The sequence below is a fragment of the Danio rerio genome, chromosome 16, assembly GCF_049306965.1.
Source record: "Danio rerio strain Tuebingen ecotype United States chromosome 16, GRCz12tu, whole genome shotgun sequence".
In the NCBI taxonomy this organism is placed as follows: Eukaryota; Metazoa; Chordata; class Actinopteri; order Cypriniformes; family Danionidae; genus Danio; species Danio rerio.
Window position 1 is genome coordinate 9,706,916 of NC_133191.1, and position 142,236 is coordinate 9,849,151.

The 142,236-nt window shown below is 36.9% G+C and overlaps 5 protein-coding genes and 3 long non-coding RNA genes across 19 annotated transcripts in view; 3 read left to right on the forward strand and 5 right to left on the reverse strand.

Annotated features, from left to right (window-relative positions):
- Positions 1 to 50,176, reverse strand: part of adcy2a (adenylate cyclase 2a) — a 217,072-nt gene extending 166,896 nt beyond the window's left edge. For 4 of the 7 annotated variants that reach the window (XR_012391974.1, XR_012391972.1, XR_012391973.1 and 1 more), the window contains exons 1-3: positions 49,747 to 50,176; positions 38,878 to 39,075; positions 6,025 to 6,186 (exon numbers count right to left, since the gene is read on the reverse strand). Coding sequence is in view for 2 of the 7 variants with exons in the window: in XM_687081.11 (XP_692173.5) it covers positions 6,025 to 6,186; positions 38,878 to 39,075; positions 49,747 to 50,133 (747 nt within the window). In the remaining 5 variants the exon portion in view is untranslated. Of the gene's footprint in view, positions 259 to 589; positions 706 to 6,024; positions 6,187 to 38,877; positions 39,076 to 49,746 lie in introns of those variants that run through there. The other 3 variants (XR_012391975.1, XM_021466852.3, XM_073925807.1) reach the window with 2 other exon arrangements.
- On the forward strand, positions 11,269 to 18,121 carry LOC141375065 (uncharacterized). Of its 2 annotated transcripts, none has more exons than XM_073925819.1 (10): positions 11,269 to 11,333; positions 12,329 to 12,432; positions 12,546 to 12,686; positions 12,934 to 13,079; positions 13,277 to 13,413; positions 13,733 to 13,826; positions 13,922 to 14,257; positions 14,406 to 14,592; positions 14,682 to 14,809; positions 15,326 to 18,121. In XM_073925819.1, exons 2-10 carry the CDS (start codon positions 12,351 to 12,353, stop codon positions 15,644 to 15,646), a joined length of 1,572 nt encoding a protein of 523 aa, XP_073781920.1. In that variant the 5' UTR covers positions 11,269 to 11,333; positions 12,329 to 12,350; the 3' UTR covers positions 15,647 to 18,121. The 2 variants fall into 2 exon arrangements, with proteins under 2 accessions (XP_073781920.1, XP_073781921.1); XM_073925820.1 differs by lacking the exon at positions 11,269 to 11,333 and adding an exon at positions 12,103 to 12,193.
- On the reverse strand, positions 23,783 to 25,039 carry LOC141378167 (uncharacterized). The gene is made up of 2 exons (XR_012392002.1): positions 24,157 to 25,039; positions 23,783 to 23,821 (listed from the first exon to the last, which is right to left on the reverse strand). It is a non-coding gene; the product is annotated as an uncharacterized lncRNA (long non-coding RNA).
- An 11,876-nt stretch (positions 50,177 to 62,052) lies between the features above and the next one.
- On the forward strand, positions 62,053 to 67,524 carry LOC141378168 (uncharacterized). Its single transcript, XR_012392003.1, has 3 exons — positions 62,053 to 62,405; positions 62,610 to 62,999; positions 64,002 to 67,524. It is a non-coding gene; the product is annotated as an uncharacterized lncRNA (long non-coding RNA).
- A 255-nt stretch (positions 67,525 to 67,779) lies between these two features.
- Positions 67,780 to 87,704, forward strand: ice1 (KIAA0947-like (H. sapiens)). Of its 2 annotated transcripts, NM_001034965.3 has the most exon segments (22): positions 67,780 to 68,011; positions 70,874 to 70,932; positions 71,149 to 71,183; positions 72,311 to 72,329; positions 73,191 to 73,302; positions 74,155 to 74,231; positions 74,316 to 74,353; positions 74,504 to 74,586; positions 74,818 to 74,894; positions 75,102 to 75,139; positions 75,494 to 75,576; positions 75,704 to 75,740; positions 75,821 to 75,871; positions 75,974 to 76,054; positions 76,155 to 76,555; positions 78,118 to 80,409; positions 82,402 to 82,570; positions 82,666 to 82,826; positions 83,041 to 83,231; positions 83,357 to 83,457; positions 84,977 to 85,075; positions 87,330 to 87,693. In NM_001034965.3, coding segments are annotated over 22 exon segments (4,476 nt in total). In that variant the 5' UTR covers positions 67,780 to 67,921; the 3' UTR covers positions 87,512 to 87,693.
- On the reverse strand, positions 85,203 to 88,966 carry LOC141378166 (uncharacterized). Its single transcript, XR_012392001.1, has 2 exons — positions 88,258 to 88,966; positions 85,203 to 88,087 (listed from the first exon to the last, which is right to left on the reverse strand). It is a non-coding gene; the product is annotated as an uncharacterized lncRNA (long non-coding RNA).
- Positions 88,967 to 90,389: 1,423 nt separating this feature from the next.
- On the reverse strand, positions 90,390 to 97,853 carry ccr8.1 (chemokine (C-C motif) receptor 8.1). 3 transcript variants are annotated; one of them, XM_073925856.1, is made up of 5 exons: positions 97,292 to 97,365; positions 97,034 to 97,205; positions 93,551 to 93,603; positions 91,718 to 91,792; positions 90,390 to 91,642 (listed from the first exon to the last, which is right to left on the reverse strand). In XM_073925856.1, exons 3-5 carry the CDS (start codon positions 93,574 to 93,576, stop codon positions 90,556 to 90,558), a joined length of 1,188 nt encoding a protein of 395 aa, XP_073781957.1. In that variant the 5' UTR covers positions 93,577 to 93,603; positions 97,034 to 97,205; positions 97,292 to 97,365; the 3' UTR covers positions 90,390 to 90,555. The 3 variants fall into 3 exon arrangements, with proteins under 3 accessions (XP_073781957.1, XP_021328628.2, XP_068074901.2); XM_021472953.3 differs by having other exon boundaries at positions 97,034 to 97,853; XM_068218800.2 differs by lacking the exons at positions 93,551 to 93,603; positions 97,292 to 97,365 and having other exon boundaries at positions 90,402 to 91,642; positions 97,034 to 97,279.
- Positions 97,854 to 100,670: 2,817 nt separating this feature from the next.
- On the reverse strand, positions 100,671 to 121,658 carry prpf3 (PRP3 pre-mRNA processing factor 3 homolog (yeast)). 2 transcript variants are annotated; one of them, NM_205748.2, is given in 17 exon segments: positions 100,671 to 102,350; positions 105,711 to 105,766; positions 105,858 to 105,935; positions 106,051 to 106,169; positions 107,781 to 107,894; positions 108,212 to 108,311; positions 108,435 to 108,578; positions 108,697 to 108,779; positions 109,486 to 109,652; positions 109,740 to 109,927; positions 110,023 to 110,141; positions 110,236 to 110,498; positions 112,167 to 112,253; positions 114,984 to 115,139; positions 115,245 to 115,375; positions 117,606 to 117,763; positions 121,477 to 121,644. In NM_205748.2, coding segments are annotated over 16 exon segments (2,100 nt in total). In that variant the 5' UTR covers positions 117,751 to 117,763; positions 121,477 to 121,644; the 3' UTR covers positions 100,671 to 102,200.
- Positions 121,659 to 142,236: the final 20,578 nt, after the last annotated feature.

Genomic DNA, 142,236 nt, shown 5'->3' on the forward strand with positions numbered 1-142,236 from the left:
TCTTTCAACCCAGAAAACCTAGGTACTTTGCTTCCGACATGGCTAGATTACATTTTGGCACTTGGTGGTCAGTCCAGCCCAGCAGAGTTTGGACAGCACCTTCCGGAGTCTCTCCAGGTGTTCCTCTCATGCCTCAGAGTGGATTATAACATTACTGAGGTAGGCTGTGTCAAACATTTGATTAGGCCTCAGCTTGATGTCCATAAGTTTCTGGAAGGTGGCTGGAGCCCAAACAAAAGGGTCCGGTACTGCCAGTACCTATTGGGGAAGAGAAATCAGTCTTGGGTTTTGCTGTTCCAGAGAGGGAGATCTGCCAGTAACCTTTTGTGAGGTCTAGTGTGGTGATGTACTGGGCTGTTCACCTTCTTTCTGATTGTTTTACTCCATAGTTTACAGTTCCAACCTTTTCTTCTATGATGTAAGGGCCTTGCCATGTCACTGTATTATCACAAAAACTCCCTCTATCTGTCACTTCACACCCATTCTACAACAGCTTCACTGGCTTCCCATCTCTTTCAGAATTAATTATAAAATACTTCTTCTCACTTTTAAAGCCATCCACAATCTTGCTCCTCCAAACCTTGCTAACCTTGTTCATATCGCCACACCTCGAACACTCAGGTCTTCTTCTTCCATTCACCTCACTGTTCCCTCTGTCCACCTTGTCACCAAGGGGAGCAGATCCTTCAGCCACTATGCTCCTCGGCTTTGGAATTTGGTGAAAAAAAGCACATGACAAGGTGGAACTGTGAGTAAAGCCCTGGAGGGTAGATTTATTAAAAAGAAGTGTAACAAACAGGTAAGTGAAGTAATAAATGCTCATGTGCGTTGGGTATCCTCATTTCTTTCACTCCAGGTTGTGGTGTCCAGTGCTTCCTCTTTGGGCAAATTGGTCATAGTGTATCATCTGGAGAAAATGGAGAAACAAGTAAGCATCGGTGTAATGGAGGTGTGGTTCACCTCTTAGGTCTCTGAGCTTTTTTTTATAGGGTGGCTTGATTAATGTCAGCAGTGACCGATTGGGCCTTGGTGATGATTTCCAGGAGTTCCTCTAGTTTTGCAAGGGTGATGCTGATCTTAATTCGGGAAACCCATCACACTACATACCAGCTTGCCCTCTGATGCTGCAATGGACGTCTTGTTGCCAGAGTCATCGTGTCAAAGTCATTCCGTAACTGCCACCTGCGCTTAAAGCTTGGATGAAGTAAGCTGCACAACAGACATGTCCTTGCAGTGAAAGCATGAGTTGTCCATGAGCACTGCCTAGACATGCTGGACCCCCAAACATGAGGCACAATAACCATTCCCATTATCAATTGGCAGGCAGGGCCGGCGCATCTATAGAGGCGACCTAGGCAACCGCCTAGGACGGCAGAATAGAGAGGGCGGCATCCGCGACACCTCTCTCAACACCCGCGTCCTCAGTTATGTATGCCTAGCTTAACCACCACTTGATGTGTTGTCACCCAACTGGATACAGAAACTTTCCCAGAGATGGGTTGTGCCTGGAAGGGCATCCGCTGCATAAAAATGTCCTGGATAAGTTGGCGGTTCATGGCTGTGGTGACCCCGGATTAATAAAGGGACTAAGAAAATGAATGAATGAATGAATGGATAAAGAAACTGGAACTTTTTAAAAGTAGAAGTGTCTATCTCTCTTCAGTGCGAGTTGGCTGTGAATTGAAGTCTGACTAGATCTCCTCCAGGTGCTGCTTAACTCAGCTGATTATAAATGGCCGCACCTGTGAGGAGCTTTTCTTGCCAATTCATTGACATTCATTGGCCCTTTTTTTAACTGGCAATTTCCCATAATGTTGATCCTGCATAATGTTAGAGTTCCTGACATAAAAGGGAATCAGCAGCTATTGATATCCATAGTAGTAACAACATTTTTTTTTGTGGAAGTCAGTAGCTGCTTCTTTTGAGCATTTTGAATGTATCTTCATTTGATATCAATACAATAAAGAAATGCAAGTAAGTTTGGAACAAAAGGAGCATGACTTACACAATTTTCAGTTTCAGGTGTACATAATACCACTGATATGGCATTTTATGCAATACAATATATTCAAAATGTTAATCGCACACAATTAATATTCATTGATTGTTTTATAAATAAGTTGCTCATATGCAAATAATTGATACTTTAGATGTTGTCAGTAAATTAATATTGTAATCTTAGATGCTGTTTATTTGTTTATAACACATCCCAAATGCAAAATACTATGGTCATTTATAGTAGTGGTGGGTGGCATGGTGGCTCAGTGGTTCGCACTGTTGCCTCACACACCTGCTTCGAAGGTGTTATCACTCGATTAAATGGGCATTATTAGTGGTTATCAGCTAATAGATATGGGTCAGTAGGGGCATCCGCTGCGTAAAACATATGCTGGAATAGTTGTCGATTCTTTCCATGGTGGCAACCTCTGAAATAGAGACCAAAGCCGAAAGAAAATGAATAGTAGTGGTGTTTCTGAACCATATTATAGTAAAGTTTTATACTATATTTATTACAGTTTATACTGTATATTAGGGCTGTGCAATTAATCGAAAATTCAGAGACAGATAAATTGTATAAAAATAAATAAATAAATTCTTGTAGTATATGCTATTTTTACAACAGAAACATTTTACCATACCATTTAGTATTGTACCATAATGTACCCAGAGTTGTAGAAAACAAGTTATTTGTTTATATTTGTTGTTACGACCACAGCAACTATAAAATCACTACAACTAATTAATTCAAGGACTTTACTAAAGTATGGTTAAAAATACCCCACTGTTTACCATAAATGACTTTTATATTAATGTTTAATAATAATGTTTTTATATATGGGACTGGTTGATCTGTGCGTTTAACATTTACAATCAGGATGTAGCTTCACAGTATATGTGAATACTCTATATATTTATGTATTTAATTTGTGTGTATTTATTGAAGTTTGAATTATTGTTCATATCAATTAAGTTGGCTCATACATTTGAGTAGGTCCAAGCTATTTTTTTCAATTGGCATGACCTTAACACCAGTTTAGTGTAGCTGCAATGAGTTTGTGTAAGTGAAAGATTTAAAAAAAAAGGAAATGGAGAGGGTCAGCAGATTATTTGCAATTAGATTAAATGGGCATTCAATATCCATTCAGTTAGAACTCCATCAACCCATTCATCATTTGGATTGTATTGCTGTCCTCCCTAGGTTCTACCATCATGATTACACACTAAAGTGCAAGAGTTGTCACTTTCAGAGCACCCCATGGGGAAACACTGAGCCATAATGAAATCTGACCTTGTTTTTCAGCCAGAGGTTCATATCCAGTCACCCTACCCTGAGCTTTAATACTTAACATCACAACTATAATACAATATAAACAAAACTTTAATACTAACTCGGTATCTGAAGGCATCAAATAAAATAAAAGGTTTGTAAAAAAAGGAGATTTGATTAGAGTTAAGAGGTCACTAAAACAGATATTCTGGCATTCCTTCTATACCTAATTCTGTGTTGTGGACAATTAATGGTAACACTTTACAATGACAATACATGAATAATGATGTTTTAATATATAAGCTAAACATTAATTTATTAAGAATTAATAATGAGTATTGCATGTGCTTATCATGAAATAACTTTAACTACAACATGAGTCTCATGAATTCATGTGTAAAAATTGCTACTTTAATTACTTGTTAGTACATGCATGTTTGTTAATTAATATATTAATTACACTTTACTTTAGGGGCACATCATCATTAACCCATTCTTTTTTTTTAAGATTAATTTCTGGCCTTTTAATATTAGATGGCACATTATTTAGACAGGAAGCGAAGTGGGAGAGAGAGAGAGGGGGTAGGGAAATGTCGTTGAGCCAGGATTCGAACTCGCGACGCCCTGATGTGCTATTGCACCATATGTCGGCACGCTAACCACTAGGCTATTGCGCCGACGTCATCATTAACCCATTCTTAACTGCTCATGAACTAATTATGCACGTCCACTAGTGCGTTTACACTGAATAACAATAGAAAAGTGTTCTGTCAACATCTACATGAACAGTTTAAACAAAGACGCTCATGAGAGCACACATATTGCAAATCCTCACAACGCAAAATAATTTAAAAATGCTGCATTTTCCCACAACTCAAACAAATTAATAAAATGTGCGGATCCAGATCCGGCACCTCTGAAATCTGATTTGGCACCTGATTTTATTGACCCCCCTCCTCAACCGCCCTCCTCCCACGTCTGCTGTTTACTTTCACTTTCTTCCATGATTCGCATAGTTTGTCCGGGTCACCCCTCCGCCATCCAACGCCCCTCCCCCCAAGCTCTCTCCACTTTCATGCTTGACACCTCTCCATCCTTGGGTAACATGCCGGATCCGTTACCCTGATCTGTTCCGGGACCTCGCAATTCACAAATTAAGCACTGTGCACATCGTCAAAAGAGTCAAGCTTTAAATGGGAAAATTATCCAAATTCTTTTTTTGAAATTTTAAAGTGAGATGCTAAGTGTCCAGTCAATTCAATGAAAACACGACTGTTTAAGGGGAGCTGTAAAATACAAAAAAAAAGTAGAGTGTTCCTTAATTGAACAAAGCTGTAACAGTAGAAAGAACTATTGGAGATTCTTAACTGTTGACTTTGTTCTCTTTCACCAGACTTGTTTGTGTATGTGATGTGAAATGAAAAATCATGCATTTGGACCAAATCACATTGTGATTTTACCAATTATAATAATTATTTAACCCTTTCATGCATGAGTTTTATATACTCCAGCTGACCCTGCTGCATTATTTATTTATTTTATAATTTATTTATTATTTTTTGGGGTTTATCACATGATCCACCAGCTTCAATTATCTATTTTGTTTCTTTTTTTGCCCTTTTCTGCAGATATTGACAAATGTTCTATTTATATTTTGAAGTTCCTGATACTCCAATACCCAAATATGTGATAGAATATATAGTTTGTCTTTTGAACAGCTTTATAAGCATTGTATCATTTGTTATATGACAGGTAATGGTCTTTGTCATTGTTGCTAGAAGGGATACAGCTGTGATCAGAAGATAACAAAAAGTATTTAATTTTTTGATTAAATTACACATTAATTGTATTTTGTTGGCATCTACCCCTACCTCAACTCTAAACACAACTCTCACGGTAATGTAAAAATATTTGTTGTACAGTGTCACAAAAATTATGCTATATTCACGTGAATATCCTCAGTTGTATCCTATCTAGACTTCACCTTCTCCTGCAGCCTGGTGATTCGGCTGAGGATACTTCTCGTTAACTTCGGATCTCAGCTGTATTCCTTCTAGCAACAACCGCAAGAGAGATCCAACCTTCTAGATTTGTTTATTCCTAATTTTCTTCTCAAAATACATAAAGGTAAGCAACTGTTTATCTGGGAGAGGAATAGAGAAAATATTCTAGTAACATAAACCATGTGTATCTTACATGAACAAAGCACAAGTTCAGTTATATTGAAAAATAACTATTATTGCCGTCTCCTTAGAGATCCACTTGTATTTTACAAATCTTAAATACTATGTTTTGCCTGTAGTTATGTGTATTTGTATGTGTGGAACCCAAAATAAATGTAATTTGTTTGAAGGCAAAGATAAATTTGGATTTATGACAAGCACTGTGTACCTTTCTGTGCTTCGGCACATGCCTTCAGATTTGAATTTTCTCTGGATGTTCTAATTACACCGGTGGGATCATATGCTTCAAGGACCAGCCAAGGCTGATCACACCGGTGTGATGTTACGTATGAAAGGGTCATTATTTTATCAGCACACCCAGACAAACAAGAACATCTAGCTTTTTAAAAGTATTTTTTAATAGTATTGTAATTTGAGTAATTTCTCAATAATTGCTCAAACGTACTCAGACACGCACACAAACACAAGCAAAAAGCAATGATCTCAACAGACAAAACAAACTTCAGCAGTTGGCTCACAGGGTAAAGCTCACAGCTCTTGGCACACATATAGCAAGGCAGACGGAACACTGACCTGCCATACCAGGGGCTCCACATGACTGACTGTAGAGGAGAGGCAGACACTGAGGACAACAGTATGAGAGGATGCAGTGAGCACGCTGGCTATGATGGCATCCCTCATGGAAAAGGGAAGCATGGTGTATACCACAAAGATGATGAACAAGAAGAAAGACACCTGGAATCAGAGCAAGCAGAAGATGGAGGAGTAAAACATTTTTTGCGCTGTAATTGATCAATCACATGTTAATTGTCTGACAAAAAATGTCCTGTCGTTCTGATCAGAACAGCTTAGTGCCACTGGTTCTTTTCTGTTTTGTTAGTATTTTATTTTGAATGGACTTTTACTCTCCAGTTTCCTGTGTTGTAGTTTCCCACCGGCCAGTTTGTCATGACAATACATTAATCATCACAAAATTGATGGCATTTGAACATTTCACTTAATCTTTCTTGCCTATTAAAGTCCCTTTGTCCTTTTTGTTACTTTTGTGCTTCTTGTGACTTTATTCTTAATATTTATTTTGATTTTTACAATTATTAAATATGTAGCAGGATTTTTGATATAATCACTAGCACATAAAATCACCACACAAAAGATATTTTGAGCTAGCTTTCTACACAAACTCATAAATGTTTCATTTAATGCCTAATTTGTATTAATTTGTATGTTCTCATCTGTACTGTTTTATGATTTGCTCATCTCTCAATTAGTGGTAGGTTTGGGTTGGGCTGGGGGTTGTGAACTTACTGGATCATCTATTTCATTTTTAAAAGGACTGTTTGTGTAACTCTCTTAGTGCCAGTAAACATTTTTTAATATCTTTTCTTCATTAAGACTCCTGCAAAGCATTGTAAACATAATAGTGCTTGATTGGTTCAAATTTGACCTACATAATTGTCACAGTAACCATCAATCCAGCCTGTGCAGATCGCTGGTATGTATGCACAGATCACTAACGGACTGCAAATCCGCCATTTGAAGAACAAGATCCAGTCATGCACCACACACATACACCGGCACACACTCACCTCTGAAGCTGCTCATGGACTGATTATTGGACTATTTATACAGCACACAAACACACAGAAGTTCCTGAGTCTTGTTATACTGATTGTGAATATTACGACACATTTTCCTTGCCTTGTCTTGCCGTGTTTGTGAACCTCGTCTTGTTTCTTTGTTTACCTTGCCTGCTGCCTGCCTGTACTGACCATTTTCCTGTTATTTGACTACGACTTTGGATTTCCTGTGTACATCTGTTTTCCCCTGTGTTGACCGTTGCTTGCCTGATCATTCTGTTTAATAAACTTCATTTGGATCCGCACCTCCCTTGTCAGCGTCCACTTCATGTTACAGTAATATAATGCAATACATTTTTACAATTACATTAACTTAGAGCTAAAAACTAGGGTTAGAAAATAACCACAAATTTAAGCACACACAAATGTGTTGTGAGGTGTATAAACATAACGACTTCAGAAAATGTATGTATGTTAATACAGGGAAATATCTGTATGCACTTTTGTTAAGCATCTTTTAAAGCTACTTCGGAGTTATATTTAGGCTTTTAGAGGAAAGACAAACAAACAATAAATGAATAAACAAAGTACACAGAGTAAATTAAACATAGACGAGTTTATAACTGCAGATACAAATGCTCTATTCTTGACTTTATAATGTGTTTAATAATTGTACTTTCATACTTTGTTAATGATTATTTTTCATTACTTATTTAAGTAATGCATTATTTACAAACTATTTATTTAAGAATAGTTGGTGTTATTTTATTTTATCATTCAGGATGTATAAGTAAATGATTAATTAACTATTCAAATTAACATTCATGTATCTTATTATTCAGGCATATGCTAATGATTAATTTGTATGGTAATAAATGCTTTATTAAGTCAACTTTATCTAGTTTTCACTATTTATGCTTAATATATCCTTTATAAATTATCATTAATAGCTCAGGTATTTTTTAAACAAAGAAAAAAAGAAAATAAATGACTTTATAAATCTCCATTCATTTGAAGATACACAAATGAAACTGTATCAAATGAAAAATAAATTTTATATAATAAATACATTAATATAATTTTATAATTAAATATAATTATGGTTTATTATTTAAAAATAAAATATAGGTTAAATTAGTATATTGTTGTTGTTTTATCCAATTTAATTGTATTTATTTGTAATTGTATTTTTAAATTTGCTGTTATTCAAAACTGTTTAAAATTTACAGTAAGTTTATTTTTAGATAAAATTGCAAACATTTAATGCCTTTAATTGTCATTTATAAGGGAATGGCATTGCATAAATAGTCCTAATAAAACATTTATTAACATACATAGTAAGTATTACAGTATACCTGAATAATAAAGCATATAACTGTTGATTTGAATAATTTATTACTTGTTTACTAACTCATTCTGAATTATTCTAAATGCTACCAACTACTCTTACATATAAATGATTTGTAAATTATGCAATACTGAATTTAGTAATTAGTAAATAATAAAGTATAAAATACAATCATTAAGCACATTTTAAATGTATGTATAAGTCAAGAATACAGCATTTGTAGCTGGATATATAAACTGCTTACTAACGTCTATTAATCTAGAGTTAATGCTTATCAGATGATGAATTAGCTATTTGCTAATGTTTAACAGATTTTTAGAATGCGTATAGTTCCAAAATTTCCACTTTAGACCATCACTGACAACAAGTAGCATTGGTAGATACTCTCCTAAGTCCCTCCTTTTTTCAGTGATGTATGAGAGCAATGTTTATTTGGGGTGATGTAAATCTTGCACCATATTCAAAGCATCACAGGCAAGGGATGCAAGCTATTGCTGTATATATGTTAGATCTCTCTGAGTTCGTTCGTGCTTATCACCTCTCACTGCATGTCTTTTTTTTTTTTACTTTTTTACTTTTTAAAAGAAATCGCTGAGGTAAGACATAAACAAATGCATATTGTAGATACAGTTGTCATTGTGCTTCCTGAGGAGATCAGTCTGATTTGTTATTGGACATGGCACTGGTTAATAATATCCATGCAATGTTAGATATTCTCCCTGTCTCACTGGGATGTTTTCTTCTTGCAGATGGAAGATTTAAATCTTAAAACACATGCAGAGATGCTATCTTTACATCAGAGTGCTTTAGATTTTTCCAATGGAACCAAAAACTACTTTACGCTTTGTACTGACCAACCGACAGTTCCTATCATCTGGTCAGGTCTTTCTATATTTTGTTTTCTTCTGGGTGTCTTCGCCAGCATCACTGTACTTCGGAAACTTTGTCAAATTCATAGACAAAACATCTCTACTAATGACTTCTTTGTTTTCAATTTGACCATCATTGATCTTATTTTCCTTATATGTTTGCCATTCGGTGTCTACAACTACATGCTTTTGCACAGTACAAAATTAGAATATTTTTCTAATTTCACATATTCATTAGCGATATGTGGCAGACCTCTCTTCATGGCTTGTGTCTGTGGAGATTATTATTTTGCTGTGGTTCATCCCATCATGTACATAAACAGCAAGAAAACTGTCATTATGAGGAAGGCAATCGCAGTGACAATCTGGCTGTTAATCATTTGGTTTGGATTTCTACTAGTTATATATCCTTGGATATTTACAACAACTTTTACATCTACCCCTCTGTTTATTTCCCTGCCTGTGATTGGTTTTTGTGACATTTCAATTTTACAAGCTTTGAGAAAGCCTGATCCTACAGGGAAATTGACTTTGCATCCCCAAAAGAAAAGAGCCCTGCGTACCATCATTAACAGTTTTGTCCTGACTTTCACTGCTTACCTGCCGCCAGTGCTTATCTTCTCATTTGGCCACAATTTCTCTTTGAGATTTGATGTGTACTACTGTGTTTTTATTTTCTTTGCAATTTGTTCTGCTGTCTCGGGAGGTGTCAGTATGCCAGTTCTATATCTGCACAGCATTGGTCAGCTCAACGTCCTTAATATTGTCAAAAAAATAAAAACAAGGAGATGAAAAGGAATAGAAGTTGACCTATTTATATTTACAGACTTACAATAATAATTATAGCAATTACTGAAAGTTTATATCTATTAAGTGTACATACATTTGTATATAAATTAGAATTCTCTGAAAGAAAAAAAAACAATATGGCAAATCTGAATGACTTTGTAATGTATCATCTTAATAAAGTTTTTATAATTAGCATGTTTCTTATTAAGCATTCATTATAATTTTGTTTGTAACACCCACACTCAAACAAACAAAACAATTTTATATATATATATATATATATATAAAATCACACTTTATAAAAACACTTTGATTGACATTCTTTAAAAAACATTCATTTTGGCTGTACGCACACATATTGAGTGAGCCTGTAATGAAATGTACTATTTTCCACCAGGGCAACCGCAGGGTGCCAAAATGGAATTGGGTAAATTGACAGTGGATGGGTTACACAAAACCAAAACATGCACAGGAAAAAAAATATTTGCATGCAAAAAAACTTTAAAAACATTTATGGACTGCTTTGACATTTGTATTAATAGGCTATTAACTCCATATTCAAAGCATTAGACCAAATTTGACATGACTATGTACACTACCTGTCCATAGTCTTGTCGTCTATCCAAGTTTTAGTAACAACAAATAATAACTTGACTTCTAGTTGATCATATAGATCAGAAGTAGTTTATATAAAAGTCAAAAGCTTTTAGATTATGCTCGTTTTACCAAAATAAAATCGCATTATGTCTTAACTTTTAATTATTTAATCAAGACAGACAGGTTAGACTTTGCTGAGACAAAAGTCTTGTCATTTAACACAAATAATGTACAGTATTAAATATAAAGTCATGGTGCAATGTAAAAATAATTAATACTGTGTATGACTCCGATGAGCCAAGCGGACTGAATTCATATATTTTGGCAATAAATAAAAAAATTAATATTAATAAGTTAATTATTTTACCTCAAACATGCTCAATAATGTTCATGTCTGGTGACTTAGCGGGCCAATCCTGCAGCATCTTGACCTTCTTTGCTTATACACAGCAAATTTACCGGTGTTGATTTACTGGTGTTACAACAAAGTGTTAAAATAAAGTGTTGCGTCAACGCTATACAGATTGAGTTAAACACCAAAAGCGTCAGTTTCGATTAAGAGTTGGTGTCATTTTATATCGTTGCAAAGGCAACTCCTTAAGCGTTAACCAGGCCACACCTCCATGAACGTGCAGACGTCCTTTTGATTCAACCAGACCACATGCAGACGCCATTTCAAATGCTGCAAGTGGAAGAAAGTTGGTAAGTCTAATATATAAATCTTATTATACAGATTCATTGTGTAAATTAAATAATATGTTTTTGTATCTTAGTTTAATCATTTTTTTTCATAACGATCAGTATATCAAGCGTTACACAGCCAAATAATTCAGACGTGATTTTTATTAAGTTAGCCTATATCAGCAATTTTATGAATGATGTAAAGCCACCATAACGCTTATATTAATATTATTATATTATAATTCTCGCACACGGCGATTGCTTTATTTATTTTATTTACCGTATGCACATGTCTGGACATAAGCACAGTGTAGTTAGGCTCGCGCGCTAAGACCGCCGTCCATTTTAGCAGGTAACGTTATTCAAGGTGAACTATCGCGTGTGGATTTCTGTTAGTGTTCAACAAGTAAATGTGCACATTTCAAAGACAGCGGCTGAACTACTATAACTTGTTTTAATCCAAGGTACATGCTTGGGTTCCTGCTGAATGGTGGCCGACTGACCGTGGATCGGTGAGAGTTTTGCTGTTAAAAAGTACCGTGGTAAGTTTTTAATGCTGCAACGAAAGTCAGTGATTGCTCACTTCGGTGATAGAACGCACGTTGTGGAATATAAACACACAGTTCAAGACTTCAGATGAATGAAACGACTAATCTACATTATCGACAAAAACTGTTGTCAGATATTTTAATGTAAGGGCATAATCTTACGCGAATGTAAGAGATTGCAATAACAAGGTTTAGCCGTCAAGGCGCTATAGCTTAAGACATTACAGCTGCCAGGAAACAATAGAAGAAGACAGCGCGCGTAACGGTAGTCAGAATGAGTCCAAAACAGACGATAATACATTCATAAAACTCCCTCCAATATATCATTGTCGTGTAAGTGTGCTGCAAAACAACGAACGTTAACTTTAAGTTGTCTTTATTTATAGAAAAATTATTTATTCTTACAATTTATAGTCCAATTATATTACATAAACCAAATATAATGTGTTCATTTCTCTCCACACCAAGAGCTTCACCAGAGGTCAAGACAATGCTTGTCAAAGCACAATATCGAAACCAAAAGAAGTTCATAAAAATCCCAGAGGCTTGCTTTGATTTATTTTTAGCAGAGGGTGAGTGGTATTAAAAATAATATATATTTATTTAAAAAAAGTTTCTCTATCATACGTATCATTAAACGTGAATAAAGCATTTAACAATAATATTTATTTTCCCTCCTTTGCAGTGAAAGAGAAGTTTTCATTACCACAGGATCTTGTAATTACAGTTACAGATGAAACTGGTACAGAGGTGGACGAAGATGTGTTTCCTGATCTAATGAGCACCAGTGGACTGCTTCTTGTTATAAATGCTTTAAATGACAGTGGTGAGTGATAACAGTGGAGCTATTGAATGATGTAAGATGTGTCTAAGTGAATGCTGCCAATTTTCAGTACTTTACCATATTTTTAATGTCGGCAGTGTTGATGTGGGTAGAAATACAGTCCCATAATGTAAACTAGTATTGAGTGTTGTTTTTTTTTTTTTTTTTACAAGTACTTAGACCTGTCTTTTTATTTTGATCCAGTATTAAAAAACCTGTTGCCTGTTAACCCCAGTTTTAACATTAACAGGACCCTCCACACCTCAATCTTCAGCCAGCTTTGATACAGATACACTCTCTTTAACTTCAAAAAGCAGTGAGGACAGTGACTGGTTTAGTCCAAAACGCTTTAGAAAGGATGAGGATGAGGCTTCACAAAACTCACAGGCCAGAGATGTGAGTGCAAGTACACAATTTGGGGGGTTTACTTGCAGTATCATAACCATAAGCTTTACATAATCAGTTCCATTAATTTATGTATTATGTGTATAGTACTGACCTTTTCCAGATCAGGATTGAATTTAAATGGCATTTTCAATATTCCTGCATTTCTACCTTTATAATAGGATGTTAATGCTAATTTCTTTTTATAGTTGATCAAACAAATTCTAGAGACAAGACCAGGTGGAGCAAATGTGCTGAGGGAGTATGAAGATACGGGGACAATTACTGATGAGACAAGAAAAGTTATGGTGAACATTCTAGTAGCCCACATGATGGAGACAGAAGGGTAATTATGAAAAACAATGTTGTTGTTTTTTTATGGTTATAGCAGTATACAATAGTCAACATTTGAAATGAATCAAAATCTTTTATCAAAGTATTAAATCTATTGTACTACACCCATTCTTGTCAAAGGACAATTTTGAAAAACATTTTTTGATACACATCAAATGTTGACTACTATATAGATTATAAATTGTATAGTGTGAAGTTGAGTGCTAGAAATGTAATAGTGCTAATCTTTTAAACATTTAATTGAACAAATTTTAATAACATTTGTTAATTCTCATCAATGTTAAGTAACATTGAGTACTCCTGTTCTTCAGGAGAGTTCCACACCGCCTTACCAAACAGAAGTATGGTTTGGGAATTATCACCTTGTTTCCCTCACTCAGAGATCTCCAAGGGAGGACTGGATATGTAAGTTCTTGTCTGTCGTCAGAAGATCATTATATATATATATATATATATATATATATATATATATATTAATGGAGTGTTAAATGTTGAATCAGGAACATTTTTATGATGGCCAGAAAAACTCTGGATTCTTGTCGTGGCGACTCAAAACCGTACAAAGGGGGACAAAACCTTCTGGAAATAAAGATGATCCTAAAACAGAGGAAAAGGGGGGTCCTTTGCTTGACCGACAGCTGTGTCACCCTGAAGATCAGCTGGACAGTGATCAAAGTCTAGAGGCCATCTCTCTGATGAATCATACAAGCGACCGTGAGGTCATCATGCAGAAGATGAGGGCAACATTCAAATACAGACAACGTCTTGTGCGTGATCCAGAGAAATCCACCACTATTCTCTCTGTTTTTCCTCGATTTCTGGATACGAAAGGATTGGTATGAATTGTCTTTTTAAATTTATTTTATTTATAAATATAAAAAAATTTAATTGAAATGTTAGTTTCACAGATGTGGTGAAATAGTGACCATCACATTTAGCTTGTAATATTTTATAGTAATGGAATGTTTTCTTCTGATTTCTCAGATTCTCCAGGACTTTACACTCCTGTTCGGGTCAGAAACGGCTTCCAGACTCTTGGAAAGGTGGCCAACAGTTTTCAAGTCAAAGATTATCAAGCTAGCAGAAACCTTGACATCCACTCCACTGCTGAAAAGATTGCTGTCATCTGCCAAACAGAACAAAGAAAGCAGCGAGGCAGAGGATTTCCCAGGTACAGATGTAACTGATGTAATGGTGCAGTGAAAATCTTTTGAATGTTATTTTACTGTCTATGTTTAACTTTTTACTTGTCTTTTTCAGAGTGGGACAGTGACATATCATCCTTTCTTCTACTTCTGCATTTTTTGTCGCCCCAAGTTTCTGGAAGAAAGAAAATCCAGAAGATGAGCATCTCACAGGCAATTGACCATCTGGTGGTTTTTCAAAAGGTAGGTAACTGGTGATGATACAAGAGCTGTAGACATTATACCTTCAATTAATGCATTAACTTCTCCAGTTGATAATACACTATGAGATAAGTGTAATATGAAGTGCTTGATTTATCAAATTTTCTAAACCTAAACTGGAATTAAGCTTGTTGGCGCTTGTATCATTTTCTGTGTCTTTTGATCTTAGTGTTCAATTGAGCTAAACAGACTCAAACTATGACTGTAAGATGCACATATTGCCAGTAAAGCCGGTTCTATAATCAGTTCTAAATCTGAAACATCAGGGTTATATGTTCTGTTTATTAAGTAACCTCTAGGGATTTCATTTCTTTGTTTTATTTGGACTTAACCTGTGAGAGCCTCAGAGATTTACAACTGATCACAGAATTGCTTTCCTAACAAAATGACACATTTAAGTCACTGCTTTTGCAATATTGCAAAATCAATTTAATGTTGACTTTGTAGTCATAATGTTAACTGATAATGCTTAATTTGCCTTTTTTTTTCCTCAATCAGGCATGCCGGAGTATTCAGGAACACCTCGAGACAGAAGACAATCGTCAACCTTACATTCTTGCCATAGGAAGCAGCAAGGAAGCCATCAGTCAGTTCTTCATTGTGCTTGACAAAAAGCTCATCCCATGTCAAGAATCCTCTTCACTAGCGGCAATCGATGAACTGTTCAAGGTTCATTTTGTGTTCAGTATCAGTTATGATCCTCCACTTAAAGGTTTGTTCACATTTCTCCAGACCACAGTGTACAGAATTGATGTTGGCAGCACAAGTGAAACCCCAAGGGTGAAGGAGCTCAGAGCTAAATTACTGAATGATGTTTAGATGCTACATCTGTAAATCACTGTTTGCTACAACTGTAAAATTAATTCGGCACCTTAAACTTGTTCATAGTTTGTATCCTGGCAAGAAGTTTGAGTTGGTTTGTGCTCAGGATGGTTGCTTCCTACAATTTAAAAGTTATGCAGGGTTTAAAAAACATTTAACCAGATTTCATTTTAGGGGTGTGGCATCAAGCAGTGGTAACATATCTATTCAAAATCAGCATGCTCCAAATCCTGACGAAGCACTTGTGTCTGACACAGAGCAAATGACAGATAATGATGCTCAAGTGGTTGAATGTTCTTCTCTTTCAAGGGATAGTTCAAGGGAAATGTGTGCATCCATAATTGCCAAATTGCAGGCTAATGGTGTTGCAAACAATTTAATTTTGTCTGTTATTGAAAGCATGGAGGATTTTGTTAATGATTTCCATACTAACTTAAGGGAGAGCATTTTAAATGTTGTGCCTGTTGGTACCACAACTAGAAGTTCAGTTGAAGAGGTTTTTAATAATTTTCATAATTCATTCTCAGATTTTAATACAGACACTAAATGGAGAAAATATTTCAGCAAGAAATGGGGAGTTGTTGAACCCACTGAAATTCACTTGGGAGTCAGGTACGATTCAAGAAGAAATACGACCTCTGGAATGTATGAACAAACAACAGTTAATGACACCTTTATTTACATCCCTCTGCTCAAAACTCTGGAGTTCATTTTTAGAAATGAGGAAGTATGTAAACTGATTCAAGAACAAAGGCAAAGTGACATGTATAGAGAATTTTGTGATGGGCAGTATTACAAAAGGCATCCATTGTACTCCATCTGTAATAATGCACTTCAGATCCAAATTTACTATGATGATTTTGAAACAGCTAATCCATTAGGATCTAAACAAGGAATCCATAAACTTGGCTGTATATATTTTGTGCTTCGTAACCTACCATCACATGTAAATTCATCCTTGATGAACATACATCTAATTTCTTTATTTCATTCTGAAGATGGAAAAAAGTATGGCATGGACAAAATACTTGGCCCATTGATTGATGATGTTAAAGTTCTTGAGCAGAAGGGAATGAAGGTGTCTTTTTCTGAGGAGCCCATTTTTGGTACAATTGCTCAAATTACTGGCGATAACCTGGGTCTAAACGGTATTCTTGGTTATGTTGAATCTTTTTCTGCAAAACATTACTGCAGATTGTGCCTTACTGACAAGGTGTTAGCACAGGAAGTATTTAGCGAGGATGATCCAAGGGTGATTTTGCGCAACCGAAACCAAAATGAGAAGCATTACAAGTATCTTGCTGACAACCCTAATGAAAACTCCTGTTATGGTATTAAAAGAAATTCTATACTCAACACCTTGACTTACTTTAATGTATCTGAGAACTTTGTGCTGGACATTATGCATGATATTCTGGAGGGAGTGGCACAGTATGAAGTAAAACTGCTTTTTGAATATATGAGTTGCGGTCTAATACCTTGTGATTCCATTCCTCAAAGACTGTATGCCTTCAACTATGGTTTTTTGGACCGAAATAACCGCCCAACCAAGGTCAACCTTCAGCACCCAGGAAACAGTATTGGACTTAATGCAAGTCAGACATTGTGTCTCATCAGGAACATCCCTCTCATATTTGGAGATGTAGTTCCAGAGGGAGATAAGCACTGGCATTTGATGTTGCTGCTCTTGCAAATTGTTGACATTGTGTTTTCTCATTGCATTTCTGAAGGAATGATCATATTTTTGAAGCATCTGATAGTGGAGCACCATCGGTTGTTCAAAGACTTGTATCCTTCTAGAAATCTGATTCCGAAGCATCACCTTATGATTCACTACCCTGAATGCATCAGGCAAATTGGCCCATTGATTCATGTATGGACGATGAGGTACGAAGCAAAACACAGGTTTTTTAAGAAAAATTTAAAAAACTTCAAAAACCTCACCAAATCGCTTGCAAAAAAACACCAGCTGGCAATAGCCTATTACTGGGAATCCTGTACATCGAGGGGTATTGAATCTGGTCCTGTTTCAAATGAGTTGTTGTCTGATCTTGAAAAGTGTGATTTTATTTCAGAGCAACTCAACATTGATCTCTCTAGTGAAGTAACTATCACTCCTTGGGTAAAGTGTCATGGTACGGAGTATCGAAAAAATCTTGTTGTTTGCTTAGATTTGGTTGAGGATGTACCAGTCTTTGGAAAGATTGTTCAAATTTTGATCAAGGATGGAGTTTATTTTTTGGTCTCATGTATGGAATCAGAGTTTGTTGAACATCTCCATGCTTTCAGGGTTTTTGCACAAGAGCACAGCCTTGTTCTCAAAAAAACAGAACAATTGTTTTACTACAAGCCATTTGATTTGCAAATGACATATGGCAATGACAGTTCATTTTATATTGTTTTGGACTGTTACTTGTAAAGTAATTTTATTGGTGGCTTGGTGTTCCATGTTGGAATAAAATTTTGAAAGAGTAATGTAGTAAGATGTGTTTTCTTCACAGTGAATTTATTATTTTTAAATAAAAAAATTTAGAAGCCTTAATATAGTTATCCATAAAAAAGTAACATTTCTTAAATAGTACTGTCAACATTTAAGTAATGTAATATTTGATTCCTATAAGCTTGAATAGATTGTGATTTATTTATTATTTATTTTTTGAACAGTGTTCACTCCTGAACAGTGTAGGATTTTAACTCTGTCAGAGTTTGCAACAAAGTTCCTCCTAGCTCTGTAGCAGTGTTGTTGTTATCTGCGTTGGTGTTAATACTTCACTCTTATAGTGTTAATATTTTGACACTGTGTTGGTGTTAAAAGAGGCAACACTGTAGAAGTGTTGTTATTATCTGCATTGGTGTTAATACTTCACTCTTATAGTGTTAATATTTTGACACTGTGTTGGTGTTAAAAGAGGCAACACTGTAGAAGTGTTGTTATTATCTGCATTGGTGTTAATACTTCACTCTTATAGTGTTAATAATTTGACACTGTTTTGGTGTTAAAGAGGCAACACTTTTGAAAGTGTTGAATTAACACTTTGCGGGTGGTTCCCATATATACACTTTTAAAGTGTTGAAATTAACTCTATTGGTGTTAATTTCCGGATTTCAAATTTACTGTGTAGGAACTTTGATGTTTAGGCTGAAGTATGAGAAGAAGTGCTATCCTGCTGAAGAGTTTGCCCTCTCCTGTGGTTTGGAGTTTAATAGGTAGAAAGAACGTCTCAATACCTCAGCCTGTTGATGTTGCCATCCACTTTGCAGATCTCTCATACAACCCCATACTGAATGTAACCCCAAACCATGATTTTTCCTCCATCCTTCTTGCAAGCTGTAGGCCTTGGCAAATGCAACACATTTTTTCTGTGTAATGCTGAATTCTGAGCACTAATTTGGCCATTGAGACCACTGTGTGACAGAATTCAACAAACTGTTCTTGTAGATACAGGGGTTTCTAGAGACCAGGGGCCTCATGCATCATTGCTGCGTACGCACAAAAACATTTGCGTACGCCAGATTTCACGCTCACGTTTGGATGTACTAGTGATGAAATGAACGTGTGTGTGCGATGGTCTGCGCCAACTTCATGTCTGACGTACATGCATTTCTTGTGGGTGTGTGTTTGTTTTATTTCCATTGGCGACTCCTAGAGGCAGTTGTGTTAAACTGCACACTACAAAGTATCTTTAAGCCGTGAAATGGCAGCTGTATGGGACGAGATCATCCACATGTCTAGCAGGTATATAAGGTTTCCATACCATGTAGTTAACAAGCCAAACATAAAAGCGCAATCTTATGAAGAGGCAGGGAGGGGTTTCACCTTAAGTCGGATGTAAGAGAATATGCGTTGGATTCCACGTACGCAGTGTTTCATACATAAGAATTTTTTACTGCATTACAACTTTGTGGGTACGCAATATTGTAGTATGAATTTAACGCAAGTTTTCGTACATGAGGCCCCAGTTGTTATGTTCAGTAACGCTCTGCTGCAGTCGAAAAAGACAATCCAGGCTCATTCTGAAAACGTACCTCTATATACAGTACATTTCTGGAGACCGTCAAATACACCCCTGGAGCTGAAAAAAATTAATAAATACACCCCATGAGCTACGTTCTTTGCAGTTTTTGTTTTTGAGAATCTTCAAGAGGCCGCTGTATGCTTTTTGAGATCTCAGATTATTCTTGCAAGTGCCATTCGCGTCTGCTGTTCTCTCGTAAATTTACCAAAGGCCGCTGTCGACTGACTGTTTGACTGACTGACTCATTGACTGACCCACCCTCTTCCTTCCCCAAACCCAACCAATAGTATTTTAAAATGCACCAATTGAACCGGAGTTCACCAGTTTCTTTGAATCTTTTTATTATCCTCTCTACTTAACGTTTAGATACATTATAGATGTCTGCAACCTCAGCAGGAAACATGGTCTTCAGGCTCTTGATGATCAGCACTTTGGTATGTGGTTGAATCTTTGGCACGTGGCAGTTCAGAATACATTTCAAATGAAGGGAGGGTGTGCTGGGGCTCTTCTTTTACACACCTGGGAATGTGTTAATTAAAGTATTTGTCCCAGGTGATTTTTAATTTGCAATTGGGTGAATCCTTTAAAGATGTGACCAGTCTTTTATCTTAGCAAAGTCTGACCTGTCTGTCCTAATAAAATAATTAAAAGTCAAGACATGATACGATTTTATTTTGGTAAACTGAGCATAATCTAGAGTCCTTTAACTTTCATATAAGTCACTTCTGATTCCAAATGATCAACTAGAAGTCAAGTTATTATTTGGATAGGCAATTATTAATTAGATAGGCAACAAGATTTTTGTCAGGTAGTGTACACTCCTATAATTACTTATCCTTCACATAATCCAACTTTGTTGCTTTTCAGGATCTTGTTACAAGTTATTATGGACTTCCTTAAGGTAAATAAAAATTGTAAATGATTATGAGAATTTCTGTAAATGTATTCTTTATGGATAAAAAATAAATAGATAATTTTTTTCAAACGTTTTTTTTTTCTGAATTATAACACTGGAATTAGTCCAAATTCAATTAAATAACTTAGTAGTCTTTAATCTGTAAATGCATGCTGACTAAAGCTGTAGGTTACTAAAATGGATTAAATGTCAGTGAAGTGCGATGCAGTTATTTTCTCCATTCCGCTTCCGAATGTCCTATAGTACAATGCTGGCAGAGACATTCTCATCCACCTAGAATTCATCACATGTTTCAAATGTCTCTTTGGACCATTTTTTAGGAAAACTGCTGTCTGCTTACCCCTGCATTTTCCAGCCACCGTCACGGAACTACTATAGGGGAAAACATCTGTAGTGACTTATTTGTGTTTAATCTGTCATTTATTGATCTTGCTTACCTAAGCAACCTTCCGTTCAGTATCTTTAATTACATGGTTTGGCATGACATAGAATTTGTTACAACGTATCTGGCAGATGTCTCTTTACGGCCTGTGTCTGTGGAGATTTTTATTTGCTGTGGTTCATCCCATTATCTACATGAATAACAAGAGGAATACTGTGATTAGGAAGGTAATCTCTATGATAGAGGCCTGCTTTGGTGGGGGAGTGAATAACCAGAACTCTCTTCCACCCTCCAAGAAGCTGAGGTGAATCCCTTGAACAAGGTGACAAACCCCCAACTGCTCCCTGGACTGCCCAATGCTCTGGGTTTGTGTTCACATTGTGTGTGTGAGTCACTTTGGATAAAAGCATCTGCTAAATATATCTCCAAAATGACAGTCTGGTTGTTTATATTTGTTTTTGGATCACTTGCGTCCTCAAATCTTTGGATCTATATAAGTAATAAATAGTTAAATAGATCAGTTTGAATGGTTTAAATAGGTAAATAGATAGCTCTGTTTTTTTCCCTGCCTGACATTGGTATTGGTATACCATTTGTTTTTGTGATTTTTTTCACGTTCTGAGGCACACAATTTCTTTTGGAAAAAGTAGTGCACATCCACAGAAAATGATGTTCTTGCATGCCATCATCATCTTTGGTAATAAATTCATATTGTAACTTTTTTGTAATTATTTTTGTCTGCCTGAGTGATGAAACAAAGTCAAAACAGGCTCATTCTGAAAATGTCGTCCTGTGGACGTTTCTGGAGACCGCGAATTATGTAGCCGAAGGTATTTATGGCTGCTTTTCATTTATTTGAACGAACGCTACTATGCGGTATGATGTCTTTCCTTTTCGCGCTTACCAGCTGACTGCTTACCTCCATATGGAGGTCTTTTCCACCGCAACCAGTTTGTCCCGTTAGCTCGTCGTGTATGTCGGTGGACTTGAAACACAGATAGGAGTTGACCACAACGATGGGGTTCAAGTCTGGGGAAGAGCGGTTCCAGAAATCAGGTAAGACAAAAATAAAATGCAAAAAATAAAATAAACGAGTGAACAAAAGGGTACAAAATCAGACAATGGCTTTTGTTTTTCTGGACGGCTTTTGTAAACCGTTTGTTTGGTTTAGGAAAGTAAGTGGGTGGGCGGGTCAATTAATAAAATTTGTTGGGTTTAGGGAAGGAGGAGGGTGGGTCAGTCGACTGGATTGGTCGGTCGACCAGTCAATCATTCAGTCAGACAGACAGTCGGTAAACAGCAGCATCTAGTAGGTTTACGCGAGAACAGCGGGTGCGACGGCACTTGCGAAAGAAATTTGAAATATAAAAAAGCACACACAGCGTCCTCTCGCAGATTCGCGAAAACAAAAACTGCAAAAATACGTACCTCCCAGGACTTATTTCGCGGTCTCCAGAAACGTCCACGGGATCACATTTTTAGAATGAGCCTGGGTTGAACAAAGTTGTAGTCTTTGTTTAGTCTTTGTTGCAGTGTATTTTACACTTTCAGGGTGTGTCATGCAGCAGAAAAATTCTGTTAAAAGAAACATACCATATGTTGGATGAATTATTATTAATAGGATGTATGTATGAATGCAGATGGCAACAACAATTAATCTAAATAGCTATGTACTTACCCAATATAAAGCTTAAATTTACATTAGACATGATGACTGTGAAACTATGATTATTCTTCAGACTATATAACCGTACAACCAAAATCTATAATCGTTCATCCATAATTGTTATGCAGTTCAACACATAACATATGAATGTGTCTGAATGTAGAAGAGCCTACTTTTGTTGTGCTCTGAAATACATTTGAATGTTTGTAAACAAAAAAAGAAAGAAAGCCTACAGTACAATGCAGTGATGTTATGTAATTTCAAAATACAATATATTAACATTTTATGTAGAAAAAGCCAATGTGGGTGTCTTAATGACAAATACAGCATATGGGCTCTAATATGCTGTTGTGTCATCACTCATATAGCATGAACCGGCCCCCATAACAAACTAATTGAATAGCCCTGCTATTGGGCCTAACAGGGCAAGATTGTGTGAGACCCAAATCTAAAACAGTGCTTATGGATGTTGAAATTTCTATAGGTGAAAAATACAGACATAGTATCACAGACAGCATGCGTTCATTGAATTAACACTTAATCAACAGTCGAAACGTGGCCTCTTCAATGACAGAAACAGATTCAGAGGAAACAGAAAACAGAGGCAGTAATGAAGCTAATTAGATACTTAGTGATTGATTGAGTGCAATTGGGAATAGATGATGCTGTTAACAAGCAGAATCAATGAAAACACACAAAACTACAACTGATATCAGTTTGACTAAAGCTGCAGTCACACCCTCTAGGACACCTACACCAGGCGGTGCATGAGGAAGGCCAAGAGAATTATCAGCGACTCCAGCCACCCAAGCCATAGACTTTTCTCTCTGCTTCCCTCAGGCAGACGGTTCTGGTCATTTTGGGACATTTAATAACGCATTTTTTGGACAACCTCAATGGCCGATGTGTAGAATAAAACTGAACTATGTCTGAAATTGTATTCAGGTGCTAGACCATGCAAGGCTTTAATAACATACAGTAAAACCTTAAACTGATTAGCTGTCAGCATTTGCTATGAGGCTAGACTGAGAAACACTAATCTGTTTCTTGGTTCCAGTCAACAATCTGGTGCTACATTTTGTAATAATTGAAGAGAATTCAACAGAACAGCAGTGTGACAATGGCGGTGGTGACGACATGGAGACAGATGGGATCCAAATGCAAGAAGTTTAATAGTTAAAAGCAAACAAATCTAAAACACCAGGCTAAATCATAGTCAAAAAGCAGGCAGGTTCAAAGTAACAAACAGAGTATCCACCAAGGCAAACAAGGCAAAAACCAAAATCTTTCAAAATCAGTAGTCAAAAATAACAGGCTCAAAGGTCATAACACAAGGCAGATCAAACAGTGAGAATACGCTTGGTAAGGCAGCAGATACTGGCAATACTTCGCACTGTGTTTGTGTTTGGTGTGGCCAGGTTAATATGGCCACCAAACAGGAAGTAACCAACGAAGAACTGACAGTCAGAATTCCGGTGACGGCTCCCTCTGCAGGTTGGATGAGTGGTTGTCAGTTCTGTTTGTTACAAGCAGGAAAATCAATAAAAGATGAATTATGTTCCTCTACAGCTGGGGTCATTAAAGAAGTCTCACAATAGGGTAATAACAACAGCAATCCAGAATTAATACAAATCATCTTTTTTTTCCTTTGTTTGAACCAGTGGAATGCCTCATGAATCTACGAGCAGTTTTTAAAGTACATCTCAGAGTTAATTGGTTTATTATAGTAATGCTCCAATATTTTAAATCAAGGGCCAATCCCAATTCTATTTTTGTACCCCTTACCCCTTCCGAGTTAAAACCGAGTGTGAAGGGGAAGGGCTTCAAAATTGACCCCTAAGAAATGGGACACTACTACAACATCTACACGCATCATCAGATGTCATCATGATCTCTTGCTTCATATGAGATCAGGCAATTGCGACAGCTGTAGTTATTCCGGTTGCTTTAGTTTTTGGTATATATCTTCAAGAAATCACTGAAGGCTTTCATATGTTCTCATAACAATCTAATGTGGCAATAAGATCATATCTATACTGTGAGTTTACACAGTGGCCATATTCATCTATGTAAACACCAAAAACACAATTAACATTAGAGTGGACACTGTAAAAGGCCCATTCCCAGCCACTAGACTTTTCTGACAGGGTATTCAAGTGTCATCGAGAGTCAGAATGTTGTGGGACTGCTGTACAGGAGGTTATATTAGAGATTATACATAGCAAAATGTAGCGTTTTTTATCCACGCACTTAAATAAGTTTTTTAATATGGCTAAAGAGCATTTTATTTCACTCTGCCATTAAATTATGCCACTGTTGTCACAAAATATATGAACATATGAAATAGTCATGACTCTACAGTCATCATCTATATTTTTGTCCGTTTTTTTTTATTTTATTTTTTTTTAGTTTCGCCCTTTTTTGTTTTCAAAACTTACAATGTAAGATAAACATGCCTGCACTGACAACTAGAATTAAAGGGAAGTATATATCTATTGGGTGGGCAAATATTGTAGTTTAATGTCATGAATCAATATTTTAATATAACTATGCTATTTAAATTACTACAATAGACTAGACATTAAGCAATAATAATTTGCCACAGTAAATGTATGATGCAATAACAAATTTGAGCACACAGCCTTAACTAATTAATTATTCATTTGCTTAGTTCTATCATTTATAATTTGAATAAGAGAACAACACCAAGAAACTGCAGGTAATCAAAAAATGCTAATTAGATATTATTATTATCACAATAGCGACCAATAAACGACAAAAATGGCAAAACAATTCAATTAAAATTTATTAATTAATTAATCCAAAGTTTGAACATTTATGGTTAGGCTATGTAATCTAAATATGAATGTGTGTTGTGTGACTATTTCAAGTCGCCTAGTTCTACAGATTGCTCAAACGCATTTTGGGTAAACATTCATCCCTGCTTCTCACAAACAGCATTCAGCATCACTTGACAAACGTTTTATTCTGTTTGCATTGTCCCTTCACCATGCACGTCACTCTTCTCAGCTGATCTGCACTGTCCAGTGGTACATCAACACGTAGTGCCACTATCCAGTGAATGAAAGACGTTGCCCAGTTACGTGCAATGTTAAAACACATGCGGCGTGAAAATGACTTGTCATGGCGAATATACAGGCATTATATAGTGGATAAATTTGACCCGCGTTGGCGCTTATAGGTACAGTATAAATGCCCAGTTTTTTGATCTGGCTTTAGCTAAATAGTTTTGAACACTAGGGGCTTATAAATCATACAATTTTAGGAAGTCAATGACTGGAAGGCTTTAATGTTTTATTAAAAAACTGGTATGTACATTTGAAATATACCCATGGGTAAAATTTACCTCGTGGCGGTTCTAGTGTTAAAACATGATAGTAAAACACGAACGCAGTTATGAATATATTAAAAACGTGCTTGTTTATTGTAAAAATTCATAATAATGACAAAAATACTCATTTGTGGATCTCCTTACTTCCAGGTGCAGCTATCCTGCTGTTGTGGCTGGTGTATTCTGGGAAATTTTTCTGAAAAATCTCTGTTTGAAGGGGTATCTACCCCTTCCCTTTAGCCCTACGCTAGAGAACTGGGATACCCATACTAATTCACGGAACACGTAAAGCGAGGGGTTGGGGTTAGGGAAAGGGCTAAGGGGTAGAATTGGGATTGGGCCCAAGTATGACTTCAATGCATGGATGTTCATTCATTAGTTCATTCTTATCTTCAACAAAAATAAACACCTTATGGCTGTACCAAAGAATGATGCTAGCAACAACACTGGCATTCCAAGAAATGCATAAACTCAAATGTAGCAATGTTAGCCTCAGCATATAATGGTTCCATTTATCATCTGTACGACTGCCTTTTTCCTTTACAATTATCTCCAGATGCAATCTGCTTCTCTACCAAAATCTCATAAACCTCACTCAGAGATAACACGATTGACCATTAACAGAGTCAAACCTTGTTGGCTCAGCCAAGCTCAACACATTAACTATGCTACAGTATGACACCCCCTGCTAAGAAAGCTTTCCCTCTCTACCGCAAACAGTCCTATAATTGGGTAAAAGTAGGACATTAAAAAATCAAAATCTGTTCCCAGGATGATTGACTCTCCATTGGCAATTATCTATTTATCACTGAACTATACCAATGTACTGAACTCAGTGGAAACTCCCAAGCTAATCTCTGTACGAGCTGGAAGTTAAATAAAAACACAATTTGTTCCTGTGCTTAATTGGGATCTTCAGAGCAGCTTTGGTCACCTGCCAAATCTATTGGTTTATAATTACAGAATATTGTTCAGGAAACAGCTTGCTTCCTACAAAATCAGATAAATAATGAAGCAGATGTCAACAGACAAAGTGTCAGGAGAAAATACAAGAGCTTGACTGTTGGAAAGCACAACAGCCTAGCTTAACCACACGTGACCAGTAAAATTGACCCTAGAATGTTTCCTAGTTAACACTATGATGAACACAGTTAGATCTCCTCTATCTTAAAGGAAAAAACAGTGCATAATGACAATATAAGAGTAGGGTAATGATCTATATACAAAAGTTGAACAATATATTTTATACTTATAGGATTTTAGTGTGTACGTGTATGTTGTAATAAGACTGGACAAATCTTTAAGGTCAATGCAAGACTACTGCCTTACACATAATATCTTCTGATCTTTCTGTCCGTGATTTTAGTGCTCCACATAAAACTAAGTAAATATTGATTTTTTTTCCCATTCAGGCTGTTGTCAGTAAAATCTACGTATAAGACTGGGTCAGACTCATAATCGGGTGTGTCAGTAAAACGGCCATGGTTTTCCAACATGTTGAAAACATATTGTCACTCACTTCACTAAAAATATGAAGAAATATGTTTTATTCCTTATGATTATGCTAATAGTGTATGATGAAGCTGCTGTCAGATCCTGTACATTTTCAGCTTAATCTTAAAGTTTATTTGTGTATCTCTGTTACACTGTGCTTCTTAAAAAAAGAAATACATTAAAGGGCACTTATGGTGAAAAATCTACTTTTCAAGCTATTTTTACAGACATATGTGTAGATATAGTGTATATACTGTCATATTGGCATGAAATAAACACAGCCAGTCCTTTTTTTTTTCAATTTAACAACATAAAAACGGTGGACCAATTGGAGCGTTTTCAGACCGACAACTTGACGTAGGCGTGCGTTCCCCCCGCCCACCGAATTGATTGACAGCTACGCATATTAACATGTCCTGGTAGTCACTTGTATAATCATGTCAACAAGACCAGACGTGCACAAAGCAACCAGGAATTAAAGGCCTGTTCAGTTCGCTAGGATCATCAGTCATCATCAAATGTAAGTTTTACAAGTTTAAAATGTTTTAATGTTCAGTGCACGTGTGTAATGAAGTACATTTATTTACTTCAGCTTTACTTCATCAGCACAGTCGCGTGTCAGAACAATTATAAAGGAAGACGCTCCAATCCCGGTTTATGGACATTAAATCAGGTTTATTTTGTACATTAACATAACAGATTCACACTGTAGGGGATCAACCTACTTTAAAAGAGGGATCAGGGATTCATTAGCTAATTTCAAGGAATTGGATCTTGAAGATTTGACTTAATTGAGTGAGACTGAATCAGATTAAAAGCTTCACACTTTATCTACCATTTGTCCAGCAAATAGAAGACATCATATTTTACCAATCTTCTTATTTCCGTGGCCAACGATATTAACATGACACAGTATTGGGTAAATTTTGGCAAGGTAACAAAATCTACAGCTAAAGGCGTTGATTTAGAAGCACATAAACACAAACACAGTTCTTACCAAAATGAAACACAGCTGCACCTTCTGCAAACCTCCTAATTCCTGCAGCATGAGCACTTTGACTGGTTATGAGCATCAAAAATGGCTGATCTGGTCGGCGAAAAAATTTGACTGTCACTGCATATCATATGACGTAAAGGATAAAACTAAAGAAATCTCCACTGTGCTGAGCAAGAGCGCTTCTAATTGAATAGCGCAGCATCGATGATGCAAGCGTGCTTGGGCGCGAATACAATGTGAGTGCAGGCTGTCAGGGGAGACGGGAGGTAGAACAAGCGTGCTTCGGCCCGGTTCAAGGCAACTGTACATAGTGTGAGTACGCCCTAAGTCTTCGTTGGTGCACTGCTGCATCTTTCCAGTGACCAAAAAACACAGAATAATTATTACCTTTTTTCTGCAGTTAAGGCATTGTTTCGTAGAGTCTGAGAAGTTACTGCATTTCTGACTAGATTAGTTACAGAAAGAATACCTTCATGATGAAATCTCTGCTCTCTGCTGCCATCTTGTTACTCTTAACTAGGTTAAGATACATCCCAAACACTCCTAAATAATTGAATAGCTGAGACCAATTCTTAACACTAAAGAACCTTTATAAATTGCACTTAATCTTAAGTCTAGAGATAAAAGTAAACTTAAGTCATTCTTAGAATTTTGACACACTTAAGAGTAAAATTCTACTCCGAGAAGATTTGTACATACGGCCCCAGAGAATGTGTCGCTTGATCAAGATTTCAGATTCGGACTGATTTTGATCCTGCAATATGGCAGTGGGTTCCTTCAACACACACACTCATACACTACAGACAATTTAGTTCATTCAGTTTACCTGTACCACATGAGGAAACTGGAGCAGCCAGAGAAAACCCACGCCAACACAAAGAGAACATGCAAACTCCACACAGAAATGCCAACTGGTCCAGCCGGGACTTAAATCAGTGACCTTATTGCTGAGAGGTGACAATGCTAAGCACTGAGCCACCGTGTCACGCTAAGCGTTTGCCAAGAAAGCTTTTATTAATCAAGAACGAAAGTTGGAAGTTCGAAGATGATCATATACTGTTGTATTTCTGACTATAAACGATGCAGACCCGCGATTTAGCGTCATTTATTTCCATGAACCGCATTATTATAAATGTTATATAAATCATGTCATTACTTGGCATTTTTGGAATAAAAAAATTAGCAGTGTTTTCTAGCAGTCATGGTGTGCAGGGTTCCTTGTCTTTTTTTGTGTCCTGAGAGTGCAGTTCACAGACAGTAAGTACAGTCAATGTTATTAATTATGTGGTGCAAATGAGAGAGTTAGAGAACATGATGAAGTTGGCAGCAGAACACAACAAGAATCACAGAAAAGGCATATATTCTGATATGGCAGAAAGTCTTTTGAAGTAGGGCAGCAGGTTTTAGTCATGCTTCCAACAGAACAGAACAAGCTGCTGGGTAAATAGAGGGGTCCATGCAAGGTCTCTAAAGGCAGATTTGTACTTTTGCCTGGGTCTCGAGTGTGAGCCTCCACTGCCTATGTCCACACATCTGCGAGTCCTGCACTTGCTATTGTACTAGTATTTGCAAAAACAAAGAAAGACTTGGAGTAACTGTCAAGATGAAACGGTAGTAAAGAAGTTAGCGACTGCCACAGGATGTCCATCGCAACTTTTGCATTGACATAACATGTAAATAACTTGCACTCAAAAGGATGATTTATTCTTTCGCCTCGCATATAAAAAAAAGTTTTGTATTTCCTTTGTTTACAATAGAATGGAATGATTTGTTTGTGAAAGAGTAGATTATACACAAATTAATGTAAACCCTACAGTTTTGAATGATGCCTTGCACATATCAGCCTTGTGCACTTGTGTTGTGGTGATGTTAATGATTCATTTGACCACACATGCGTGATGCATCTCTGTTGTCAAAGCTGTCATTTGGTATTAATTTAACATTGTAGTTTTATCATTTATTGAATTATAACTGGTTAAAAATAGAATGAAACAAAAAAAGAGAGGAAACAAGTTTCCCAAACTTATCTGTCATTATGTTTAATTTTGCGTCAGCTCTATTATTTGATTAGCTGATGTAATAGCCCATAACATGCTCTAATGTGTACATTTTTTTTACATTTCTTTTTTTATTTTGGGATAAGTAAAATATTGTAATCACATCAAATATTGACTAAACGATTTTCAGGTGCTCTGCATGTGTAAAAGTGTGTCAATAGTTGGTTTCCTGAAGAGAAATCCTCTCACAAATATAAGATAACAACTGGGACAGTCCAGTCCAACTGAGACAGAAGGACCGCTATGTACAGCAGTTCCTTGGTCAAACTCTGATGACAGATTCTTCAGCACAGCTACCATGGTGGCATCGAAGACAAAAGCAAAGAGTGTATGGGGGAGGGGTGTCATGGACGAAAGTGAAAATCGGGGGGCCTCCACACCACCTCTAACAAGATGCCGCCCTGGGCGATTGCCCCTATTGCCCATGCTTAAATTCGCCACTGCCTTGACCATGTGATTTCCCCTGCTCTCAATCGCTGGACAGAGATGGATGCTAGGCTGCCGATGAATAGTTTTTACGGACTGTTTACAATTTGCCTTTTAGATCAAGTGGTATATGAATGAAAAAATAAGTTTGCAATTAATAATAATATAAACAATAAGAGTTTAACCATCCTGTCGTGTTCGGGTCAAATCTGACCAATTTTTCAACTTAATCACTCATAAATATTGTGTTTTAAATCTGATTGCCACAAGGCCTTATGATATCCACCACACTATGCATTTGAACATATAAAAGTGATGATCACCTCTTTTATTGAATTTGAGTGTTTTAATCAACCTTGTTACACCTGTGGTCATTTCTTTTATGGTCTTCTGTGCTGATCCTCCAGCCTGATCTCACAAGGAAACATAACTATATTACGTTGTGTCAGTTTAGTGGCTAATTCAAATGAGTTCAGTCATAGAAAATTGTAAAATTTTTAAAAGCAGGCGAGGCACCCAACCCCACCCCTATACCCAATCGTCATTGGAGAAAAGCAATTGTACAAAACTGTATTAATAAGTCGTACAAATTTAAATGGAATAGCTACTAAACCAATAAGTTATGAATTGCCATTAAAATGTTGGATCCTCCAATGTGAATCAACTTCCTGATAAACCATGGCATCATATATTCACACAGACTAGACAGGTGTCTGTTATGTGAATCCATCTGTGTGTGTGTGCGTGTGTGTCTTTCTTTCTTTTCTTATTTTATTCTTTTTGTTTATTTATTTATTTCTCTCTTTCTGAAAAGAAACACAGAGAAGGAATCTTGTTCTCTTTCTTTCTTCTAGTAGGAGCACTTTTAGCTTAGCAACAATTATTTTATTATATTAGACAGTTATAATCTTGCTCAAAAATGACCAAAGTATAACTAGTGCTAGTTCTGTGTCCATGCTCACCGTAGATACCCTCATTCATTCATTCATTCTCTTGTCGGCTTAGTCCCTTTATTAATCGGGGGTCGCCACAGCTTTTTTCGCAGCGAATGCCCTTCCAGCCGCAACCCATCTCTGGGAAACATCCACACACACACACTCATACACTACAGACAATGTAGCCTACACAATTTACCTATACCGCATGTCTTTGGACTGTGGGGGAAACCGGAGCACCCGGAGGAAACCCACGCGAAGGCAGGGAGAACATGCAAACTCCACACAGAAACCCCAACTGAGCCGAGGTTCAAACCAGCGACCCAGCGACATTCTTGCTGTGAGGCGACAGCACTACCTACTGTGCCACTGCCTCGCCCTACCCTCAGTCACTATTGCCTAAATTAGTACACTTGAAGGACTGAAAATTCGATCACTCAGAACACAGGAAAGGATAGCATTTTGTTTGTGCTTAGCTGGTTGATCAACCATTCAGATGGATTAAATTTTTAATTTCTTTGGTAACCCCTTGTGATAGTTATTTTAGCGAGCTGTCTATTAGTAATGAAACAAACTATTTTGATTTCTGTCATCTATTGTTCATTTTGTAATACATTTTCAGCGCCTATTTTTATTTTCACTGCAGTTATTTTATGTCTAATTCTGTAAATTCATGTTAAACACTACTTTGAGACATTGTTCACAGCTAAAGAATGTTGAATAAAAATGTGGTGGAGAAAAAAGATTTTTGTGCTAATATAAGAGCAGTTAAAAAAAGACTGGTCAATTTCGACTGGGAACACTAAAGTAAGGGGCGAGATATGAACACGACAGGAGGGTTAAAATCTCTTCTTGTGACAAGTTAATATGTAATGGTGGAATGTATCTATGTATGTTTGTGCATGTATCAAAAAGTATGCTGTTAAGCAGTACCTCATGTTTTCATATCCATCTACATTATTGAGTTAATTATCATGCAATTATTATTAAGCATATTCATCATTACTCATCAATACTAGTATATTCAAATTTGTCTATTCAGACAATCAGGTGGGTTAACATCCTGAACCAGCAAAACGTTTTCTATGGTGAAGAGCTACTACTACTCAACCAGACTTCCCAAAGATGACGAAGAAGAGGAATGTACAACTGGGAGTAACCCACTGCTACCAGTTTATGAGGCTGGCAGTACACTGTAGTGGTCCTATAATGAGGATGAATCGGCTTTTGACTTCAATGAGAGAGAATGAAAATCTTTGCAAAACACTGCAGACAATACAGCAAGAGAGGAACACATTTTAGAATGCAAACAACCAATATGTGAAGAAGCTCTCGCTGGTTGACCTGCTGGAGCAATCAGGCAGGAAGAGCAGTTTCGAGTTATAGTGTGGGTATCATGTCTTGGCTGCTTGAGAAGCTTCCACACAACTAAAGGATTTTGGATTTTAAAAAAGGCTGAATTTCAAAATCTAGGTTTAAGAGGACACTACATGGCTAGCAAGCAGTCAAGACAAAGTGTCCTTGACATGAAAAAGTTATACTACCAAAGCCAGCCACCAAGTAGTGAGTCAGCGGCTGCGGATGCCATATGCTCCAGGAGCCTCTGAAATAATATCAGTGGGACTACAGTTTCTATGTCGAGCTCTCTCAGACAGGTCAGCATCCGCTGGGCGCGTTCTTAAGCATCCTGAATAGCATCGTGTGCAGATAACGGTTCAGAATACGCAGATAAAGGATTTTGCATTTTGCAACTAGTTAGTGATGATTTAATGAAGAGCTTCGTTGAAATCTTTGGGGTAAATGTGGTGCAACTGCTGCTAAATCGCATGGGATTATATATTAAGATCAGCCTTATCAGCCCTCAATCTGGAACTAAACAGAGATATTGACTATCTTAGGAAGTCATTCTTTGTACACGTCTGACATCAGCCTTGTTTGTCTTTCACCATATGCTGTCCACTCCAGAGATAGGGTGTACAATATGTCAGGCACAGTGTCTTGGTTTAACATACAGTAGCAAGTCATTAGTTGCTTTAAGGCACCTTTTTTTGTTTTCATTTCATTTGACAAACTGGCAACCCCCCCCCCCCCCCCCCCCCCCCCAACAGAGTTAAACTGCTGTTTCTTAAAAAGAATTGTAGAAATGATAGTGCTGAATTCCCGTTCACAAAAATTTTAAATGTTAAACAATTATCCTCACTGGACTTGCAGGACAAACAAGCACAACCATGTGCAGCCAGACTTTTTACATTTAATTGTTTTAATTGAAATGCTTAAAAATTAAATTAAATATTTGTGTGTGAGATATTAATATTTTATTTTATTCATTCATTTATTTTCTTGTCGGCTTAGTCCCTTTATTAATCCAGGGTCGCCACAGCGGAATGAACCGCCAACTTATCCAGCAAGTTTTCACGCAGCAGATGCCCTTCCAGCCGCAACCGATCTCTGGAAAACATCCACACACACACACATTTACAACGGACAATTTAGCCTACCCAATTCACCTGTATTTGGACTGTGGGGGAAACCGGAGCACCCAGAGGAAACCCACGCGAAGGCAGGGAGAACATGCAAACTCCACACAGAAACGCCAACTGAGCCAAGGTTCGAACCAGCGACCTTCTTGCTGTGAGGCGACAGCACTACCTACTGCGCTACTGCCTTGCCATTTTATTTTAACCTTATAACCAATTTTAACCTACAATTTGTGCCCTGGTTGCTTTTCCATTTAGGATATATTAGAAGTCTGTGACGTGTCTCATATAATTTTCACACCTCAGACATCATAATGTTTTAAGATGGGTGAACAATATCATTCATTTGTGCAAAACGTATAAACATTGTTTACAATTGCTTTAAAAATGTTTAGAAGAAACCCTGCAAAACACACAGCAGGATAGATATATTTAGTCAATAAGAGCCTTTCTACCATTTCTTCTGAATTGATATGTCAACATAATTATAAACTTTAGATAAAACAAAACTGGCTTTAGCAAGTGGAACAGAATCATCCATTCAAAAATGACAATGCTGTTTGTTTAAATAAGTGATTTGCAATATTTATGAGGCAAGTATTTCAAATACGTTTTTCAAATACAAAATAGTATTTTGTAATTTGTATTTGGTAAGGTTTATGAAAATGGGTTAGCATTTTGTATCAAAATACTTTAGTTTCTTGTATTTTTAAAATACTGTAAAATACTTTGCAAATAGTCTACATGATGACATCATAAAAATGCGGCCTCTGATTTGTGCTTTTTTTATTTATTTGCCAAAGCTTGAGATCAGAACAGAAAATTCATTAACATTAAAGAAGGGGGCTAATGCTTGGAGTATGGATGGATATTATGCAACACACATCAAGAAAGTAACAGACAAACGGCATGGGTATATTTGGGAGCAAGTCAACAATCATTAAAAATAGTATACTGCACAATGCTAAGACCAGTTATATATAATGCCAGTAAACAAATCGGCAGCATCTTGCTTAAGAAATGAGATGGAATAAAATATCAGTCCAAAGACAGAAATATGGAGCTTTCAGCACATAATCATTCTCAGTCTCAGAGCAGCAGGTGGAAATGCAGAGAAAAGTTTAGAAATATAAAACACTTAAAGACTGTGTACTGGTGTTCTCTAAGAAGATAAACTGAGACTCTACCTGTTTAAAAACAAATGAAATAAAGTAAACTGCACAAATAGTAGTTTTAGATGGATTGCCGATGTAGATGACAAGAAAATAGTATAAACAACAGTAAAATAAGTCCTACAGTGGCGATTCCTACAATACTTCATTGGCTGTTTCAGATGCCATTAGCTGATCTGCAGGTGCACTGTATAGTTAATGAAGAGAAAAGATGTTGGTCTAAAGATGTCAGTGGCACAATACAGTATATGAGACACAAATATTTAATACTTCTCTAGTCAAACTCCAGACTCCCATTACAGCAGCAGCAGGATGTATATGATACATTTCTAGAGACATCATGTTTTATGTTGTGCAATAAATTAAAGAAAAAAGAAAAAAAAGAATAAAGAATAAAAGACACGATTTATGAAAGTCAAAAATCATGTTTTTATATTGACTATTAAAGACTTTAATTGCATTTTTTGTTGTTGTTGTTGTTGTTGTTTAAATATGTGAGCAAAAAATTAAATAACCTCTTATAAAAATCACCCTATAAGACTGTTAAGAGATGGTGTCAATTTTACTAGCCATGGGATGGATGGAAACATATTAACCCCGGAACAGGACTTACTATAAGAAAATTGTACAAAATGTATACTAAAATCAAAGAGAAATAAAAGTTAAATACCTAATCATGTACTGTACAGGAGTAGAGGTAAATTGACCCTTCGCTAAACCACACCCAAAAACCGCCACCCACCAATCGTGGCTTAGCAACCGTAGCTACGCACAGGGGCTCTTATCAAGCTTTCGAGTGATGGAAACAGGCCAAAGCATTGTGCATATGGATTGTGCAAATCTGAAACCCGGTATCCTAAAAGTTTGGACAAGGTGGTGGACTTTTTTCCCTTTTCAAAACCAAAATCCCTAGAGGAGAAATTTCCTGCGTGGATCGAGCTGTGTGAGGGGCGCTAAAGGAGCGGAGATAAGTTGGTTTTGTTTTGATATTCCTGACACATTAAGTGATATACGGCAATAACTCACACACTTCTTACCCTAAACAGATTTAAACTGTGTTTCCTACAAATATACAAAGCAGGTAAGGTTTTCCAGCTCTTGTTCCTTTTAATTTCGCTTGATATTATGAACGCTGCTCTGTTTAAGCCTTTGCCATAGTAAGTTTGTCATACTAATAGAGAATAGGTCATGAGTTATTGATCCAGAAAATACGAATCTGTGAATCAGTTGGTAACTTTTCTGAACTTCATAATTTCATTTATTTAAAGCTGTGAATATTTACCAGCGGCTGTTTTTCATTCATTTATAAAGAGCACACAAACATACTGACAGTATTAGGTAACTTACTGTATATTGTTATGAGTCAATGATGCTAATATTCGGCACAAATCCATCAGTTTCCCCTTTCTGGCTGCTCTTTCTATGAATGAATTATGTAAAAGCACTGTCCATGCGTGTTTCCTCATTGGTTAGTAACGCTATATTAAATTAATTAGTTAATTTCATTAATTTAATTAGTTATTATTGGATTATTTTTAAATTTCATCTCTCCTGCTGTGCATGCGCTAAGCTGTTGAATGGTCAGCGTTGAATGAGGCGACTAGGCTAAGCTAGCCTCAATTTCGATTGAATTATTCTCTAAATGGTTGCGTATTATGTTGTGAATATACCCCTGTAATGCATACTGCAGTCCTTTTTTGTCTGGCTTTCTCGGATTTCTCACTGTTACATTCCTGTACATTTCTGTGTTGCGTAATTATTATTTATATATATATTTTTTTTTCTCGCTAGTCTCTTTCTTTCTCTCTCTCTCTCTCCGTGTTCGCTTGCTCTCTACCTCTCTCCCGCTTCCACCTACACAGTGGCTCCGATTGGCTACCGCTGCCCAGCTGTTTGCCGTGCCCCCCTTGACGTCATCCAAGGTCTCCAATCCAGCCGCTGCCACCGTGGCATAAAAGTGGTGACAGGACGCTACACTGGAGGCCCTGAATTTCTGTGTTGTGCTGTGTGTCTGTGTTTTTTGATATATGTCTACTGTGTGTTACAATTTGGTATCTGTCCGTTATTTGTTCTCCATTTGTCTACCGTCGATGTCATGCGCATCTGAGGTTGGAGAGTGGGACAGGTAAGAATGTCGTGCGACATACATTGTGTACAAGTAGCTTGAAAATCTCTGTATTAGACACACTAGGTAAGGGGCGTGCTCCACCCACTGTACTTTTGGTTTTCCCATCAAAGATCAGCGTAGGTTAGGTAGTGCGTATTAGACGCGAAGATTCTTTTCAATAACTTCTGCATTTTTATTTTGGATAGATAGGGTAGAGATTGGGCCAAATAGATTGCTTTTGTTTTATTTATTTTTATTGTTTGGATGCCGCCCGCGTCTCATTTCTCCAACTCTCCCATATCTGGTCAAACGTCTTATGTAATTTGTTATCTGTGAAATTCAATGTCTCTTTGTTCGCCAAAAATGACATTATATCCCAGGCAATGTTTGACACCGGCGCATTCATATTGTAAAAGCCGTGTCAGGCACGAAAGCTTGACAGGCATAGCAACAGTAACTAAGGAGGGCGGGGCTTATCGAAGGGTCAATTAGGTGGCAGAGAAGCTGACTCCAACTTGCTCAAGAGAAAAAGCTGTTGTTATCAGTTATTTTCAAGAAATTTCATGCTTTCTTGTAAAAGTATTTTGTAGAATTTTCAAAACACAAAATACAGTATATTATTTTGATACTTGTTGTGGCTGCTGTATTTTGTAGTTTATTTTGATACATGTAAATACATGTATCATGCATCAGTATTAGCACATTTATTTTGAAACATGTATTTAGTATTTTATTTTTAAATACATTTTGATGTATGTTTGCCCATCCCTGATTCAAACGACTTATGTAAAATGAGCTTCTCCTTTTTTTACAATTTTTTGGGGACAACTTAATTAGTATTATTTTCACGCCAATTAAATAAGTAAAAACTAGTAAGTTAAATTCCTTCATGTTGTCTCAACACAAGTTGTTTGTGTGGAAGCCAGCATTCTTCACAGTGTTTATTTAAAAATACCACAACATACATTTTATTTTGTGGATTTATTACATTTTTAATTGGGAATTCTCTGAAATTCTCTCAAGGACTTTTTATGCATATTCATATGCTAATTGGGGGCTGTCCCATAGATCAGAACTTTGTTTTTTGATGCAGTTATTGCTATTTTGCTAATTCAGTCTCAACCAGTAAATCTCACATTACTCTTTTCCACTGGTTGTCAAGAATACAACATCAGATAAAAGGCCCATGACTGAAAACAACCTTAAGAGGCTGATATCACACTTATCTTACCTGATCCCAGGGACAGATGATTCCTCCAAAAAACATAAAGAGGTAACCCATGGCAACCAGACAGCCCCAGATCACCAAGGAGAAAACACGGAGCAGCTTCTTGAAGACAGACTCGATACAGACCAGAACAAAGATGGTGAGGAAAATAGCCAGCGCCGTGGGGACAGTGATTACAAAGGCGACGTGATCCTCGATATCCTGCAGAGAGAGCACAGTGTTACACAAAACCCTTCAACTGCCCCATCCAACTGCACCTGCATGACAGCCATTGGATAATAGTTTACCAGATAAACCAAGGTCTGCTAATTAACACAGAACCCTACAGATGTGTATGTCAAAATGAGGGACTGAGCAGTGACTTTTTCTGCTTGAATTATTTCTTTGTAAAGACAATGTCTGCCACTATTGCTAATGTCTATAGGAAAAAAGGTCACACTTTATTTTGATGGTCAGCTTGTTACATTGCATTTACTTGTCAAGTAATTCTTATTAGATTATAGTGATAGCCTGGGGTTAGGGTTGGAGTTAGTGTAAGCTGACATGTACTTGCAAAGTTTCTTATAGTCAGTTAAATATCTGTTTACATTTTGCCATAAGTGCCAAATCTTTGCCTTAGGCCCATATATGAATTTAAATCTTTGGTCCCCCTTTGCCATTATACAAGTGGGCCACTTCAGGCTCACATTCATTTTGTCTGGGCCGAAGAAAGACCACCAGTGCCGCATAACTGCCTAAAGTGGCCCACATTCGTATGCTATCTTGGCTGATACTCAGAAGGATTATAAAAATAGAGTGTTACAAAAAAAATTAATGCAAAATAAATAAATAAATAAATAAATACATATATATATATATATATATATATATATATATATATATATATATATATATATATATATATATATATATATGTATGTATGTATGTATGTATATATATGTATGTATGTATATATATATATATATATATATATATATATATATATATATATATATATATATATATATATATATATATATATATATATTTAAAATTCAGTAATTATTCAGTACAATCAGCAATTAAAAAAACAATTCAGAAAAGAGTAATTGAAAAGACATAAATAGAATAATTATGCATTGGGTATTTTTAATGTAAATTATTATAATTACTTAATACATATTTTCATTATGTGACAAAATTGCGTTCATATGTCTGCTCTTGCACTGTATACTACATCAGTATTAGCACAACATCATTAGAGTCTTCTCTAGGTAACTTATGGCCATTTCCACTGAACGGTACGGTTCGGTACGCTTTTATGGCTGTTTTCACTGTCAAAAGGTACCTAAATGCGAACCATACCACACCACTTTTTGGGTACCCTTTCAGAAGGGTACCTTGGACAACAAAAGGGTACCAAAAGGCTGAGCGAGACACACAGCTGAATGCTATTGGTTTACAAAGATACGTCACTAGCTCATGCACAAGGTAAAAGTATCAAAACAAAGAAAGTGCCATTTTTAAATACATAGCCAAGACATTACACCTTAATATATATTTAAAATAACGAGCCATGGTCAACCAGAGCTTAAACAAAACTTGTTGTCGTCTTGATGAACAGCCACAAAGTGAAGAAGAAGAGCAGAATCTACTCTCTGCCCCATAGTTGGTTACAAGGCTGCATAAAGCGTGAGCAGTTTCGCTTTCTCGCAATTGCTCGCCACGCGTCTACGTAATAAACTTCTTGAGGTGATGACAACGTGCTCATGACTATTGACATCCTATTCTTTCAGAAACGGACAAACGCAAGAGTGAATCACTAAAAAACAAAGAAGAAGCCAGAAAAAACAAAGGAGCAAATGACTTTTTCAGCAACCTAAAAACTATTATCCTCACCTTTTGGACTATTATGAACTTGGAATGACGAAATTACTTTGGGTTGCATGTGCTGTTGAAGATTAAAGATACAGATGAGAGGTTTGCTCTGACTGTGGGCTATATGTTGCGTGCTGTTTTTTGAACCCAAATAAGGACTAAATGTATGCTGTGTGTAGTTTTTCTGTAATTGGTAAAATATCAGAGACTGTAAGGCTCTGTAGGTGTTCATATTTGTCATCATAGATGGAAACTTTCTGTCGTACACCATGCCCACGGAAATTGTAAAAAACGGTACCGTTTTGGTAGGGGAAATGCAAGCCTTATAAAGGTGACCCGTACCGACCTGTACCGTACCATATTGTACCACTCAGTGGAAGCAGGTCATAACAGTTCGTAATGTCAATAATCTTGCAAAGTTCTAATCAAACACACCTGCTACTAACTACATTCCAACTAATTCTCATTAGAGTATTATAAGACTGTTTGCCGATACTTCTTCACCAAAAGATATTCTGCTGATTAATGTGAATTAGTTGCCATGTAGTTGCTATGAATCTTATAATCACCAGCACGTTAAAGAGGCCATCAAAATAATGTGATACCAAACGTGTTCTAGGTAGGACTGTCCTACATACAGCCCCGTGAACCATTCTACACTGGAGATTCCCCATCCATTTATCAAAAGACATCTTATACAAAGACCTCCAACTTCCTTTCACTGAGTAATGCCACTTTGACCTCTTAATTCGTTCAGAAGCTCTACTATGGATTACTTTCACTCACAGCATATATGCCTCCTTCTTGCCCAAAAGTAAATTTGTAAAAACCATGCAAAGTATAAAATGTATCAGTCTGGTCACTGTTGTAGAGATATTTAGACATGGAAAAATATAATCACAACCATCCTGCCACTGATTAAGCAGATCATAATCTTCAGCAAACTCTCTTAGTGACTTTGGCAATGATTCCTACACTTCTATTACAATCCTTTTCATTAACTTTCAGGTCGTATGTTTGCCTAATTCAATATTATTTTATCACCTAATTCAATAAGAGATGAACGCATGGCTTTAAAAAGATGACCTAACTTTGTATAACTGGCCTCTGTCAGTGCTGACAGGACTCTCTCTCTCTCACTGACAGGAATTATGCACTCACACAAGGTCCTTATTATTTAATACTTAAAACCTTTTTGTTTTACCTTTACATTAGTTTGCTTTGCCCGTATGCGACTGAGAGATAAAAGCCTAGTTGGCATGCCTTTGTGCTTTTAACTGTGAAACGAGGCTTCAGGCTTGTTCCACCGAGACTGAAGCAATCAGTCACAGAACAAGAGAGAGGCCACTCTTTAATCATTATAATTCAACACATTAATAATGAAATTAAGCAATAGTTGAATATAATTTTAGGGGTGGAATGATGTGTAAATAATTGTAACACTTTTTGTTATTCAAATTAACCTGTATGTATGTATGCATGTATGTATGTACTTAACCTTTATATATATGGCTTGGAAGCATTTACATGCAGAAACTAATGGTTTCTGAGAGTCAGGATGAACTTGGACCTGATGTTTCTTGGAGGTTTTCATAGCATGGCTGCTTTCAGGGGACCAGGACAGAGAATTGGGTTTAATATAGTGATAAAGGGATCTTCAGTAGAGGTCGGAAGCACCCAGGAATCATTAGAGCTCTTTAATGTTAGCGGGTTGTGTTCAGTAGTTCAAGGGTTCCAACTTTTCCTTGTCCATTATAATATAATAAATGTTGATGTTGTATTCCAGGGACTGCATAGAGAATTTGTTGAATGTACATTTTTCTGCTTTCAAGTATAGTTGGTGGTCATGGAACCATTGCAGGACCTCATGTTGGGCCTTGTTCTGGGAATACACCAAGATGTCATACATGTTTCAAGAATACAAATCAGTAAAGTGTATCCTGGAACACCTTATTCATGTAGTTCTGGAATGTGGAAGCGGCATCAGATCATATGGTATGACCATTCCTAATATCCAATAGGGGTTACACTGTCTTCCACTTGTTCCCCACTTATTACCAAATGAGGTTATTTACACTGCTGATGTCTAACTTGGTAAATATCTTGGCTCAGCGAAGCTATTTTGATGCAGATGAGAGAAGAGGTAGGGGAAGTCAAAATTTAACTTATTTTCTTTAACGGCAGCAAAGAAGCTTCAAGCAGGAGGCGATGTAGACGGGTGGATATAACCATGCTTGAGAGCCTCTTCAAATAACTCCTCCATGGCCTTCTGTTCAGGGGAAGAGAGTCAATTTTAACTCTGTGCACTGGTATTAAGCACAGTCCCTTGGGTGATGAGGTGGTAATTTTAGAACTGTATCAGGCAGAATAATCAGGAATGTTGATTAAGAGGTTCTTCACTTGACTTCTATGGATGTGGATTTGACCGGGATAATTGCAAGATTTAAGGCAGTCTTTGGGAGGTCAAGGAAAAATGGTTACAATATAAGCAAATTTTTGGGTCAGCTGGAGTTGATGTTCATTTAAAGACAGTTGTGTAAGATGTGTAGTATCCACATGCATGGGTTCTAGAATTGGTTCTTGTGGTTTGAGGTTCTCTGGCTATCAGGTTAGAAAAGACAACAGGAGGAAAACAGGTTGGATTTGGGATCAGTCATCGTGCCCAATACATTTTTATTCTGTTTGCAACACAAATTGATAATTGTATACTGATTGACAACACACAAAGCCAATGGTGTCATCAAAGGCAGAGATGATGTAAATGGAATGATTGTTTCAATTCTTGATGGAGCATCATCAACAAGGAGCGCATATGCTTGTGACTGCTAGAGTGTGCGCTGTAAAAAATGGCCGTGAAAAAAACAAAAAATGCTACAGTACAAATCCGTAACCTGGTTAACGATATGTTTCCTTAATATATACGGCAAATAACCAAAAAATGACTTTCCCAGAATTCCCTGTATGGCACAACACTTTTTATGCATTTGGTTGAAATTAATATTGATCTTTTTAGTTGTTTCCCCATCAGTTATGTACATTAGAGATTTATGTTACATCCAATGTTGATAAACAATGTTTATTTTATGACTTTTTTTTATGCGTGTTACCATACTGGTGTTTAGTAGCTGTGTGAATGACACTGAGCACCTTCTATATGCTGATAATCTTTTCTGCTTGTGGGAAAAGTTGATTGTGATGAGCATTGGCTCATTATGTAACTTCCTCAACACCACCTGCATGTGGGTGTGCTAACGTGTCTTACTGTGTAACAAAAGATGTGTAGCTGTTGATCATTTAAAATATAGACATATTACCTCTATAAATTAATAAAATACAGTAATTTACCTAAAAAATGAAAAATTACCTTTATGGTTTGTACCATGTTTTTAACGGTAAAGAACTGGCAACCACAGCTGCTGTTTTTTTACCGTAAATTTTACAGATTTAATTTTTACAGTGTGCAGTTGGAGAGCATCATGTTGTATTAAAGTTTTCCCTTGTTTCAGATGGAACAAATCACTCACTCTTTGATGAAATATGACCTGGACATCTAGAAAACTCTTGTAAATAAACCAGGAAGGAATTTGTGCAGACCAGGAATCACCAGGTTTGTTACTGGATGGCCAGTGTCCTGCAGAGAGTAGCTCTAACTCTAAACACACCTAACAAAAAAAACTAATCAAGATTTTACTGGATATACTTAAAACTTCCTGGCAGGTCTGTTAAGGCAAGTTTAAGCTAAACTCTGCCTGGGACATATTGGTGACCCCTGGTGTAGACATACAATTTTGCTGCTATAGTGATTCTGCCCATTGGAGTGAGCAACCTGTTAGGAGAGACAGAATAAATACATTTTTGCTCCTTACTAAGAAAACCAACATGTTGCTCTTTTACAGGGAGTGAGCATTGAAGCATAAATCCACTGCAGTCTTTTGGCAAAGCAGAGTGGAATTTACCATAGGACTGACTGGTGAAAAGGTGACTAATGGAAACAGATGCTGGCGTTTGTGTGGATGTAGTCAGCATAAAGAGCCATTAGCTAATTGAATCTTCACCTATTTGGTTCATGTTGTTGTGGTCTGGTCTTTTGTAACAGTAAGAACCACTGGAGACATCAATGTTTGTTGAACACTTTGTATTGACAGTCAGGAACTGATAATTCAAGGTAACAGATATAGCTTGACGCTAATATAATGATCAGAACCATTTTTTTTACTAAAGTGGAGGTATGCATGTTATATTATATTATATTACTGTAAATGCAATTTTGTTAAATTCATTCTCTCAAATCAAAAAATGTATAAAATAAACACTATAAAATAAAATTTATTTCACATAAAGAAGACATTTGATGCGTTGCAGCTGGAAGGATATCCGCAGCCTCAAAACATATGCTGGATAAGTTGGCGGTTCATTCCACTGTGGCAACCCCAGATTAATAAAGGGACTAAGCCGAAAAGAAAATGAATGAATGAATAAATAAGACATTAACAGAAGTTAAGTGTGTGAAGACAATGACCAGACAACTCAAGAATTGCTCTCTGATTAACTGCTCATCACTACATCTGACCCTATGTGACTGGTCTAGAATATTTAGCAAAGATATTTGATTTTCATTTGCAAGGTGTCATCGATGCACGAGTGTGCCTCTTTGATCCATCATTCAGTGATTCACATGTAAAGACTGCTGAGCGCCAACCAAAAGCCAATCTGTCGGCAAGCTTACCATGAAAATCTCACATTTCAAATTGGCCTTAAAATCCAGTAGTGTGAACTAGGCAAAAGTTTTGAGCTGAGGCAATTTAAGGTGCTGTTTACACCAGTACATGTTCATTCAACAATACGCATAAATTTTGCTGTGGATATGCCTACCATCCACACTACTCTGGCATCTTTAACCTGTGAAAAAAAAGTGTTTTGAAAAAGCTAAAGATTCCATTTTAGTTCAGCTGGTTCCATATTTATGTACAGACTTAAACAAAAACTTTCGAAAAAGGAGTTGTGTGGACACCAGTCAATAACTAAAGCATTTTAAATTCAATTCTAGTGTAAACTATGTAAGTACTTAGCGTTTGCCACTGTGGAATGTATAACATATTCTTGTAGACAAAAACAAACAACAGCAACAAATCATGTTAACTTGAAAACAAAAGTTGAATGCACATGCACTAAAGGTTCAATCTAAAGGTTAACATTTACAACATGCAACACTCATAGTTGTTCACTGAAATAACAGCTTATTGAAATCCCGGAAGCTACGGCAATCTCTATTCATAGTGGTTCCCTGATGCCTGCGAAAAAGATATAATGACTTATGATGTCTCCAAAATGTAAACACTCATACACTGTTGTTAAGTGTGCTTTGGCGTGCATTCATATATTAAATATATGGCCTGCTTATATAACTTGTTTATTGGTGTCCATTTTATATTAATAGATACATTACCTAGAAAATTCTACATAGTTTCCTTTTAGAGACATTTCATAACAAGTCACTATCATTTTAGTCGTGATGATAATAATAATACTTTTCATGTTCCCTTCAGATGGGTTGGTGAACATAAACAACTTATACCAACAATACACCTAATTGGAACTGAGCTCTCTTCAACTTTTAATAACCTCCTATGGTTTCATAGATTAAAAAGGGAATCTGTGAAAAGGTCTGTCCTCTTAGCATTATAAATACCATGAGTAAAAGAAGCAACAAGCAGCCTGATTGTCATCTTTTAAAAAAGTAAGTAAACTAACATGAGAGCAAAAATACTAATAAAAACAAAACTATTTCAGTGCTTGAATAAATTTACACAGCTAAAATAAATAGTGTGATGATGGTCAGACACGTGAACAGCTTTTTTGTCCTTCCACTCCAAAGCGCCCATTTCGTGTTTTTTTTTTTTTTTTCTTGTTTAGTAAATCTGTGCTATCTGTCTGTCCATTTTACAAGTATATTTAGCCAACTAAATGTTTTTAAAAAACAGTATCTGATTAAATCTGGTTGGATCTGCCCGAACTGTCATAAATATGCCCCCCGTCTTGACTGATTGTGCCTATATAGCTGCAACTAAATTTGTAATCTACTGAGGAAAACAATATTATGGTGCTGTTTTAATGACGGACAATTTGCAGATTAGCAATCATTCACTTAGCAGAAGCATTTGAGTTTGTCACACAAAAAAGGTCAAATATAGCCTATTTATAAAAAAACAAATCTGCTTCTTCTGATACAATAAACTTAAATTATTAACATTAAATCCTAGTATATGATCACAGGATGATTAATCTCCATTATGTTAATATGCATGTATTTGTTATACAGTAGATTATCATTTTTGAATTTATTTCAATCTATTTTCTATATTTTTTACTCATCTTCACATGTATAAACATAGTAAACATGGTTTTACTAGAGTATTGTTGTAGTGACTAAAACATTACAGAATCAGGTCACAGTGAAATAAATTTAATGCAGAACGAATAATATCTTGCCCAAATTAACATTTTCACTGGAACTGTAATTTTCTGATTATTTTTTTTAAATTGTCTTGACTTATTTTAAAAAAGCGTAGTCTATAGGTGAGTGTGATTTATAAAGGTAACACATTTACACAACAATGCTGACGTGGTTAGATATAAAGAAGTCCTGGAATGCTGTATATTTATATATAATAACTGTTGGTTAATAAAAAAAAATAAAGCTTTTGAGACACTTAATACAGTATGTGCCATTTAGATGTGCACGGCCCTGCATCTGCCACAACTTCGCTTCCCTTTAAATTAATCTCTAGTTTTCCCCCTAAATCCAGCAATGAAGTCATCATATCCAGAAGATATAACCACTAATAGCATGGGAAAACTGCCTAACAGTCATGCATAATTGATGTTGACCGGTTTTCAGAAACACACTAACACTGTAAGAATTAGAAACCCTGATTAAAATTGCAGAAAACTTCTGTCAAGGTGGATGTAGATGAGTCTGTCCTTATTACAACATCAAGATGTTACTAGATCTGTCCTATCTTTTGTATCACAGTGGACAAAAAAAAGCCTGCAATTGCCATATCACATAGCCACGATCTTAAACTAAATGCCACAAAAAATGCAAAGGGACATTAGCCCTGCAGACACTGGGGAGCAAACTATTACTGTTTTAGAATACAATCATTAAAAATTTGCCCTGAGAGAGTGATTGTGCTCCATAGCTTCTCTTTCTTTCTTTCTTTCTTTCTTCAGAATCAGTGAGCTTTGCACAACCATGGTAGTCACAGAAAGCAACCATGAGGCAGCCTCAACAGCCACTGTGATGTGGGATTTAGGTCAAGCAGTCAAAGGACAACAGACAAAGTATACGCATTCAGAGTGCGTATCTACACAGTGGTTGATTTCATATTATGAAATCTTGCTTACTTATTCAGAGCTTATTAAGGCAGGTTACATAAATACCAATTATATTTTATTCTGAGAATTATTTATATTTTAAATATGACAAATGTGATCCTAAATTAAAATGTAAAGGCAGACTCAAATTTGGACCGCATGGCAGCACTCGGCTCATATATCCACCATATGAATTCTGCTTTTTACACAAATGGTAAAAAGTTACTATTAAAAAGTAAAAAAAAAAGTAGAAGTAATTTTTTTTTTTAATGAATCAGTGATGGTATCATTAGTACAAAATCCAAATATTTATATACAGTTGAAGTCAGAATTATTAGCCCCCTGAAATATTAGCCACCATGTTTATTTTTCCTGTTTCTGTTTAACAAAGATATTATTTCAACACATTTATAAACATAATAGTTTTAATAACTCATCTCTAATAACTGATTTATTTTATTTTTCTATGATGACAGTAAATAATATTTTACTAGATATTTTTAAGACACTTGTATACAGCTTAAAGTGACATTTAAAGGCTTAACTAGATTAAATGTGTTAGGCAGGTTAGGGTAATTAGGCAAGTTTTTGTACAATGATGGTTTGTTCTGTTGGCTATTAATAATAAAATATATAGCTTAAAGAAGCTAATAATTTTGTCTTTAAAATGGTGGTTAAAAAATGTAAAACTTCTTCTTGTCTAGCCAAAATAAAACAAATAAGACTTTCTCCAGAAGAAACAATATTATCAGTAATACTGTGAAAATGTTCTTGGTCTGTTAAACATCATTTGGGAAATAAAATCAAAAGGGGGCTAATAATTCTGACTTCAACTGTGTATATGTATATATATATATATATATATATATATATATATATATATATATATATATATATATATATTTATATTTATATATATATATTGAGTGTGTGTTTATGTAATGAACATGAACAAGTGCTAGTTTCTTTTGAAGCTGAAATAAAAGTGCTACTTTCTTTTGGAAGCTGGTAATAGTTATCACAATATTATTATTTGCATTATGTAGAATCATCCAAAAAAATTGTTTCGTTTCACAAGAATGTCCATTTTGGTCCAACTGACCTACACTTAATACTAGCCAAAAACGCAAACAGCTGTACTGTTGACAGGTTAATAGTTTCGACTTGCGCTGCTCCACTTAATTACCCATGGTTATGTCTGTTGATTTTCCAAACATGTTCACTTTCCATCCAGATATTGATTATTCCCTGCTGCTGCTTTATGACTTTTACATAAATCGTTGAAATTGTGCTTTAAAGAGACACATTACATACTGCATAAGATAAACAGAGGCATATGGTTGCTGCTATCAGCACCGATTGGCTGAAACTCTATAAAAAGTATGATGTTTTTGAGAACCAAAAAACTACTAGAAATTCACAAACAAACAATAACACACACACAAAAAAACTTGTACAGTGATTAACTGTTTTACAAACCCTTTAAATACAAGTAAAGTACAACTCTGTATCTTTTCCTGTGTCACTTGCTCAGTACAGTCGCAAAAAAAGCTCTCCCAAATCCAACCCAAACAATGTTTCCCATTTCTTTCTGCCTTTTTACCCAGTCACCTTCCCCCCAGTCTCCAAACACTCACCAGCCCAGAGGCGAAGAAAACAGCCAACAGAGCTAGGCAGGCACCCATCACAATGAGGAGCAGAAAAACAATAAGTGGGTGCTGCTGGCTCATACGATGGTACGAGTCATACAGCCAGTCTGGGGACCTCTGTCTTCGGCCACGCACACCTCCTCCTCCTCCTTTTACATTTCCTCCAGTCTTAGAGCTTCTCTCAAGCAAGTAGCTCCTCTTTCGGATGGCCTCCCTCCACATGGAGCTAGTGTTGTGTTCCTCTCTGTCGTATAGTGGTTGGGGTTTGTGAGGGTCGTGCTCCTCACACAGGTCCTTCAGATGGACAACTGACTCTCGGGCTGTGGTGCACGGCCGATACACCGGCAGGATGGCTTCCACTGTGGAGCGCAGCATCGCTCAGGCAACATGTTGAACTGCAGACTGGCAGAGTGAGAGTGAAAGGAGGCAATGTGTGTGTGTGTGAGTAGGTATGTGGAAGGGATAGAGAGAGAAAGAGAGAGAGGACTGGGGAGAGGGAGGGGCTGGGTTGAGGCATAGAAGGAGAAAACAAATTTGAGTGAGAAAGACAGAGAGAAAGGCCAGGCAGAAAGGGACATAGGGATGGATGAAAAGAGTTTCCTATATATATATATATAATGTCCCTGGTTTTGTTGTAACAACACGTTAATTGAAAATAATATATTAATATGGTATATTACTAATTAGTTTACTCAAATTGCTTTAACCGAGTATTATTTACTTTTTATCTGTGAAACACAAAACGAGGATGTAAAATCCTGTTTTCTATACAAAGAATTGGTTCGTAATGTGTGCTACGCAAGCACCAAAAAGTATTTCAAGAGTTCACACTTAGCTGATGATTGATTATAAAGCTTGTTTGGCATGCTGTCGCGAGAGAGAGCCCTGAACTCATAAGATCCTCGAGCCTGGGGCTCCCTCCCATTTGCAAGGCAAGAGGGGAGTTTGAGCTCAGGTATATCTCGAGAACTCCCCTGCTGTAGTAACTAATGAACAGATAGGGATTGCTCTTAAGAGAGAACTATTTACTAGGAACATGTCTATGGTGCTCATTTTGGATTAGTCAATTAACTTAAGTTGCATGTTTTTGGATGGTGGGAGGAAACCAGGGAACCCAGGGGAAACTCACTTGAGCACGGGGGAAAGTGTAAACTCTGCACAGAAATGTCGGCTGGCTTGGTAAAGAGTACAACCAGTGACGTTCTTGCTGTGAGGCAACAGTGCTAACCACTGGGCCACCGTGCCACCCATCTAGGAAAGGAGGAGGAGTAGGGGTGGAAGGGGGGATTCTTCAAAACTGTCATATGGAACTTAGGGTATTTATATTGGCTTAGGCATCGTCTGATTGGTAAATCATAAATTGAATAATGCAGGGCCAGCTGCAAGCCACGATTAGCATGTGATCCTCTCAAAGTTAGTTTATAAATAAACTTAACTTAAAAAAAAAAATCTTTGTGCTGGAGCTTTAAATTAGCAATTCAGTGTTTGTGCTTTATGGTCATGGTACCTGATATAGAAATATGATACATGGAATAATACATGCAAATGACATATTTGACATACAATATTTGTATTTCACATATATAAAATATATGTCATATATGCAACAAATATTTTTAAATTGTTTATGAAATTTCAAATATGTACATATATGCTGAAATATATTATATATAATTATTTATGTTCATATATTGCTATATATGAACACATATGCCATTATAGCTAATATATTTTAACATATATTCATTCATTTTCTTTTAGGCTTAGTCACTTTATTAATATGGGGTCACCACAGCGGAATGAACTGTCAACTTATCAAGCATATGTTTTATGCAGCGGATGCCCTTCCAGCCACAACTCATCACTGGGAAACCCATACACACTCATTCGCACACATACACACATTTTGGACAATTTGGCTTACCCAATTCACCTATACCGCATGTCTTTGGAGTTGTAGGGGAAACCGGAGCATGCAAAGGAAACCTACGTGAACACAGGAGAACATGCAAACTCCACACAGAAATGCCAACTGTCCCAACCGAGGGTTGAACCAGCAACCTTCTTGCTGTGAGGCGACAGCACTTCCTACTGCGCCACCACGTCGTCATTTTAACATATATGTACATCGTAATTTCAAAGGTTGGGGGAGGAATTAAATAGCCAAATGTTGCAAAATGCATGTTGCACGTGTGAAATACAAATGTAAACCTGTATGTCAAGCAAATAATTATGTCGGTCACACTTAAACGTGTTAATGATGTCACACCTATCTGAAGACAGCATTTTTAACTAAGCAACTGAGATTTAAATGAGAGGTCTGTCTTCCTATGAGACTCAATTATAGTTCTTGCAGCAAAGGATTAAATATGTGTTTATTAAATATGAAACCAGGACTGTGTTCAGTTGCAACAAAACATTGCAAAATGTTTTTTCAATGGAAACTGTGATGCAATGAACACCCTGTTCGGATGACATAAGCATTGCCACTATGGCAGCTGAGAAGTCCATTCTTTGTGTTCTTTTTAAATAATTTTCTCAGTCTTATGAAATCAGTTGAAAATATGTTTAATACTACCATATTTTTGACCATATCATTCTAATTGTGAGTATCAGGCTTATAATTATAACTGATCACTGTTGATTTACAATGATATAATGTAATATTACCTATTATATAATCAGAGGAGTATAGAAAGACTTATGAAAGTATTACTCCACAATACATTACACAAAATATCAAAACTACTACAATACTAAAATATCCTAAATACATAGTTTAAAAAATGTTGTAGATCTGATTGTGACAGAATGCCTGGTGAAGACAGCTATTTTCTTTGTTTTTGAGAACTTGAGTTAGCCTTTTACAGATAATAATGCATTAGTGGTTTCCCAGAGATGGGTTGCGGCTGGAAGAGCATCTGCAGCGTAAAAAAACTTGCTGGATAAGTTGGCAATGAATGAATGAATGCATAAGTGGATGTTTTGAAAGCTTCAATTAGTTGATTTGGATTTGGCGTGCAAGCCTATAGTGACCTAGTACATGGTATTAATTAGATTTTGTGCGAAAAATCTTACAGGAACTATAGCATTTCCATCTCTGCAAGACAAGTAGTTTGTCTGGAAGAATATTTTGTGGCTGGTTTCTACCTGAAGTGAGGGGAGGGCAGTTGTTTTACTACTGGGGATCCTCACACCTTAAATGTGCAGCATATATTGCTGTGGGGATAAGTGCTCTCTCTCAACCCTTCTCATTTTCCCATATTCGGAATAGTTGGCAGGGTTTTCCATAATACAGAGATGTGGATGTTTATATTGGTATGTTTTTGCATGTACATTTATCATTTCTGTTATTTATCTATGTCTTTTTTATTTTTAGGGGTGCAGCAAAACAGCAGTGCAACTTGGTGCCAATTTGTTTGAGATACCTTCGCTGAGTGAGTTTTCGGTTCAGGTAAGTGGTATAATTATGGCAGAAGAACTTTGAGAACTTAGGGAGTTGGTCTCATAGTTGTAAGCTGACAATGAACAGCTGTATCAGATCTGTACTCCTCCCATGTTGTGTCCTACCTGAAAAATTCTATTGCCTCTCACCTCCTCAGTCCAACCCATTGGTGCTAATGCCAGTTTGGCCAAATGATGCATTTATATCAAGGGACAGGAAGTGCCCAGAGTTTAATGGTCAGTCAGGCATTGGCATTGGTGAGAGGATTACTAAGGCTCATGCATGTATTATAGTACATCATTTATCAGTATCAAGAGCTTTTTTTTGTTTGTTTGTTTGATCATTTTTGGGAGCCTGAGAGAAAATTGGTTATCATTCACAGTCCTAAGATCATTTTAGCTGCATTAAATGAGGTGGCATTACAAGAGGCTTCCTTTTCAGGAAGCATCAGGAAGGGGAGACTCTCTTAAAATTTGCTTCACAATCGTGAAATTCACCCATTTCAAAGGAATTTCACTTTTTCACAGCCACAGCAGAGTGTAACTCCCAGAACCCCAAACTAGAGGCCATAATAGGTGCATTTTGATTTAAAACATTTTAAAACATGTAGCCAACAATGCGGTTCAGAGAGAACCTAAACAATTAGTAAGGTGTCAACCAACTGCAACATTGATGGAAGTGCACAAGAAAGCAATGAGATTGGACAAAGGGTATGCCATGGGGTTCCCATGGGGAGTGCGAGATGTCACAAGCAATCAGTCCCGTTGTTTTATCACCTCCCATATGGAGTTCAGGGAGAGTTACACTCTGAAATGGTGAAATGTTGTGAAATGGGTGAATTGAAAAGCATTGAAAGCTCAACAAAAACAGCTGAATCAATTGATAAAAAGCTTTGCCGAGTTTCAAGATTTCCATTTACGGAATATATTATTCATATAGTTTGTCATTGGTGTCATCACTCAGGCCATTTCACTTGTTATTGCAAATGGTCATGAGTGCCCTAACACCCTTCATTTGTTGCCCCTTATGCAGTTCTTTAACCTGTAGATGAAGCTGTCTAGATCGTCAGCCTTTTGGAAACTTGCCCCTGCTGAACTGCAGAGCCACAAGTAGGTAAGGGGGAATGACTGAAAGCAGAGAATGTTAGAAACATTTGACAGAAGTTTGTGAAACTTGAACATTTTATGTTAAAATTATTTGACTCTCTCTCTCTGCCCTTTCTTGCCATGGGACATTACTCAGTCAAGGTCAAAACAGGTCAACCAGAAGACGGGCGTTTTCAAATTCTATTTTAGATTTGCAGCTAAAAGTGATCCACCTGGTGTATGGTGTCAATCCAATACTGTCATTGTTATTGTACTTTCCTTAACCTCGGAGGAAATTTAACAACATCACAGTCCTGGAGCTTCCCATTTCCAAATTCCAGCTAAGAAACATCCTCTCACCTCATGCTAGACAAAAGCTAAAGAAAACAATCTCTCTAGGAACCTGGAAGTACCCTTACAAAAAATTACTGCAGTTTTTTTTTTTTTTGTAAGGGAAGCCAATTATTAATTAACTCCTCATTCTTCTTCTCTTCCTCTGTTCTCTAACTGTGCAAACTGTTTATGTTTACTGACCCACCCATGTTTACCCACAGAGACTACAAGTTAGAAGCATGCACACCAGAGGATCACAATCACAGAGAACTACACCTACCTGTTTATTCCACACAGCTCACACTTAACATTACCCCCTGACACTTTTGTTTGCCATTTATTTTGTTTTGTTTTTCTCTCTCTCTCTCTCTCTCTCTCTCTCTCTCTCTCTCTCCCATAGGTCTGTGTCAGTTTCAGTTCTAGGTCTTCCCCCTCACTGCAGCAAAACATGGCTCATACCAAAGACCCTGTTGGCCACTGGAGGGCCCTAGAAACATGGCTAAGTGTTGTAACAAACCGCGTCCTCCAAAAGGCTGCTGAAACACTACAGCATCTGACACATGGCCAGCTGGATGAGAACATAACCAGACTTATGAAGCAAGACTCAATCCAAAGCTACAATCACAAAGACCTAGCCAACATCACAGGTACTTTGAGTCACATTCTCAACGCCACCCTCAAGTTGATCAACAGGCATTCCGCCCAGCTCCAGCACAAGCTGAAATGTGTGCAATCCTGCATTAACCAGCTAGAACTGGAGGCATAGGAACAACCGGAACTGCCAGATGAGACTGATCAAGCTGTCAAAGAGGCAATTGATAAACTTCACAAGACTCTAGCTGCCACCACCCAAGAAATGTAACAAGCCAAAGCTGACCATGCTGATGTCGCTAACAAGCTTGAGCATGTCAAACAGCTATTGAAAGAGGTAGATGCTAACTCTAAAGACAATAACAGCAGAAAGAAAGCCCTTGAAAGTCACCTGTTTGAAGCAAGAAATTAGATCAGACAACTAACACAGCAACTGGACTACATCAAAGAAGAGTCCAACAGCATTAAAGATGAACTCAAGCACGCATATGTACTGACACATAATGAGAAAGCTGAGGGGTCAATGCTAAAACCCTCACCAACTCCTTATGCTCCAGCCAGCCATATATCACCATGAAGCCTGGACCTCAGTGACCTTGATAAAGTAGTCAAGAACCTGGGAAAGTTTACGCCGAATTTGCCAGACAGCATGCCTATCTACAAGACATTGACTTTCACCTGGAAATGAGACCCAAAGTCACTGACAAAGATAGACTGTATTTGCTTTACACAACCTCCAGCCCTGAAGTGTGTAGCTTCCTGGACTGTCAGCTTGCTCACACAAAAACTGACTACCTCCTGATCTAAGAAGCCCTCATTGGAGAATTTGCTGACCCTGAGTCTAAGCAATGACTTGTAGCTGCCCTGAAGATAAAACAAGGTCACCAGGAATCTTCTCAAGCCTACTACAGCAGACTCAGACAAGCCTTTCTCGGCACTTGCAATAAACCTGATATGGAAAATTATTAACTTTATAATTCTCTTTCTGAGAAACCTTCAACCCGGGGTAAGCCACCATCTTGGGGTTCGTGCATGTCCCCACACAATGAGCACTCAGCAATTGTGAGATTTGGCACAACAGACCAAAACAAAGTCAAACAAAAGATGACTTCAGAAAAGAGTGCCAAATCCCTGCTGTTTATGACTTCAACACTCAAAGTCAAGATCTGGCTCTTGAGGGTGCCCAATGCCCAGACATTGTTAAACTACCTCCCAGAGATTGGAATGTGTTGTCTTACAACAGACAATAAGACTGTCATGCTGATATCAGACCTAAACAGTGGAACAGCCACTGGGATGGACTGCCTGGTATCTGCTCAACTTGTTTCTCTCATTGATTGAATACTTGTAGAAATAAATACAAACATAGCAGACCATTGGGATTAAATACAGCAAGATGAATGTGGAACCAGCTTCCAGAAGTGATCAGATGTGCTCCAACATTAGGCACATTCAAATGAAGCCTTAAAACACATCTGTTTAGCTGTGCCTTTACTTAATAAGCATTGTACAACGTATGACAAATCACACCATTTGTGTATTTCTGTTCTTTTCAAATTCCTTTTAAGTCGATTTTACCACATATTTTATATTTTAAATAGTTTTTATTCTTTATCTTGCCTTTCCTAGACACCGTGCTGAAGATGCTGTTTCTGGGTCAGGGTTTTGTGTGTGACAGAGCACCTCACTTACTGTGCTCTATTGAAAGTCGCCCCTGGCTGGCCTTTAACTTCCACCCCCTTTAAGCCACTTGGCCCAGCACAGTACATCTCCTCCCTGTGTTTAACAGACAAACTGCCTTGCCATTATATGAGTAGGTGAATCTCCCAGCCCACATATTGTTAACCAAATATGCTTGATTATATCTATTTAAATTAATATTTTCTTTTCTTATCTGTTATTTGATTATATCTCAATTGTATCACTCAGCAACAGTCTATATACCAAAGAAAAGCTGGAATGAGATTTAGACTATTTTCAAAGATCAGGGGTGGCTAGAATATGCTATATGTAATAATAATTTCAAGAATAATATAATATAAAATAATATAAAATATAAAATGCCATTTTAACACTAAGGGTGCTTTCACAATAGCACTTTTGGTCCACACCCGGGTTCGTTTGACGTCATAGTACGGTATGTTTAGCTAGTGTAAACTCTGGTGCCCACCTGTGAACCGTACCCGAGTCTGCCTGAAAGAGGTGGTCTGGGGTACGTTTCATGCGAACTCTGGTACAGTTCAATTCTGATATGAATGCGATCGTACCAAATAACGGAAGTGAACCCCCAACTGTACAACAAACTATCATTTTCATAACGTTCGTTCATGTGTGTGTGTGTCACGTTTCGTACATTGGTGACAAGTGGGACTGAGCCACAACAAACACAGTGATACACAGTGATGTCTGCTTGTCTCCCCCAAAAACAGCTTCTGCAGACACTCAATGATGTTCTGAATGTTTATAATATTTTTGCGGCAGATGGACGCGAGTCTCTTTCTGTATGTATAAAAACTAAGATTCAGTAAAAGCAAATTGACCGCAATGTGCAAACGTCTTTCCATTACGGTGTTTTGCTCTCGTAACCGTCACCTAGCAGCGGTTGTAAACAAAACAGCAGCTCAATGAATCAAGTGTACCGGGGTTTAGAAGAAAAAAAGACAGTGTGAACACAAACCAACCGAGAAGGTTGCAAAGGGGGACCATCAGACTTGAGTCCGGTCCAGGCAAATGAACCAAGTGTGAAAGCACCCTAAGAGAATTGATGTGGGGAATGAGGACAGAGTCAAATTTATAGGGAGTTGCGGACGAAAGTAAAAGTGAACAGCGGATGAGGGAGGAGGGTGGTTAAAGAGGGTGATTGGTAAAATGAGGTGCTGGATCCGTGACCGACGTGAATTAAGCCATGCCTATAGCGCATGTTTTTGGATTTGTGGGGGAAACCAGAGCACCCAGAGGAAACCCTTGCCAACACAGGGAGAATATGCAAACTCCACACAGAAATGCCAACTGATCCAGTAGAGGCTCAAACCAATGACCTTCTTGCTACCCACTGCATCACTGCGCTGTTCTTAAGATTATCAAAGATATTAAATTTGTAGTGAAAGATAACATTAGTGCAGAACTAAAAATAATTTCTGAAGAATGGGGCATAACTCAAAAGTGCTTGCGGTTGTTACAGACAGCGTTGTAAATATGGTTTTTGCAGTGCATAAGGCTGGGTGTAAGCATGGGTGTACCCATGTTTTGCCCACACTTTAAAGGGTCATGAAACCCTCTCGTTTCAGCAGGGTGTTTTCACACCTCTACTTAGGAAAAAGTCAGAAAAGTGGGCGTGTCCAGCTCTGTTTAGGGGGGAGTGTCGGAGGAACTAAAGTGGAATGGTGTGGGAGTGTCTATTTGGGCACGCGCGAGATTTTAGAGTCAAAATATACACACACACACACACACAGAAGAACGTGATGGTGTTTAACCTACGTGGACATCTGTAGTCGAATTATTTGTTAAATTATTAAATGGTGGACTTTAACTGCAGTTTGGCTCTTTCATTGAGGAAATTCATTCATGCCCCTCGCGACAAACTTCAAAAAATTCGTTTCAAACCGGAAGTACGAATTTGCTTAAAATAACGCAAAAACAACCAATTTACACTTACGCTAGTTATTTAGTGAAATATAAGTGTCCTAATAGTGTTTTTAGCAGTGTGGGACACATATACGACTGTCAACAGCTCAAAAAATGTGTTTTGGTGTTTCGTGACCCTTTAAAAGTTGGTGCCACATTTAGCCTTGTGCCAGTGCCTTTGTGGATATCAGGTTTAAGCATCTTGCATTTTGTGATCAAGATCATGTTAAAGCAGTGAAAAAACAGCTCCTCTCTGATATGTAGAGTGGTCACATCTGAGTAAGCTGCTGTACCACAAGAAGCAACCTCAACATCTATCATAAGGTCTGTGTCATTACCTACAGCAAGCTCATCAGTGACTCCTTTAATGACTGCTCATACTGAATCAGCTACATTTAAAGGAGACAATGGGAGGATTTTGACGTCCAGGTTCTATTAGCTCAACAACAACAATCACAGAGCTGTCATTATATAATTGAAATGCGTTGCTATGCTGAGGAGAAAGTAGTTCCTCGAAACCGAGACCCATTCAATTGGTGGAGAAATCATGGGCAAACATTCCAAGCTCTTAGCAAACTAGCAAAAAATATTTTGGGATCACGACATCATCTGTTCTTTCTGAGAGAATTTTCTCCAAAGCAAAGGCGTGCAACAGTCAAAGAAGAAATAGGCTAAGGGGGAAAATTTTCAACATACTGTTGTTCCTTCACAAAAACATATAAATCTGTTTCCAGGCTTGTTGTGTATGTCAGAATGCACAAATAAAGAATGCAATTTTAAATGTAAGATTCAATCTGAAGTTCTACTGATTTAACTTTGACTTGAAATGATGCTGACTTGACTGATTTAAAGTTGAAGCAATTCTAGCCCCATAGATGACCCTTCTTTGTTTTTCAGCCCATTCCAGTATATTGACCGTTATCAATGGTTTATTTTTTTAGGCAAATATTTGATTATATTTTACTCTTCAAAAACAACCTAAAAAACAGTGTCAACCTTCATTTCTTTAAATAAAATACAAACAGTGAATGGGGAGAAATGTAAATGTTTTTAATTAAACAAGGTTTGTGCCGTGTGTTATTGTTTTGATATATAAGGTGTTATGTAAATTATTATTGTTGTATTTTATTTAATAATAACACTGAAGGTGATTAAAACATTTTATTGAAGTATTGATATCGATATTGATGATACTTGTCTTGAAATGTTTAGTATAGGATCAAAAAGAAAAATATTGGTATTACTCATCCCTAGCAAAAATGGTTTGCATGGCAGAGTTCAAAGATGAAAACAATTTCAGAGCAAACAGGACATAAAGGTTCATCTCAGTTTTGCCAGAAAACATTGATTTTCCCTGAGATATTGGGAAAATAATCTGACACTGACAAGCGTTTGAAAGGTTTGTGTCCCAATATGTAAGCTGCCTTTTCTCGAAGTGGAGGAGCAGCGGCTCTACTCCGAGCTCCTCCCAGGTGAGAGAGCTCCTCACCCTATCTATAAGGGTGCACCCTGCCACCCTGCGAAGGAAACTCATTTCAGCCGCTTGTATCCAAGATCTTACCCTTTCAGTCATGATCCAAAGCTCATGACCATAGGTGAGATTAAGAACGTAGATTGACCGGTAAATCGAGAGCTTTGCCTTACGGCTCAGCTCCTCCTTTACCACAACAGACCAATACATTGACTGCATTACCGCTGCCGCTGCACGAATCCGCCTGTCAATCTCACGTTCCAGTCTTCTCTCACGCATGAACAAAACCCCAAGATACTTGAACTACTACACCTGGGGTAAGGACTTTCCTCCAACTCAGAAATGACAAACCACCTTTTTCCGGTGGAGCACCAGGGCGTCAGACTTGGAGGTGCTGATTCTCATCCTAGCCACATCACACTCAGCAGCAAACCGCCCCAGTGCGTGCTGAAGGCCCATGTTCGATGAAGCCAACAGAACAGCATTGTCTGCAAATAATAGAAATGAAATCATGTGTGTCGCTGAATCGGACCCCCAAGGCTGTGCTTTGAAATTCTGTCCATAAAAATTATGAACAGAATTGGTTACAAAGGGAAGCCCTCCCTTCCAGTGAGGTGACATTCCATGTCCCAAGAGCTACTTTCTGTGTGGGGTTGTCGTGGTCCAAACCTTTGATCACCACACGTTCCACAATGCACCGACCCCTCGCGGCTCCCTCTGTGGATGGTGGGTCTGCAGGAGGATGGTCGGCCGGGTTATTAGCTAGTTATTAGGTTTAGGGGGCAAACATTTTTCACACACGACTATGTAGTTTTGGATTTTGTTTTCAATTACAAACTGCATGTGTTTAATTGTGCTATCTTTTCTAATATTTACATTTGTTTGATGATCTGAAACATTAAAGTGTGACAAACACACACAAAAAATAAATCAGTAAGGAACTGGAGCTCTGCAAAAGACTTTTGGCCAGCGGAGAAATTAAAATGGTCGTGCCCAACTGAGTCTGGGTTCTCTCAAGGTTTTTTTTCTTCACTCTCCTATCAGGTGAAGTTTTTTTTCCCTCTCCGCTGTCGCCACTGGCTCGCATGGTTCAGGATTGGTAGAGCTACGCATCGATGAATTTGCTCTTCAGTGCTTGAACTCTCAGTAATGATTTTAAATCACACTGAACTGAGCTAAACTGAACTGAACTTAAACACTAAAAACTGAACTACACTGTTCCAGTTACTATGACCATTTATGTGAAGCTGCTTTGACACAATCTAAATTGTAAAAGCGCTATACAAATAAAGCTGAATTCAATTGAACAAACTTTTTGTTTACAAGTCTTGAATATAATATAACTGTATAATAGTTATTGTAATAAATGATTAAAGAATAAAGTTACGTTAAAACCAAGCACACCATTGTTTTTCTTGTGAAATTCCCAATAGGTTTGATGTGGCCACCATGGTCATCACCCATGTTCAAAAGTTTGCCCCTTGACATATACTAATGTGCCACAAACAGGACATTAATATCACCAACCATTCCCATTTTATTAAGGTGTATCCATGTAATTGGCCCACCCTGTAGTAGTCAGATTAAAGCGTAATTTAAAGATGAAAAGATTTAAAGACAAGTTAGAACAATTAAGTCATTTTAACTGGTTCCATAGACAATCAAAACAATACAAAGTTTATATTAAAATTAAAACCTTAAATGTTTAAAACCATAAAAATATTTATTTTTCTTTTTTAATATAAAAACTATAAGAAATTAGACTTTTTATGACTCCAGAGCAACTATTTTTGTTTTATAGGAAATACTGAATATTTCCATTGAATATATGAAAATTTCTTTGCTTGTTAAAGATTATTGGAAAAATTTATTTTAAATTAGCAGGAGGACAAAAAAATGACTTCAACTGTACATGTTTAAGTTGACGGGTGCAAAAATGAGCCTTGATGTACTTGAATGTTAAAAATGTGTTATCCCATTACAATACAAAGTTATTTGTCAGATAATTTAACATGGAAGTTTAATTTACGTTTAAGTTATTTAATTGGCTTGTAGTCTGTAGAGTGCTGCATAAAAATAACGGAATAATTAAATAAAAGTCAGTGGTCAGCAAACTTATTCCTGGAGGGCCGCTGTCTTGCAGATTTTTGTTCCAACCCTAATCAAACACACCTGAACAAGCTAATCAAGGTCTTACTGGGTATACTTGAAACATCTAGGCCGGTGCGTTGAGGCAAGTTGGAATTAAACCCTGCAGGGACACCGGCCCTCCAGGACCGAGATTGGTGACCCCTGCCTCAAGTAGTTTGTGATGTATGTTAAAGTGTGCCCACTGCCTGGCCCCCTCTAGGTTACTTTGATCTAGAACTGCCACTGCCGAGTTAACAAACTTCCTTTAAACTTTTCAGCACTAGTTCAAATGGATGATACATATCCATACGTAAAATTTAGCTCCTCATTCTCGTCATCATCAGGCATATAAAAACACTCTGAACCAGACGGTAAAACCCTCCACAACTGAGTGCAAACTGGCATTCAAATTGTCCTCCATTTTGTTAGCAACACACACCTTCCAACGATCCAGTCTGTACCCAAAGGATTAAATCAAACACTGTTTCAATAGAATGTACGTCATGACAGCAGAAAAAAAGGACTTAAGAATCTTAACTTTCTTTTCATGCTGACTTTAAAGGTTCAGGACACACTGGAGAACTTTTTTTATATATATTAACAGATTTGTGTGTGTTGAGTATCAGTTAGGACAATGTTAGCACCTGTCAGCTGTAATTGTGGGGAAAACTGGATAATTTTGAGCTTTTGTCAGCTAATTTCAGCTTCCGGGTTTAAAATGATTTTTGGGGCGGTATCAAAATCGGCGACGTAGCGATGTACTACAAGTGCAATGATGACGCGTCGGTTTCTTATTATTATTCATAGCGGAGTTTTCTTATCCTATGAGAAGAGCCGGCTGCTTAATTATTCATGAGACCTGCCAAACCTACCAGAGTCAAGCCCGAGCTGTGAGACACGGACCCAAGCACACAGTTTTTAGCCGTTCATGAAGGCTCATATGCGTTTGTTTCCATGATCCACGGGGTTTGTTGCATGTTTTCCCCCGCGATCTTGTCAGGGCCGATCATACAGCAAAGCTGTGTGTGCCGCTTGCATTTTTGTCGGGAGAGCAGCACAAGAGCAGCTGTCTTTTATCAGGAGTTCGTTCACATTCAGACACATCGCCGTGCTGCTGTGTTTGCCTAAATCCTCCAGATTACCAGCAGGGCTAATGGTTAAAATAGACAGGTCAGGAGACCTGCTGCACTGAGTCTGCTGGATACGGGGATTGAGGGAAAAGTCCTCTTTTATAGGGTTTACATGAACACACTTATCTTTATAATGATATAAATTGTGGTTATGTGTATATGAAATTACGAATAACAAATGTAGCAGGGCACTAAATCACTGTTCATTTCTTTGCATTTTAACTTTGTAAACTATACACTCATGCGTCTCCTCACGTTTTGTCTTATTTAGTGAGCAAACTGTCAACAACAGTAGTTCGCTCACATTCTCCCCTGCTGGCTACGCCCACTCCTGCCCGATGCTCGCGGAGCTCCACGCCCATTAATCATGCATCTTTTGAAAAAATTCTGAAGTAGACTTTAACCGAAAGTGCGGGGTGTCATGGCCCTTTAAGGCCAACATCAATGGCAGTGTGACTTTTTGAAAATGTACAAAATAAAGGCTTTTGAGACCCAAGACTAATAAACTCTTTAAAAAAAATAGTGATCAACTGTTATATTTTGTAGACTGCTCAGAAAACCTGGGTGTAACTGCTAAGGCCAACCCACAAACATTTTTGCAGACCCAGATTTGATTTAGAAAACTAGAGCAGACTCATTAGCCTTGAAATAGAGAAGTATCTTTCCTAAATTTGGCACAAACTTGAGTGTATGTGCACTGAGGGGTATAAAAACTCACAGCTGGGGGCACTGTCTCTAACACATTCACTCTATGTGTGTAATGGATGTCACCCTGCAGTATTATTGCAGTGAACAGATTTTTGCTTTGCTCTAACCGTTGTCTGACTCAGTAAATTGATCAGATTCCCATGACATAAATACATGTAAATCAGAATGGCCATGCAATGCTTTAACCTTTTATTTGGCTAATTTCACAATCACAGACGATCATTAATTAAATTAACTCAAAATGTAGCTTGTATTTAATCAAATTAAAGGTTACTTGAAGCCACGCTTATGAGAGAAAGCTTTAAAAGTGTGAGAGTGGTCACGGTGATCACAGTTGCATAAAATAAGCAGTGCTTCAAACTGCAGCACAAGAGCACCTCTGTGTGGTTGACTGACATGGTGCAAGGCTATGGATTGCTTGAACAGATTTGAGCTGTTAATAAAATGTGGGTGATAGTAAAAAAAAATATTTGAGTGTATGGGTGTTTTCCAGTGCAGGGTTGTGGCTAGAAGGGCATCTGCTGCGTAAAACATGTGCTGGATAAGTTGGTGGTTCATTCCTCTTTGGCAACCTCTGATAAATAAAGGCTAAGCTAAAGGGAAATAAATTAAAATAAAATATTTTCAGTCTCAGCAGAGAATCATTAAACAACTCCACAAACAGCATCAACAGATTCACTTATTACTGACTGCTTTAATGTATACAGTTCTTATGAAGCATTAGCAGACGTTTAGGCATTTTGCGTGTGTGTCACCATAATGGAGGTGAGTGTCTGGTTTAATTGTGCTCTTGACCTATGTCATCTAAATTTAATTATTTTTTACTTCTGGCTGCTTTAACTTAGTTTAAAATCACTTTTGTTATAACACAAAAGCTGGAAAGTCAATACTTAGATAAATCTACACTTATTCTGATAAATACTTCATTAAAAGGCACGATTAACTGATCTTGTGCATTAGTTCACCTTATTTATAGTTACTATGTTGAAGTTCCAGGTATTTTTTTTATTAATAAAACCTATCTAGTTCCTTTACAAAGTTTTAAAATAAAATAAAAAACAGTTCAGTTACAACAACAAAAAAGGCTCAGACCTCAAGAATGAAAACAATATGTTCCATGCTGCAATGCATGCTGGGTGTGGCACTGTACATAAATTCCATCATGCATTTCAGGATAAATAAATGATGTAGTAGACTGAAATGATGTAGTTTTGATTCATGTTATGTTGAGACTTTTAGTAGCCTGTTTGTGAGTTAAACTGTTCGTTTTGTTAATTGTCACTGTTGTTGAGGTTCATACGCTGATTCTTGATGTCTCATTGAATCTAAAGCATACCACAGAGCAAGTTGTTTTTGTCCAAGCTATGCTTAAAACCTTTGGAATCCAGTGGCACATGGAAGCATCTTAAGTTACATTTAATACTGGATTGATCATAGAATAACAGGGCTGAATCATATTATATTACTCCAGGACAAGTTCTGCCTCTAAAAACAAAATCAACATCACCAGATTTGTTTAATTGCTTGTCGTATTACTGACTAAAGCAAACTCTATTCTCCATGATGGTGACTTAAAATGTAAACCTTTATATCAAGAAAAACGTGTAGACTGAAAAAGTGTAACTGCCGATGCTGTTTGTAGAGTTGTTTAATCATCTGAATATATTTTTGTGATTTAATAATTTGTTGTACTTAAGGTTATTTTCTTACAAAGCTGTGACTGAAGTAAGTTTTAAAGTTTTTGTTACGTTTTTTTTCCTTCAGTATTTTCTTCATTTGTTCATCATTAATCCTCATATATCATTTAATTGAAGGTGTGAGATGTAAAAACACAATGTAAAAAAATTATTTCAACAGTAATGTCATGTTAATTTAAACTATGGAAGTAAACTGTAGAACAAAAACAGCAGATTGCAGGCAACCACAGCTGCCACTAGTTTATCGTAAAAACAAAGAAAAAACTTTAATGAAACCATAAAATAACTGTCATATTTCTGCTTCCCTTAATGTTACCGTTGTGGAGGAGAGTAGTAGAGCCAATGTTTAAAACAGAGGTGTCCAAACTTGGTCTTGGAAGGCCAGTGTTCTGAAGAGTTTAGATTCAACCTTAATTAAACACACCTGCACCAGCTTATCAAGCTCTTATTAGACATACTAGAAACATCCTGGCAGGTGGTTTGAAGCAAGTTGGAGCTAAACTCAGCAGTACACTGGCCCTCCAGGACAGAGTTTGAACATCCCTGTTTAAGAGGTGCACTCACACTATGCTATCCAAACCATGCCCAGGTGTGATTCCTGGTTTGTTTGACAAGCGTGAGGCTCTGAATAGTGGTGGGCATATCAAGGCTTCATGAAACACTGAAAAGTCGAAGCAAAGGTGTTGACCCAACTGAAAAAAAAACTGCTTAGACCAGATTTGGCTGGTTTTAGAGGAGATTTGACCATTTCCAGCCTGGTCTTAGCTGGTCAGTCTGGGAGATGTGCAGATTGTGCCTCACCTAATTTTACGTTAAGTTTTTTACTTGGCTTGTTGCTGTAATGATTAATCTTTTTAGGCAAAGTTCTTAAGGGTTACAGCAGCCCATAAGAAAATTTATATAAAGAGGTTCAGGGCCATGAGACCAACTAAAGCAAACACTGTTTTCCATGATGGTGACTTTAGTCAACACTGTGGCCCACATATGTTTTAAAATAACTAAGCCACATTTGCCATATTTTCTCTGGGCCACATTAGGCTCACAGCCACAATAGCCAGAGCTTGCTGTGCCTAATATTTATTAAAAGTAACTCACATATGTCTTAAGATAACTGGGCCACATTTGCACCTACACATGTGAGCCACTTGAGGTTTAGACCCAGATTACCCTTAAATGACTAAGTTATGCCTCATTTTTGCCAACTGTGGCCCACATTTGTCCTCCATCATTTGCGCCAAATTGATCATTTTCCACATTGGCCACATTATGCTCACATCCAGATTACATTTTGCCATAAGTGCCAAATCTTTGCTTTTAATGGCCCATATATGAATTTTTCAATCCCTTACAACAATAAATGATAATAAAGAACGGTAATAATAAATGACACACCAATAATTGTAGCTTACTTTACCCATATAAGAACCCACGAATGCACTCGCCTTCTGACATTGCGCTCGCGACATTTGACATTAAAATAACCATGTAGTCTACTGTAGGCTCCTCATAATCACATTGCGTGCATGGAGACGGAGCGTTTCTTATATTCACTACATCCAAACCAGCAGGAGGCGATCGAAATGTTTGTCTGAATTTTTCAGGACGCGTGAGGAACACTGGTCCACCCCATAATATGCCTAGATTCTATTCTACTGTTATATGCAACGTACCACGTTAGATTCTTGCTAAGAAGATAACGCTTTGCTTCATAAATGTCTTAATGTTGCTAAAAATATCACCGCACGACAAATTATAAAGATTTACTAATAAACACCACTTTATAATCCGGCGTCTACATCGGGCGGCTGGGGGCTTTTCTACAGGGGTCCTCATTGAACGTGCTGCGGAACGTTTGTATTAGCAAAGTTCAGATGGGCATGTTTTGGTTGGACGTTTTTATAAATATCAAGCTGCATGTGCGATTGCGCTGGTGATTTTGAGTTTTTACCATGATGCCAGGAGAGAACCAATCCAACGCCAGAGGAATCGCCTCTGAAGCAACTTCTGGCACCTGTCAAAACTGCACTGTTTTAAATCAGGTTTTAATCTAGTTTGTTTTCTAAGTTCACGCTTTGCACTTGTTCTGTTTTCTTATTGTACTTATTTAGTTACTCTACTGATAATTAACATGTGCGAATCAAAGTGTATAATGTTAATGAAGCATCTGTTTGGTTAGCATTAATATATATGGTGATTGAGTGGATCGATGTGTAATGTTTACTATAATATCTATATATTTAATAATAGTCAAATCCAAACAAGATTACCAGTTAAGGAGTAATGATTGATTAATGTTTGTTCTTAATAGGACTGCGTGATGTTGAAGAAAAAACTGTCATTGCAATGTTTTGTTATTCTGCGATATGGATATAGAGATAAAGTTGGTTTTATATTCACATATTTGGACTTTCTCCTTAAAAATATAATATCATACAAGTATTATTTGCAAACTCTTAATAGCGAAATCATATTAGCAGACAACGACTATCAAAGTATAACATTGTTCACAGTCAAATAAACAGTGTTAATGTTACTTTCACGTCACACTTGCAGGTTATTTCAGACCGAATATTCAAAGTTCCATGGTAAACAATATAGGAAGCGTGTCACAAGTTGTCACAGAACGAATGTGTGAATATAAAACCAACTTTACCTCAATATATAATTTCGCCAGACTTGAATAGCAGTACATATTTAAACTGATTGGGATGATTATATATATATATATATATATATATATATATATATATATATATATATATATATATATATATATATATATTAGGGGTGTCACGATTTTGATTTTTAATCGAAATTTATCGAAATTTATGCTCAATTTCGATTATCGAATCAAAAAATAGAATCGTCGATGCTGCCACGCCCCCATGTCACGTCATCTTGGCTTGCCAAGAGGGAAAAAACAGGCTTGTTGAAGTGCTTGTTAAACTGCAGGAGCAGGAGACCCGTCGACAGAACTTAAACCCTCTCCTCTTTCAATAAAGACGCCGGTGTTTAAGCATTTTGGATTTCCAGTGAGTTATGTTGACAACGTTCGTGTTGTCGACAATAAAACACAGTTTTGCAAGCTCTGCTATGTACGTATTACGTACGGTTCGTCCGATAGACAACACCGGCATCGTGATCCTCCGCCCGCCCCCATTGCAAATCCGCTCGTGAAAAGTACACACTCAGGCCCTGTTTACACTGTGTTTGTTTTTAAACGGCATTTTAGAACGACAACGATTTGACATCCACAGTGGCGTGTAGCATTTCTGAGCAGCCCTCCTTCCTCTCTACCTCTAAAAATGGACATCACGTGACCACACAGACACAGACGCACACACAGCCATGCGCTCGAGACAGCAGGTCCAGGCAGTCAGAGAACTGCTTCAATCTTTCACTCACTTGTACTTAGTCATTTAAGCGAACACCTCAGATACTGTTGGCTGGTTCCTGTTGGTTGTGCGTCTTTTTTACCGACGCCATTATAACGACACAGATCACTGCCTATTCACGAGTCCCGCAGAAAAAGTGATTGACAGGTGGTAATTATGTGTGTAACTTGCCTTTATTCATTTACTGTATGATTTGTTTATGGGTAAAACAAAGACCATGCAGGTCAGGTAGTTTAAACGGTAGGCTACAAATAATTAATTGGTCATTAATTAATTTATTATTCATAATCGAGAATCGAATCGTGCCTTTAGAATCAAAAATGTTATCGAATCGAGGATTTGGAGGATCGTGACACCCTTAATATATATATATATATATATATATATATATATATATATATAGAGAGAGCGAGAGAGAGAGAGAGAGAGAGAGTGAGAGAGAGGCAAAGATGCTAATTAAATGCATGATTTGGTTTGGTGGAAACTGGAGAGTTTAACTGTGTTCAGGTACAGAAATGTAATAATCAGATGTAAATGAGCAATTCCATGCAAATGTCAACCTTGTCATGAAACAATTTAAGTTTTCACCAAAATACCGAAACCATTTCTTCATTTTTTTGTTTAAGCAAGTATTATAAAGTACTTTAGAAATGTTCGAAAATGTCTCCGCCAATGCTTTTAAGCAATAATATTTGATTTACCAAAGTCACACGAATGACAGTTTCACATCGGTCACATCCATAACAGAACGGATGTCACATCCATAGCGAAGCTTTTACCTCATAAATGCAAAAATATCAAATAAAATCACTCATATTTGTTCTATAGAGAGTCAGCTCTTATCCTTTTGATTAGCATTATTTTCTTTGGGTTGTGCAGTTAATTCACAGAATTTCTACAAAGCATGTTGTATACTTTGGTCACATGGTATTTTTGGTCACATGCTTATTTTCCTCCATTTAAAGTACAAATACGTTTACAGATTAACAATTTTCTGATCCCTTAACTTTGTGGTTAGTTGTTCTGGAAAATATAAAAAGATTTTTATGTTACCATTTACTTTCTATGTGAATTTATGTTTTGGATTTCTACTGCAAATTTCACATCTATAACGCTGGAATTGCTCAAATAACCAACACTGTCTAGTCTTTATTGTGTACAAATGAAATACAACAAATATTTGCTACTGCTGCAAAGTCAGTCACAATCACAGGTATTAAAACACAAGCAAATGAAAAAAATACTCTATTATGGTTAAATTTTGCTGTAACTTCACAATGTTCAGAACTGTGGTCCTTGGTCAACTATATCCCATCTCAGCACTGCAGATTCTGAGATGTGACTTTCGAAATGATATATTGTGCAGCCATAATATGTCATTCATTTAGGTAGTTGTTGTTACGTGTGTGATGTGTTTAGTTTGATGAATTGTCTTAATCAACAATGCAATCAACAAGGCTGGCTGTTGATTACAAGTTAAGCTAATGCTACATCTATGTTTTGCAGAGCTTAGATGAATATGTGGCTGCGTTGTTGACTCTTAAGCAGAAGATTGTCGACACAGAGTAAGTGGTTAATTTATGGCTATTTGTTTTTTATTTTATGTATCATTTGAAGATGTTAATGTCACAATATAATTTGACAGTCATCTGTGCTATTTTGGTTTTGACCAATTTAATTTTACACATTTAGACAGACCTTTACCTGTTCCATGCTCAGAATTCTGTTTTATTTGTTGACAATTTGAACTTTAACAGTGTTCATCACCTTTTTTATTTCAGCCATATCTTGAGTGAATACAAAGAGAAGTGTGATGATATCCTTTTTAAAGCTATGTAGATGAAAAATGTTCCTCTGTCATGCTGTCTTTTGTTTTACAGATTAATATATTATAGACTGAGCATGTTTTCTAAGCATTGTAGCAACATGTTATCCAAGTTTTTGAAGTTGTTGAATATCAGCATGACCACACTAATGCCGAGTTCAGACTGCATGATTTTAGCCCCGATTTTGACTCGCCGACAGGTTTTGATAAATTGCCGACAACTGCCTGAAATCACAGGTAAATAGGTGCTTGTTTGCGCGAGTAACAATCACACAGTATGAACTATCAAGGATAGATAAACAATTCAATAAATCTAATTTGATACTTTCTGATTTATTCTAACACCCTGTCCTAACTACATGTGATGTGTTGCAGCGTTTTTTTTTGTTTTTTTTTTTTCCAGTTTTTGTCCTAACATCCGGAAGTTTGTATTTTAGAAATGGCTTCTGTTTGTGTGATGTACAACAGCATAACTGACACGATTACATGGACACCAATAATTCGATATTATTGCGATTAAGACACTACTCTGATTAAGAGTTAATCATGTAAACAGCAATTTTTGATTAATCAGATTAAGATCATAACCGAACTAAAGAAAAATCAAATTAAGACATGTGCAGTATGCCGAATTTAGTTGCTTTATTGAAGTGCAGTACAGGCATATAAACACCTTAATTGAATTATTACCATCATGTAGGACTTTTTGCCGCGTTTTGCAACAGGATAGTTTAAACACGCGAGAGCATGCATGAAATGTTCGTGAATGAAAGTGAAAGTGCTAAACTGCAGTTAAAGTTGACAAATTAAAAATGAAACACCCGTAATTGCATAAAACTCCGGAGGAAATGCGGATAGCGCGGTGACGCAATTATATTAATCAAATTATGTGCTATAACATGTAAAATGGCATTGAACATTGAAAAAGCAACTCATGTAAACACCTTAGTCTTATTATCTTAACTAGATTAAAGCAAATAGTTTGATTACTGATGTCCACGTAAACATAGTTTCTGATCACCTCAGGTACTGATAACTGTGCAGAGTTCCTCACAGACAGAAGTATACTGTGAACATTTGCTATGAATCAATTTTTGTTTTTCTTGACAAAAAGTCACAGCTGCAGAAATCACAAAGGTAAGACCTTGTTTTCAATTACATAACACCTTGTTTAATATATATAGTTAGATGACATCAGTGTAAGTAGCTGATGCTTATTAAAGAAAGTTACAACTTCGCCTGTTATCGAAAAGTCTGATTGGCAAACCCTTAAAGAGTTGGTTTCCCCCAAATGAAATAATCTGTCATTGTTTATTGTTTGTTATTCCAGTCCAGTAAAAACTTTGTGCATCTACAGAGCAAAAAGATTTCTTTAATCTTAAGCAAGTCCATATACAGTGCTCCGCATAATCAAATACATCTCTTTTAAAAATTGAATTTTTTTTTTTTATTCATTTTGCAGTAAATAAAGGCAAAACATGTTGGTGCATTTAAGCAAAATGGTTGTCATATTCCCTGTCATATTAATATGAGTGTAAAAATGTGTGGACTGTGATCTTAAGTTTGTTTGATTAGTTTCAGTTTTGGATTTGGTACTGAATAATCTAATGTATATGCACAGACGTATTATTGTAAACATTGTTGAAAGCTTAAACATGCTGATGTGGCATGCAATAATAACCCTGTTCTGAAGACTTGGATTAAATAGTTTTTTCTTAATGTTGAACACTTTAGTGATGTTGAACCTTTTGCAAAGATATTATACTTATGTTGCAAATGAAGTAAATGAAAGCCAAAATGCAGCTGTACAAGGTCATTTACTTTCAGTTCCTACAAATCAGTAGCAATACAATCCACAGTTGTTTGTTGTGCACTGATATTTTAGAAGGTTGAAAATGAGTAGAAAAACTTTATTTGGGAAAACGAAAAAATCTTTGTCATGTCAAGTTTGTTGACTGTGTTGTGGAGTGCTTGCAAAACTTGATTTGTTTTTCACAGAGAGAGCAGCACACTGCACAGACAGCTAGATGAGGTGCTGCTGAAACTTGAACCTTTGGAAAAACAGACTGTGAAGTATGAACAGATGAAGACAGAGCTGGAGAATACTAAGGTTTGTTTTTACACACAAAGTCTTACCATAACAATCCCCAAATGTCAGTAATGAGAGCTATTGCTCAGCTATTGCTTTTTCTCAATACCAACTTTAGAACAAAATAAGAAATCCCTCTTAGTTGTCATGATTTAAAATTATTGCTGATAGTGATTATTAATTTGTAATTATGTTTTTGGTTATGACGTGTCAGTGATAACCCTAAAAAATCTTCTGCTTTAACTGTAGTTAGCTATATTAAACCTAAACTGATGTTTGTGTTGTTGTTTTTTTTGTTTGTTTTTCCAAGTTTCCTAGAAATATCATGACGAAATGTTATGTTTGTTTTTTCCACAACATTTTGTGACCTTGGTCTCTGATTTGTGTTGTTGTTGTTAGTGTTTTTTAAAACAATTAATAACAATTGTATTAATGCAGTTGTAATTCAGGTAACAGCTCATGAAACATTGAAAGTAAAAAGCTCCAGTTTAGGCTGTTTTAAGTGACCAAATTGAATCATCGTTATAATCTGTCAGAATCATTGTAATTTTGTCAACAAAATATATTCATCTAATGTAATAAAAAAAAGTTACAATTAAAGGGTATGGTCACCTACAATTTCAAATTGATTTGAACTAGAATAGAAAAATTGGCAGTTCCGTATCTAAGAAGCACAAGCACTGTTCTAAGACCAGACATACCTTTACTCGTGTGGGAAATTGAGACTGCACGTCTGCATTCAATTATAGTATATTCAGTTATAGTATATAAAGTACTGTACAGTAAGGATGCATTTAAGGATTGTAGAGCTGGTGGGACTGTTAATATGTGCATGTAAATTTTTCATTAATCTTTTTGTTTTTAACTTAACAGGCTGAATTGGAATTGAATCAGCAGAGATGTGAAGATGTGGACAGACTAAAAGAGGAAAATGCTCAGATAATTATTCTGTAAGACCAATCTGTTTTTGGATCACTGAATTAGATGATCATGTGCTTGTCCTTTACTCACAGTTTTTATTTTTCTCTTCCCAGAAAAGAAAAACTTGAAGAATCCTTAAGAAAAGCTGAAGGTACATACAATACAATTTGTATTAGGATAGAACTGAATCATATTATACAAATACAAACAATTAAATCCAGCTCTTTTTTGATGTAAACATGATTTGTAACATCACTGATTTTTAAATAATATTTTTGGTGTAATTTTATTGTGTTTTTAGACACCTTAAAAGGACAAGATCTGGAGAATGAGAAGCTCAAAAATGGAAAGCAATTACTAGAGGAGGATCTACAGAAAATGCAGGTTAGTTTTTTATTTTCTTGTATTATTAAAAACGTTGGTCAGTAAAAAAACAAATGCTTTTTTTTTTAAATTAGTTTAATGTTTTTTGTATGGTAATGTATCAGTACCATCATATATTGGGTCTAAAATAGCAGGGTTAATGTACCATTTGTCTTTGGCCTCACTTATTTTAATATTTACTTTGTTTAAATCCTTGCATATGTTTCAAATGTGTATTTGTTGATTTCAAAGGATTCCCTCAGAAAATATCATCAGACTTCTGAGGAACATGAGAGTCTGAAGTTGGAGAATGCCAAAACCCTGATTTTGTAAGTCCATTTCATGCCAGATGTTGCTTTCATATTCTGTATTCCATTGTCTTTCCAAGCAGTGACTTATACCTCTTTGCAAATTCTTCACAAATGCTTCAGCTTTTTAATAATCTGTTGACCATGTAGTACATATTTTTTGTGATTGTTTAATTGGACATGGCAGAATTGAGAGTAAAATGTACATGTATTGTGTTTTTCTTTCAGGAAAGGAAACCTTGAAAACGAACTTTTGGTGTTGAAAGGTGTTACTTTAGATTCTACTCTGTTACTACAAATTCTCACTGTTAACTAGGGGTTTATCACCTTCCTATTAGATATTTGCTGTTTTTTGTACTTATAAAGTACATATTCTGCTTGATGTTATTCTACTTTTCTAATTGTACCCCATACCTACACCTAATTACTAACTTAACTGTTTAAAAAAAGCTAATTAGTTTGAGTTAAAAGTCATACTTGGTTTAAGTGTGAATTGTACTTTAAAATAGAGTATGACCAATATTTTAGTCTTAACCTATTTAAATATGTACTGTATGATCAGTTTTATTCCCTACATAGTTTGGGTATGAAATCTAAATTGATTTCATAATTTTTTACAGAGCTAAAATGTCAACAGGACAAAGAAGTTGGTGCTCTGATTAATGAGAAGAGAAGACTTGAAGAAATGCTGTTCACAACACAGGTTATTATTTTGCTTAATACATATGATCTAGTCTAGTGAAATGCAAAGTAACAAACCGTACTCATTTAGTTAGTGTTTTTGGTATTTTCATATTTCCATTTTCTTTTTCATTCCTTTTCTTTTGCAGCAAAATCTCAACAAACTTCAGAAGGAGTTTAATAAAGGTATATATTTATCATTCCTTCTTATCCTAAATTGTTTATTATTAGTTTTCAGTCATTAAGCAAAATTATTTTTATCTTAGAAAAAAGGAGCATGTCTTCTCAGACAGATTCTGAGCCAACAATAGACAAAGGTATGCTTTGCTTTTAAACATTTACACTTCCCATGATCCAGTGAATCTGAATTTTAACTTAAAATAGCTGGATGGCTTCATCATTAATCGTTTCCTTTTCAGACAAAGTAAGAATGTTGCTGGAAGAGCTCTGGCATTGCGTAGAAACATCAAATAAAACGCAAGAGAAACTGTTTCTCACTGGTAATCATTCTTCTTTGAACTAAATCTTTCTTTCTGGATAGCAATAGTTATCAAGCGTCCAATCTAAATTTTGATATTAACATAGCATTTTTACTTGCAGGAGAAGAGACCACACACTTGAAACGAATACCTTCTCAGCCACGACTAAACGGTCCTTCGGAAAGACATATTTTTCATCCATCTCCTGGGAAAGCCAGTCCAGAAACTCAATCTTCAATACTTTCCATGCCCAAAACACCCCCCAGAGTCAGTAGGCCTAAGGAATCGCCTCAGAAACTCAAAAAGCAGAATAATGTCCAACAGTTCAATACACAAAGTAGAAAGAGGAAAGTAAGTTCAGATGTACTTGAACAAGTGGACACTTTGACTGATGATTCAAAAGAAATGACTTGTGAAGGCCTGCTACATGGAGATTACTGTATGGATTTGCTGGCACTTAAAGAGTGGTTCAAACCTATGCCCCCAGTTTTATCACCCGTGCATAGCCCCTCTTTAGAGCTGGTAAGTGAACATTTACCTTTCAATAACTTTGTAATTTGAGGTTTAATTAGGGACAGTTAGTTTTGAAATATGATTTGAGAATTCTTTTACCTTGCATATGTAAAATTAGGGCTGGGTGATTTGAATCAAGGCGATTTTAATGTGCATTTTGTTAGTAAAGCCGGTTCTAGTAATCCTCAAGCACATGACTTTTGATAGAACAGTTTACCACGGTTGTAGTACACTGATAAGCTACGCAAAAAAAATGGGTTCAAATTTACTTTAGTCAAGCACTGCCCAAAGAGATGTTTGATAAGGAAGCAAGATTTGTCCTAAGGATATTATTACTGGTTGCAAAAAACATGTGATGATGATAATAGTACATTGGATGGAAGAAAGTTCTCCAAAAGTGTCTCAGTGGATTCAGAGACTTAAACAGGTCTATATAATGGAAAAAAATGACTGCATGTCTACAGATGAAAACTGATATTTTTCTAAGGAGGTGGAAAAGTATTACGACATATTTGGATATGTATATTTAGAGATTGCTTAACCTCACCTTAACATGACTGTTATTTGATGTAACTACTATGCAATACAATGTAACTTGATGTACAGAAGTATCCCCTGGAAAGTAATTATGATGGCAATACCTTTTATTTAAATTTTTTAGTATTATTATTATTTTTTATTTCTTCTTTATTTTTTATTATTATTATAATTTCATTATTTATTTTTCATTATTTATTTTTTTTAGGTATCCCCTCGTGTGTAGGGGGTAAAATTTTGGGGGAAGGGGTTGTTCTGCAAAATAAATATATAGAAAAATCTTAAATAAAAAGTAAAAAAATTAATAAATTACTTTAGTCAATCTACAATGACATTGATAATAGTTCTGCGATAATGACAGCTGCTTGCATCACTTGTCAATGAACTACATCTCGCCTCATATCTACAGTCAAATGTTTTAAATAAATCCTGTAAGATAAATCAATATTTATGTTTATTCAGCAAATGCTGTTTTCCCCTTGGTATTTTCTGGGATTCTTCATGTGTATTTAAACAGGTTTGTGAGTTTTTATGACAGCACCCTTTGGCCTTTGGAGGAGATTTACAACAAATCACACTCAGTGCTTTCTTAAGAAGATGTGCACAACAATGGCAGCTTTATGTTTGTGATTTCAATTTGATTGATCACCCAGCCCTAATTAAAATACATCAGCTTAAGTTTGAATTTATTTCAATGATTAATTTTTCACTTTGCTTGCGCTTAACCAGATAACCTGTACCAAATCATTCTGAATCTTTGTCATTGTAGATATGTTAAGTGAGCATTAAATATACATGATGGGGACAAAATTTTACTGTATATAAAGCTACAATAGACTTATTCTCTATTCCAAGAATTTGTTCTGTATAAATTTACAACACAACTACAAAAGTGTTGTAACTCACTGGAATAACTGAATGTATGTCATCCTTAATGTAGTGGTATCAGTTATGCTATGCTTTATGCTAATTTAAACACTAACAAGTGAATGTAATTTGAATGCATGTAATCTAGTTTAAATTTGTTCTTTCAGGTCAATGTGAATGACAACAAACCAATGTCTGATACTCAACAGGAAAATGAATCAAGTAATGAAAAATCAAAAACACTGGCAAGCTTACATGAAGAATTGGAACTTTCAGATATTGGGGATAAGAAGTCATTGCTGAAAGAAGAGGAGGGCACATGTTCTCTGTTGTGTCCAGACACTCTTACAAGATCAACTGTATCTGTTGATAATTTAGACTCTGAAAAAACATCTGAGAGCCAAAACGTGGAGGCAGAGGATATGTGTGAAGTAACACTTGGCTGTGTAGCCGACAGTCTAAGTGACCATGCAAAGTTGGCTCCAGAAAAAAGTGTGGAAATTTCCTTAGTAAATGGTGACACAGGTACTGCGGGAGAGCTTCCACTGAAGAATGAAAATGGTGAAAAGGCACATTTGGAAGATGCAAAAGTCACTGATAAATTTACAAACATGTTGGAAAACTCTGATCCTTGTCAGTGGAATGAATCTAAAATTGTGGACACCAGTTCTAGTGAATTTTCAGAGTGCAAAACTCAGGAACAACCCATTGTTTCTGTCGCATCTAATGTCAAGAGGAATTCGATGGGTGACATGAACTGTCTTAAGTCAAAGAATATTGAGAATAAGGAGTCAAAGATCTCCGTATCACTAGAAATTAATTCAGCACAAGATTCATCAACACAAGATGTTCAGAACAGACTGCCTGACAAGGCTGTTCAATCTGAAGATATATCTGAGGATATTAGTTCAGTGACTATAAAATGTAAGAAAAGTTTGGATGTGCGAGAAAATGGAGATCTCTGTTCTTCAAAGACTTCAAGCGATGAATTGTCATCAAAAGATGAAGGAATCTTTGGTTTGATGGGAGAGGTTAGTGATCAGGCATGGTCTGAAGGAAGGGCTCACCCAAAAAAGTTGGAGAATTTATCTGAATTTGAGCAATGTTCCACTGCAAAGCAAATGTCCAAAGATGAGCCTCAGGAATTTCTTTCTGAGAGCAAAACACAGTCTAATGCTGAACGTCCATTAGTAGTTATAAATTCTGAGCAAGAAAGAAGTGCCAATCAGCAAGAAAGTGGCGAAACGTGTAAAGAAAATTCTTCAGAAAGCCCAAGAAAAACTATGCAAGTGAACAATACATTTAATCAGGAGGCAGATGAGATGTCACCTGTTTCCCAAAGCCAAAATGCCTCAAATTTGGCCAGTGATAAACATAAGGAAGCATTGGAAGATTCTGTACTTGATTGTCTTGAGGATACCAGTACACCATGTCAAGGTACTTTGAATCCAGAAAATTCTACCTATGAAAAGGACGCCAATGTTTCTGTTGTTCCAAATTCCAATAGCAAAATTCATATTACACCAACAAAATTTTTATCTCTTAAAAAAGTTCGAACAGAGATGGGTCCACCCCTACCCCCAGTTGTTATGCCACTTACTAGTACTCCTCCAAGATTTGGAAGACATCACACACCTTTAAAGCCTACTTCAGCATCAAGTTTGTCCTCAGATGGACAGACATCTCCTGATACGATTCTGCCCTTGCCTGTTGTTGATTCAACTCTTTCAGATGCCTCAGAAATAGGCCCGTCAACTCCATCGTCATCTTGTGGAGTTCCTTCATCACCACTACAGTTTGGATCAGCTACTCCAAAACATGCTGTTCCAGTCCCAGGAAGGCTTCCATCATCTGCATTATCTTCCTCCCCTCCCTCTGCTTCTCAGGAAAATTCAATGCAAATGTTGGATACTATGTATCCTGAACTCTCTGCACGAGCTCGCACTTTAAACATTCTCCGTGGTAATGTTAACCTAAACCAAGCTGCAAATGAGAATGGTACCTCCCCTTCATCTGTTAACCAGATATCAGGAAATAAAATGATTAGTTCTGCATCTACTGCTTTCACCAAAACAGAACAGAAGCCAAAAAGGACAGGTGTGAACATGCTTTTGCCAAAGAGCGCTAAAAGACTCAAACTCGACAACTATTTACCTGCTCATGCTGGTGCTGATTCTCCAGCAGAACAAGTGACAGGAAATCAAACGGTTATTGAAACAAAATCTACTCAATTACATCAAGGACTGCCGAGTAATCAAAAAGAACAGATGACTGAGAAGGGGCCAGACAAGCCAAATGATGAAAATCGTCAGATCTCAGATGCGCTGGACAAACTTGGAATGGCCTGTTTTGATGTTTTTCCAGTTGTCAAGAGTCATATACACCTTGGGAGAATATCTCAGGTTCCAATTTTGATTGATGCAGAAAAAGCTGTAATTGCTGATTTTTGTGTAAATCAGGTATGTTCACCTTGCACTATTCAGATTTAATTTTTATGTATTGTTGTTTTTAAAGACACAATATATATATATATATATATATATATATATATATATATATATATATATATATATATATATATATATATATATATATATTTCACCACTAGAGGCACGACTGCATTTGTAATCATGGGGTTTGTCATCTTCATTATATCCCATGGTACACTGTAGAAGTCATTTTCATGAATGAGCTAAATAATTCAGTACTTATTATTATGGTATAGTGGTCCTTCGCTATAACACAATTCACTCAGATGCTAAAAAGCTTTATGAACCTTTTGCCCACAGCATTGAATGTTTGTGCCTGACAACAGGTTTTGATCTTTGGTTTTATTCTATAATATTGACTTTTTTTCTACAAAAGTTTGAACTTTAAAGAGTTTAAACAAGATAGAAAAGTGTGAAAATTGTAATGACTGTCTGAGAAAAGTGTTTTAAAGTGTGCAGTGATGGGTTTAACAGCCTTATAACAACTGTAATATTTATTTTAAAAAATAAAGCTGACTACTTTGCAGATTTTGCTAATTGCGGGTTATTTTTAGAATGTAAAGCCACCTTTCCACTGCACACGACAAGCGACAGACCGGAAGTCATTCATTTCCAATGGAATGTAGTCAGAGAGTTCTGATCATCTCCATATGTGAAAAATTCGGATCTGATTTGAGCTGCGGATCTGTTAAAATATTTTAACTCCTGTGACTAGACCATATGCGACCGGCCAACTGGATGTGATGTATTCCAGTGTTGTCCAGGACCAGCGGGTCCAAAAGTGCGAGATGAGAAAAAGCGTTTATTTTGTTTTGTTTTTTTAAATCAGAAAAAAAGTCTATATTAAAAAAAAGATTTTTATTCATTAATGAGTAATAAAATTTTATTACTTTTTTGTCTCGTCTCCACATTCCCTCCAAAACTTTTTTGCAATCTAAGATAAGTTTCTGTTATCCGTTTATTTAACCATGATGACACAAGGAGCTCTTGCTTTTGCACTCCTTTAATTTGGACACCGCAAAAATCCAGCTTCTCTCACATTGTACAGTGGAAAGGCAGCTGAACTCCCGCAAATAATAAGGAACTACTGTAGTAAGATGCAAAGTAAGGCTGAAAGCCATCAAAACGAAATGACACCGCTGAAGCATTTGCAATGAAAGATGTGCATTACATGGCACAGAAGCAGCTGAGCTTTTATTATGCCACTGTTGACTGCTTCCAGTCATGATCACTTGGCAAAGAAGCACCACTGTTTTACCATACTAAATATATTTTAGGTTTTGTTATAATGCTGCTCTGTGCAGTCTAATTTAATGCACAAAATGTTAAATTGTCTTTGGTGTTTCCCTGTTTTCTATAAAACCAAACTGGAAATTGAGGGTCTATGACATCATTAGTACGACAACACAGGACATGGTCCATGTGACTAGATAAAACGGCTTATTTCTCGGGAGTTTAACTTTTTTTTATACATTTGGGAAAGCACAAGTCAAATAAACTGCTGGGTAACACTTTACAATAAGGTTCATTAGTTAATGCATTTACTAACATGAACTAATCATGAACAACACATGCACAGCGTATATTAATCATAATTGAACATTTACTAATGCATTATTAACATCCAAGTCCATGCTTGTTAACATTAGTTAATGCACCATGAGTTAACATGAACTAACAATGAACAACTGTATTTTCATTAATTAACGTTAACTAACATAAACAAATACAGTAGTAAATGTATTGTTCATTGTTTGTTCATGTTAGTAAATGCATTAATTAACATTAACTATTAAACCTTATTGTAAAGTGTGACCAAATGCTGTAGTGGTTTATGGATATTTCAATGACTCAATCTTACCTATTGTGCCTTTACGTTGTTATTCGTTTACTTGTTTGTTCTTTGAGGACATTGCACACATTTTAGATTTTTATTTATTTATTTACTTTTTTTTTTTTCAGTCTTTAGCAGAAAAGCTCATGTTTGCCATCTTGACTAAACTAAAAACCGAGAGGAGTATTCTGAGTTGTCAACATGTTCAAGCTCTGTGTAGAGTTTACACTGGGATATGTCGCCAGATAGGGGACTATCAGAAAGCTCATGCCTTTGCATACAACATTCTCAAAGAGGGTGAGTTTATTGCAAAAGTTTTCGTTTTCTCAAGTATACTTAAGATGCTAAGATGGTGTCCTTATTGACTGAGTAATTTTAAATTCCTTGCACAGATTATCCAGATGCCTCCAAGCTAATCTTGTTCATGATCACAACATGGCCAAATGTGTTTTTCTACGAGACCTTCTTGTGCAAAGCCATTCATACAGTGGCCAAGCTTAAATCGGAAGAAGGGATTTTGGATTGCCTTACTAAATATCTTCATTGGGAAAAGGTATGCTTCATGGCCTGTTCTTTTTCTAGGTTAACATTTAATTCATTTCATTGCCAATAATTAGTCCTGCCTGACCCTGTTAGTTATGTTTTAAGAATTACATAAATGAAAAGTAAGCAGAGAACAATGCTATAATATTCCATTTAAATGTATGTTTATAATAAGGTTGGTTAATATTTCCATTTACTCAAGTTATTTCTTAATTGTTTCCTAGAGCCCTCCTGATAACATCAATGAGTTGATCAACTGCACACTAAAGGCGCTTCAAGAAGACAAAGATTTGTCTTTCCAAAAGCATGATCGCCATGGTTACGATCTTTGCCCAGCTTCATGGGAATACATATATACCTTGGATCTCCTGTGTACTCACATGAAGTGGAAATGGACACATGATTATGTCATTGGGTATGTTTATTTACTGCATATGGAATGGTATTTTATTCGAAGGACAATGCATTGCTAATGTGTTGATAAAAATATATACAATAGATGAATTAACACCTATTATGTCTTCTTTTTGTATTGAATAGAAAAGAATTATGGCCCATCATGAATACTTGGGTGACACAATCAAGGCTTCAGCAATCCCCAGTCTGTGATGTTTCTGTAGCCGCTGTTCTGCGTTTGATTGGTAAGTTTCTGAATTTGCAGGAAATGGATAATGCTGAAAGTATTTTGAAAATTACAAGTAATATAATTATTTTAGACGTGGTCAGGCCAGGCTTGGGCTTTGGCTTGCACAGTAAATGAACAGTTATGTGATGCATTTCGATTAGCACAAGAAAATATCAAATCATTTGTTACAACATGAAAACCCTTCCCTGCAAAGGTGAAACAAAAGATGGCAGAGAGTTCAAAAGGAGCGAATTTTGACGGCGGTCATGCTATCAGCCAGTTCAAAAAGAATGGTCATTCTAGCCGGCAAGATATTTTGGCGGTCGCTTATACACTGCGTATTACGGTAGAGTGATAAACAACTACAAACTACATTGAAACCGCTGTCATCGAAAATGAATTGGATGTTCTTGGCTAGTGGAAGATGAACAAACTATCTTACCCAAAAACATGCTAAATTAGCCAGAACAGTATGCAATCTTAGCGAGTAAAGGATTTTTAAATTATAAGTAAATATTAATTAAACCTTAAATGCATAATGTAGTCAGAGTATACAAGCTAATGCTGTCATTATCTTTTTATTATTCAGCTTCACTGTCGCGTTAATGCCAGATTATGAAGAGAAGTGACGAAACAAATCCCACAGAGGCTTTATCTTAATTTCGTTATTGCCAAAACCCTTTAATTTAATTTCATTTGTTAAGAAAGACTCATTTTTATCGGTGTGTTGGCCAAGTTAAAGTCTAAGTGTATGTATCTAGGCCTTTGTAGAGTGCTGAGATGTTACGATGTTACAGAGGACTTATTTTATTTCTTTGTTCCAACTTCCAAGTGGCCTGTTTGTTATGAATAAATTATGTTAAAACGCATATAAATGAGTCATTCTTGAAAAAAGGCAAAAGAGCTGTGTGCATGTATACATTTGAATAATGTTGGGCTGTCAATGGGTTTGGGCTTTTAAAAAGCAGTCAATCTAAATGTACTTGTCGAGCTTGGGCTGAATTCTGTCGGGCACTTGCCTTTTCGGGCCTAACTTTTAACTTTGTTACTTTGCTCTACCTAGTACAGTAAATACATATAATGAAAGAATTTTCATACAGTGGACAATGAATATTATTTCAAAGCTTAATGGAATAAAACAAGGAAACTGAGATGTATAGCTTTATTCTTTTTGAAAAACTATTTACAAAAATTTCAAATCCTTTACAAAAAAGTCCTCTTTCATGCTGGAAAACTCTTACACATCTGTCTTTCCCCTAGCTTGAACTCTTTAAAACCATTTTGCTCTGTGCAAAATACCACATCACGTGGAAAGCATTAGCCCTAACCAGTCTTGTCCAGCACTATGCTTCAGAAGTGGATCACCCGTGGAAATAATCCATAATATAAATTATTTATTGGCCAAATGTTTCAATTCATTGAGTGCATCGATATCTTGTCAGTAGTGGTGTATTTCATGGTCAAAATGTTATATAAAAAAAAATGTTTTGTTGAGTCCAATATTTCAATTGTGTTTTATTTCCCTGTTTCTCCAGGACGACTTGGTCAGTTGGGAATGAAACAGATGCTATGCAGATCAGTTCAAAACGTTGCTAAAGCTATAAACCTCTTTGGAAAACATGGGATTGCTGAAGGTATTGAAGATTTAATAATGCAGCATAACAGTTATAGCAGAGTAGAGATTTATGTTTGTTCTTTTTATTAATTTTTAACGGAATAGTTCACCCAAAATGAAAATTTACTCCCTCTAGTGGTTCCAAATTTTCTTTCTTCTGTTGCACACAAAATAATATATTATATATGCGTTCCCACTGCCTAAAGGGTACCCTTTTAGTGGTTATGGTGTACAACAGAAAGTTTTAGATGACATCATTTTTACTTGAGGAAATTTCACAGTGAAGTTGTACGGGTCGTTCACGTTCGAAGCACTTCTCACAAAACAGATGCTTTAATACTTGTGTATAAATGTTCATTACTAACCTATGAACATGGTTTGATTATACTGCAGAACAATGGCAGTGTGTAATAGCCTACTGTAACGTCTGCAATTAGAAAAATAAACAATAAATGCAACATAAAAAAACAAACACAGACCCTTACAGTCTCCGATGTTACCAATCACAGAAAAAACTACACAGCATACATTTAGGGTGCTTTCACACCTGCACTTTTGTTTTGGAACGTATCTCGTTTGCCCAGTTAGCGCGGTTCGATTGGCATATGTGAACAGGACAATCGCGCTCTGTTCCGCGCCAAAGTAATCGCTCCGAGATCGCTTGAATGAGGTGGTCTCGGCTCGATTGAAACGAACCCTGGAGCGGTTCCATTGCAGTGAGAAAGCGATCCGATCCGAGCGCGGTTATATCGCAGTGTTTTATGGATATGTAATATGCCCGCAAACGAGTGATGATCTCCCGGTAATCTCGCGTCTCTCTCCCAGTCCTCAAATAGGCATCGTCGCGCACCCTTCTCACCCCTCCCCACCGCATCTCTCCCCAGACACTTCACGCGCGCGCACCCTGTCAATCACCACCAAACCACCACCTCTCCTGACAGCTGAGAGGGACGCTGCAAAACAAACCCTGACACGCTGATCAATGTGAGGAGAGTTTACTCGCACGTGACTTGTTTTAGCTCTTTTGGTCTGATTAGAAACTTTGCAGTGTGAAAGTGAACCGCTCCAAGAGCAAAGAGCAACAATGTAACAATTTTAATCTCTGTTTCGGAACAACTAAATCGATTCACAGGTGTGAAAGCACCCTTAGTCCTTATTTGGGTTCAAAAACAAAATGCAACATATAGCCCACAGTCAGTGCAAACCTCTCATCTGTATCTTTAATCTTCACCAGCACAATATCATCAACTCAAGAAGTTTGTTATTTCAAATATAGACGCAATCGCGAGCTCACTGGAGAAAGTGAAACCGCTCGCACTTTTAGCGGCCTCGTAAGACAAAAAGAGGACATGTAATGTAATGTGTATTTATATAGCGCATTTATTGTGTATGGCCATACACCCAAAGCGCTTCACAATCATGAGGGGGGGGTCTCTCCACACCACCACCGGTGTGCAGCATCCACTTGGATGATGCGACGGCAGCCACAGGACAACGGCGCCAGTGCGCTCACCACACACCAGCTATTGGTGGAGTGGAGAGACAGTGATAGAGCCAATTCGGTGGAAGGGGATGATTGGGAGGCCATGATCGTAAGGGCCGATAGAGGGACTTTGGCCAGGACACCGGGGTTACACCCCTACTCTTTCACGAGAAGTGCCATGGGATTTTTAATGACCACAGAGAGTCAGGACCTCGGTTTAACGTCTCATCCGAAAGACGGCAGATTTTGTTCTTTTTGGCTTTGTGGCTGTACTTCAAGACAACAACAAGGTTTGTTTGAGCTTGGGTCAACCATGGCTTGTTATTATATGCATATAGCATTACGATGTAATGTCTTGGCTGTGTTTTTAAAAATGGCGGCTTCTTTGTTTTCATTCTACTGCTTGTGTATGCGCGAGTGACGTTTTTCTGTAAACCAATAGCGTTCAGCTGTGCGTCTAGCTCTGCCTTTTGGTACTCTTAAGTCTAAGCTAGGAACACTTTGCAAAGGGTTACCAAAGAGTGGTATGGCTCGTTTTAAGATACCTTTGACAGTAGAAATGGCCATAAAAGCATAGTGAACTGTACCGTAACACATAATGAAAACAGTCTATACATGACGTCTTTTGTCTTCCACTGAAGAAAGAAACTCATGAAGGTTTGAACAAATGTAAAGGGTGATAAATGATGACAGAATTTTCATTCTTGTGTGAACTTTGCTTTAAGTATTGTATATAAAGATGCTGCCCAAACCATAAATCACTATACCACTATTTGTTATATATTTGTAGGTGTTCCCAAGGAGGTGCAATTGTCTGCTGTCTATGCCATTTATGACCTGGCTCCCTGCAACCCCAAAGATGCCCTGGAGGCTTTGGCGTCCTGGAGAAGTGAAACCACACTGTCAGTACCAGCTGCTGTGACCAGCTGTATCACTCAGATTGCGTCCCTTTGTCGTCAGATTAAATCCTAATTTATTATTTTTTATTTTTAATAAACAACCCGTGAGACCTGACTATGCTCTAGTTTTACTCCGTGACCTGGCGGAATATCTCTGCCCATCGGTTACAGTAAAATAAGCAATTCTTGTCATTCTTGTACATTTGTGTATATTAGATCAAAGTATTAAGTTTATACTATAAAGAACTTTTGTATTGAACTTTAAATGTTTTTGTGTGGTTTTTCCTTTTCCGTCAAAATCAACATACAGAGGTTGGGAAATGGTTTGCTTTGTTTTATTTATTCTGATGCATTCTCTGCTTTGGTATCGATCTGTTACACCTCTTTAGACAGGTGTAGCTTTATCTTGAATAATTTTTAAAGATTGTAAAGACTTTTGCCTCAAGTTAATAACAGAGAAGGTAAATCTAGTGACTGAGAAAGCAACTCATCCATATGGTCTTTTACAGATTTGCAATATGTATAACTGCAATAAATTAGGTGCTACATTTGAAATAAAAGACTTATTTTTAAAGTGGTTGGCCACTTGAATCTCCTATTGGAGACCCAGACCCAGCTGTTTTAATAATAAAAGAACATTTTGTATAACCTTGTAGCAGGTTATAGACTCGGTCCTGGAGGGCCGGTGTTTAGTTCCAACCCCAATCAGACACACCTGGGCTAACTAATCAAGCTCTTATTAGCCATTCTAGAAACATCCTTGCAGGTTTGTTGAAGCAAGTTAGAACTAAAATCTGCAGGACGCTGGCCCTCCAGGACCGAGTTTGGACACCCTTGCCTTATGGTAAGCCCACCAAACACACAATTGGTGTTTCCATCCACCAACATTTTGTTCATTTTGAATTATCGCAAAAACAAATGCTTGATTATGCCAAAAAATTTGCTAAAAAAACCTAGGCAACACTTTAGGACACAATTCATGCTATTAACTACTGGCATATTACCTGTCTATTGTTAAGATATAAACTGTTCAGTAGTAGTTATAAAGTGTAATCTTATTTTACATCTTTAATCCTACCCAAAACCTAAACCCAACTTCTACTTTACTAACAATTAATAAACAGCTAATTAGGAGTTTATTAAGCTAGTTATTGTTCATACCTAGTTAATGATTTGTTAATACTGTGAATTGTGACCTAGTGTTACCAAAACTTTGTAGGCATAACCAAGTAGGATAAACTTCCTATTTGACACCTACCAAATAAAATCCAGTAAGTGCATTAAAAAATCTCCTGATTACAATACAAGAGATCATTTAATGATTAAAAAAAAATTGGTGCCGTGTAATATAACTGTCTTTAATTGTCATTTATAAGGGATTTACAAAGCACAAATAGTCCTCACTTTAGATTAGGTTACAAGTTGTGTTAATAAAGCAATCATTTACATACAAAGTAACCATTACTGTATACCTAGAGCAAGAACATAAAGAGAAACTCAAAGCTTACACATGGAAATAAAAATAAATTACACTCTAAAAAAAGGAACATAACCATTTTTAAAAAAAAGTCTTATGGTAAATCATACTAAACGTTTACTATTTAAGGTCCGTTAGGATTACCAAAATGATTTTACATTTGCTAAATGCCAGAATAATGAGATAATTTTGTTTTGTGAATTTTGTATTAATTTCTAGGCAGTCAAAAGTTTATATATATTTCTATGTTCTTTTTTTAGCTTTGCTTTAAAACTGTATAATGGGCAAATGTTTTGTGTATCCTTCCACAAGCTTTTCACAATAGAATTTTGGCCCATTCCTTCTGACAGAATTGGTGTAAGTCAGATTTGTAGGCTGTCTGCCAGGCCATCACAAAGCCCTGATCTCAATCCTATAGAAGATTTATAGACTGTCTTGCTCACACAGGCTTTTTTAACCCACAAATCTTCTATAGGATTGAAATCAGGGCTTTGTGATGGCCACTCTAAAACCTTCACACTGTTGTCCTTAAAGCACAACTAGTTAACTAGTTTTACAGTATGCTTAGGGTCATGGTCTGTTTGTAAGACTCATTTGTGGCCAAGTTTTAATTTCATTTGCCTGAAGTCTTGAGATGTTCCTTCAGTATTTCTACATAATATTCTTTCTTCATGATGCCACTTATGCTGTGAAGTGGACCAGTCCCTCCTGCAGCAAAACAGCACCACAACATGCTCCTGTCACCCTCATACTTCACAGTTGGGATGGTGTTCTTAGGCTTGTAAGCTTTACCCTTTTCCTCCAAATGTAACACTGGTCATTATGGTCAAACATTTTGATCTTAGTTCCATCAGACCACAGGACATGTCTCCAAAAATTTGTATATTTTTTTCCAGTGTAATTTAGCAAATGGTAATCTGGCTTTTTTGTTGATTCCTCCATGTTGTTTCACAAGTGAGCAGTGTGTTTGAGGTTTTCCCTAAATACTATTCTACAGTTATAGCTCCAATTAACTCAAATGTTGTCAATTAGCCAATCAGGAACTTCCAAAATCTTGACACCATTATCTGAGCTTTTTCAGAGGCTAAATAATCTTATTGTATGTAAATTTGACTTTCAAGAAAAGTCAAATTTATAACAATTTCTCAAAAAAAATCTCTCATTCTGCTATTAAGCATAACAGAAACATATTTGATGATCCTAACTTACTTAAGAGAAAAAGTTTAGTCACATTAACATCTGACTTTTTTTTTAAATGGTTATGTGCCTTTTCATACAGTGCGTGTAAACTTCTGATTTCAACTAAAAGCTACACTGTTCATATTAAAACCTATAATAAAATGGTATTATACTTCATGCATGCAGAACTAATCGTGGGAATACTTTTTTTTATCAAAATAGTTTTATATATATATATATATATATATATATATATATATATATATATATATATATATATATATATTTTTTTTTTTTTTTTTATATAGTGCATTTATTGTGCTATAAAAATGTCCATAAGTGTATGTAAAATCTTGCATAATTGTATAAAAATGAAATGAGTAAATTAAACATGAAGTAGTTTAAAGCTATATAAGGTTAGTGGGTGGTTCAGTGATTTTTTTTTCTGATAATTCTTCAATTCAGACTGAGGCAGAGGATCTTGCATCCAAGCTAGTAGTCTGTGAATAAACAGATGCTGTGGTCTGTACATAACTTTTCATGAACTGCAGTCTGCTGAATGGTGTCCTGTTCAGAAGTCTGAAAAGATGCTTCCTAAATTTCTCTCCCACGAACACATAGAGAAATGGATTAATACAGCTGTGTGAGTACGCCACAGCTTCTGTGATCTGCAGACTTAAAGTGATTGCCTTACTACTTTCACAGGAATGAGGTATGACTCTTTTCAGCTCCAAGGCTTTAAAAAAAGCTGCAATGTTGTACGGAACCCAGCAGCAGAAGAAGACCACCATCACCACCACGACAAGACGAATAGCCTGCTTCCTAGATGATCGAACATTTAGAAGTTTGATGAGAATCATCGAGTAACAAAATCCTATGACAGAAAGTGGAATAATTAAACCTATGATGTTCATTTTAAAGATTCCATTTGTCTTTGAATCATGATAAGAGGATTGATCAGTCGTTGGATAGGATGTACAAAGAGTTTGATTATTTATATCTGTGGTGTCGATGTATATCAACTCAGGAAATGATGCAGCGACAGCAGCGACCCATATGACTAAACTAGCTAAGAACCCGTATGTTCTTGTTCTGACTTTCAATGCAAACACAGCATGAACTACAGCCAAGTATTGATCAACGCTCATCAGTACAATGAAGAAAATCCCACTATAGAATCCAATGTGGTAGACACTTAGCACTATAGTGCACATAGGACCTCCAAAGATCCACTGGTCTCTGGCATAGTGCGCCAGAAAGGGAAGCGAGGAGACCAAGAGCAGGTCAGCTATAGCCAGGTTCAGGAGACAGATATCAGTCATGCTTCTCAGGCTCTTCAAAACCAACCTGATAACTAATGTGTTACCCAGAAAGCCTAGTACAAAAAACAGGGAGTATAACACTGGGAGGATGCTAGCTCCATGCGCTGGATAAACACAGGGTAATGAATCAGGATCAACAGAGTTGTAGTAATCATCATAACTGTAGTCTGTAATCATAAGAACAGGGGTAGTTGGCTGATCAGTAACTGGCCCGTTCACATTTGATCTAGAAAAGGAAGAAAAAATTATATATAGGAAAACAGAGCTCAATCTTTAATAATACAAAGATATATGACCTTACATGTAAAGTGTATGATCATTCAGATCAGGGATGCTGCTGTCTTCCATGTCAGTCAAAAGTAGTTGTGCGGCGATGCTGTTAATGACAGAGACAAAATTGACTATTAATTTTTGACCTGTTGTTAGTACAATCAGTACCTTACAATAATTGCCCTTGGCCATGGCTTTTATAATCTGTTGTTCTGTACTGTAATAAACCTTATTGACATTTATGTCCACCAGGAAAACACCACACACGATGTAAGACAAGGCAAGGCAAGTTTATTTATATAGCACATTTCATACACAGTGCCAATTCAAAGTGCTTTACATAAACAAGAATAAAAAAGACAAGTATAAAAATTATTAAAAAATAGAAATACAAATTATTAAAAACAGATAAAAATGTTTTAAAACAGGTTATGCAAAGAAAAGAAAGACATTAGTGCGATCTGTTGGATGTAGCACACTGCTCATTCAGTAAAGGCACAGCTAAACAGATGTGTTTTCTGTCTCGATTTGAATGTGCCTAATGTTGGAGCACATCTGATCATTTCTGAAAGCTGATTCCAGCAGCGAGGGGTGCAGTAGCTGAAGGCGGATTCTCCCTGCTTTGACTGAACTCTTGGAATTTCTAGTTTATTATCTGAGTGATCTGTTAGGTTTGTATTCATTGAGCATATCTGTAATGTATTAAGGTCCTAGACCATTTAGTGATTTATAGACAAGTGATAATACTTTAAAGTCTTTTCTGAATGTAACTGGGAGCCAGTTTAAAGACCTGAGGACAGGTGTGATGTGCTCTGATTTTCTGATTCTCGTCAGAATCCTGGCCGCAGTGTTCTGGATGAGCTGCAATCTGACTGTCGTTTTGGGAAGACCAGTGAGGAGGCCGTTACAGTAATCCACCCTACTGCTGATGAAAGCATAAAGTCCTCGCTGGAAAAAAAAGCATCTGATTCTTGCATAGTTTTTGAGATGATAGTATGCTGATTTACTGATTGCTTTGAGATGAATATTGAAACTTAGATCTGACTCCAGAGTCACACCAAGATTCTTGACCTTATTTTTAGTTGTTTGACCTTTAGTGCCAAGGTACGCATTCACCTTGAGAACCTTATCTCTGTTCCCAAACGCAATGATTTTAGTTTTCTCTTTGTTTAACTGAAGAAAGTTTTGGCACATCCAACTGCTAATTTCATCAATGCACTGGCAGAGGGTGTCAATGGGGCTGTAGTCATTAGGCAGTAAGGATAAGAAGATCTGAGTGTCATCAGCATAGCTGTGGTAGGAAATTTGGTTCTTATTTGGCTCAGAAGAAGCATATGAAGGTTGATGTACAAAAAAAGAAAATACTTTATTTATTTTAAGAACAGGGGCAAATTAAATGCAGGTACCAGGGCGAGAGATATAGATGTAAAAGGCTACACGCGATTATCACGCCCATTTCTTTACACAGTGAGTTTAACACATTACTACAACAGTGTTTCAAATAACACCCAACACCTCAATCTACACTGCACACAATATTAAGGCACATCCCCTATAATCATATCTCCCCCTCACTCGCCTCCCACACGAATCATCTTTCCCACACATAACAGTCACACTCAACATACAACAGACATAAACACAATTCCCTCCACACAGCCCTTTGACCATAAAATGGTTTTTAAAAATTAAAAACTTCTTTGATTTCAGCCAAAATAAAACAAATATTATCAGACATACTGTGAAAATTTCCTTGCTCTGTTAAACAATATTTGTGAAATATTTAATAACGAAAGAAAAAAGTCTCATTTTCTTAGTGTTCTTCACTTTTTTAACTTTAATTGGAGATGGTGGTTGGTCTTACCTCAGCAGGGCAATTGTAGAACTCATAATTGAAGATCTCTGGTAGAAGGTTTTCTATGTAGAAAAAGAGGGAAACGGTGGCTTATAATTATAACAAATCATACTGGTAATAGATTGTCTTTAAGGTGTCTATGCAGAAGTATTAGCATGCAAACATTGAATAACTTTAGTTTTAAAATTTAAATTTTAGCATGTTAAATTTTAGCATTGTCAGTATAATGCTATTATTAAATATAAAACGTGAATAGAATTAAAACTACTTTTTTGAAGATCACTTAATGAGCGTCTGACAGAGACAAAACTACACACATACACACACATTTATTACAATTGTGATGTGATGTCATGTGTAGTGCAACTTCCAATGCAATTTTTACTTTATGAAAGGCCATCTCCTTTAAATGGCTAAAAAAACTGTTTTGTCTTAATGTAACCTTTTGTGTTCTGCTAAAGGTTGTTTCTTTTGTAATGTGAAAATACAGTTTCCAATTTGTTACATCAAATGTAGCGCAACTTTAGTTCACATAATTGATTTATATAGTCATTTGTATTATATAGTCAGTCAACAATTTCATCTCGGTGTAACTTCATATTTCAAACTCAAATTACATTTTTAATTTCATATAAGGTTGTTTCTTTTGTAAAATCATTATACTTATAAATTGCTTTCTGTTTATTTAACATCATTGTACTTTGAAATCATATTTTCAGTGATTATTCTTTCTAAAGTGTGCATGATCGATGACCTATGCTGATTCTCAAATAAGCCACAACTTCTTGATGATACAGCCTTTCTGACTCTGTCCAAAAATCCCAGGAAACAATGGTACAAAGTAGGGTTGGGCCGATAGACGATGGCCAACAGACAACATGATGCTGAGCCGGCATCGCCGATCCTCCACCCCGCCCCCGTCGCAAGCCCGCGAAAAATACACACTTAGTTCCCTGTTAACACTAATACGTCTTAGTGTACCTAGCATTTCTAAACAGCCCTCTGTCCACTGAAAACGCACATCACGTGACCACACACACACTGTCATCCGCTCGTCTGAGCTCCAGTGAACAGTGCACGTCGGACAGTTTATCGCGTCTCGCTATAGTTGTTAAACGTGATATTCAGACATTCCAAGTCTCCTGGAAGTTCTGGGAATCTCCCGCAAATGCGTAGAGATTGCCGGATGGCCGCAAACGAATGATAATTGCCGTAAATCGCGCATCTCACTCCCAGTCCTCAAATAAGTCACGACAGTTATCACCCCTCACCACAGGATCCCTCCTCGCTCTTCAAACACATTGCGCGCACACCCCCTCACCCCCTTCAAATGACAACGATGCCATCGTCCACTGGATGTTTCACATTAGACATCATACGATGCCAAATTGGACGTCATCGCCAAACCCTAGTACAAAGTACGAGACTAAGGCCCAATCACAATCCAACAACTTAGCCCTTCTCCATACCCCTACCGCTCGTTTTGTGCGTTCACGTGAAGGGGTGGGGGTGCTAAATTCTCTTTAGCTTGAAGGCGTAGGGCTAAGGAAAAGGGGTAGATACCTCTTTGAACGGAGATTTTTCAGGTACACACACGAAATCAAAGAAAATTTCCCAGAATACACCAGCCACAACAGCAGGATAGGATATGGACATCCACAAATTAGTATTTTTTTGTCATTATTACGAATTTTTACAACGAACAAGCACATGTTTTAATATATTCATAACTGCTTTCATGTTTATCCGTCATATTTAAAAAAAAAACACTAAAATAAAAAAACGCTAAATCTTGCTATCTATAATCCCCAATAATAACTCCTGCATAGCAGTCCTACAACATTCTGACACTCGATGACACTCGAAAACCCGGTCAGAAAAGTCTAGTGGCCTTTTTACAGTGTCCGCTATAATGTTAATGTTGTTTTTTTATGTTTACATAGATAACTATGGCCACGGTGTAAATGCACAGTACAGTTAAGATATTATTGCCACATTAGATTGTTATGATAACATAATATATGCATTCAGTGATTTCCGGAGGATAAATACCGAAAAATAAAGCAGCTGAAATTACTACAGCAGTCTTGATCGACTGATCTCATATGAAGCAAGAGACATCTGATGACGTGTACAGGTGTTGTAGCCTACAAGATTCACGAGAATTTGTGCACTCAATCAACACCACAAAACAAATGGGTTTACCTATGACACTATACAGTACATGTAACACTACAGTATAATTCAATAACTCTAAAGTAGGTAATTGCATCAAAAAATTTTAGACATTGTTCCTGAAACTGCTCTACATACCAGTGCAGATGAAGTCTGTTTATGTGCAATTGAAAATCTACTCAACACTTATCACACACAGTTGGTAGATAAATAATAAAAGCTTCAGTCATTTTTGAGCTGAACCCAAGGGGCAGTTTCTGAAACTGAATTCTAGGCTACTTTTCTGCTCTTCGAAACAGCGGTTGGGGTGGACAGTGAGCATATATTGAGTCCATTCAAAATGTTGCCGGTTCAATGAAACTCTGAGGTTCAAACAGCATTCTCTAGTTGTAAATTCCTTAAAAATGATTCCACAGTGAAAGGAAAAATTAATCAGCAGATTTCTCCTGATCCTTACTACAACATTTATTTACTAAAGTAAATATGTGTGTAAATACATATTTATTAAGTTTTTATATTAATTCCTGTAATATTATAGAATAATACAGAAATATTTAAGATTTAATCACAATACAGCTTTTAAATAAATATTTTCTGTCATTTAGTAGGCTATATTAGAATATATGTGAATTTACCAAACAAATGGTTCGAATTTAATTTGCATTTAAAACCTTAAATAATTTTATTATGGCTGCACAGTGGCTAGCACGTTTGCCTCACAGCAAGAAGGTCGCTGGTTCAAGCCTCGGCTGGGTCAGTTGCCGTTTATGCATGGAGTTTGCATGTTCTCCCCTTGTTCGCGTGGGTTTCCACCGGGTGCTCCGGTTTCACCCACAAGTCCAAAGACATGCGGTACAGGTGAATTGGGTAGGCTAAATTTTTCGTAGCGTATCAGTGTGAATGAGTGTGTAAGGATGTTTCCCAGTGATGGTTTGCAGCTGGAAGGGCATCCGCTGCGTAAAACTTATGCTGGATAAGTTGGTGGTTCATTCTGCTGTGGCGACCCCACAATAATAAAGGGTTAGTCTGTTATACTGAAAATGAAAGAATGGTTTTATTATTATTATTATTGTGTTATGTTTACTTATTAAACTCTCAAAATCATTCCACATCTGCAGATTTTTATTTATTTATTTTACAATAATCTGAGCAGAAACCATGTCTGCAGATTCTGTCTGGACCTATATGACCCATAAAAGCAGTGGATGTAGTATGAGGCAGAACAATTGAAAATAAGTCATCTAATAATTACTTTCACTTTCGGTTTGTCGCAAAGTTAATTAACCATGAAAAGGGAAAAAAAGGCGAGAGGTCTACCTGAAAGCAGGAACCCGTGACAAGAGTCAAATCTTGTGAGAACAGCTGTGGGCGACTTCTGTTGATGAGTTTGATAACGGAGACGACGGTACTTCTTCAGTTCTCATTCGCGCATCCCCCTTTCTTTCCTCGTTTCCTTTCATCTCTTCCTTTTCTCACATCTTAGCTCCCACTAGAGGAAAGAATGCAAGGGGGAAAATGAGCTTATTTTGAAAGCGTCACTTCACAGCTTTATCCACTGCGTTTAAGGGGTGTGACCTTAAGCTGTTTATTAACGACAAAAATACAGTTTACGGGTTGTTCAAACTGCTGTTTTTTTTGTGCGTGTGTGTGACGTGAATCGCGAGGATGCTGGAGTACCATCCGACACATGAAACAAACGTCAGGCTAAAGACATGAATTTAATAATTGATTTACCAACACGAAATCGTGTTCTTAAAAGTCCCACTGCATACCTAAGTTTTTACTAGCTGTTGTCTATTGTTGCATAATATAATTGAATCTTATCGAGTAATTTGTTTATATTACTAATACTTGTCAAATTGTGTATCTAGATTGTCATATATGGCACTTTTAAAATATACATTGTGGATAATAAATATCTGACAAGCCGAGCGCATATACAGTTGCCTACATGCACACAAAATACATCAATGCACAGAAACACCACGTGATCCTTTTTGTTGGTGTTGTTTGTTAATTTTTTTATAATGAAATACATTATTATAAAACTAACTTATTATAACTATAATTTTTTTATTTTTAGCTCTCAGAAAATATAGCACAAACGGGGCAAAAATCTAGAAAACAAGCTTTGGCTATTTATTATATATTAATCCAGCTATTTATAGTGTTGGTGATGACATACCTTTATTAGGTGAGGTAAACAGTGAAAAACTAATTTCCAATTTAAAGTTTAAGAGTCCTTGTCTTAACAATGGTGTTATGCATATGCATTCTGATTGGATGTACAAACTATTAATCATTTTTTACGGTGCTAATATTTAAAAATGGTCTTATACATTAAAAAGTAGTGTTTAGAGTAATAACACAGCGCAGTGGCGGGGGGGGGGGGGGGGCTATTAGTTCATGATATACAAAGCATAATGTTAAAATACTGAACCGTTTGTAAAACGTTACCCTTTGTTGTAACTGGGACAAAGAGATAATACTTAGAGGCAGCACAGTGGGTAGCGCTGTCACCTCACAGCAAGAAGGTCGCTGGTTTGAGCCTCGGCTGAGTCAGTTGGCATTTCCGTATGGAGTTTGCATGTTCTCCCTGTGTTCGTGTAGATTTCCTCTGGGGTTTCCCCCACAAGTCCAAAGACATGTGCTATAGGTGAATTGGGTAAGCTAAATTGTCCGTAGTGTATGGATGTTTCCCAGTGATGGGTTGCAGCTGGAAGGGCATCCGCTGTGTAAAACATATACTGGATAAGTTGACAGTACATTCCACTGTGGCGACCCCATATTATTAAAGGGACTAAGGTGAAAAGAAAATGAATGAATGAAGATAATACTTAGAAGCTGCCTGAGGTACAATTTAAACTTATACACAGTCACCTTTTCTCTGTTGCTGCATTGCTACATTCACAGCCTTCCAAATAAATGCCACAAAGCTGATTTTATCCATGATAAGTCTATCTTTATTGATCTTTTTGCAATGTGGTTGCCCATCCATCCATTTTCTTCTGCTTATCCTAGGCCGGGTCATGGGGCAGCAGTCTCAGGACAAGTACCCAGATTTCGCTCTACCCCAGACACTTCTTCCAGCTCCTCCAAGACGTCCCCAGGCAAGCCAAGAGACATAGACCCTCCATAGTGTGCTGGGTCTTCCCTGGGGCCTCCTCACACCCGAAACACCTTCCTAGGTAGGCATCCAAATCAGATGCCCGAGCCACTTAAGCTGACTGCTCTCGATGTGGAGGAGCAGCAGCTCTACTCCCAAGTTCCTCCTGGGTGACAGAGCTCCTCACCCTATCTCTGAGGGTGTGCCCCGCCACCCTGCATAGAAAACCATTTCAGATGCTTGTATCTGAGATCTTGTACTTTCAGTCATGACCCAAAGTGCATGACCATAGGTGAGGGAAGGACTGTGGATTGAACAGTAAATCAAGAGCTTTTCCTTTTGGCTTAGCTTCATCTTTACCACAACGGACTGACCAATCTACCTATCAATCTCACGGTCCATCTTACCCTCACTCGTGAACAAAAACCCAAGATACTCAAACTCCTTCAGCTGGTGTAAGGACTTTCCTCCAACCTGGAGATGGCAAGTGACTTTTTACTGGTAGAGCACCATGGCCTCAGACTTGGAGGTGCTGATTCTCATCACTGCCACAGCACACTCGGCAAAAAACTGCCTCAGAGTAAGCTGAAGACCATGTCTGATGAAGCCAACAGAACATCATAATCATCACAATAGCAGAGATGAAATCCTGTGGTCTTCGAACTAGACTCCACCTGACTCCAGGTACACAGTGTATCTCTTCCACCCAGGCTGCTTGGCCACTGCAGAGCTTACAAACTACCTCTCTGACCTCAGCTTGGGTGATAGGTGATTCAACCCCAGCATCCTAAATGGAAGACATAGCAGTGGGATTGAGGATATTCTCAAAGTATTCCTTCCACAGCCCGACAACATCAACAGCTCACTGCTTCTGCTGTAATCAGTGCTGGTGTGGAACTGCGTTCCCCTTCTGAGGCGTCGAACACTTTGCCAGAATCTCTTTGAGGCTGACCAGTAGTCTTCCTCCATGGCCTCTTCCCAGTAGTTTTTGCTTCTGCAACTGTCTGAGCTGCAGCATGCCTGACTTGTCAGAACCCATTTGTTTTATTTTGGCTAGAATATAAGCAGTTTTTAATTTTTTATGAACCATTTTAAGGACAAAACTCTTAGCCCCTTTAAGCATTTTTTTCCCAGAGTGTCTTTAGAACAAACAATCGTTATACAATAACTTGCCTAATTACTCTAACTTGCCTAATTAACCTAATTAATCTAGTTGAGCCTTTAAATGTCACTTGAAGCTGTATAGAAGTGTCTTTAAAAATATCTAGTCAAATATTGACTATCATCATGGCAAAGATCAGTTATTAATCAGTTATTAGAAATGAGTTATTAAAACTATTATGTGTAAAAATATGCTGAAAAAAATCTCTGTTAAACAGAAATTAGGGGGGGAAATAAGTACCAGTTTTGGTACTAATGTATATGCATTATTGTAAAAGCATCCTGTAGAAAATATTCATTTAAAGAGAGATCTGTGATGGGTGTGCTCATTTACGCTGAGCACTGTATTTAGTAAACACTTTCTGAATATTTGTCTAGACAATAAAGAATCTTGAACTAGTAGTAAGAGATGAATTTACATGGCTCTTCAACACCAAGGTTCTTTCCACTGACAAATTCAAATAATACAACTATTAAAACAAATAAAGGAATTTACTTTTAACAACAATAAAAAATATATAAACTATAATAGACATTGCTTTTTGAGCAGACATTTGAACTATTGGTCTGATTTAAACTATTCTGAACAAACACAAATGTTATTTTAATGGTGAAAGATCATGTGAGAAAAAAAATAATAGTGGCAGAAAAATATGGATTGAGTTGGAAAATAAACAACACTGTGCATATGAACAGTTCTAGTCTTTTTTTATTTTGCGCACCATCATTTGAGGCTTATTACAAACAGGGACAATTTGTTATCTTTTAATGTTAATGTCGCGAACAATTTTTCTTATTGTAAAGCCACATCTATCAGTGTGGTACGTTATTAACAATGAAACTCAACAGGAGTGTTGATACAGAACCATATCACCATGGCTACTTGTGTGATATTGTTAGTTTGTAGATTACAGTATGATACAGCAGACCAATTTGTATGCATGGTTCTTATAGCCCCGTTTAAAGTTTTGAAAACCATAAAAAAAAAACTATGATAATACAATAATAATACAACTGATTGCAAAAGTTTTGTCATTAAAGATTAAAACGTGTCCTAGAAGAGCAGTTTTGAGTTTGAGGATCTGAAACGGGTGCATGATTATTAGAAAGACAAAATCTGTGTTGAAGTTGGCATGCCACTGGAGGAACACTCTATCCTTTTGTCTTTTCTTACAACCAATTTTTTACCCTATAATAAGCAATGTGGTATTCTTTAATCATGAAGTGAGCATCATTAAGAATAGACTTACATATTATTCTGTATTTGACCCATTAAAGTCCACATGAACACACAATTTGAGTGAAAAGAGAGAACACAGACTAACACACCATGTGAACAGTAGGCAGCCACTGCTTACGGCAACCAGGGAGATATTCGGGGATAGGTGCCTAACTGCACCTCAAGAGTACATTAGTTGGGTATCCTTTGGGTAGTAGGAATCAAACTCAAGATCTTTGGTTTAAAGGTTTGACTCCCGAACCACTACACCACATCTGCCCCCAAATTATTCCAGAAAAATTATTAAGAAATTCTGTTATACATCTTAAAAGAAAGTCAACCCTTTAAATACTTTTTATAGGCCCGAATATAATAGGTTTTATTTGTTGTGTTTGATTCCTTGACAAAAATGGGGATGAAAAAAAAAGGGATGACATGAATATGAAGATAGGTGAGCCTAAATAATAAAAAAAAATAGTTCTCCATTAAAACACAATAACAACAATGCCTGCCGTACATATTCTAAAATTCTTGTATCCAATTAAGTTTGATCATCCAGTAACAAACTACAGTGACATTTCTTTTGTTTCAGTATTGAGTTTTACTAACTGAAAAGAACAAATCAATGTGCCATAAGGAGCAGTCAAGATGAATCACAGGTACAGAAAATCAAAAAAATGCACAGCCTACACTATAAAAAGATTACAAGAGAAACAAAACAAGTGTCCACCCTAGTAATTAGGATTAACATCCTTGTTCGTGACACCAGCTCTTGTAACAAAGCCTTGCATTGTTTCACACCTGTACTGTCGGTACACAAAGCACAATTATTCTCTTATTCACTCAAACTATAGATATTTACATGCACTTCTCTCTGCCAGTCTAATCCATCACTCTCTCTCTCTCTCTCTCTCTCTCTCTCTCCCTTAAAAAAAAAAAACCTCTGCAAATTGTCATGGACTCCACTGTGAGTTGTTGTTCTGAGTTCTGTCCATATCTCAGTCATCAGTTGTCTCCAGAACACTTTGGCTCAGAGCCAAGTCCCAGTAGTGCTCGGTGCCATGCTTCTTAAAATGTTCCCGAGCCATGTTCTCCGTTGGACACTGCTTAAACTTAACCTCCCCATAGTTACGTTCTTTTGATGTACCCTGGAAAAAAAGATAATACTTAAATTTACAACAGATTTAGTTAGAATCACAAAATTCATACTGCTCTCAAAAATGTCAAAAAATGTTTTGTATTATTACTATTTTAATACCTTAGCGGATATATTTTTTTATAAATTGTGTGTAAAAAGAAAGATGTGAAAACAACAACACAGTGTGCCCAACAGAACGCGTTTTGACTGTTCATCCATTCAGCTTGATGCTTAATTCACTCTGAAATGCTAAGCAAGTTGGTGCCTCTTCATCAGTGGAGGACTTGGATGCTTAGCTACAGTCAAGTATTAGGAGGTACTCTCAAAATGTATTTTGTCAAAAATTAAGTCAATAAATTACACTTTTGGAGCTTTTCTCAAATAAAACCTATTTGAGTTAAGATGTTCATGCAAATGTTTGTGAAAAAAAAAATTATGCCACAAAACTATTTTTTTTCAACAACCCAACCTTCTGGCTGTAAGAAACGCTTTAAAAAAAGTAAAAGAACATTGTAGTCAACTACTACTGTTTTTACAGATCAAGCAGAGGAAAAAAATATAGAATCAGGAAAATTTTATTAAATCACCAAATAAAAACACTTGTATTTTGTTGCACCATCTCAGACGGTTTTTTAAAAGTTTGAATTATCTGAGTCATGGATTTAACAGTATTCTTCATCAATCGGTCTCCAACTTTGTCTTTTGCAGTTGCCAGATCAACTTTGCAGGTTGGATCCTTGTCAAAGGCCATTTTCTTTAATTTACACCATAGTTTTTCAAGTGGATTGAGGTCTGGACTGTTTTCAGGCCATCCCATTGACATTGTCTTTCCTGTAGGAAAGTTTTCACAGATTTTGCCTTATGGCAAACTGCATTATTAACGTGAAAAAATATGTCATCACCACCATACATCCTTTCAATTGATAGAATAAGAAAAGTCTCCAAAATCTCAATAAAAACTTGTGCATTTATAGAGGATGCAAGGACTGTCATCTCTCTAATATCTTTACCTGACATGCAATACCATATTCTCAATGACTGAGGAAATTACCATGTTTTCTTCAGGCAGCCGTCATCATAAATTTCATTGGAACAGCACCAAACAAAAGTTCAAGCATCGTCACCCTGATTCATTATTCTTCACTGATTATCACTCATCACTCCAGTCATCCACAGTCCAAGACTTTTTCTTTAGCCCACTGAAACCGTGCTCTTTTCAGTTTAGATTTAAATGATGGTTTTTGTTTGGCTTTTCTGTATGTAAATCCCATTTCTTTTAGGCGATTTCTTAAAGTCTGGTCACAGACATTGAAGCATATTGCTTCAAGTTAATTCTTTAGGGGTTTTCACCTTTCGCCAAAGGACCTCGAGACAGGAATCGAACTCGGGTCGCCATGAGCACCTGGGTGCTATGTGTCGATGCACTAACCACTAGGCTACTGACGCCGATGCTTTAAGTTTTCTGTCTTCATGCTTTGCGTCTTCCTTGGTCTACCAGTACACTCCTTCCCATTTGATTTGTACTCGGTCCAGATTTTAGACACAGCTGTCTGAAAACAACCAACATCTTTTGCAACATTCTGTTAAGATTAACCTTCCTTAAGAAGTTTGATTATCCTTTGAATTGACATTTCTCATGTTGGAGCCATGAGTTATGTCAATCAGCTTGGTTCAACACCTCACAAAGGTGTGCAAACACGCTTTTTTAACTGCAGACTAATTATTAGTTGTAATCAGATACAGTTTTTTGTTTAAAAACTGCAAAGTACATGGTGATTCCATATAATTTTTTTGGTCCATAGATTTGTTTGGTCCAAATGCTTAAATGCTTGTATTTGCATTGGGTTAAATTAGGCTGTCCAGTCTCTGTGTTCAGTCTATTACAATCATTGTTGAAACCCATACAGGCAGCATAACCCAGAGAGAGGAGCAAAGCGTGTCAAATGATCGATAATTAAAAGGGGAAAAATAGAATAAAAATATATATACTTCTATTTAAGACTTGATGCTTGTAATTGCAGCAGCTCTTAGTCCACAACTTAACGCATTGGGTTAAATTAGTCTTTATAGTCTCTTTTACTTCCACTGTATCTGTTCAGGTGAGGGAACTAAACCAACCCTGTGACGTCAGACACAGAGACATTCCAAGATGGCTGCACCCTAGGTTTAAAATCTATAGTAAAACATGCTGTTTTCTTTTAAATGGTTTAATAATCGAATTTGTTTATATATTTTTATTAAAGTGGAATCCAATTTACAAAATAAGCTAAACTTGACTGAGTGCTTTATTTCCCCTTTAACAGCTCAGATTTTTGCAACATGGTCTAAGCTTAAGGCTGATTTATACTTCCTCGTCAAGCACACGCGTATGCTCCGGCGCAGCCTACATGTGGTCGCATAGCCCTCACCATGGCTGTTAGCGACGTGCACCTCTCAAAAAACTACACATCACAACGACGCGTATCGCAAGCTCTGTGATTGTTCGGCTTGGCAGCCACACGAGCCCGATGGAGCGAGTGTTTACAAGTGTGGAGTCCCGGGAAGGAGCTCTAGATGAAAACTGTTGTTTTGTGTTTACCTTATGATTAAAGTTGTTGCACGTCTGCCAATTTCAGCCTCAAAATGAGTGAGTTTGGGCCCCTTGTAAATTAGGTAGCACTTGGAAAAAACAAAACACCAGCGAAGAAACTCAACAAAAAGGAACAAACACCTACTGCCAGCCAGCGTTTCTGAAGTGCTATTGCAGATCAACAAACAGCGGACAGAAGTATAAATGCTCATCTAATTGTATTGCAAATGCCATAGGTCAAGCCGTTCACACGACGCAGAAGTATAAACCAGACTTTAAGCATCTGATTAGGAAAAATCATTTTTATGGTTCGCTAAAAATAACATTCTGAGAATTAATAAAAATGCTAAATGTTCGGTAGACAAACGAGTTGGAATTGTAAACCTAATTCAGTTATGAATTCAGTTCAAAATATGTTTATTATTATAAACAGCAATGATTAATTATTCTACAATGATAATTGTAGAATAATTTTGCTACAATGAATATACATGTATTAAAATGGAGATTTTTTGACAATGTGTGTGATTTATGACACATTAATGTTTAAATCCTTTAACACACTGTGTTAACAGGAATAACACTAGTTTAAAATAACAGATTGTGTCATCCTTAACTAGACACAAAGGTGTGTTAAGAAATAACAGGTTGTGTTGTTTAACACTTAGTAAGAGTGTAATTACTATCTACCTACAGAGCAGTAAAAACAATCAAATGTTCAATAAAACAAAAGTAGATAGCAAAAGGTTACAAAAAGAAAACAAATTAGCTTCTGAAAAAGTAATACAGGTGTGCATTTACCTCCCAGACCAATGAGCATCTATTATTCCTCCTGGATTCATCGTCATCGTGATGCTCTAAAAGAAAAAATAGAAAAGCAAAAGATCAGTTTGTAAATCACAGTTCACAAATGTCTGCATCTTCTGCAGTTATCGCATACCACCTTACCATCTCTTTTGGAATTTGGCTCATCCCATTTGATCCGAGTCAGCATCAATCGCTTAAACTTCTTCTGTGCTTTGGGTCCTAAATAGAGAAACTCAATGAATACAGACAGTAATTCTAACAATAAAAATGATAATAATACCCAAAATTACCCATCTGTAGAGATGATTAAACAAAAATGATAACATATGCTTACCTCCTTCCACAACTACGATGTTGACATCTTTATGCAGTACCACAGTGCCAGTGAGGTACAGCTGGTTTGCATTGGCCTCCACTTTAAACTTCTTGGCTGGGTTATGCAGATTTCGGATTCTGCAGAGCAAAGCAGAGCACTTCAGTAAACAATAGGAATGTAGCGGATCCGTTTAACCATGATCTGTTCAAATCACAACCCATGGTTCAGCACGCACGTGACCCACTGATTAATAACTTTTTTTTTTTTTTTTTTTTTTTTACTTATGGATTAATCCTAAATTTGTAACGATTGCGGAGAGACCGCCTGCTGCATCATTTAAATTGCATGTATGAGAACATATTGGCTTTCCTGTAAAATATAATGACAGTGGCACCTAAATGCTTTCTTAGGTAATTAAAGGTGTTTTTGTTAACACTTGTTTAGCCAGCATTAATGCATTCAGTGTATAGTTGCACAATTTATTATTAAAAGAACGAGATCTCAATTCAAACCCTCACTCATCCTAAATTATAAGTGATTGTGATTTCCATAGGTTTATAATTCCTTTAATGCCATGCATTCAAATCTGCATTTGATTGAGAAAGATTCAGTTTTCACCCTTTTCAGTTAGTTACAAAATTACAAACAATCAAGTACTGGGGTAACAGTTTATATTTCAGATATAAACACTGTTGTTTATGGTAAAGACTAAAATTAGCAGTTTATTGCAATTTGTCGCTTAAAAATATAAGTTGTAGTAATTAGTTTAACTAAATAGGTGTCAATAACCAGCCATCAAAATGTCACTAAATAGTTAAAAAAATTATACATTTAGTCAAGTTTTTGAGTTATTGAAGGATTCATTGAAAATGAGACTAAAATATAAATTTGTTGCACAAGATGTTAGAGATGAACATTTGAAATGATCTGCAACATTAGCGAAGATGATATTTTATAGTAGTGTTTATTTTCAATTGTTTTAATCAGCTGGTGTGTTTCTTGATTTTATTTTTATTATAAGTTCTTAGTTATGTTGGTTAAAAGCAAATGTTTCTTGCAGTGCTGTTTTTGTAAAAAAATAATAAAATGGAAAGCAAAATTACATTTGTATTCTCCCATTAATTTCTTTACAAATCTTTACAATTTCTTTACAATTGCTGACTGAAGACATGTTATGCACTGATACTACACAAAATGGATGGTCTCAAGATTGCTAGACTTCAAATCCTGATTTAATTTGAGGATATTATCAATTATACGACACTAATATCCAGCTTTCTCTGATCTGTGAACAGTTTTAAAGTGAAAACATTACATTCCTGCTGTCTGTGTTTTTAATGTTAATCAAACAAAGGAAATCACTCCCTGGTCTTGACTGAATAGCTGTTGTACCTATTCAGTATAAATACAGTATCCAGTGTTAAAAATTATTATAATATTCAGTTTCATGCATATTTCATATTTGTTTTTCTTTTTATATAAAAAAAACTGGCAATGAGGAAAGTAATTTTTCTTATAATTTTTTATAATTAATGTTATGGCATGCAATTACTTAAAACTATGAAATAAAGCTTTTTTTCAAACATCAATAAATGGGCATTATGATAATCATAACTAATAATCAAATTTACTTTTTTTATTGAATAATCGAAAATTATGATTTTTGTCAATCATGCAGCCTCTAGTTTTGTCTATGAATTTTTCAATGTGTGTTTATCATGAAAGATATTATCAGATGTGTCATGTACCTGTAAACAGCAATATGAACTCCATGACTCAAATCCTCCTTCAGTTTTTTCACCTTCTTCTCTTTCCTTTGTTCTGCTGTGAGTTTGCGTGCTGCATTTGCCTCCTCATGTGCCCTTAACACAAATGATACCACATTACACTATGCAAAATACATCCATTTAAAATCCTTTTTACCTTTTATTGTTAAATAAATTTGTGTAGGTTTGGCATTCACAACAAATGTTTTGTTAATCATAATATATTTTTAAATGGTATTAGTAATCAGAATATGCCACGAAACATCAAGATCTGTCCACAACTAATTATTTCTAAATACTAGGAATGCTATAATACTAGTAGTACGTGCCAAACATTTTTATATTCTCAACAACAGAACTACTGGGGTGTAATTTTCTGATAGTATTGTATTAGAACTTTGATAACAACTCACTTCTGCCTCTTTGCCATTTGTGCTCTAACATGGGCCTCCACTTTAGTGGGGTCCTGCACAGCTTCTGTGCCCAAAACCCTCATCAGATTGGAGATCCGCACTGCAACCAAACAAAGCAAATATTACATACATAACAAAATTATATCCAATAAAAATGCATTACTAAAATCAGCAGGTGTCCCAAACCATTGGTTGGCATATTAAATTAATTTTGGTGATGTACCTTTGGGTTCAGGTGGAGGCATAAGGCCTAATCTGACTTTTTCCTGCACCTCTTTCTGGCCTTCTCTGCGAGTTTGTCTCCTCAACTTCTTCTGTTCTTTCTTAGTTAAATACACACCAAGAGTAACTGGCTTGTCGGTATCCACTGGAAAAAAAAGGTAAAATAAAAATTTAGACAGAAATGGAAATCACAGAGTTATTTCAATTTTTAAAATTAACTAATTTCTCTTTGCTGGAGGTTTTAATATTCAGTGAATGAATACCTGGTGGAGCCATCTGAGTTGGATGTTCAACTAGGTTGGTGACTCCATGCATTTCCACCTCATCTAAATTTGTATGTGCAGATCTAAAAAAAAAAATGCTTTTTTAAATGTTAATTATTCAAATGAATTTAAAAATGCCACAGTATGAAAGAGACAACTTCACTTAAAAGTTATTCAGTCAAATATAGTTTTGAAACCACATGATTGCAAGTAAGGCTATGGGATTTAAAAAAAAATCTAATTGTTCTAAGTGATATCCAATTACTTTTTACTATGTAAATGCAGCCAATGTGTATGTGTGTGTTAGGGCTGCACGATATAGGAGAACCAGATATCAGCCAGCCCTAACATTTGTAATCATTATTTTAAATGCATTGTGTGTGCTTCACAAAAAACAAAAGCAAATCTATATATTATTATTTGGTAATAGTTTTGATTATATGATTTTAAGAACAAGCAAATCATCAGCTAATTGATTTGGTTAGCAATCACTTAAAAAAATTAAACTCTAAATGATAAATTAAATCTTTATATGATTAAAAAAAAGAGTTTATATGATCACTCTGACTAAGGAGACGACGTCACTCCATTGCACTGTCACATTTCAGTTTTTTGTGATTGAATTTGCAACATTTTAAAATCGCAATTCCAACTCTAGTTAACTCAACCCTAATTGCAATACAATCATTTTGTTACTGTATTAAAACCATTCTCTCAAAACCTTTTTTCTGAATTTGTCAAGTACATTTAATACCAGTCTAGAGCAGATTACAAACTGTTGGCTCTTACAGGTTTATATGGAAGGGCAGTATGTAGGAGTCCCACCACTCTATATTAGGAATCTCCCCCTCTCCCAGCTCCTTCTTTGGGGCAATAAGAGCCAGTTTAGTGGAGGCCTGTATTCCAGTCTTTTTGGCAGCCTGAGCAATCTCCATTTGTAATTTTTCCAGCTGAGCCTGGTGATAGAAGATAAAATTCATAAAAAAATCTGAAATTATCCAATTAAATTTATTAATCAATTCGATGGACATGCTGTTGCCTACTTTGGTGCGTATGCGCTGGGCTATCTTCTCAAAGCGCCCCTGTTCATGGAACCTAAAGCCTTTTTTGGGTTTTAGTGCAGGGGCAAGGGCCACACGTGGGTCAAAGTAGGATGTGGATTCTAGGTCATCGCTAGGCTTTTCTTTTAACTGTTGTCGAAACTGTTCCCTCTTCACAGCTCTGATGTTTGCTAAAGACAGAAGTAAAAAAACAGAACATGAACAAAAATAGACTTCTAATCAGTGAAATGTTCCAGATTCATATTTCTGTGGTAGACTGTGGCACCTTTGAGAGTGGGCATACGATGTGTGAGCTCAATTTCTTTCCCACTGGCATCAACAGTTCGTCCGAGCTCATCCAAAATGAGAGGTGTTGGCTTTGTGATCTCGCGAGGTTCGACTTTACTTTAAGCAGATATAAGAAAATATTAACTTTATATTTTTTTAGAGCTCAATTCCTTTATCAAAACATAATCTTTCTAAATTCTCCAATACTCACGGTGGTGCAATGCCCATGGCGTGTAGGTTGGCCAGTGCTACCATATTATGTGGCCCAGGGTTTCCCACAGTAGCCAGAATTCCTGGTTTCATGGACAGTGTAGATTGGATCTTGGCCTGCAGCTCTGCTGCCTTGCGTGCTTTTTCTATAGCATCATTCATGAAATTAGCAGCCTGAGAAGGAGCGATGGACTGGGTTGCACCCCCTGCTTGGTTCATAGATCGTGGAGTACTAGAGTCTGTCTGAGAAGCACTTAATCTTGACTATAGGGAAGACAGAAAGCAACATATCTCAGATAAAGAATTGGAAAATGCAGACCTCTATATTACAGATCATTAAGCAAGTGCAAGAAGCCTCATGTTAAGGTAGTCAGAATGGCAGATGAAAACATCCAGGAACAACATTTCTCATATACCAAAAAGTAAGATTCAATTTTAAACTTACATTTTACCAGCTTAATATAGAAAGGCACTGATAAGTACAAGCTAGCTAAACTTAGTGCTATCTAACTTACCAAAAGCAGAGGCTGTGCTAGTAACAGTTACTAAAATAAGCCATTTTACCAAAGCAGAGTTAAAAGCAACAAATATGTACATCCTTCTTGAACTTCTAGATGTTAAGTTTTCTTGTTCGGGTATAGAAAAAGGAATCAAATAAATTGAATTAGCCATCTTAGTACCCCAGCCACATAATGTTACCATTCTTCTAGATTAAATGAGCCAAACTGATGCGAAACTGAAGTCACTTTTGAAATTTTCCTTACAATGGACATCCCTTACACTGGATATTACATGTATACTGTATTATTTGTTGACGCAGTTACACATGATGTATACCTGCATATTGTACTTATCTTTAGGTCATTAATTTCTTTCTTCAAAGTACTGTAGGTTTAATCCTGCTATTTGCACATGTAAACAAACCCTTTAAAATATTGATGGAAATTTAATGTTAATCAAAGACTGCATTCTACTTAAAATGTGCTAACATTTAAAATTTTAATCCTATTGGTTAAAAGTTTTGAAGGTTAAATGAGCGCTGTTTAGACTATCTGTGAAGAAAATTAACACTAGAACACTAGAACCACCAAGTTTCTTTTTTTAAATGTACATAACAGACCTTTAATAAAACATTCAAGCCTCCCAGTCATTGACTTTAACTAAAACTCTCTTATTGAATTGCCTGATGCGGAAAATGTTTCAATAAAACCAGATCAAAAAGCAGGGCATTAATAAGCGCAAGCTAGAGTCAAATTTACCCGCTATATAATACCTAGATTTATGCACTGCTTATGTCTTCATTTTATACTTTGCTAGGCAACGCATTTCACTGAATAAAAGGTTATCATAAATAAATTAATAAAGTCGCAGTGAGCAAGACAAGCAAATTTGTGGAGGTATTAAAAGCACAAAATTTTGTAAATAATAGAGAGTTTTATGGTGGTGAAATATGTAATTTGTCCAGGTCACATCAGTATCTGACTGCTCATCTGACAGCTGATCCAGGGCACCCGAGACACAAAACATTTTCAAATTTAGATGTTTTGGCCAACTAACAAAGGTTCAAATGTTATTGGAGTTGTTCTCTTATTTAAACTATAAATTATAATATTTTTTATAATACTAAACAAAGCATAATTATTAAGGAAAAACTGTGCATTTGAATTTGGTATTACATCATTTATCATATGCAGTGATGCATTGTCAAAAATAATTAAGTCAAAATAATGTTTTTATTTATTTATTTATAAACCAAATTTATTTATTTAAAAAAAAATATTTAGATATACAATGTGCCTTGGCGGTTTTAGTTTTAATCATACAACATATCTCAGGGTTAGATTTTTTTTTCATTGTACTTTTATGATTCCTTAACAGCTTCTACAAACAAACAGATAGGTACAAGTCAGTCACTATAACTCAGGTATTTACCTGCGAAGAGGGGGTAGGAGCCGCAAAACTTAGCTGTTTCTTCCTCTCTTCAATCTGTCGTGTGGCTGCTTCCATCATTTGCTTTATCTGAAGACAGAAAATCATACATGGTATTAAAATCTTGTGTAGGCAGTACATGAAAGAAAGTGTTTGTTTATTCCCATATTAGCAACAAAGGCAACAACAACAAAAACAAGTGATGTAAACTTAATTTTAAACTGGGGGAACTTTTTTTTTAGTTTGGGGATTGGGCTGATTCATTTGTATAACTGAAATTCATTAATTCGACGGGGGAAAAAAACAATAATAAAAACTTGACAAAAAAAAAAGAAAAGAAAATCAATCTAGATCAGCGTTTGTTAACCATGTTCCTGGAGGACCACCAACACTGCATGTATTGGATGTTTCCTTTGTCCGTCACACCCATTACATGTAGCTCGTCTCTACTAATGAGCTGATGATCTGAATCAGATCTGTTTGTTCAAGGAGACCTGGAAAATGTGCAGAGCTGGTGGGCCTCCAGGAACATGGTTGAGAAACACTGATCTAGAAGCAATAAATAATTTCTGCAAAAACAATGCAAGGTAAAAACCAGTATATGACAAAAACTTAAGAATACTGTGGTTCAGGAGCACAACTCATTTGTGGTGTCACCAATAAACCATGTGTTTCTGTTCTTCAACAGATCATTTCATTTGTCCTACTGCATGGATGTCCAAACAGTCTTGTAGGCCGGTGTCCTGGAGTGACTAGGGTTGAAGTTCAGCTTCAACCCTAATCAAACACATCTGGGCCCGTTTCAGAAAGGTTAAGTGAAATCTCTGGGTTTTCCGTTTCAAAATCGCAGGTTTGTTAAACTGGAGAAAGCAGGTTAAGTCAAGCCTGTTTCTGAAAGAGAGGTAACTTTAACTCAGAGTCAGTTACCGTGGTAACTTCCTCTTTGAACCTAACCTGGTCAGGAGCAGGTTTTATTCGCTAAACTCTGAGTTTCAGTCGGCCTCCTCCTCTTTTTTTAAAGACGAAGCGGTATTTCTCGCCTTAGCCTTACGTTTCCACCCACCTAATTTAATGCTCATTTTGAATATGCGCCTAAAAAACGATTGATGGAAACGTCATGAACCACATAACTTTTAAAAAAATGCATAAAAAACATGCGCATAACTGAGTAGGATAAACTTTTATTCGATATAAATAATAAGAGATCATATTTTGATTGAAATGTGTGTGAATGAACAAACCAGCAGGCTGAGCACACTGTAACACATCTAAATGTTGTTTTGGTCATTCATTCTAAAACGCCTTAACCGTTTCAGAATTAATGGTGTTATATTATTAATTACCTCCAGAGCGCCTGGAGCGTGTCAAAAGCGTCTGTTCTCTGCGTCTTATGGCTTCAAACGCCACTACGCGTTCATTGTGTGTCAATATTGTCTTCCGAGGCGCAAGTACATTTATTAAATGAAGAAAAGAAGAAGACGCAGCATCTTCTACCACAGTAAATTCTGTTTTTACTGTTGATATTTGGCACCAGTTTAATCAGCAAGTGACGACTTTGCTCTCTTTGACTCGTTAGATGGAAACGCTGCTTTATTCGCTTGTCTTTTATGCGTTATTCCAGTTTTGCACATAAATGTAATTAATATATTTGGATGGAAACATAGCTATTGCCTACATTTTAGTCACACAAAGAACAAAGTCTCGTACGAGAATGCGTTGTCCTTTTTTAATAAATAATTAGCTTAAATTCACTGACTTTTGACATGTACTGTAACTAAATTTACCAAATTATTATTCTTTCTAATAACTATTGTTTAAATCTGATTACATTCTAAATGTCCTATCAACCTCTATCACTTAATCAATTATAAAAGGCAGACACACAAGTGGACTTTTAAATCTATTAAAACTGATCAACGTGTATAAAAGTGGGAACGTGTGTAAAATTTTTTTATAAACGTCACACATAACATTACTTATTTTATTACACTTAACTATTTAAATACTTTAAATGTAAAATTACGCATTAACTTGAGCAGCTGTTTTTCCAAGCTAACTCTCTCCGTTTCACTGATGCAGTGGTGTTGCTTTTTAAAATATATGGTCATATTTGCTATAACTCTGCATGAGCACATTAAGTTCATCTGGAGAAAGAAATGGTGATCTCTTTTTTAAGATGTTGCCATAGTCACTCGTAATATCTGTGCTCCATTAATAACGCCTTTTTATAGTCTCGGTGTGTAAGCTCAACTCTGAGCTGGTCTATCAGCTTTTCTAAAACCGAAAACCCAGAGTTTTTAACCCCCTGTAAGTCAACTGAGAGTTCCAGCTTAAACTCAGAGTTGGTTGAACCTTTTTACTGAAACAGGCCCCTGGTTTAAAAAATAAATAACCATCTGCTTGAATGGCCCGGCCAATCAACTGGCTATAAAATAAGTACTAAAAATAAAGAGACCTACAAAACCAAAACCATCAAGATTTTTTGACTGTTGGCCTTTTATACAAAATATTAACTACAATTCAACAGTACTTTTCCCTTGTGTCATTCTGCTGCACAACAAATTGTTCAGATTTGTTTTGTTTTATTTGTATGTTCAAGTTTTTTTTTTTTTTTTTGTCAACAGCTCCTTTAGAAATAAATTTACCACAAAAAATCATAACTTGTTCAATAGTTATTTTAACTGCTACAAGTACATGTAAAGTAGCATTTTAAGATAATAATAGCAATTATTCAAAATAAAATGATTAAGACGCTGCTGAACATTACTGGTGCCACACCATAAGACCTGTCACCTCAGCAAACACGAGTGCGAATTTTACCTGAATCTTAGTGAGCATGCCAGGACTCTCAGTCGGGGGACCAGGTAAAACAACTGGTTCTTCCACCTCCTCAAAGCGGGGCACCCTTTTCTTTTTTACTGCTGATTCCACACTGACTACATCCTTCACCCCTTCCATCTCATCTCCAAACACTTCCTAAACAGAGGTTGAAAAAAAAGTCAGAAAAGTTTTTTAATTTCTCCTTTAAGTACGAGATTCAGAAAAGAACATATAACAAATCAAAGCCTCAACATTGTATACTTTTAGTTCTCTTTTGCGGTTTTTCTCTCCACTTCCTTTACTTCCACGAGAGTTTCTGCTTTCCTCGAGAGCTTCAAACAGACGCTCAACGAAACTGCTTGCCGAATCATCAAGAAATGGTCTTAGCTGATCTAAAAAAAAAAAGGAGGTCATTAAAAGGGTTCACATGCATGTTCTTAAATGCACAATAAGCAATGTTTGCAGCTTTACAGCTAGAGAATGTATATTCACAACAAACAAAAGATTATGCCATGATTAAGTGGAAACATGAGTTGTCTTCATCAGCAAACAGTTTCATATACTGGCAACCAGCCTTCTATACAAAAAACACCACCACATCTTTGTTAACTGTTTGTCACAGACAGACACCAAATGTCACAGCGGGTACATGTTCTATCATAAAACAGATATGGCCCATCGATTTGGGCTTCTTGTCCAGTATATGACCCCTAAAAGTCTTTAAAATATCTCTGCAAGCAATTGTACAGGTGCAGATACATCTGTAGCGTGAAATAAAAAAAACAAGTGAAGAGAAAGAATTTGCACATCAAAGACGACAGAGTTCCAGTACACACCCACCAATCACGATCGGTCGATTTTGGCTAAAAATAGCTTGATCGGATAACCAAAAAAATGCAGATCAAAAAAGCCGATCACTTGATGTAAATTACTCGCATGACTTTTTCACACGTGCATGCACGGCGCACGGATAAACAATAGCAGAGCGGAGCTGACCAGTGGCCACATGAGTTCCCCCGTCTTTTTCAAAGTGTCCAATAAAGACATAAAGTCTGACGTTTACAATGTATGTCGTGATAAAATCCCTCGAGGTAGAAGCAAGCAACGTCATTTTAACACCACTAACATGATTAGGCATCTTAGAACACGCCATACAACTGAATATGCCGAGTATGAGAAGTATGATTAAATGACGTGGAACATACAGCAGGGATAATATAAGGTGGAAAGACATCGCGTTCAGAATCATGAAATTCATTTGCCTCGACGAACAACCTGTGATATATGGAGGGCAGACGCTGTCCAATGTCCCTGCTTAGCTTAACAGCACACTTTATTGACTCAAACTTCGATAGACACAAGGTTGTGCTACACTGTCAGGATCACATTTTGCGGAGGCTTTGGTGAACGCATTTAGCGACATGTTTCAGTCACGGGGGACCCAAAGAGAAAAAAAAATCCAAGCGATTTTAACAGACAACGCTAAAAACACGCAGAAACAATGAGACGTAGATTTCCCTGACCTGTCGTGTGTGCGTGTGTGTGGCACACACCCTCCAACTTGCTGTGCATGTATGCCAAGCCGTTTTAACATTTAATCTAGATACTTTACTAGTATCTTTTCCATTAAATACTTGTGCTTATTCATTAGATACTAGTGCTTATTCTTTAGTGCCTATTCTTTAGATACTAGTGCTTTTAAAAATATACTAGTGCTTACTCATTAGACACTAGTATTTTAATAGTGACTAGTAATTATTCTGTTGTTACTAGTAACAGATGTAAAATTTGTCCATTGATTTCTAAGGGATCTGTCATTAAGATATCAAATTCAGTTTTGACTAGTATGTATTCCAGCTGGGACTGGTACATATTTTTATGTACTGCTAATTAATCATTAGGTATTGGTACTTATTAATTAGATACTAGTATCTATTTAATAGGTACTAGTACTCATTCATTAGATTTTAGTTCATCTGGTTGTTCCTCCTTGTTTCTCTGCCTTGTTATTTAGAAAGGAAGGCATTGGCTTACAGTAGCTTACTACATTATTACATTTTTTTTGGATCTGATGTAGTTGGTTCCTGGGTTATAATAATAACAAAAAAAAAGGCAAACAGTTGCCATAGTTTTGTCCTTTGTGGTAGTAGCCAGTTTTGTTGTAGTTTCACATTTTGCTGCCAATTATAAAATGTAATCAGTGTATTAAGAGGCTACATGCCATTAAGATGATCTGATGTATGTTGGTCTGCCTGACCCCTCTTTGTTTGGAATAATATTTAGTAACTCTGCATTATTTGGGAAAGATGGCCTAAAGTAGCCTTAAGCCAATTTCTAGGTTTTTTTTATATAGTTTATTTAGAGTTAGTTTAATTTCTACAAATGGTGCAAACTCTGCTAAATTATAGATAAAAGATTCCCATTTCCTTGCCATTATGTGATTGGCAGATCATGATTTTGGTGATTGGTAATCAGCCCCAAAAATGCTGATCGAAGCATCTCTACTTTAAGCTGATATCTGTGAAGTTACTAGTTTAAGCTAGCCATACTGAGCTAGTAAACATCAATTTATACCTGCTGTTATCCATTAAACCTAAATTACATACAAGATAAACATCTTACCTATGGTTTTTCTTTTGTCTAAGCCTTTTCCCACACAATGCAATGCTGCTGTGACCACAGTGGGTTCAGAGAAGCCAAGGACCTTCTTTACTGTGCGTTCCACCCATGGCCTCAGTTCATCAACCTCACGTTTAGGCAGTGACATCCTGGAGAAAAATCTAGGAAGAAAACAAACAAAACAAAACTGTGTAATGTGTGATAACAACTAATGCTCAGAATTATCATTATACACTTTTGAAAGCTCCAATCTAACCAGATAATATTGACAAAAAAGTGCAAGTACAGCCATCCTAAATTCTGCTTTTTAACCTTGAACTCTTCATTTCCAAGATCAGTTGTGTTATGTCTGGATTAGTATTACAGAGAATACACTAAAATATATATTCAAAAAAAAAAAAAAATTTTTTACAGTAGAAAAAAACATTTAACCATTACCATTAAATTATTTTTTTTTTACATTTCTACTCTTCACCCTATCCCCCCTAAAGCATCCAAATTGAGTTGAACACGTAAATGTATTGTTATACATGGGCTAAGGCAAATAAAAACATATACTGTATTCCACATACAAAAATACACATATCAATCAATTACCCAGTAGTGTGAGAGGTATTTGCTTGTGCCATTATATGGTTTTGTTCCAAATATTGTATAAACAGATCCCAAATTTTATGGTACTCCTTTAATTTGCTCTTTATAATGTAGGTGATTCTTTTCAGTGCAATTTAACATGTCAACTATTTCAGCCAGTGGTCAATGGATAGACTTGCTACAAAAAAATATTTCTAATTAAATAATAGCTCAGAATCAATGTAATTACTTATAGAGTATTTATAATATTTCTAAGTAGGGTAGTGCAATATATCATTTCAGCATTGATATCATGATGTGTAAATCTGCAATAGTCACATTCACAGGATCTACGATGGTGAGTTTGCATTTTATCACACCAGCACCCCAGTTCAAAATACATATAATTTGTCATTGTCATTTGTTATTAGTCACTGCAGAGTTAAGCCATAACGGAGTGAAAGTGAGTGAACAGTTTAGAATTTGCATGCATTTAAAAGGCTTTTCAAGGGAGTTTAAAACACTCGGGCACAGATAATAATAATACATTTTTAACTTTAATAAAGCTTTGTTTTACTAAACTATTAATACAATGAAAGGCGAGGCAGTGGTGCAGTAGGTAGTGCTGTCGCCTCACAGCAAGAAGGTTGCTGGGTGGCTGGTTCAAACCTCGGCTCAGTTGGCGTTTCTGTGTGGAGTTTGCATGTTCTCCCTGCCTTCGCGTGGTTTTCCTTCGGGTGCTCCGGTTTCCCCCACAGTCCAAAGACATGCGTTACAGGTGAATTGGGTAGGCTAAATTGTCCGTAGTGTATGAGTGTGTGTGTGTGTGAATGTTTCCCAGAGATGGGTTGCGGTTGAAAGGGCATTCGCTGCGTAAAAACTTGCTGGATAAGTTGGCGGTTCATTCCGCTGTGGCGACGCCAGATTAATGAAGGAACTAAGCCGACAAGAAAATGAATGAATAATACAATGAAGATGACTATACACAGTATACAGTGTCATTTTACATTACATTTGATTATTCAATTTGTGTTCCTAAATTCTGTTTGAAAACTAAAAAACACTGCTTACCACACTTTTATCTTTACTTTATCCTATTCATTTATGCTTGTAATTTGTTTATTGTATTTTCTGTATGACTCAACGCCATAAAGGAAAGTGAGTAAACAGTTTATAATTTGCATGCATTTTAAAAGGATTTCAAGGAAGTTTAAAACATTTGGGCAAAGATAATAATAGTACATGTTTTACTTTAATAAAGCTTTGTTTTACTGAATTATTTATACAATGAATATTACTATGAAGTACTGCTTCACACTACATTGTATTATTCAATTTCTGTACCTACTGAAAACTATAAAGCTGCAAACTACACTCTTATCTTTGCTCTATTGTATTAATTTATGCTTGTAATTGGCTTATTATATTTTCTGTGTGACTCAACGCCCTACAGAATCATCCCAATCCAGGGTTCATACATATTTTTATGTATGTATATTCCATGACTTTTCCAAGACTTTTCCAGAACTTTCAAGAACATTTCGTTTCAATCGTTTCGAACAATCGTTTCAGCATCGATATCGCAACGTGTGCATCTGCAATAGTCGCATCGCAGAATATGCAACGTTGAGATTATATAGTTAATAGTTTAATCATAATTTAAAAAGTTTATCATCTGCATGCATTTTTACAGAGACAATTCACCCAAAAATGTATTACCATTTCCATTACACCCTTCACTTGTTTCATTTATGAGTTTTCTTTTTTTTAAATAAACACAAAAATAATATAATTTAATAACTCCTATAGGATTGAAACGAGTGAAATGTGAGTAAATAGTGAATTCATTTTCATCTTTGAGTAAACTGTCCCTTTGTGGGCTGTGACTGTGTGAAGTGTGAGCATTTCAATATTTCACATTTTGAAACATCAGGCCACAATAATTTTTTTTCTTTAATAAAGATTAAATAATATACAATTAAGACTATGCAGTGTTGATTATTCAGTATCTGTACCTGAATAGTGAATACCTGAAAACTTTCATTCACTTTCCTCTTTGCTATATTTTATGCATCTATGCTTTTAATTTATTTGTTATATATTATTTGAGATTCACTCCTCAACAAAATCAGTCACAATCAATCTAAATAAACCTGTTAAATCATCTGGTGAAATTGTATTCATATTGCAATATAGATCACAGAACTACAAAATATGGTAATGTCCGATTTTTCCAATATCGCACAGCCCTAATTCATAAAGGTAAAGTTGGTTTTATATTCGCACATTTGTTCATTTAGAAGTCCCTATATTGTTCACCATGTTACTTTGAATATTCGATGAAAATTAGCCTGCAAGTATAACTTCTAAACAACATTAATACTATCTAATTAACTGTGAACAATGTTGTACTTTGATAATCATTTGCTGCTAATATGATTTCCTCATTTAGAATTTGCAAAGAATACTTCTCTGAAATTAAGTTATATTGTTATGGAGAATGTCTGAATATTCGAATATAAAACCAACTTTACCTCTATCCCTAATTAGAACATACAGACATTTGTTAAACTAATTTGCATGACTTTTCAGAAACTTTGTGGGTTTTTCTGTATTTACAAAACTTTTTCAGGCCTGAAAAATGCCATGTCAAAATACCATGACTTTTCCAGGTTTTCCATGACCGTATGAACCAGACGATCAATCTAAATTCAAGAACTATTGAAATAATCTGGTGAAATTATATTCATATAGCAATAAACACAATAGGAAATTATGGCAATGTCAGATTTCAGCCTGCAAAGTGTGTGCATGGTACGTTACACTTATTTAGATAGAGGTAAAGTTGGTTTTATATTCGCAAATTTGTTCATTTAGCAGTCTCTATATTGTTTACCATGTTACTTTGAATACTCGATCGGAATTAGCCTGCAAGTATGACTTCTAAACAGCATTAACACTATCTAATTGACTGTAAACAATGTTGTACTTTAATAGTCATTTGCTGCTAATATGATTTCCCTATTTAGAGTTTGCAAAGAATACTTTTCTGACATTAAATTATTAAGGAGAAAGTCTCAATATCCGAATATAAATCCAACTTTACCTCTATCTTTCCCCCCAAATTATTGGCCTCAAGAGTTGTTGATTTAAACAAAGTATATACAAACAACTATAACATTTTAATATAACGTTATTTACAACTCAAACATTTTGCCGTAAATTACTATTATTACTATTAGATTGTTTAAAAAAGAGGTTTCCGTTGCAAACCAACTGAATCCCAATAAACAAAACTCACCTCTGTCACTCTCCAGATGGTTCACGGCGATCTACGAAGCTTTCTCGTTGTTATTTAAACTTTCCAATTTTGTTTCTTTACCCAAAACAACCGTTGATGATAAAATAAGTTATTTACACAAAGTGAGAAAATGTATCTGGACTTCACTGCACCCAGTGTTGGCTAAACGTTTCCCAACGAGTAAACGGAAACGGAAACGTTATTATTCTTCTTCTTTCGTTTTTTTGGCGTGGTGCAATCTGGGTGCATATCGCCACCTGCTGTCACTTGACAATGCATGCGTACATAAATTTATAAACACATATTTAAATTTAAAACACTTTTAAAAACCTGTTAGTTTTAATTGGCTTTATAAGGAATTATTTTTGCATGTTTCATTTCTTTTACGTGGTTCTATTTTACTCTCTCTCTCTCTTAATTCAATTCAATATTTTCTTTATTGGCATGACAAATGTTACAAATGTATTGCCAACACAGTTCTAAAGTTTACATAAAATGAAAAGAACATACATATTTAATAAAAACACAGTAAACAGTAGCAGTAGTAGAAAAAAAAAAAAAAAAAAATATATATATATATATATATATATATATATATATATATATATATATATATATATATATATATATATATATATATATATATATCCCTGCTAAAAAATCCAGCTTAAACCAGCCTAGGCTGGTTGGCTGGTTTTAGCTGGTCAACCAGGCTGGTTTTAGAGGGGTTTTGGCCATTTCCAGGCTGGTTTCCAGCCATTTCCAGCCTGGTCTTAGCTGGTCAGGCTGGAAAATGACCAGCTAAATGCAGCTAAAACCAGCTTGACCAGCCTGGTTTAAGCTGGACATAGCTGGTTTTAGCTGGTCATCTCCCAGCCTGACCAGCTAAGACCAGGCTGGAAATGGCTAGAAACCAGCCTGGAAATGGCCAAAACCCCTCTAAAACCAGCCTGGTTGACCAGCTAAAACCAGCCTAGGCTGGTTTAAGCTGGATTTTTCAGCAGGGTATATATATATAATATATGGGTCTTAAACCCATCTATAATTATATTTAATGTTATACAATTTACTGGAATGTGAATGTATATTAGTATTCTTGTTCCTTTTTAATATAAAGTGTAATTTGTCTGTGATCTGATAGAGATGTTAGGGGTTTAACAGTGAATGCACTGAAAAAGAACAGATCTAAATTTGTGACCATGTAGTCAACTGTTGAGCTACCAAGAAATGAGCTGTAGGTGTTCCATAACAAAACCTCATAAATAACACAGTGGCTCTGCAAGATGCATTCTGGTTCGCTAATGGGCTAGATCACATCAGGTGCGCAGGCCAGGCCGCTTCCCAAGGGGCTGATGTGTGGGACCTTGTACAGCACCGGGTGGGTGGACAAGGTTACACTTGCGGATCAGCCACGCTTTCTTTATGTCATCGCTGGCCTTCTTATAGATAGCTTGTGCAGAGACATTGCTGTCGGGTCTATAATACTGACCATTGTTGCATTCGCCGTTTAGCAGGACCATCTCGACCGCAAAAATCACATGCATCATGAACTTAACTCCCACAATCCCATTTGTTAGAGAAGCACTAGGCATACCCGATCTGCAGCTTACATGGGCAAATTTCAGCCACTTCGTCGATGGCGAGGCAATGCCTCATATTAAGTGCCGATGACTGGGTTTATTCCCACCCACGCTGTCCGCCTCCTGGTGGTTCTTGCCCAGGCAGTTGGCTCCCGCCTGACGGGGGCGGACATAGATCGTCCTATGTCAGCTGAAGAAGTTGATCACCAAGCTGCGATGATGAATCTAGTAGCTGAATATCCTGCTAACTTGGGGGACATGGCAGGGATGAATGGTCATCCGGACCAACCTGAGCAGCCGCCTCAGAGAGGGCACCATAGAGGACCATGTCGAGGGGACAATGATGGGGGCCAAGGGCCTGACGATGATGACGATCAGGACGATGATGATGAATGTCCTGGGGACGGTTTTGAAAGCCTACAGGAGGATGGATGTAATGCTGGTGAAGAGGGTGGTGGCGCTGAGAACGCAGATGAAGAAGAGGGTCCAGAGATCGGTGACTCGTCCTCCTTAAGCAGCGATAAAGGGGATGTCAACGATGATGATGACAATCCAGAATCTAGACCAGGAAGCAATAGCCTAACAAGTGATGATGAACTAGAGGGTGACAAACAACTAAAGCCAGACAGCAGGGACCAACCGCTGATGAGCAGGCGCCACCTATTGCACAACAAAAAGTTGAGGCAGAGACAAGGCTCAGTCCAAAGGAGTCCCCCGGCACCGGCAGCACCCCTGCCGACAGCAACAAGAAGCAGACACCAGGTGACCAAAGCCGGCGACCAGCAAAGTCTCCACAAAAAGAGACTTTTGCCACACCTTCAAAAGATAGCCCAGGCCAGCACCACTAGCCTAACTATCATGCCACCTCTTCTAGTCTAATAAAAATTTAATTCAAAAGAAAATCTGTGGCCACGTGTATTATGAATATCATTATGATTCTCATATTTCTATGTGTTAAAACAAGACAAACGCCTCCACTAACCCAAGCTTTGTGCAAATTAAATTTTTTCCCCCTAATAAAGACACAGACACGCCAAACCGATTTAACAGCATAAAGCAAAAATAACACACAAAAACATGAAATATATTTAATTTGTTCAAAGGCCTAATTTATTTATTTTGAGGAATGTATTTGTTATTTAGGCGTTAATTCCGCTTTGGCGACCAAAAAGAAAATGAATTAATTTGTTATTTAAACTTTTAAAACAATTAAAATGAAGAAGACGCAGAATAAGAATATTGTCTTTGTTTAACAATATTATTACCAGAAGCAAAGTTACCTGCAAGACATTTTAAATAAAACAAGTTGTTACGAAAAAAAACAAGTTTAAAAGTTAAGATTTGTTTATTTTTCCTGTTTTTGGATTTGCAAGTTTTTTGTTTTTTTTACCTTTTTTCAGTTTAAACAGTTTTTCCCTGCCCAATAATGTAAAGTAAAAAAAAAAACAATACAATTAAATAAAGACCTAACAACTAGGACTACATTTTCAAATAGGGAAACATTTATTGAACAACAACAAAAAACAACATGCAGAACAGCTTGAGCGTTGAAACGAAATCAGGGAAGTGTTTTTTCTCCTGAACCGTTGCATGGCACCCGAGCTGGGCGGACGTCACTTCGCTGTGATCTGCTTCTAAGCGGGCATCACCAGTTAGCTCAGCCATGGTCACAGGATAGAATCTCACCAGGGCAAACATCTCTTGGTCTTCTCTCACCTGTAGCACACAAAGGCAGATAAAGTGCATTGTCCGCTTTGGAGGCACCTCAAACTAGTCGTGACCCACACTTTTTGCTCGGGTACCTTGACCTTGGCCAAGGTCATCCTCTTACTATGGTGCACGGCACAAAAATGTCAGGGTGGCGGCCTCCACCCTGGTCCCGGCGGTGCAGACCACGTCGAATTCATCCATATTTGAGAGATCTAGACAAAAGAGCGCCGTTAGTCAAACCTGGCAGTGACATCACAAGTCGTGCTGCAGTTCGACTAATCCACGAGATGGTTGAAACCAAACTTACTCAAGCAGCGTTGGATGTTCTGCAGAGGGACAGCGATTCTGCTTTTCTCGGCTTCACTGAACAAATCTTTTGTGTCTACACAGATCACCACTACTTTGTGGTTCTCATTTCTGGCGCACTGGTTCACCGCCGTGAAGAAAAGACTTTTTGACTTTCCCATTAACTGCAGACTCGCCGACACCTTGTGTATAAACTAAAGCCTTCCACAACTTCTTCATTCTTTGGGGCATGACTGGCCCTCGCTCTACCGTTGTAAGTTAGGCAAATACTTCAACAGAACAGGTGCCCTGCTGCATATATGACTAGACAGACGTGCAAAATGAGAAGTTACAGGCAACAACCCATCTCCCTCCTGTATGCAAAATAAAGCTGTTGACAATGCCAGCCTTTTTGATCGGCTCACACCAAGCTGCAGAAATTGCCAAAGGCACCAATTTATGAGCAGCTTAATGCATTTCCAATCTATGGCCAATGTAGGCCTAAGCCTGCATTATATAACTTGATGTAATTATATTTTATAATGAAAAAGATTCTCGTATTTCCATGTGTTAAAGGGTCACGAAACACCAAAACACATTTTTTGAGTTGTTGACAATTGTATATGTGTCCCACACTGCTAAAAACACTATTAGAACACCTATATTTCACTAACAAATGTGTAAATTGGTTGTTTTTGCTTTATTTCAAGCAAACTCGTGCTTCTGGTTTGAAACAAATTTTTGAAGCTGCGTCACGGCCATGAGATAATAGTGTGTATTCCAGCGTGAAGACTGGACGTCTGTACCAGAGTGGGCCTTATTACGTCTCAGAGTGTGCCGAATTAATGCATGAGTAAGGCTTGGTTCAAACCAATCAGCGCGCTCTATTGTGCAACTTCATTAATATTCATTACTGTCACAGTGTTTAGACGACAGAGACACCACGTTGTATAGGCAAAACAAGCGTGACGTGTTGCTTTTATAGTTTGCTGCAGTTAAGCTTTGTTTTCATATTCTCTCTGTGAGAGCTCAGAGTCACGTGTGGATTAACAGTGTACGCGACGCTCGACAACAATAACTTACCTGTCTAAGGAGGAACATTGTTTACCTGAGAGCTGTTCTCATCTGCAAACGCTGAGATCCGGATTCGCTTGTAGTCTCCTCTTAATAAAGATGCGGCTCTAGTTGCTGGTGATTGTCCTGTCTCTACAGATTTGGTAAGTGAGCGACCAGTGCTTTTTGTTTATTCAGTTTGTTCGTATCGAACTAACTATTGCACCGAGTGTAAACATGTATGCACCACAACCAAACTTTAACCTCGTGTAGGATTTTCACCGCATTTTGTGACCGAAATAACACACGCGGCTTTCTGACACTACCTCCCGTGTGCATCTAAGTTTCCGGGAAATGCGGAGGGTAGTGATGTGACGTTGTGCGCCGAGGCTTCGAAGCATGTATCAAAAAAACGATACATCTCGCAGTGAAGCAGTGTACCGGAGCTTGATTCGTTTTGCCATCATCACGTGATCAGTGACGTCTGAAGCTTCATTTTCGCCTATACCCACGTGACTGCTTCGAATTTTGATTCAAAGGTTTAAACACCCTAATAGTAAAGTGTATAGCGAGAGATTAGGCGTCGATTACATACATTTGTACTTGTTCAAAGCACTGCACCAGTCCCACACACCAGTAATTAAACTAAAATACAATAGTAATTTTTAGTAAAAAGGTTTTGAACCATACTAAAATGTATTAGCGTATTTTTTTCACAACTACCTCTAAAGAAAACCACCGCATTGTGTTTAACAGAGACCAACTGGCAATGCGTCTGTGAAGCATCACTTACATAGCCTCATTCTAGAGCACTTGTCTCCCACGTAGGAATTTCTGGTTCAATCCCAGCTTGGAACAGGACCGGTTGCATTATGATAAATTTTTGAATACCTTGGATTTTACTACAATCATCAGTTGTGTAATGTAATATATCTTGTGTAAAAACTACAGTAATTGAGTACTTTGTTTATATTGCTGTTATGGTTGTATTACTACATGAATGAGTTGGTCAGTTGTGAACATTTGACATTATGGCAACACAGTGCTTTCCCACACTTTAACCAGAAGAGGTCCTCATCGAGCTCTGATTTATAAAGCTTCAAGTAATGAACCTTTTTCCGATACAATTGAGTCGAGCGCTTCACTGGTTCAGAAAGCTTCATTTCACCATCACTAGCGGAGGGTTTTTTTCTCTCTTTCGCTGTGCGGTATCAAACATTGCATGAAAAATACACGCTTAGAGCAGTTCCTCAGCGCGTGCCCAAATAGACACTACCACACCATCCCTCTTTAGGCCCCGTTTACACTAGTGCGTTTTAGTTTGAAAACGCATAAGTTTTGCTACGGTTACGCCATCCGTCCACACTACGCCGGAGTTCTCGAGCGCCGAAAACGGAGCTTTTTGAAAACACTGGAGAGGCCGTTTTCATTCTAAAACGCTGCTGCTCCGTCTCAGTGTGGATGGGGAAAGACGGAGACATCTGAAAACGGAGGCGGGGCTGCAAACGTTCGCCTATCTGATTGGGGCTTTTCCTGAATATTAAGTAGCCTAACACACACAGTTCAGTCTCGCATCCTCTTATTGTAAGTTAAGACTTCGCAAGTTTGATCAAGGCTGCAGTCTCCCCCTTCTCAGTTTGATATGGAAAACATACAGAGGACACCGGTAAATCTTCAAAGGGAACAGTGTACTTTATAACTTCATTCACATCACCTTGGCTACGTTGTTTCACTTTCTCAACAATAAAATGTAAACATGATTTAAGGAACTGCCTATTTTCATTTTAATATTAGCAACTTAACAGACAGCAGAAATGTTGAGGCGCCGTGCTGAATAAATGAGCGTCATCTTCACTGTGTGGATATTTATAACAAAACGGAGCCGATAACAACTGCCTCCTTTCAATTTCAGTGAAAATACGAAACGCACCCTCTCTTTTGCTGAATATCAGTTTTAATAATCGACAATTATAAAAGTATAACATACAATAAGTTTATACATTGTAGGAAACAAAGGCAAGCGATCAGTCAATGTACCTGGATTAATCATTAACTTATCTTTGCACTTAACCAAAACATGTTACCCGTGAACAAGTAACTTAATAGATTCCAATGACCAAAGTCAGGGAATATGTCGTTAGATAAAGACAACAACATGAATGAAATATCACGTTTAGCAAATATAGTGAGATTAGATCCAGCGGGAGATGCGTGATGAGCAGTCCGACAAGCAGAGCTCTCATCTGGGTAGAAATGCTGGAGCGCTTGCCCGAGAGTGTGTGTGTGGTCACGTGATGTGCGTTTTCAGCGTTTTGGTGTGGACGGAGAGCAGTTCAGAAACGCTGGGTAAAACGCGAGTGTGGACGCGGATCGTTTTCATTCTACAACGCCGTTTTAAAACTAAAACGCACTAGTGTAAACGGGTTCCTCGGACACTCTCCCCTAAACAGAGCTGGACACGCCCACTTTTCTGACTTTTTCCAAAGTAGAGGTGTGAAAACACCCTGCTGAAACGAGGGGGTTTCGTGGCCCTTTAAAGAGAGGCAGAGGCCTCCACTAACTAACATAAAAGTAAAGTAAAAAGTCAGTGTGTGCTGGCTGCTTTCTTTTAACTTGTGTGCATAAGAACAATTATACCAGCACAAAGTAAGTGCTTTCGACTTTAACCCCAACTGCAGCCGGTGATCAACCAGATTACCTGAACGCAGTCAAATTTGAAAACGGACTTGTCAAGCAGGATGCTATGGAGCTTAAAGTTGCTGCAGTTATGATGACCGATCACATTGCGTAATCTATCTATCTGCGTTCTGAATGATTTTGACATATTGAGCTTCAAAGTTTTTGCATTTCATAGCAAACAGTATGTGTCTAACTTTTGTTTTTTAAATAAAAAGTAAAATGTAAACAACACCTATAAAAAAAACATCACATAATGTAAATAAGTTAATAACCCAGTTTTGACAAAAATGTCTGATAGAACCTTATAATTCTATGGTGATGAATAAGGTAAACGTTAATTAAATTTAAGTACCGAGCTTATATAGGAGAAATAAGACGGAAACAAGACAGCACATGAAAAGAAAATAAACAACGAATAGGCCTTTTAAACATAACAAGCACAAATTCTAGGAGTTAAAAACATCACCCTTTAGGCTACCAGATGTTGAATGGTATACTGTTCTTGTTTAAATATGCTAAAACAGTTTTTTTTTTATTTTATTTTATTTTTTTAGATATACAACTTTCCAATAAATAACATGAGGTTTATAAAAACTTGCATTGTATATAAATATATATAGTGCTTTCCACAGGTTTTGAATATACTTGCGGTGCTAGCTAGATTGAAACACACCTTTTACCCACAGCACATAAACAGCAAATTGTTTTATTCACAACTTGTTATATTTTAAACGTTTTGCAGTGTTTTATACTAAACTTTGCTCATTCATACATTTTCTTTTAGCCTAGTCACTTTATTAATCTGAGGTCACCACTGTGGAAAGAACCATCAACTTATCCGCCAAATGTTTTATGCTGAGGATGCCCTTCCTGCTGCAACCCATCACTGGGAAACATCTATGCACACTCTTTCACACACATACATGACGGTCATTTTTAGCACACCCAATTCACCTGTTCACGTGTCCTTGGACTTGTGGGGGAAATCAGATCACCCAGAGGAAACCTAGGCGAACACGGGGAGAACATGCAAACACAGAAATGCCAAGTGACCCAGCCGAGGCCCATTCAAAATGAGAAGAGTGGTCTGTATTGATGGTGCATATAGGCCTGCAGTCGCCCAAGGCTGAGCGAGTATTAAAACATAAAAAAACAGATCCATCTCTCAAAATAACAAATAAATTAGGCCTTTAAATATATGAAATATAATTCTTATTTGTGTCTGTGTTCTTACTGGCATGTCTGTGTCTTTATTAGGGAAAACACAAGGTTTTTTCACTATATTCAAGTTAGTGGAGGCATCCGCCCCTCTTTAACACATGGAAATGCGAGAATAACAATGATATTCATTATAAAATATACTTACCTGAAGCTATATAATGCATGGTTGCTTGTGGCATGGCTACTTGTGGCCACAGATTAAAGCTGTGGTCACACTAGAGTACAGTACTAGAGTACAGTGCTGCGAAAAGGGGCAGGATTAAACAAGATTATTAGACATTAAAAAAAGCAAGCAATTGCTCCATGTTTTAAATTTCTGTCCAGAGAGGTCGTGTTTTGATCCTCGATTGGTCTCACGCAGTCAAGTGATGTGATTTCGCAGGTCAGAGTTCACCAAGCTTGAACTTTGCACCACAGCGACCTGCGAAACTTAACGCATGACCCTGTGTTTCCGGTCTGACGCATTTGCTTGCGTATGAATGGAAGTTTATGGGGAGAAAATTCAAGTGTGACCGCAGCTTTAAACATAAAAGCATTAAGCTGCTGATGGGTTTGCGCTTTGGCCAATTTTTGCAGCTCGGTGAGAGCCAATCAAAGAGAATTTGTCAACAATCCGTTGGCTTTCATTTGCACACGGAAGGGGGGGTTGCCTATAAATATTCGCCTCGTGCTGTGTACTCGTAAGCAGCAGAGCATTGGTCTTGGTACACTTCACTTGTCCAGCTTACAACGGCATAGCGAAATGGCCAGTCCTGCTGAGGCTCCGAAGGATGACGAAAACATAGTGGAGGGCTTTATACACAATGTGTCGCCCAGACGGCAGTCTAAGAGAAACAGCCATTTATTCACCGCAATGATTCATAGCGCCAGAGAGGAATATCACAGAGTGGTGGTGCTCACCCTCGAGAAGCAAGCCATGTTCAACCAAGCTGAGAGAAGTGGCAACGATGTCCGTCTGTGAAACGTGCGACGCAGCCTGAGTAAGCCCAACCTCACCCTTCTCGCAGATCAGTCTTGACAGCAGCACGACTTGTGCTGTGGCATCGCTAACTCGGTTTCACTAACGGCGCTCTTGCTTTCTGTTTCTCGGATCCGCACGGGTTCGACATCCTCTGCTCCGCAAGCACCAGCGTGGAGGCTGCCAGCCTGCTGTTTCTGCGCTGCGCATCCCCAGACTGCAAGAAGATGACCGTGCACAAGGACAAGGCGCTCGTTCCCGGGCAAAAGGTGAGAGTCTCGTTGCAGTTGGTTTGAGGCACCTGCAAAGCGGACAGCGCACTTAACCTGTCTTTGTGTGTTATAGGTGGAAGAAGTGCGCACTCGGGTTCAGTGAGACGGATCCATAAGCAGGGTGGTCAGCGTAAACAGCGCTGACTGCAAATTGAAGGAGTTGTGGGTCAGCAATGTCACTGGTGAAATTAAGCTGATGCTTTGGGAGTGCTCCAGATCCTACTCATTCAGGAACGTCGTGATGCTGAAAAGAGAAGGGTGCATCTGTCTTAACACGGGTCCCTCTAGCATCGTGAAGGAAATCGCTGAGGTGGAGGAGAGGAGAGTGGAGGCAGAGGGCAGGCGGCCAGAGGCAAAACCTATGGTGCTTTTAAGTACCAGCTTTAAGTGAAGTTTATTCATAAACTAATTTCGAAAGGAGCACGTGATTATGATTGAACACGGCTGGTACTGCATTAGCATGCATGATCCACTAATCAGGCCATTCCTAACCTACTATAAAGAGCCAGGGTTTTTTCACTACAGTCATCTTCAATTTGAAGAATCCCCCCTTCCACCCCTACCTCTTCACCTTTCCCTCCATAGGGCAGCACAGTGGCCCAGTGATTAGCACTGTCGCCTCACAGCAAGAACGTCACTGGTTCTAGTCCTTTAACAGGCCGGTGGTCGTTTCTGTGTGTAGTTTGCATGTTCTTTCCGTGCTAGCGTGGGTTTTCCCTGGGTCCTCCGGTTTCCTCCCACATTCCAAAAACATACACAACAAGTAAATTGATAAATCTAAATTTTGCACTACAGTTAATCTCTCACCATGCAGCATATCTTTTCATAGCATTCAATTTTTAGTCATCCGTTTTTATCAAGGGAGAGTTGTCAAGATCTACCTGAGCTCAAGGCTCCCCTCTTGTCCTTCAAACGGGAGGGAGCCCAGGGCTCAAGAACCTTTGAGCTCAGGGCTCTCTCCCGGGACAGCATGCCAAACTTGCTTATAATCAATCATCAGCTAAGTGTGAACTCTTGAGAGACATTGATGTTACACTCCATCACCGCTGTTCCAAATACATTTTATAATTATAACAATTACAATAATAATAATAATAAAGTCTAGATTATTTAAATAAGACACATGAATTTAAATTAACCATTTCTTATGGTGTGTAGGGTGTGGCCCTATACTTAATTTGCAGCTAGTTTAGATGTAAATTCATCCTCTCCAAGTACAAGGTAGGGCTTTTCTAAGTCATTTAAATAAAAAATATATATTAATTAATGTTTCAGATTGGGTGAAAATATTTCTGTAGTTGTGGTGGGGCAGAACAGAAAGAAGTGTGTCTCATCCTCTATTTGATTTGTGGCACACTGTTTACATATTCTCTGTTCTTTAGGAGTCCAGGATTTATTTTTAGGTCATGATCACTGAGGCGATATTTAGTAAGATTGTGTTTTTCTTTTAATTGTTTTAATGATAAATAGTTTGCCAACTGTGGGGTTTTGTTTAGCTCAGAATAACATTGAAGTTTAGTTTGGAGGTAAAATTTAGTTTTTAGTTTTTCTTCATAATTATATTTGAAAGTTTTTTCAATGTGATTGTGAAGGTTTTGTCCGGGGATGTGCTCGGTTTGAGTTTTCTTCAGTTCAGATATGAGTGTGTTTAGAGGATGAGACACTGTAGGTTTCTCAATGGTCAGAAGGGCTTTATACTGGACAGACTGGGAGTCAGACTGATGCAAGAGCAGCCAGAACTCAACAGCTTGTTTCTGAATTTCCAAGTTTAGCGTGTATAAACCCAGTTCAGCCCAGCAGGCAATGTTAGAGGTGTTTCTGCAATGTCTTTAGTAGCAAATTGTAAGTATTTGTTCAATTAAACTTTTAACCAATTTTCCAATTTTAATACGGGTTCCCAAATTCCACTCACATATAGTAAGATTGGTTTTATATTAGTGTGATATAATTTAATCCATGTTTTAGTTGGTATCTGTAATTGGCCAAAGCGTGATTTTATGGCATAGAACGCCCTCTCGTTTAGGGCGTAAACAGCAAGACTGAAGACCCCGAAGGTGGAGATCTGGATGAAGGAGTAGCTGCTGGAGTGTTCTAGAGCAGTGGTTCCCAACTTTTTTTTGCTTGCGACCCACTTTTACCCTGGAAAATATTGCAAGGCCCCCCAACACATTTAATGATATTATCGCTCATATAAGTTTGCAGTAAGGATGACAAAAAATGTTTTCAAACAAAGATTAAGTTTATTACTATATCTAGATATGTTTATGCACAAATAATAGCCTAATCTAAAATATAAAAGCAAAACATCTGTAAGCCATTTGTAACTGAAGAAACGTAAGCCTTTGGCTTTTAAATTGGTTCTATTTGAAATTCAATAACACAAATATCAGTATTCACACTGGTGTATAAGGAAAAATATAATATAGGCCATTACAATTTAATACTTGCATGTTATCTGTTATGCTTTATCAATCAGTGTGAGGATTGCTGCTGGCAGTGAGTAATAATTTGGTCAATACAAGGAGAGATCTTTGACAGGTCAAGACGCATATCATTCTCAAGTCACGCACAAAGCTGATCCTTCATGTCTTCTGACGTTGTTGCACTGTAATGTTTGACCATATTAATTGAGAATGGTATCTTGGCCAGGTGTTTTGATTTATCCTCTCCAAATAATTCCGACAATCTCTGTTGCACATGCAAAATGAAAGTTTCTGCAATTGTATGCCCTTTCTTTGGTTTGGCGATTTTTTTCAGCAACTGTGCACAATATTTTTAAAAGTTTCTTAACAGTAGCTGTGACATCCCTCATCTAATTTGGGGTGTATGTCAATTATTTTGCCTTGCACTCAAAAAATGCTCTGGGCTTGTCGCGGTATTGGGGATGAGTCGTCAGCAAATGTCTTAATAATTTGGATGGTCTTATGCATTCTTTAGCAAGAAATTTGGTATAGATAATGCACGGTGGCTGGGTCAGGAACTCTTCGCTTCGAAAAGAAATAGAATAAAACCATAGTTCAGGCAACTATTTTGGTATTTCCTGCATTTTGTGTTTCCAGTATTGCTAGTGTTGCAACCCAAAATGTTTGGACCTCACCTGGGTCCAGTAAGGTTGGGTCATTACTATTAGCTGCTAAAGGTGAATAAGTGAGACTCTTTTATGTAGAGGGCGAATTACAAATTTGTCAATTTTTTTGGTCAGCCAGGTGATAAAATGAGCATGGCAGTATGGTTGTTTTCTTAATTGTCCAGGGCTTGACGCTTACTTTTTTCAGGAGTAGCACATGCACTACTAAGTTAGCACATAGAAGCACATAAAAAATTTGGGGCGCAGTGAAAATGTAAAAAAATATGTTGTTTTTATTTATTAAAAAGACTCAAGGACACCTTTAACAGCAAAGTGTTTTCTTTTTTTAAAAATACAATACAAAACAATGCTTGAACACAAGTCTACTTGTTCCATTTAGACAGAAAGGATATCACTGGCCCAGTAGCTTTTGTAGGCAGGGCATCTTGCCCGCTTAGAGTTTAGCCAGCAGTCCACAGCAGGACTAGGATCAAATTCCTTTAATGAAGGCCCCTCTAAACTGATCCGCATCAAGTCTTCTGTTGTTGACACAGCTAGGCAGCTTCTTGTAGATGTTTTAAATCCGGTTTTGTGCAAAAAAAAAAAAAACTTGTTCACATTGCGCAGCAGAAATAGAGAGCACCAGCATGATCTGCACCAATTCTAGTATGTTCTATAGGAGATAATGGCATTAAAAATTTATTAAACTTATTAAAATATATGGAGGTGTGTCTGGACAAATTTGGACTGCTTTGCCTAACTTTGTAATCTTGCTTGTAGGGGTCGTTTGTCAGCAGCATCCCCCACAAGCCAGAGTGATTTTGTCCCTAAAGTTCTGGGTCACTAGGATTTTGAGCCCTTGCCATTCATCCTGGATTCGAGTTAGGTTTCCCCCTGCTCTATCACAGATCAGAACGATTTGAGTTTATGCATCAGGTGTCTCAAATGGCAATGCTATGCCTTACCAAATAAAAACCTACTCAGTTAGAGGCTTTTCAAAATGCTTCACCAGGTCTGCTATGCTGTCATCTCCACAGGTAAACAGTTTAAATTGTTCCTCCGGCCATGTATCTGGGTTGAGCACTCTGAAAGAATCCAGTGTGGTAAAAATAAACTCATAAGTTTGGAACAACTTGAGTATGGGTAAAAGATGACAGAATTTTATTTTTAGTGTAAAACTAACCTAACCATTTCCCTTATCCTCAAACTCTTCTGCTCTGCTTTGTATGATTCGGAAGATGTCTATTTTAACTCTTAAAATAATAAGATTCACTTAAATCTACTGATTTTCTCCAAACTCACCTGGAAGCCCACCTGGTTTTGGATTTATTTTTAGTGACTCAAGTCTGGTTACTGTTTTGTTCAATTCTGAGGAGGCTTGAGGGAGGATCAAATCATTGTGAGGCTAAGAGCAGCTAGCTCCTCAAACAGGTCCCAAAAAAATGGCAAAATACACAGAAAAGAGTACTTTCCATTTCCATCTTTATCTGCAGAGTAAAAAGTAAACAGTACAAGTAAGTTTCACCATTTTGTTAGTAAGATATTCCGTAGTCACCTGTTTTTTTAATATGATTATGAACCTCAAGAGTTAAACATAACGAACCAGAAAACTGATCTTTTTTTCCCCGCCTTTGAACTTCACCAGATGTGGAAGCTGACGTTGCCAGATGCTCCATATGAAGAACTACAGAGAATTGATCTAGGTCACTGGCAAGGTCTTTGCCCTGTCCATGTCGCAGAAACACCTTTAAAGCTCAGTGTATGTGGGGGATCATCGAGTTCCCTTGACACTGCTGAGACTGCAGATGTCCACTCCAAGTTCTTGTCCAAGAGTGAAGAGCACTCGTTTTGACTTGCCACTAAAGTGATGTCTTCAAAATTAGATGCAAGAGATCGTAGACTACTGCCACCTTAGGTTCTGTCTTCTGCAAGGTTAGTATTGCAAGTTCCAATCTGTGCAAGAAGCAGACATTTCTAATGTTACACTCATTCTATATCTTTTACACTTGTATGCATTGTTATATACTGTAGCTGCATGATTAATCTGAAATAAAAATGGCAGTCTTGATGCAAACACCAATGCAGTTTTATATATAAGATTCTCATTTTTGTTAAACCTTTGAAAAGTATGATCACGGTAATTTAAATTTGTGCTGATACTGCAGCTGCTTTATAGACAGCAGTTGTGTCATATATAGGCATAACACTTTCAATGTTTTCAACAGTGTCATTATTATTGTCTCATAATCATTCAAATGCAAAAGTTTATAGTTTGTAAATAAACTTTGAAGTCTACAGTAGCAACTGAAATTTAAACTTTTGAAAGTAGTATTTTGCTTCAAATAAAGCTTGCATTAATTACTTGGTTGTGATTAACAGGGCTTAGGCATACATACATGTATAGTGCTGTCAAATGACTAACTGCATGTAAAATAAGATACACACACATACCCACACACATATATATATATATATATATATATATATATATATATATATATATATATATATATATATAAACACTACATTTCCCATAAACTCCGGCCAGCTGATTGTGCTGCACCTGACTCTTGTTACACACACGTATAAGCAGCGCTCACGCTCACCTCTTTGCGAAGTCTTAATCTGCCCTACAGACATTTCTGAGTGTTTATTCCTGTTTCTAGTATGATGACCTGTTGCCAACCCGGACTGTCTTTGACCTTGTTTGCCTGCCCAGATTATCTGCTTCTCTCTCTGTTCTCGCATCTTGCTGTCAGCCCCTGATCCATGCCTGCTATATTGACCAACGCTTGTGTGCCGCCTGTCTATCGATCCTTTAAGCCTGTCATTCATCTGAGTTAATTCACCAGCACTTATTGTGTGATTATTAAATGTACTGTGAATGGATCCCTTGTTGTCAGTCTCTCCGTTACACCCTCATGTTGTTCTAAACCCGTAAAACCTTGGTCCATCTTTGGAACACAAATTACTATATTATATTAGTATATTTTTAATGAGTTTACAGTATCATGAGGGTGTTGTTATAGCTAGCAAAATGTACGTTTTTTAGATGAACTATCCCTTGAAGATGGAATGTGGGATTTTTTTAAACCTGTAAACACAGGTTGGGCAGCCAATACTTTAAAAAAATGGCCCAGCTTAGCTTTCACAGCTTCCCATTTTTCTCCATCAAAGTGTATAAGTTCAAGGTGGAAATCATTTCTGGATTTGACAAAGTCACACCACGTCAACCCAGTGATTCCCATTTGTCCAGTCATCTGATAGTGGTATTCGTGGCTGGTTTTAAGACCCAGTACACTATCTACTCCTAAAGTAAGGTACTTGCACTCTAATACACAGTCCACATCCAGACACTTAGTTTCAAGTAACCCCAGAGCTCCAGTGCTGTCAACCACCTTTCGATCAGGAGATGTGCCTAAATGGGGGGCATGAGGGTGTAAGACAAAGCCACAAGGGTAAACCTGAATGTTGGTTATCTGCTCATATTGTGCAGCTGCAACTGGGTCCAGTTCCAGTCCCCTCTTCATTGCTTGTGTCTGAACTGGCTTCTGTTTCTGCATGCTGGTGGCAAGGCAGTTGTAGTCTGCAAATCGTGAGACTGTCCTCTTAAAGGTGCATGATGTCAGAAGCTGGGAACGAACACATTGCCATACCTTACTGTTGCTCTGCCCCCTTGTTTCTTTCTTTTGGCTCAGCATCAGGGTGTGTAACAGTCAAGCCACTATAGAAAAGTGCTCTCCTGTTAGCTGAGAGCTGTGGAGTACAAACATGGCTGTAATGGGAGTGGAAAAGGTGGGTAGGGGTCTATGGTGGTGAGCAACCTCACAATTTGGTAGGTCAATGCTGATCCATGTGGCGTATATCCGAATTCAGTAGCTTTTTTGTCCACTGGGTGTGCCTTTGATGCCTGCAGCAGTATGGACATTTGGCTGTTGCTTCCAATTTTACTTAAGTTGTTTGGACATTTGGCTGTTGCTTCCAATTTTACTTAAGTTGTTGTGAAGTTCATTAGCAAATTGATCGCTTGGTAGAGGGGTTGGAACAGGACAATAGACATTTGGGGTAATACCATGACTTGATCTTTTTATTTGGGATGTATTAGCTGCTGGTGGCTTTAATTTTGATATACTAATTGTATTAATAGGTTTAGGGGCTAGACCAGTAGAGCAAGGAAGAATATGAATTGTCTGTGGCAGTAAGGTTTGGCTAACAATGGGTGGAACGGATAAGTGTTGCATTTTAATGTAGTGTGCCAGGGTATACAGCCCCCCTATTTGGTGGTTGCAGTGACCCAGGCCCAGTTGCAATTTGACTCTGCGATGACAAAACAACCTTCAGATGGAAACTGTATCTGTAAAATAAAATCATTAGACCAGTCAGTATTTATTCAAAATAATGACAATATTACACTTCAGCATGTTATAGGAAATTTCTAACATTAAAATTCACAAACTATTCCAAGTTTGCTGTTTACCTTACGTTTTGGCTCTGGTTGTATTTTTGTTATAGGATATGTATGCTGTTTGCATTTTATTCAAAGGTTAAACGCAGTGGCTACACTTTGTGTTTACATTATAGCCAGTGTTTGCTGTTATATAAATTTAAATGGTTGTAATACCATGTATCAGGTACCAATCTAATACCAAATAGTTTTATATGAAGGTATATCAAGACTGAGTCACGCCAGCTCCGGGCCGCAGTGCAAATTACTCGCGGGCAGAACATTATATTGCAGAACATACTGGAACTGAACCTACAACATGCACAGGTCTGTAAATCATTTATGAAATTGTTCAATTTAGAAGACATTTTCAGAAAAATAAAGATTTCTTATATATATATATATATATATATATATATATATATATATATATATATATATATATATATATATATATATATACATACAGTGTTGTGCAAGTTACTTCCAAACTGTAATACATTACAGATTACTTATTACTGTTATTTAAATGTAGTCCCTTACCTTACAATATTACTGTCTCAGAATTGTAATGTTACATTACTCTTATATTACTTTTTAGTTACTTTCATTAAAATATCTACAGAATTAGAACTTAACATTATAAAATTCTATGATGTTCTATAATGAGCATTTTACATCCAGTAGAAAGTGATTTGATGCAGCAGAATGACTGTGACCTCTCCAGGCTACTAACAATATAGTATATAATTGGCAATGTGATGGCTCAAGACAATGCAAGAAAGGATGACAGCCAGAATTACAAATGATCTGTTAAAAGTATGGTAGAGGTAAAATGATTATCTGGCAATATCTGTGAATGGCTTGGCTATATTCATATTAGATACAACAGGCCGATATGCAAACTCCAATGCCATGACAAAATGCAGATTTTTTTTCTTTTCTTATTGTTGCCATTATTGTATTTACTTTACATTCAAGTGGTTTACAACACAAAACTGTTATGCACAAAGTGAGCATGATGAACAGTTTTCTCAGTATAATGTTTGTGCACCGATTTCCTGTTTGTGGACAAAACTGCTTGCGAACTCTAACATACGCTGCTCGCGCACAAATTCTCACGATCACTCAAATATGCACTGCTCACGCACAAGTTTTCTTGCTCTCAGTACACTGCTCTCTCAGTGAGATTATATGCAAACTCACAATTCGTGTCTTGTGTTCCCTCTTCCTTTCAAGCTTTTTGATATGAATTATATTAGTACACTATTTATTAACAATAACCAAAATACTAAAATAGACTTTTAATTTTTAATCTAATAAACCATAACATTGTTGGCTGTATGTTATATGATGAGATATTTCAAATAAAAAGCATTTAGACAAAAATAAAAACTAACGCAAGCAGAAATGTAACTAATAGAAACACTTGGTAAGGTATTATAGCCTACTGTACTATTCACTCTTCAAATAAATCTCATTATCAATCACATTTTTTATGGCAACTAAAATAAAGGGAACTAGTGTCTGTTGTCTTCCACATTGTTGATGAGATCGTGGAGGACATTTTCCCTGCCATCATCTTCATTTTGATAAGAAGCTGTTCCACAGGGCCCCTGAACACACATATTGTCATTAAGTACTTTACTTACTCTGTTGTGGTAATACTATAGTTGCTATGGTAACACAACAAGTGTAATATAAATAAGTGATCCAGTGCTGTAGTTTTTGTTACAATATGGGGTAGATTGTACTATAATTCACCACACTTTACTGTAGTAAAACTACACTTTATATTTAATTTTATGAGTTCACTATTCTTAATACGACAGTATGCTTAAGCATTCATTGTAAATGCTAGCCTAAAACATAGGCAGTAAACCTTACACTCAAAAACACTAGTATTTATTATAGAATTTATCTTAACCTGTAAGTAAATAGTGTAGCAATATTTAAACCATATAAAAATTTTTGGGATAACAATTAAATAGGAGGATCTCTGGAGAGCAACAGAACAAAAGGAAGAGGAAACACAAGGCACAGATTGTGAGTCTGCATTATCTGACGGATCGAGAGCAGGTCGTTAGCAAGTGAGCAGCCCAGCCAGTGTTGAGTGAACGCGAGGAGTTTTGTCCACAGAGGAAACCGGCACGTTCACTCGCTCGTATTACATGAATGAGCTTACGACATTTGTCAGTGAAATAACGCCATATGCACTTACGTCCGTCTCGCGAATGCACTGTCTTATGCCATTTTCATCTATTTTCCGCTGTGCGTACTGCGAACCAGGCTGAGCCAATAGCCCCGGACCTTGAGCTCAGAAGCTGAAATCATTCTGCGTTCAAAGTAAAAAGGTCCCATAGCCAGAGGGAGATTAATGACAGCACGCGCATATATTCTCTGGCCACAAACTGGAAATAGAACTGCGGTATTTTTTATTTGTTAATGTCTTGCGGGCGAAAAGTGTGTTGTAACGCACGCGTTACTGAACATGTACCGAGTAAAATATTACTGAAAATGTATTAGTAATGCCTTACACTACTGCGTTACAGGAAAATGTAATACATTACTGTAATACATTACTTTTGTAACGCATTACTCCCAACACTGTGTATATATATATATATATATATATATATATATATATATATATATATATATATATATATATATATATATATATATATGAATGTCTCCTAAATCCGCGTATGTGCTGAACATTTTGCAGTAAAATCTGGTCGCACACAACAATTTTATGCACTCGCACAAATGCTCCCAAATATATTTTGAGGTCGCCTAGATAAAATTTCAGGCGCATATGCGAACAAAAAGGTCGCAATTTTGAGCCCTTTTGACTTAAATGTGTTGTATTACCTGATTAGAGAAACAGAACTATAAAATAATAACAATGCGGTACTGACAGCATTGCACATTGCAGTGATGTTTCTACTGTATGAAATAAATGTAATGTTTTTATTAGAGCAGATGATGTTCTCTCCTTACAGATGAACAGAGCAGACTCTTTCAGTGACGAGAACACACCATCAGAAGAGGCCACATGCTTTCCTACCAAAATCAACAAGAAATCAACTAAACAGGTAGATATTTTCACTACAAGTAAAGCTCTTGATCTTCTGATAAGAGACAAGGAACATATGGGTCTGTTTAGACCAGGGGTGCTCAATCCTGTTCCTGAAGATCTACCTTCCTGCAGATTTCAGTTGCTACACATTCCAAACACACCTGCCTGTAATTATCAAGTGCTGTTCAGGTCCTAATTAATTGGTCCAGGTGTGTTTGAACAGGGTGAAAGCTGTGTTTTGCAGGAAGGTAGATCTCCAGGAACAGGATTGAGCAGCCCCTGGTTTAGACCATCAGTAGGTTCCATTTTCACTCTTATCTATCATTCAGCTTCCACAAAAAGTCAAAGGAAAGAAGAGCGAGATTACACCTTTTTAAAAGCAGATAGAATTTTGCCCATAATGCTGCAG

Excerpts from the sequence above, each read along its gene's own strand:
- LOC141375065 (XM_073925819.1), top strand. The coding sequence starts at position 12,351 with ATGCTTGTCAAAGCACAATATCGAAACCAAAAGAAGTTCATAAAAATC. Across the intron at positions 13,080-13,276 it reads AAAACTCACAGGCCAGAGAT|TTGATCAAACAAATTCTAGA; the intron begins GTGAGTGCAAGT and ends TTCTTTTTATAG. Across the intron at positions 14,258-14,405 it reads TTCTGGATACGAAAGGATTG|ATTCTCCAGGACTTTACACT; the intron begins GTATGAATTGTC and ends CTGATTTCTCAG.
- ice1 (XM_073924636.1), top strand. The coding sequence starts at position 67,922 with ATGATGCCAGGAGAGAACCAATCCAACGCCAGAGGAATCGCCTCTGAA. Across the intron at positions 70,933-71,148 it reads CAGAAGATTGTCGACACAGA|CCATATCTTGAGTGAATACA; the intron begins GTAAGTGGTTAA and ends TTTTTATTTCAG. Across the intron at positions 74,232-74,315 it reads AATGCTCAGATAATTATTCT|AAAAGAAAAACTTGAAGAAT; the intron begins GTAAGACCAATC and ends TTCTCTTCCCAG.
- ccr8.1 (XM_021472953.3), bottom strand. The coding sequence starts at position 93,576 with ATGAGTTCTACAATTGCCCTGCTGAG. Across the intron at positions 91,793-93,550 it reads TCTACAATTGCCCTGCTGAG|CATCGCCGCACAACTACTTT; the intron begins GTAAGACCAACC and ends TGTCATTAACAG. Across the intron at positions 91,643-91,717 it reads AATGATCATACACTTTACAT|ATCAAATGTGAACGGGCCAG; the intron begins GTAAGGTCATAT and ends TTCCTTTTCTAG.